The 116,212-nt window shown below is 37.7% G+C and overlaps 2 protein-coding genes across 3 annotated transcripts; both read left to right on the top strand.

Annotated features, from left to right (window-relative positions):
- The first annotated feature begins 33,872 nt into the window (after positions 1–33,872).
- HBS1L (HBS1 like translational GTPase) lies at positions 33,873–94,235 on the top strand. Of its 2 annotated transcripts, XM_066315432.1 has the most exons (18): positions 33,873–34,027; positions 36,628–36,693; positions 38,444–38,581; positions 40,705–40,899; positions 68,768–68,876; positions 76,984–77,240; positions 77,718–77,883; positions 78,919–79,036; positions 81,681–81,827; positions 82,498–82,572; positions 83,314–83,431; positions 83,614–83,682; positions 86,871–86,975; positions 89,008–89,098; positions 90,700–90,808; positions 91,419–91,519; positions 92,461–92,605; positions 93,573–94,235. In XM_066315432.1, exons 1-18 carry the CDS (start codon positions 33,985–33,987, stop codon positions 93,582–93,584), a joined length of 2,064 nt encoding a protein of 687 aa, XP_066171529.1. In that variant the 5' UTR covers positions 33,873–33,984; the 3' UTR covers positions 93,585–94,235. The 2 variants fall into 2 exon arrangements, with proteins under 2 accessions (XP_066171529.1, XP_066171530.1); XM_066315433.1 differs by lacking the exons at positions 33,873–34,027; positions 36,628–36,693; positions 38,444–38,581; positions 40,705–40,899 and adding an exon at positions 60,769–60,791.
- Positions 94,236–96,483: 2,248 nt separating this feature from the next.
- On the top strand, positions 96,484–107,867 carry ALDH8A1 (aldehyde dehydrogenase 8 family member A1). The gene is made up of 7 exons (XM_066315431.1): positions 96,484–96,779; positions 100,830–100,977; positions 101,358–101,513; positions 103,225–103,374; positions 103,883–104,139; positions 104,917–105,078; positions 106,600–107,867. The coding sequence occupies exons 1-7, from the start codon at positions 96,642–96,644 to the stop codon at positions 107,050–107,052; spliced, it is 1,464 nt and encodes a 487-aa protein (XP_066171528.1). The 5' UTR covers positions 96,484–96,641; the 3' UTR covers positions 107,053–107,867.
- Positions 107,868–116,212: the final 8,345 nt, after the last annotated feature.

Below are 116,212 nucleotides of genomic sequence, written 5' to 3'. Positions count from 1 at the left end.
TGAGCTACTGAGGGCAACACTGGCTTATTTTAGCTTGGATTAATGATGAAGATGATTGTATACTGGCTCTGACAGTATAAATACCAAGTCTGTTTTAAAGCTCCTGTGCCTGCCATGAAGTAGGAAACCTGCTTTCCAGGCTTCATCACACTTAGTGACACAAGTAACAGAGTCTGAGAAAAATGGCTCTGCATGCTCCTCCTGGGTGCTTTTTGTTCAGCACACAACTGAAAAATGACCCTTCCTCTGTCATTTCTTACATTTTGCATTTCTAGCACATCTGTGATCAAGATCATTCTTTAGTACTGCCTATTGTTTTGATCCCATCTGCTTGCTACACTTTTCTGTGTCCTTTTAGTAACTGCAAATACTTTTGTAGCATCTGTCTCAAATAGTTTGTTAAATGGCCAACTTCCTATTCCTTAGGATCATCTCAGTGGTGTTCCTTGAGTGCCAGTGGCATGTGACTAGAAAGCCATCCACCAATCCTTCTTAAAAATAACAATTACTAAGTTAGTCTAAAATTTGATTACTTTCACAGAGTTACATCTTAGCAAGCACTTTGCACTATCCCTTTGGCTGTATTACCGTCTCATAAAGCTTTTTTAGACATTAAGCTATAGCTAAGTTTCTTGGTATTTTCAAGCTTTCATATTTTATTTTCTTTTTTTTCCCCTCCTTCCTTAATTAGGAAAGCTGTGATTAGCATAGCAGTATTCTCTTCCTACACTTTTGCAAACTGATGGATCTTTCCCCCACATCTAACTGTCAGTATAAAAACTTGGTAGCTGCCTGTGAGAACTCCTTCTATTTTGGGTATTCTGTAACTTCATCATCATTTTAGTGATTCAGAGTACTAAAATCAGACTTAGATTTTCATCTTTACTGAAGTTAAGGTTTGTTTATCTTGAAATTACACTGGAAAACAAGTGAAAACAGAGTGAAATGTGGCATGAAGCATATTCTTTTTGTTCTGACTGACTTATTTAATTTAGCTCTAATAATCCATTTGGGATAAAATTTATATGACATGACACATTATTTGTACTTCATCAGTTTAACTGAAAATGTTATTTTTAAACTCTATCATTTTTCATACAGACAAGCCTCACTGGTGATCCACAAATAATATTATTTTCTTTCCTTTAAATTTCCTAGCTACATACACTTCTTGATGTATTGAGTTAGTAAACCCTACAATCTGAAGCTCTTGGAGAAGTTACTAGATAATTATTAGAGATAATACATGGCTGACCTCAGTGTTTATTGATTGGCTGCTTCATTCCTATATTGAGGTTTGGGCATACAAACAACAGATTTTGGCAAGCTCCATTAGACTGGCAAAGATGGAAGGTGAGCGTGAGAAATCAGTGAGAGGAAGTAAAGTATAAAGTAGTTTAAGGAACAGGTTATTGGATGTTGATAGAAAAAGATGTCTACAAATATGAGTATATACATCAAGACAGAATTCAGACTTACTCAGATGCAACCCTTAATTTGGTTCTTGAAGAGGCTTTTTGCATGTCATATTCCTGCTCCTGTTCATAGCAGAGTTAAAAGAATTTTTCTATTCATCTAAATGAGAAAAGGACAAAGCCCAGAACACAACACAACACAACACGTGAAGGTCAGTCCCAGATGGAATGACTGCAAGAGCAATGGCCAGCAGAAATTCACACAGGTACAACTTTCTCAGGTGATCAAGTGTAATCTTGGAGCTGCTGAGGTCACGTGGCAGAGCTCAAGAGAAAAGAACTGCATGCTGCAATTAATGTGCTGCATGATCTAAAACATGTCATCTATCTTCAGGTCCAGCTTAAGGACTCTTGCAAGGGTTAATAGCATCTCCATTCTTTAGAGGACATTGCAAAAGTTAATCTATTAAAGTTCATGACAGTCCCAGAAATTATTGTGATGTAAATCAAATGGAAAATTGCTGAAGGAAAAGAACTCTGAGAGATATCTTTCAAAACTCTAAAAACTATTTTAAAACAGTTTTTTCTGCTTAATTTTCTTTTTTTTTTTCACACAGTAGAAGTCAACAGATACATTAATTTTTTTCTGATATCTAAGATTTTTATTGCACAGTATTAAGGCCATTTTCTAGAAGGAAAGTAGTATTTCTGCCTTTTTAAAAAGTCTTCCACATCTCTGGCCTGAGAAAGTTCAGCCTGGGTTCTTCTGTCAGATACTAACGTCTGTTTCATTCTGGAACACAATACAACATGAAGGGTAATGGTACCACTGTCACCCATACAGGTGAGACCTGACTAAATAAGGTGAGACTTCTTTCATCTAAAGCATTCCAAACTATTTTTTTTTTCCTTTGAAGCTTAATCACCATAAATGCCTAAACTATTTGTGAGGAAAAACTTCCTGTTGATTCTTAATGTTCTTATCTTTTTGCTGAAGCTTGAGAGATTTCAAAACATGAGGAAGACCTCTAGCAAGGGCACATCTGATTCAGCAAAGAACAGAACAGAACAAAACAAAACAACCAAAATTTGCATGAAAATAATGTTCTTTTGAAGCAGCAGAGACAAACATACCATGCTATAGTTGTTTCATACTCTTACAAAACATCAGTGCTCAGAGCCTCCGTTACAAATGATAATGGCAATAGTAATGTGGGTCCTTATCTGAGACCTGCTGAAGTCAGTTAAGTGCCTTCCATTGATTGCAGGGAATATTAGATCAGGCCCTTTCAGAACGTATTTTGGTCAACTTTTGCCCAACCGTTATTTCACATTGGAGAAATGGGGTTTATCTCCCTTCTGCACTCTGGGCTTCTATCAGCAGAGTGACATCCAAGTCAGGGATCCAAGCACGAGTAAGTCCAGGCTGTCCTGGTGGTGAAGTACAGAGGGTGTGGTTTAAAGAGTCTCAACACGATGACACATGAGAGAGAAAGGGAGAGTGAAACAAAATAAATCATAGAGCAAGACTGGAAGGCAAAGATGCAGAAAAGTATAAAAGCAGTTTTTTCTTCAGCTTTTCTACCAAAATGGTCCAGTCGTGTTAAGACGTGAACAGGTGGGAAAGTACAGCGTTGCAGCTTTAAAATTGTACATTGTTTTTCATCTGTAACACAAAAGAGAGTTTGAAAAAAAGTGAAAAACGTTCCAGCAGGTTTTGGAGCAGGAAGGAAATCATGCCAAATTATTGCTGATGTTCAGTCTTTACAGGTGTGCTTTCTTCTTCACCTTGATGGGAAATCCCCTCATTTAATCTCATACAATGCAGCAGAATGACTATAAGCAACTTCCTACCTGGTGTCCTTTTCTTCTGCTTTTCAAACCAGTGAGGCAACAGGAATTAAGACCCTGCAGGTTATGGCATATGGATGAAATCATATCAGCTTGCACAGCATCTCTGGCAGTGGGGTTATGGAGGGATGCTGGCAGCCCTGTGCAAGGAAATCTTTAGCAGAACAGGGGCTGGCTTGAGCTGTTTGCTATGGTTTGGTCATCCTCTGAGTACTTGCTCCCATACTTCCCAGTAAAATTTTCTTTCCTCTTGCAGGGTGTTGCATTTCAGTAGGGAAGTGTAGATGCGATGAGAATTTGTTTATATTATTTCAAAATAAAGATGATTCATGGGGAAAAAGACCTTTGAAACCATATCCTATCCTGTCACCATTGTGCAAACAGAACTAGATACTAACACTGCTGTTGCACATTTTATTGTTCAAAAAACCAAAATGACAAATAATAAAAGGAAAGAACAAGCATGACTCAAATCTATAATTTCCCTAAGATCATCAGATTATTTAAAATATTGAAAAATTTTCAGAAGACACTGTTAAAACACAAATATTTCACAAGATTTTATTTCATTTTTACGTAGTTTGAATCTTATGACCACTATCCGGTTCCACACATTATTTTATATTTCTTGTACTATTTAATTTTTGTTTGTTTTGTATTTTAAGTTTTTAAAAACTTTTACATTAGTGCTGCTATGATATCTGTATTCTGTTAAACATTAGAGAGAAAAATAACACTTTGTGCCTCTTAGTTGACATGATGTAGTAGAACCATTTCAATGTATAGTCTTTTGATAGAGTTGCTTTTATGTTTTTCCAGAAACCTTTTGGATTTATTTTTTTAAAGCGTATTGCAATATTTTGACACCTTGCCCCAAATTTGGAAATGCAGTTTCTTCTTATCTGGCACTAAACTCATCATCAGCACCATTCTTTTCTCAGTTTTCATGAAGTGCATGTGAAATCAGATATTCTTGTCCTTGCCCATTCCCACCCTGATTGTAGAGCCATAAAAACAACACAAGTCCTCTTCCCTGTGCACTCACCCCCACCTGGGACTAGAGATGAGACATGATTCTCTTCCTGTAGGAGCAGAGACTCTGGGATCCTGATAAACCTAGAGAGTTGGAAAAAAAGAGGGCCACATCTTATTCCAATCTTTGTAGTAAGATACCTTTTTTTTTTTTTTTTTTTTTTTTTTTTTTTTTTTTTGTGATTATTAGTATAAAGGATAGAATGGAAGATGAATACATCTTGTAATAATTTTGCAAACCTACCACAAGAAAATGTATACCTCCGAATATTTGATACAATTTACATAATTTACCTATACATTGCTACTTCTGTATGTGCAATGAAAACTTAAAGAATGGCACCGTAATTTAGAAAATGTGAATTGTTGAAGAGATTGTTATAAATAGAGATAAATATTCCATTAGTTTTATTTTTAATCATTATTGATTTTCACTGTTTTGTGCTCAATTATGTATTATAAATGAAATATTTGATTAGAGCAAATTAAGCAACAAGTTAGAACAAGCCTGGAGAAAAAAAGTTTATTCATTACTTTTGATCAATTTCCATATCTTTTTAGAATTTAGTGTGATGAGAGATATAATTAAACAATATTCAACAAAGGCCTGATCCAAAACTTGTGAAAGGTAGTAGGTCCCATCACAATTCATTAAAATTAATTGGCAAGTCTCCTTCATTAGAAGGAGCAAGATTTTGAGCATGTTAACTTGCCTGAGTTTTGAAAATTCAAGCTTTATGTTTTGAAATTAAAATTCCTGTTCATACAAGTACAGCTTGTAAAAAGTAATGAATGGAAAGTAGGGTGGGAATCTTGAAGTGCTTGTTCATTTAAACAAGGAGAAAATAATGTTAATTACTGATTTTTGTAATACTTTGGCAAGAAATTACAAAAATGGTCAATCATTTCAGTTTTCACATTCTGTATATTGATAAATTAAACTGATGTTCAGATTAAATATTAGAAGAATATTTTTTCACCAAAAGAGTTGTCAGGAATAGATTGCCCAGGGAGGTGGTGGAGTCACTATCTCTGCAGGTGTTCAAGAGGTGTCTGGATGTGGCACTTGGGGGCATGGTTTAGGGATGATTATGGTGGTGCTGGGTTGATGGTTGTACTAGATTACCTTGAATGTCTCTTCCAACCTTGAGCATTCTGTGATTCTGTAAACTGGCAGGGCATTCTATACTTACTATTGCAGCTTTTTCTATCATAGCATTAGTGAAAACCTCAAGGTCTAAAATAAATCTTGCCACATATTGAGAAAAAAGTATATTTCAGAATGTAACAGAGTATTTCAGTTTGAAAAAAAAAAATCAAATATTTAACTTGTCCTGCTGGTTTGTGATGAAACAAAGTGTTGGTATCTCAAAGCTGCCCAGAGAGTGACACTGAGTTGCACACTGTGGCCACTCTCTGCAGTCACATTCATGGCTTGCTGCTCCTTTGTCTTGCAGTCAGGAAATTTTGCCATTGAGTAAAATAGGATGGCAGCATTTCTCTTCACCTCACCACCACCTTTATCCTCTTGCATCTCCACAACTCTCTAATTTTATACAGCTGCAGCCATTTAATCTCTGATAGACCGCCATGGGCTCGGTCCAGCTGGTTATGTGTCACATGGACTTTTTGTGATCAAAGTGCCTCCATTTCAGGGAGAGCTGTCTAATCACCATGCCTCTCACAGCCCCATCTCTCAGTGATCAAAGTCGGTTCCTCTGATGTGATGTTGAGCTGATTGTGACCAGCCGGGAGGAAGGAGAAAAGAGGAAGGACGTTGGTGCGGTTATGGTGTTAGCCAGAGCCTCTGGGGATGAAGGTGTGTTTTCCTGTTCTGCCACAAATGGCTGTCGTGGCTTCAGGCAAATGACTCGAAGTAGTATACAGGTCCCTAAAATGTTGCTTAGGCTGCAGAATGATGCTTTAAAAGGCACAGTCCTGAAAACACTGATGGTTGTGGCCTAAGCTCCTGCCTCTCTCTGGCTGTGTGAGAAACGCCGCAGTGAGGACACAACTGAGCAGTTCAGGGCCTGGCTCGTGCCATGCTGGCCAAAGAGCTTTGGTGCTTCTCTGCCTGCTGCTCCCTCTGGGACAGGGCCTGGCTGGTGGGTGCCCCTGCTCCCATCCCACCCGACTGTGCCCCGGGTGAGGGAACACACAGGGCTTTCACTGCACCTCACATTCCTCCTTCCAAGGAAATGCCCTGCTCATCCTGCCCCACTTGCCCTGTGCCCAGGGAATGCAGAGGGTGGGTGTTCTTTCAGATGGAAGTAAGCTGGGAATGCCTGGCAGGAGCTTTCAGCAGTTGGTGCCAAGCTCCAGGTACTCACAAACTGAAACCTCAGGTAACATCCAGCAGTGGACATCGAGTCAGCAACATCAACAAGCCATGCAGTACGTCCCTCCCTACTTTGGGCTGCCCTACTTTCTCTTGCAGATGCAAGAGTGGGAATTAAAAGCAGAGATGCTCCATGACATCCTTTTTGTACCTTACCTCCCAGGGCTGTGAAGCACAGATCCCCACCCAGAAGGAAGGGTTTCACACTCCCTTTAAGTTGGGTATTATCATGCTCGAGTAAAGATTTCATTAAAATATATATAAATAATTCTCTCTTGGAACAAAAAATTAGGCTAAATCCTGTGCTTAGTTAAATACATATAATAACCAAGATCCTGAGAATTTTCTTCATCTATCTTTGTAGAATAGTCAGAGGACCTCTTAATCTGCCCCGATGTCCTTTACTAAAAGGCAGACAAATCCTGCCCTCTGTTATTTTAACAAAATGGATTGGGAAGGATGGGAGTTAAACAATCTGTTTTCACTGCCTTACAGACTTTCACATTTCCCTATTTTTTCTTAAGTGAACTCTTCCCTGTACCTACTTTCTAGCAGGTGTGAGAAACTGATGTACATTTGACCTCCTTTCTCCCCTCTGTTTGCACTCCACCACTGTCAGGTGATTAGTCTAACTTCTCCAAAACTGCCTTTCTGTCTACATTGTTAGAATCTTTTGATTTCATATCCTGACTCTCCTGGTGGTAACTTGAAAAAAAAAAATTAAATACAGACTTTCTTTCATTAAGTAAAAGGACGCATTGCAAGCCATGAAATTAATCTTTGACAAAATCTTTAGGAAGACATGACAACTGAAGTTTTGAAACCCCATTAGCCAGTGAGGAGGGGTGAACAATTTTATGAGAGCTGGAAACATGCACAAAAAAAAAGCTAAAATACTTTGAGTTTTTTAATCTTAGGCAATCTCCTTTGATGAAAACTGAAGTAGAAGTCTAAAATACTTCAATGGCTGGTATCTATTTTTCAATGATTTTTCAGAAAGTTTGAGAAAATTAAGAAACCTAGGTACAATTTCAATGTACTAGTCAAAATAACTACAGTACATTCCTCAGGCACTCCCTGACTAGATAAGAAAGATAAAAGATTGAGTTTTTTCCTTGGTTTCAGGGTTGTACCATAGATCATGAATTAAATGGGTCAAAACTAACTCTCACTTTGTTTTTCCCTTCTTCATTTTAGAAGGGACAAGGTCTCTATATGGAGCACATACCAGGTGCATGCAAAAGCAATATATAGTTTCAGTATGAAAACTATCACCTCTGTGCCTCAGAATCCTGTAAGATATGCATCATCCTACTTAATCTGGGGTATGTTATGATTGCCACTTTCAGGAGCATGAGAGCACAAGAGTAATACAAGCTCAGTATGTCCTGCAGTCAGTTTTGGATTGGGCCCTTGGTTGTCCTTTCTGAACTGAGCACCGGCTCACTCAAAATCCTTGTACAAGCCACTTGGGGAAATTGTTTCTAAAAAGTCCCCCACATTTTGAGTTCTTCTGTTTTTTTTTAAGATAGCTTAAATTAGACACCTGCTGGTAAGTCTTTAAAGCCAGACAACCGTAAACAGAGGCATGCAAAGTCAGTGAATACTTTTGAGCCCTTTCAGCCTTACCTCTGTATGGCTGAATAATTTCTGGTGTGATTTGGGAGGCCCAGATGAGTTATATCAGGGCTAAATTATGAAGCTTGTGCTTGTATGTATGAAACTTGTTGAGTTTGTTTGTTGGGGTTTTTTCGAGGGGTTGTTTTTTTGTGGGTTTTTTTTGTTTGTTTTTTTCCCCCAAAAAAAGCTGATCAAGATCTTCATACTGTAAAGACTAAAGGTAAGTTCTCAGTCTGCTTGCATTCCTGTCTATGCAATATGACCTGCTTGCTGAGATGTATTGCTTGACCAAAGACAAAAACAATGTATATTTAGATTCCATAACCTTAGGCACTTAAGACGGAGCTGAACCTCTCACTCCAGTAATATTGCCAACAAGAAGACATGATTTGCAACTTAGTTCAAAAATGCAAAGGAAGGTAGTATGAGGAGAAAGCACATCTGGTGGTGACCTTTTTACTGCTAAACCTGTCTCTGTCACAAGGAATTAAAAAGATAATCAATAAACAAAACATTGAAAACTGAGAAATCCACAAGAAAAAAAGAATATGAGTCATGAAAGGTATGCTCTTACTTTCCCTTATTGGTAAAAATGAATCACAACTGTGTGTGAGAGCTAAGTGAAAAAAGATCAACTGTAAATACTTCTTTCTTTTTCCTACCTTTTATCCTGTTGAAAAAGAATACCTATGAAAAAGGTTGCTATGAAAAAGAAATTACATTTTCTGAAGCAATATTCACAGAGGCAGTCTTCACAATATTCAGCCAGCTAACCTGGAAGTTAACTTATGTCCACTTGTTTCGTTCAGTTGCCCAGCTTTCGATCAAAGCAAATGAGACCAGTTTTTAAGGTTCAGCTCGTCTGCCCTTGTACTTAAAGCCAGTATTTTTGGCTTTTTTGGGAAGCTCCTGTAGTCAACTAAGATGAAGAGGTGTTGTTTTGTCTGACACGCTTTTGAATGTTTGATTCTGAAACCTTGTGCTTGCAATTTTAGTTTGCTATGTTTGATCAAACCTTCTTTTGTCTTGGTGCCTGTGAATAAGCTTGGCCTTTTTTCTGGGCAGACTATGATAGAAAAATAAAGAAAAATTAAAGGCGATTTAACATTGAAGTTAACAAAAAGTGTAGGTATGATTCAGTAACTAAAAGAAATCCTGCCCTTTAACTTGACCTTAGTGGTTATTGGCCTTTTATATAAAATCCTGAGTATGTGATGTATACCAGTGTTCAGTAAAAACAAAGTAAACTCAATTCCATAAAATAATTGATTGATTTTTTTTTACAATAAAAGATGCCATATAAACAAAAAATGTGTGTGTGTATATATATATATATATAAAAATCCTATACATTCCCATAATATATATATACACATAAAATATATATATATACATAAATATATATATATATATAAAATCCTATACATTCCCATAATACTCTCAGGTAAAATATTCATACAACATGGATGGATATATTAACATTTGAACAGGTAGGGCCAGATCCATGATCTCTTATAAATCAGACAAACTCACTTTTCCCAACTAGAGCTGAAGCCTCACCAAGGATTAGTACTACTGTAAATTAATGATGGAAGTGTGGAGCTGCTCCTGGAGACTGCCACTGAAGTAAAAACAAGTGCAGTTGTCAAATTATTGTTCAACCTCATCTTTAAATACTTCAGTCATTTTCCTAGGGAAATGAGTAGAGTCTTCCAGAATCTGTCCAAAAAGCTTTTACTCATCACGACATACCACTACCACTTGTATTATCTGAAGTGGTCTTTGAGTTATATCCATAGATCTATTTATCAGCTTCACAATACAATATGCCTCCTCAAAACTACCCAGCACAAGCAATATCCTTCCACCTCTGATTTAACGGGAGAACCAGAATGGATCTCAGGCTTTCCAAGAGGGTTTGAAGCAGAATACATCTAAAATATAACATAGATGTGACTAGAATTTGGGCTTTTGCGGGCCAATAGTATTAGCACAGGTGGTGAAGGCACCATCAGAAATATCCCCAGCTCAGAATAAACCAGTATTTCCCCTTTTTTTCCCTAACCATGTGATATGTCATCTCTCTGCTGTACTGGGAAATTTATACTGTACTGTGCTAGTCACTGTGGAAACATTAAATACAATTGGCTTCAGTAGACCCATGGCAGAATCACATCTACTTGAGATACTGTTTTTCTTTGGTGGCAAGTCACTGATAAGCAGATTTGAAACCAATTCAGCCAACCTTATCTACCTGATGGTGACCATATAAAGATCGTGCTTCCCTCCAGAAGACGGCATGGGCAATGACAAACTTTACTGCAGTAGAAATACATCCTTCTTCTGCTTCTTCCTTCTGTGCTCCTTATGTCTATTACCTATCAAAGAAATGAATTAGTTTGGTGTGCAGTGAGCTGTTCTTGACACATCCTTGTTGTTTTTTTTTTATCACTTTATTATCTTTAAGGCTCTTGACATGGATTGTTCAGTAATCATTACAGTATTTTTATAGACTGATTAGTTTATGATGCTCGGCATCTTCACATCTTTCTTTCTCCCTTTGTAAAAGACTTCTGCCTTTTCTTGTTTTCTAGAGCTTCCCTTGTCCTCCCCAGGTTCCCACAGGCAATCACTAATATTTGGGAAAATACCTTGGTTAGTTCCTAAATCAGCTAGTTTGGCTACTTCAAACTTTTTTTTGTTTTCTAGGGTAAATTTCATCAGCCTCTGCTGGCTAAAATATTAATTTAAATTTGTTCTTTAACCTGCTTTTCTGTTTTGTGTCTGGTACTCTTCTGTCCTTCTTAAAATATATTTTTTTCTATGTGTCTGACTGAAATGTATCTTTCATGTTTGTGTGTATGTGAAGCCATGCTTGCTTGCTTCCTACATTATGTAATGCACCTATACATTGTTTTCCTCCTCTTTCTGATACATTCATAGCTACTTTTTTCCTTGCATTTTATGCTTCATGATAATTTAAATATGTTTTCCATATGAAGTTTTTCTGATTTTCCCCCACCTGATCATACTTGGAAATAGTGCTTATAAAATAATACGCCTTTCAATAGTGCTTGTTGTAGAAGTGGAAATCCTAACATAAAGGCCAGGACATACCAGTTTAAGTACTTAGCTTGCAAAATAAAGTTCCAAAAGAACAAGAATTAAAGCAACTGGGAACCCAGCAGTGGTCGCTTCTCAAAAAGAAAATTACTTCTTCCTTTCACTCAAAGTTTAGAAAAAGTAGCTGCATATTATATGACACTGTGAACTAACTCAAATATATTGGAGAAAATGTTTTTAATATCAGGAAAGTATGGGAAAAGGTGATTGATGATATTAGGAAAATAGTGTCAAGATTACAATATAATTTTTTTTCCTCTAGAAGATTATATTTTAGGTTTGACATATGGATGCTGTAGCTGTATCATAAGATGTATTCTGCTTATCATGTAACTGACCTAGAATCTTTGAAAAGTATCATATGTACTTCACAAATAGCTTCTGTGAGTACATATTGTCCCTTGTATGGTCATGCACCTTTCTCTCTTCTGTTTAGAAGCCTAGGCTTTTATAAAGAGTCTGTGTTTTCTTTTAAAAGCTGCTGTGATATGCCTTTGAGCATGTTTCATTTGCTGTTTTGACTGGCTTGACTTTTCACTTCAGCTGAATTACAAGTCTTGCATTAATTTTAATTCATCCTTTTGATAACATTAATAACAAAGAAGTCAGTCTTATCAGGGGTAAGAATCAAGAAGGATTAAGAAGCTGAAGCATGTGGGACAGAATAGAGCATGAATCAGGTCTGCCAGATGGAAAATGAAATGATGAAGGGAGAAGAGTAGGGGGTGGCTCATGAAATAGAGAAGAATGAAATTGGTGAATTTTGTGGGAATTCACAAACTATCAGACTTGCCTTCAGACACCCCAACCTTTTCTGAGGGGCACTGTGAGTACAGGCACTGCAGTTCTGGTATTGATGACACAGGGAAAGGTGGTAGTTCCTCTACTGCACGAAAACTGGGAGCAGGTCACGCATGTTTGCTATGGTGAGATCACATGAGATGAGCCTGTGCTGGGCTGGGAAGGCCTGAGTTGTTCAGGGACTCCTCGAGTGAAAGGAGAGGAGGTTCATGACCTAGCTCCAAGCCTTTTCCCACCCATTCCATGGGGCAGTGGTGCTACAGATGAAGGAAAACATGCTTCATCTCCCACCTGTCACCACATCCTCCCCAGGATCCCTCTGCCTGTTCTCTGGAGATACATGCTGACCTTCTTGGCCTTGGCCACAAGGAAATTTTTTTTAATTGGCCTGGAAGAAATAGAAGAATTGGCTGAAGTAGATGGGTATCATACAACCAAGGGCAAAGATTAGTTATGAATTTATGGGTGCTGTTCTGGCCACATTAACTTGAAATAGAGTTTTTAGCATGTTACGGTTCATTATGGAATTTTCAAAACTCTGAAGGGCAGCTCATGACTAGTCCCCAGTGAACATCAATGAGGACTAGACACTCTCAGCTGCACCTCCCTTCTGCATCACTTACAGGGCTGACAAAAGGCTAGAACCACGAAGAGGTACTAAGGAGTGTTGTTGGGGTGAGTAAGAATAAGAAAGGGAGAACAGCAACAGCAGAACATACCCATGCCTCTGGGTTAACAGACTACTATATCGACAGGGATTGGCAATCAGCAATGGGAAGGATGGATGCAAGAAAACTCTTCCGTGTGGTTCTGTGGATAGATGTAATTTTTAAAACAAAATTCTATCTCATGTAATTGCAGATTTCATGTGTTGAGATCTGTTGTTGTTTCATTAGAATGAAATACCAGCGTGGCTGGTAAATTTGCAGGTATATAGATATATAGGTGTGTGTGTATATATCTCTATATATCTATATATCCATGGTAATTCAAGCAGCTTTTCTCTGACTTCCAGTGTTATGTTTAAAATAGCATGATGGCTGTTACTATAATACAGCTTTATCATGTGTACTATTTAAGTCTGCCAAAATAAATGGGGATGTAAAGGAAAGAGAAGGATGGTGGCTGACTGAGTAATGTTCAAACTGTCAAATTTCTCATGAACAAATTAGCTGATCCTAATCTAGTTGACATTGGGAAGCCATCCAGGTTTTTTTTTTTTTTTTTTTTTTATTGTTTGGGGGTTTTGATATAAGATGACTTTTATTGGAACTGAAACAACTGCTTCCTTGGCTCTGATTACATCCTTCCTCACCACAGAGTGCTTGGTAGGGCAAGCAGAGAGAAGCCTTATTCTTATGCATCCTGCCTGTGCATCAAGACAAAGGGTTTGAGGAATAGGGTAAGAAAAACTCCTTACTGAAGGCAGCCTGGAGAAGAAAGTCTATGGTAGGCGGATGAAGATGTGAGAATGCTAAAACTTTGCAAGAAGGCTAGGCTAGAGCTGGGCCATTCAATCATATAAAAACAGTCACAATTTTGTCATGATCTTTCTGAAACGGGGCCTTTCCTTTCCCATCTACTTGGAATAATTATGTGCTCCTATTTTGTCCTTGAACATCTTGGAATCAAAACCCTGACAAAAATGCACAGAAGATAAGTTCTGATGTAAAAGACTTCTGTTGTTATGTGGGTGAGCCATGCCAGTTTTAAATTGTCATGGGAAATCTCAGGATGTGCATATGATATGCCTAAATGCAGTGCTTGGGAGAGCTCTTCAGAAGTCTGCTCTTCAAGTTTTGTTCCTGTTCCAGTTCCTGCAGGCTGGTCCACCAGCTTGGCTTTCTGGTTGAAGAATGAACAATTTGTTACTTAAATACCTTTGGGTTACAGATTAAAAGTGAGGTTTGGCTAAGTGTCAGTGGATGGTTGCTGGATGCTGGGGAACTAAAAGGCGACAACCAGAGGGAAAAGAAGGAATCTCATGTCTTCTGTTCAGAAACAAACACAGAGAAAAAAGAAAACCCTTAGAAGGGGAAAATTAAGAGTTACGGCAACCACATATTAGAGCTAATTGCCCGGACACTTTACGAAATTTGATTTCAGTGTGGGGGAACTTAATTTGCTCTTGGCAACAGGGTAGAATGCTTAATTCAACTTAACAAAAATACGTTTTTTGAAAGAGGAAACAAGACTGACAGAATTTTGGCATGTCAACAAAAGGCAAGAATACAAAAAGAAAAGGATTAGTGAAAAGAAGATCAAGAAAGGATCAAAAATATATTGGCCAGAGTCCAGGAAACATTTGTTACATTTTATAAGCAAAGCTATTCTTCCAAAGTGTGTAGAACGAGGAACTAGCTGATCTTTACCTAAAGCGATATTGGCCACCCTGTGTGCTAATGAACAGATGTCCCCATAGGAATCAGAAAAGCGTTGATCTCCGTACGGTAACTGAAATGGCACAAACTGCCAGGGCTACATGCATTTTCTAAATGGAAAATTCAGTAGGGACTTGGACATTTAGACTGATTTATAAGTAAACTACACTGCCCATATTTAATATAATACAGTAAAATGATTTTCATTTAGTAAAAGCTTTCTTGTTTTTTCACTTCTATTTCTTGCAACGTAAGGACCTGAGCAACTCCATAAAATGGTCAGGCCTAATAGAAGGAGAATATATTTTCCATGCGTATGTGTTGTCCAAGTGTACTGTGGCAAAACTAGTGCCATGGGACAGCAAGAAAGTCAAAATATAGATTAATCAAAAGATATCAGTCAAATCAACACAGGATGGATCCATCAGGAGGTTTCAAATTGAGAGACCCCCTCATCTGCTAGTGGCCAATGCAGATGTTGAGTACTGAGCTAGATCAGTCTTAGGTCTCACCCAGAAGAAATATTTTTACAGTCTACTTTTGCTCTTCTAGGACCTGATTTTGTGTCTGCCACATTTTTCTAACAAACAACTTGGGAAAAATTTACTCTTAGCTGCTATTCCTAGGTGAGGCTTGGTAATTAAATAAATGAGTATTCTGTTATGAAGTCAAACAGATTACCTCAAGACAGGCTCAGATTGGTTCAGTTAGTAGTTAGCCTCTTCAATATTGCATTGAAAGGGACTAGGAATGTTCAGGGTCAGCAATAATACAACAATAATACAAGCAACAAATAATCCCAAACCTGATGGGTTTTTACAGGTGATTACAGTCACTGATATATGCTTTGAATTACTGGAAAAATTATCTGACTGTTGGTGCTGCCCACCCCAAATTTTCATGTTACCTTTGTGTAATAAGATATAGAACAAACAGAATAAAAAAAATTTCTTCCTGCAGTATGAACTAGGAAATGTATAATTTATTTTATTCAAATAATTTCTCTACAAAGCAGATTAAACTTGAATGACTTTCCAAAACTATTCAAATGTATTCCAAAACTGTATTATGTCAACTTTCAAAACTGTTGCCTGCAAAATTTGTCTGAATACCTTGATACTGTTAGGATACATTTTTACCTTGTCTAAATTCAGATTAGGGGAAAATATATGTAGGACAGAAGATGGTGGGAACTGCCAAGAGGACTAGTAATTGTAGGCCAGAGTCTTCCACTGCTAAACTGTGTCCACATGGACACTGCTAAATGCATCAAATTACTTTTAGTTGAACTCAAATGACCCACAACTGTCTCTTTCTGATATGGAAAAAGTTTTTGGTTTTGTTTTTTTTTTGTTTTCAGTTTGTATTACCTCATTTGGAAAGGGATTCATGCTTGACTGGGAAGAACCTTCTCATACCTGACAGAAAGTTCAAGCTATTTTTATCTGAGCAATGATACTGGTGTAAGCGCGCGACTCAATCTTCCTGTGTAAGTAAGGCAGGAATCACAACTCAAAGACCATGTAAGTAACTAAGGGTCATAATCCGGTGGCATTCTGGTGGTCTGCTAGCATGGGTTCTGTTCCTTTGGTCCAGTTCCTGGAAGATGATCATCACCACCAGAATTCCAAGCGATTTACAGTCTGAGATAGAGCAGTTAAGATTGATTCTCTGCAGTAGAAATGGCCTTCCAATATATGAGTAGCAAGTAATAAAACCAATCTTACCCACTAGAGCCCACTGGTATGGCTGTCTAGATGCTTAAAAAGAAGAAGAAACTAAATCACAGGTTTTTGATATGAAAAGCTACCAACCTATTTATTCACAAGAAAAAAAAAGTTTTTGAAACAACTAGAGATTGTTATGATTGTTATCAGAGTTTTAAAAATGGCAGTGAATCATCAGAAATCACCTGCAGTGACTCATACTGTGGTCAGAGCTTTCATATGTCAAACAGGTATTTTTCTCAAAGAATACCTTCTTGTGTTTCTTTGTTATATCCAGTTATTCAGGATATGTCTTTGTCTTTAGTCTTCTCCATGAGTCCATACAATGAACACATACACTTCAGTCTGTCAGACTAGCTAATTGTGCAACACTTGTGTACCTCTTCTGGTTCAGGTATTGCAAGCTTTGGATAGTCAAGGACAGCTCAACTTGCCTTTGGATTACAATGTGTAGGTAGACAAGAACTCTCTTGCTGATTACTGTGGGATGGGTTGTGTGGGCTTCTGCCCAAGCACTGAGAGCAGATTCTCTGCCTCCTGCAATCTGGCCCTAAATCCAGTGACCACTGAAACCCACTCATGTTTGACTTCACTGAGCTTTGGACCTGGATACGCCTTTAGAGCGTAGCAGCCATACTGTTATTTGACAATGTCCTCTGTAACATTGTCAGGATGATTTTAGTTGCCTGAAGCGATGCTAAGACACTTCTAAGAAGTGCTCCAGATTTCCTTCTTGGCTCCTGCCTTTACTCACCACCTGTGCAATGACAGCTCTTAAATGTTCAACAGAACTAGGTGGATAGGATTTAATTTTTCTGTAATGCACTATTTAGTATGGTACCATGGTGCTTCCTTCAGGATATACCTAAAACCACTTCACCCCATTTTCAATAACACCTGTTAATTATTCCATGGAATTTTTTATTTTGATTGTACTCAGTTTCTGGGGAAGAGTTTTGCTGCTGATTTTAATCATGACTTTCCGTTTGGCTTGAATTTTAGTATTCTTTTCTGTGTTGTATATAACATGCCTATCTTTGGAATTTTTCGTTATTTTTACTATTAGTGAAGAATGGTACCGAATAAATGTGATATACTAATGTTATTCCTTACAGTCACATTTGGAAGATGTGATTATATATAATGAAAAGGCCAGAGTCTCTCTGAATACTTCCTTAGAAATTAAAACGTTTTAAAAAAACCCATTTTTAAAGTTGCTGTAGAAATTTTTTATTAAATTTGTTTTTGTTTATTTTTAATGGTGTTCATTGTATGGACTCATGGAGAAGACTAAAGACAAAGACATATCCTGAATAACTGGATATAAACAAAGAAACACGAGAAGTTATTCTTTGAGAAAAATATCTGTTTGACATATGAAAACTCTGACCACAGGTAATGACTTATTTTTAGAAGAATTTATTGCTTGTTTGGTGATTTGGGGAGGAATATTCTTTACCAGTACAAAATAGTCTTTTACATAGGCGGCCTGATCCCTTATAAAGGTTCAATTTAAAATAAAAAAGAATTAAAGCTGTTCAGCCAGTAGTTGCCCCCCATTTCTCCTTCCTGGCATTTTTTGAGAAGTCAAGGGTTTGCCACAGCTGGAGTGAGCATGTCTTGGAAACAATTTCTTGGGCACCACAGTGTTTCAGCTGGGCAGAGGAGTGAGTAGCATTGGCTAATCTACAGCAGTGACTGGGTAGACTCCCACTCCCTTGCTAATGCTAGTCTTGTTTACACTTTTGTCCTTTGTTCAGCTCCCCAAAGCTTAGGAAGAGCAGCACTTGAAGAAGTGGCTGGACTTGAGAAAGCAATCATTTTGAGACTCTCTTCTGGTATGTTAGAACAAAAGCGTGGAGACTTGTAACAGTGTGGTCTTTGGTTATCTCTCTTCTGTTGTTTGACAGGCTCTTGATGCCCTGATGACTCATAAAAAAAAGAGTTGGCAGAGAAGCCACGATGGGCCATGTGCCCCCCTGGTGATAGCAATGAAAAAACAATGTCTTGGACTAAAAGTTTGTCTCAGCCTTTGTGTCAGAAGATACCTTTTGTTATCACTCTTTGCTTTCAAACATGTATTTGTGCAATTAATTGTGCTCAGTTTTGGTCTTGCACTAATATATTAAAATACTTCTGTGACAGTTATTCTTTTTTAATTGGACTTGGGATTTTTTTTAGTAGTCTAGAGAAAATTGATAATACTAATCAAACTGAAATGTTAATCAAAATTTTTGTGTGCCTATATTGCAAATGCTGTAACTGTACGTTGTATTTGTTTATGCAAGTAAACATTTGAATGTTTAGAACTGATGCATATACATATCAACATATTCCTTAGCTTTTGTACACATAATTAATTGCATCTAAAGATGCATTTGGGGTATTTATTCATGCATATGCTTATTGAATAGCTTATTGCATGCTGAATATTTCTGATCAGCAGAGAGGTTTTCTATTTGTAATTAATAGGTGGTTCCAAAAGCAAAGGAATTGATAGCTTCCTACAGATTTGAATCTTTTGTACCTTAGCCATTTTGACCTGTCTCAATAATAATTTTTTATGGCTGATCTGGCAAGATTGATATGCTCTGTGGTCAGCCAGTAAGGGTAGGTTCATTGGACAACAAGGGAAATATTTATTGGAACTGGCTGACTTGTTCCTTCTGCCCTTCTGCAGTATTAATGTATGATGGTATTCCACTAAGGACCTCAATTCCAAGTAGCACTCAGTATCACAATTATCTTTGAGATACTTGCCACATTTTGAAATGTCTAGAAACTGGCTAGTGAAATCAGAATTTATGGGGCAGGAGAAATGCAAATGAAGAGATAGACCTCTGGACACAAATGCTCATTGCCTTAGGAATTCAAGTTAAAAAAAAGAAGAGGAAAATTTATGACATTTGACTTACAGTATCTACTTTCACTTTTCAACAGCTCTATGACAGAGTTTGTACCAAATTCTATGGTTACCCTGGAATCCATGTCCTGAAACTAAGTACAACTGAAAAAGCAACAACTAAAACAATAAAATGTTGTATAACTTTGCTGTTGCAAACAAAACTTTCCAAATAAAGAGCACTAAATCAAAGATTTTTTCTCCTTGGTTCTAGAGAAAGCCTGATGTGACAAAGTAGGGAAATGTTAAAGTCACATGATTATATGGGCTATAAATACATTATTCTCACACAGTAGCTCCTCTGATCTAGCCAGATTGACCAATAATTCTCTTTGCTTGGGTTGTTTTTTACCTTGAAAAAATTTCAAATTTTCTGGTGCTTTTGTATCTCCTTGGCCTAACTTTAGTCTTTTTTGCACTTTTTTCTTTTTTCTAGTATTCAAGGTCTCTTAGCACCTGTAGACTGTCTCATTTCCCACAGTTTGTGTCATCATGTGATAACACCAGCTGAAGGGCTGCTTCTAAAACAACAACCACAAGGGCAGACTGTGGTTTTGTGAAAGGCACATTTTGCAGAGGGTGACATCCAATACGATCATGATGCCACCTGCATCTATATTTGAAGTAGTCTCAAAAGTAATATGAATCATGTCTGACTTTGTATAAGTGTCAGAGGTCCAGTGCAGAAATTTGAAAAGAAAATTAGCTGCTTTTATAAAGAAGTTAGTTACTAGCATGAAAAAGAACACATTTTAAGCACTGAAGTCCATTACCACGACTAGGATAATTTGAGGCCCTAACCATATCATCCCATACCATGACTCCTAGTCCTTAGTTCTTTCCCAAATACAACAGCCCCAAACTCAGTATCACATTCCCATCCTACCTTGTGATCCCAGTAGCAGCTGTACACACAGAAGGTCTTTTTGCTTGGAGTTGCCCCTATTTAAGTACTAGGAACATCAACATCTTCTTTCCTAAGACTTCATTCCCTGCCTTCAGACATATTGAGTGAAGAAGGAAGTGACACTTGCTGCCTACCTGAGAAGAAAACTCACCACCCTCATGGAAGGCTTATGATTGGGCAGCAACAGTCAAAAACTCCCTATTTCCTCCCCAAACAGCCAGACAAAACTAGGATGTTTTGTATTGGTAGGTGTCTTTCAATGTTCAAATAGTTCAGCTAGAAGGGCTGGGTCTTTCACATCACTGCTTTCTCCTAGAGGATACAACACCTTTTGAAAGAAAGGTACTGCCAAAAAGGCCCCCAAGCCATGAGAAATACTAAAAAAACAAGCCCAAACCAAAAGACGCATGGTTGACTATTTAAAAATTACTTTCTATTATCCCCTCACATGGATGGGAACAATGAATGGCCTCCTTTGCCCACCTGAACTTGTGAAGAGAATTCAATGCCATAAAAATTAACATGATACTTGAATTCATACTAAACAGGCACTTAGGTGGCAGACCTTGATATGCCTCCCCCACCTCACAGTTCAGAAAGAAGTTTGATTCTAAGACAGAGTCAGAAGACAACTGTATAGAGTTGTGACCAGAATAATTCAGATCAGAATAATTCCTTCTCCTGTAAATGCTCAGGATTTTCAATTCTCAAAATGCTACTTAGTCACATAATTACAATTACAGTGATCCCATGATCGATTGCACCAATTGCTAATGTTTCCTCAGACGTTACTTTCCTTGGGATGGACAAAACCTGTCCATTTCCTCAGCAAGGACAGCCAGCCCAGCTAGCTGTTAGCCTGCTTTTAAGAATAGCTACCAGCCACATATTTACTTGGGAGAATAAACAGGAAACAAAATATGGGAGAACTGGGATACAGGTTGAAAATGTAAGAATACACATCTTGGAGATCCTGAGGCTATGGTATATGAGCTATGTTTATTAGATAATCAGTAGTCAAGACAAATAGATGAGAGGAGTGGAGTATGTGGAGAGGGAGTGTTGCATAAATGCCAGAGAAGTAAACTGCGGATGAAGAAACCTAAGAGGGGCTGCAGGCTTAGATAAAGGTCACGGAGTTTTTCTTACACATGCAAGTAAAACAGGGTCAGAGCTCACCCTTGTGCACCCTTCTGCAGTTTCTGGTACTTCTACAGTTTTAGCACACTTCAATCCTTGACAAGAAGCCCTACTGCCCCAGAAAATGTGTGGGTATCGCTAAGTGGACAGCATGTTACACAAACCTTTCCCATTAGTTCTGGATAAAATAAATCTGGTTGGGATGGGGTGGTGGGGATTTTTGGATCTTGATTCAAGCCATGTCATGTGTTTTCTGGGTCAATGCACCTTTTCCAGCCTGGTTTACCAATAAATGTATAAAAGCTGTTGTAGAAAGGGAGCCAGAATAGAGTGGTCAGGGGTAGTTGGCTGCAGGCCTCGACCTTTTTTTCTGTTTCAAGCATTTACTCAAGAGGTCAGGATAAAACAGTACAACTAAAAATCAGGAATCAATTCAAATAAAACTGCTTCAGATAGTTTATGTAGAAGCCAGGTTATGTGATAACATTAGACTCTTCTTGATTTATAATATTTTAAATTATCTGCATTCCTGGACAGGACAGAAAAGAACGTTTGTCAAAAAGGAACAACAAACTTACACAGAAACCAGGTAAGTAATTCATGTGAAGATGAAACCTCTCTCAAATTAAAGGTAGTTCCATATTACTGCATGCTGGAGCTAAGTTGTAAATCAGCAGGAACTTGTGTGTGGGTTATAATGAAAAAAAGTATTGTCTTCCGGCTCTCACTGCTAATACCAGGAAGAGCCCTACCGTCTTCACTAGCTGTTGAAAGAGGCATAATGAAGTGCAGTATTTCTAGTTAAACAAATCACATATGTTATTCTTGGTAATTCCTCATTGTCTTTGCACACGGGCTGGAGGTTTCATTCACCTTTTTGTAAATACTTTCTTGGTTTTGCAGAGATCAATGTTTCATTTTGTGATTTTTTAAGGGGGCACATTTTGATTTTTCAGAATCTGGTAGGGTTTTGAGAGCAGAGGTGGAAATACTGAAATCAAGTCATTTTTGTTTCTTAGTGGGAGGCCCACAGGAAAGAGCAAAAACAAGTTTCCTCAGCCCAGACAAGTTTAGCAAGATAGTGTGAGCTGAGAGCTCAGACATATACACTGATCATCTGCAGGCCATGTATTTGATGAGCATAGAGCCCTTATTGTTGATGGTGTACAAAACCCCCAGGAATTGTCACACCAATATTGCATAACTTTGTGCTCAGTAGAAAAAGTCACACTAATGAATGGGGGCACTCTTTGAGAAGTATCGTTATGGGAATTCTCATTTCCATGAATCAAACAACGAAAAAAAAGATATTGCATATAGATTGAAATGAACTTAGTTCATTTTTAATTTACTTAATTTACTGATGGTGGCTTAGCTATAATCCTTTATCAGAAGGGAGTGAAGTCATGATTGCACTGTTAAGATGATGGTGTTACATGGCTGCCTGCAGATCACCCATATTTGTGTGTGTGTGTTCCTGAAAAACCTGAAGGCCACACTTGCTTCTTCCCATGATCCTGTCAGCCTCTCCTGTCACTGAGTCATGTCAACATTGTTGTTCTACCTCCAACCACTTTGCCACTTGAAAGCCTAAGTGTGGGCTTCACTTCTTGCTTTTCTGGGCTAAGTTTAGTTCATGAGAGGCTGCTGAAATAGAAACAGGTACCATGGAACTGGAGATCACTGCAGTTGTTAAGGGTGAAGCCAAAGTCACCGACAAACATGAGGAAATCAACAGCTGAAGTCACAAATACCATTAATATAAGAGCTTTGCAACATATGGGAATGTACAGGTAGCTGGTTATACTCACAGAGGATGGATGGATGGATGGATGGATGGATGGATGGATGGATGGATGGATGGATAGATTAATGTACAACATGACCCCCAGAATAAGCATGGCAGTACAGCCTCCCTTTTGCTTTCCCAGCTCATACCTTCCCTTTATGCTTTCCCAGCTCATACCTTCCCTAACTCCTGCCATTAGAAAGCCTAATAAATAGTAGTTATAATCTAAGAGTAGTTATAATCTAGCATTTGCACACTCTGACAACAGAGATCTACATTTTTAAGCAAAATCTTTTTCTTTCTTCACTCATCTGCTGACCTGTGTTATACAAGTCCCTCCATACTTTGTTTTTCATTAGGCATTTATTCCTCAAGTAAAGAAGTGAAACAGAGTTATAGTAAACAATTATGTCTGTGCTGCATAGAACTGATAAAAATGATTGATTTTTAAGTAATTATTTAATCAATTTGCTTTTAAAAGGTTTTAAAGATTTGGATTCTTTATTAGTACAATTGCCCCTTTTCCTTGAAGATCTGGTTGTGGGGAAAATGTGTATAGAAGAATCTATTATTCCCTTCTTGCCTGGGGCTGCAATTATAATGTTAGGCCAGATAGTACCTATTACCTGCCTGCTTCCTGTTATTTTGGAATGATCTTAAACAAGGTGAAAGTGCTTATTCAGGGTGTGGGAATAGGAAGGTTTTATTTCACTTATCCAAATATAAACTCTGTATTTAGTCAGTATTTTACATGACAAGCTAAGGACCAAAATCAATTCATCTTTATGTGAATCTACAATAATGTCAAATAAATTGGATGAGACCCTGAAATACAAGAATTACACATCCTGTGGGAATCTGCAGATGTTGCATTGTCATTCTCAGCAAATTGCTATACACCATGTGGCAGTGCCTGCAAGCAGTCTTTCTTCACTTTCTAACCCTCACAAAGTATTTACTGTTCACAGAGTTAAGTGTGTTATGTCTGTATTAGGATCAGACTATAAATAGTCACTTTGCTTATAACTGGAAACAGATTGTCTGTTTGAGCATTCTCATGAAATAGAACCTTTTGCATCAAAGCAACGCATTCACCCTTTCACCAGCTAAAACTTTCTCCTCAATACTGCTGATGCAGAGATCACATTTAAACTGTATTAAAGGTCTGTCTGTGTTTTGCTTTTTGCTGCTGATATAAAGTACTGTAAGAAACAAATCTAGCTTCTAGGGAAACAGGATAGCATAAAAATTAGCAATCTGTTCAGGTAAAACTGAATGTAGACCTAGTTTTACAGATTTTTCTCTTGCTGAAGGAAGTATATGCAATAATTTTTACTTTCCTCAATTATTATTTCCTTTCTTCATATATGTATATATATATCTTTATTATGGCTACATTTTTCTATTCTCAATGGATTGGTTTCTCCCTGGTTATTTACCATAGAAAAACATCTCAACAAGATTTCAATAGCTCATTTTGTGCCTTGGAAGCTCGGAACCAGTGTTACTAATCATGGGTTGTTTTAATTTACATTGGTAAGTAATACAGTTTTCTACCATTCACACATAGCTTAGGATTTTTTGAGAATGAGAGCATGACATAAAGAGAAAAATCAGTTCTTCTGGGTCTCCACATGAACAGATTTTTTTTAGAAAGATATGGTTGTTGCATACAGGTTATAAAGTGAAATTTTTTAAATCCTGTAAACTTAATGCGTAATCACATTAAGAACATCTGCAGGGTTAATCAATTGCTCATGACATGTTCATTTAGACAACATTAATTTATTTCAGGAGCCTACAGAAGCCATGGAATATGTACAAATGCAACTCTGCTGTAAGACTTATAAGGGGACTTCCACTAAATTGACAGTGTTTTGACTGATCATAAATATATGAAAGTTTATTTTCATCTTTGAGATACCAATGTTTTATTGCTATTGGTCTCGTGTGTCATTTTTGGAGAAGAATCATGCTATTCTCAGTAGGGTAAAAATGCAGGAAAAAATACAGATAATCCTTTTTTAAACAGCTTACACCCTGAGACAAAGCATTTTTTTTCTGGTTGAAGAACAGTGACTTTTCAACAAACAATAAGGCTTTCTTAAAATTTCAAATCAGTTGATCACAGAATATCCATTTTTCTTTTGTTCTGAGAGGTGATATTTTTTCCTTGATATGCACTTCAAATATAATCTGTCAAATATGCTTTAAAATACTGGAAATGGTCCTGTCTTTATTGGCAAGGTGAGGTGCTCATACAAGCACACAGTAGTTGCTAAGTCCCCCAGGCTTCCTCACCTGCCAAGAAAAAACCCCTAGAACCACACCCAAGCCTCTTTAAGGCCTTCCCTCAGGCACAGTTCATGACCTGAAATGCAAACCTTACCAAGCAGCAAAACACAGCATACTTCCCCTGACTAAGGCCCCTACAATCAGGAGTCCACAGACCCAGTTTCTTGGTCGTAGTAGAACTCAAAGTTTCTTAGTAGAACTCAGAGTTTCTTAGTAGAACTCAGAGAAACTCAGGTTTGAGCCCCTTTGGTCAAATAAAGGCACAGGACTGGCTGGTTCCAGTGCTCCTCTCCCACCTCTTCAGGCTCAAAGGGGCCCTTCATTACTTGCCTCCTCTTTGATATATTTCTTTTTTTTTTTTATATGATCTTATGTTTCCACAGATAACATCCATTGACATTTTCTTGCTGCCTGAGAACATAGATAAGAAATTGCTATACCTATTATTATCTTTTGTTACTCAGCTCATGGTTCTCTAGCAGTAACATGGTGTCTAACACAACTTAGCCCACTGAATTCAGTGTGAAATTTTATGCTTTTGTTCTACAAAAATCCTCTTATTTATATGTTTTGTTGGTGTGGTTAGTGTCAAATTGATTTATGAAAGCAAATGCAGTTATCTCTATTGACTTTCTGAGGCTTGGACCAGGCCCAAACAAATTTTTTACAAAAGGATGACCAATATCTTGTAGTTGGACAGTATTAGTAGCATTCTGCTGTAACTTTTATTAGGAATGAAATGTATGTTTCTTCATGACCACAGATGAACTAAAGTGAAGTAGGAATATTTTCTGTTACTATTGCAAAGGATGCCCTTACTCTCCTGATGGTAACATTTTTAATCATTCCAACTTTCCTGTAAGAGATTCCTGTGACTAATACAGAGGTAGGCATTGCACCATAGCTGTAATTTAAACCTCAAATTTTTGAAATCCAGCAAATTACCTATGCATCTATCTAATGCTTCACCAGAATAAGGGTTTTGAGTGGCAAGTAGACATTTTATTATTAAATTTATTGCTACAGGATTAAAATGTATTCTTGATTAAATTTCACTTAATATACTTTTATACCTTGAAAAGTAGATGACAGTGACTTAATTCACTAACTCTAAATCCTGTAGAGTGTCAATTACTAAACATTGAATAGAAGTAATTTCTATTCTATTCTACTAAACATTGAATAGAAGTAATTTCAGTAAGTCCTGAATATCCTACCATCAATTGAAGTAATGTGGATAGTCTTGATGATTTCTATTAATATTAATACTACAGGAAGGGTTTATGTCAAATAAAAGAAACTATTCCACAAGCAGTAAAGGGATGAAACATTTTGCTTTGTATCTGCTGTCTCCATAACTAATCTTCACAGCTGTAACCAGAATTGTCTCTGTATCTCTATGACCCATCACTGGGCCCACACTATGACTAATGTGAAACTCTGTGTATATAGAGAGCATGTAACATTCATTTTTTACATGTTTTTCCATCCGAGGGAGCACTAACTTGAGTCCCACTTTTGCATCTTGCCACTGAATTTATGATGATTAAATATATGAAAATTGGTTTTGTTCATAAACTTTGTGTCTATGAAAGTTTTCAAACCCTGCTCCCCAAAGCCTCCTCAAAATTACTAGCATAGAAGGAAAATGAATTTTTTTCCTTATTTCCATGAGTGTAGAGAAAGAGAGACCTCATTGCTGCAGGGATCCCCTCCATTCAAAGACAATGTAGCTGATATTGTAAGTCAGAAGAGTTAGCCTCTGGTGTTAGACAGGTATTATCTGCAGGAATGACTGGTGCGAGGTACCAGTATTGTGGAAAATATTTTAACTATAGCAAACAGACAGAAAGAACCATTGTGTACATGAGTGGTTTGGGAAAAAAATACTTTAATACTAACCTGAATTTGGCTTACACTGTAAGGCTGTTTTGTCTTTCAGAGAATTCATGCCATGGATGAAAACACATGTGGACTTCAATACAAAGATGAAATCCAACCACATCTGCAATCAGCAACAAAATCACATAAAACAATTACAATTTTAAGCACATTAAGCAAATGTTTATATAGTTAACCTGTCCTCAGAGATAGCTGAGGAAGTGAGACAATATTCTTTTCTGATGGGTTTTTTTTGGAGGTAGCATGATGTTTAATTGGGACAGCCACATCAGTTCAGCTTTGGACACCAGTATTGAAATATTGATTCATAAGGCCTAAGCCATGTTTGCTTTTATAAAGCACAGATATGAAAATTGGGGAGATGAGTAAGATACCTCCAGTTAAACTGAAATCATGCTGCCACCCATGAGGTAGCTGCGGCAGCACCCAAAGACCAAGAGCTTACATACTGCTATTCATAATACATGGTGCACAAACTTGGAAACTTTGGACTGGTAATTTTATTTTTAATTGGTGTTTCTCCTTTACACTTTGTGGCTAAAGTTTTCCTATTATCGAGGTCTTGCATATTTAAAGCACCCACCCAATTCTGTGGTATTATGTATTTTTTTTTTCAGGTCTGAGTGACAAGTACATTGATATAAGTGAATCATCATTTTGCAGGCATAAATTTTTATCAGATCGGTTTTCTAATAGATTTATACATTTAAAACAGTGCATCTGCCATAAAAGATTAGCCCATGGAAGATAGGCCATTGTTCTAATAGCAAGTGATCAAATTTTATACTTTAAACATGTGAAACAAACTAGATAGTAAATGAGCATCTTGTTAAGTAGTTTCTGGTTATCAGATAAAAAGAAAAAAGGGAACTAAAAGGATATTATAGTGCAAGATTTTCATTCCCTGCTAGCCTCACCGCTTTGTACTGCAGGACTGCATTTGACTCTAGGATACACCCAAATATAACCAGATGACAAAGCAAAAAAAATGCAAAATAAGAGAGCATCTGAAGTGCATAATATCCTGTGATTGCAGGATGAATTAGCAATACCTTCTATGGGATTCTTCAGTGTGCAGTACATGAGAATCGTTTGAGAGATAAAGAAGGACTTGATAATTTCTTGAAGAATCACCCTTTGAAAGTGAAATTTTTGCAGGGAGAGAAAACAAAGACTTTAGTCAAAGACTAGTGTATAGTATCAGTTTGAATGAAGCCCCATTTCTTATTCATCAAATGATGCTCCCTGACACACCTAATAACACCATATAAATCCTTTCAACCTGATGTATCCCAGTTTTACAGATTCAGTTCTGAGTCTCATGGGCTATGAAATGTGACTCAGAATATCCACGGAGGTAGTGGATTTCTAAGAGAGGCAAGTACAGGGGGTTTCCCTGACTCACTGGCCCAAAATACATAGTTGGGTTTGTCAAAGGTGTGTCCCAAAAATGTAAAAGTGCAGGACAGAAAACAAAATCAGAGTAATTCTAACAGATTTTAACAAGCTGTCTTCCCAACAAGCTAAGTATTATTGTGCCTCCCACAAGCATACATGTGTCAGCATTTGTTTTTTTATTTAAGGTCTATAAGAAGAGATCAGTACTGGAATGTTCCCTTCACATTTGTGTCATGAATTACTCTATACAGAAAAATGATGGATTTCTCAAACTATATTTATCCTGCTTTGATTTGCAGCTCTGGATACTTGTGCAGTGTCTCTCAAAAGATGTATACCAGGATCTAAGTTCCATTAGTTTTTTTTTGTTTTTTTTTGTTTTTTTTTTTTTTTCCTACAGATGTAGTAGAAAAAGGTCTCACTGCTGTTAAAACAAAGCTTGATTGCATCTTTATGTCCCATCATTACAGACAAATTAATGAAGTCACAGTTTATGGTAGTAGCCGGGATCCATGACAACCTTAAAAATGCTTGATAAATTGATGTATATAATTACACACAACAGAAGGCTATCTTTATGCACTATAAATATATATATGGGTCATTGCAAATTGCTTCACTGTGGACACGTGCATCATGTTCAACCAAGTCATAATGACAGCCTTCTGTTTTGCTTGTTCCTTAGGTCCCTTAATTTATCCTGTCAGTCACCTGTGACAAGAAAAGTAGATGGAATCTCTGACATGAAAATTTTCATACCTTGCAGAATTTTATATAGACTTTAAATATTTACTGTGATGATGTTTAAGTATTCTTGTCATCTACAGAAGAATATAAACAGTTTGAATCTTTATAATTTTTTAGCCATGATCATTTATTTTACTCATGAACTTTAGTCTAATTCTGTGCTGAATGAAAATTATCTACTTTTATGTGTTTGAAATTTGCCTTCTTTCAGTTTCAAGGAAATTGAGAAAAGCTGTTACCATGAGAAAAAAAAAACCAACGGCTATTTCTGAGCCACTCCTAGTATAAACTTCGGTGACGTTCCATTTTATACGTCTTCTCTGTAAAACAAACTCTTCATCCTTTTCATCTTTCTTCATATAAGAAATTTCCCATATCCTTGATTTCATCACTTATCTCTCTCTGTACCAACAATAAACTTCATAGACCAACTAGAAGTGAATGCTACTCTTTTATAATAAAATATTGTTTTTATTTGGGGTAAAACCAACAGATAATAGGTTTTCATTAAGTGGTTCATAGTGGCTTTAGCTACCATGCTCTTGGCAATCATGCTCGAATTTGAACTCCTTCTCTCCCAGCTGTGTGGTTCAAGGCAGTTCTCTCCTTGCAGAGACTGAACTTCCATTTCTGGGCCAATATTTGGGTCACTGCAGATGAGAAGGAGACTGAGAGCCAGCAGAGAGGCAGCAGGGTGACAGGGGAATTTAAGATTGAAATCAAAGTGTTTCAGAAATTGTAGATGCACCTAAAGCCACTGAAATATTTTATTCCTTATTGTAACAGAAAGTTTACATAGTTGTGAGGAGCACTAATGTGGTCGACTTGGAAATGTTAGGTTTGTGGTTGGGTTGGATTGGTTTCAATAATCTTAAAGGTCTTTTCTAGTCTTAATGATTCTGTGTTAAACTATACAAATAGGTTACTTTTCCAGATTGAGTTGCCATTACATTATCATTTGCCATCAGCTGCCATCTAACTTAGTTGTTAATAGATCCTGGTGAAACTGTCTAAGGTCTTAACATAAATCACTCATATGTGAAACTTGTTATTCTGCACTGATCCATTCCCAAAGAAATAATAAATATATTTAAGAAGCTCATTCATACTGTGGAAAATTGGAGACATTTGCTATTTACCATATGTACAAAATAATAATTTATTAATACACTTTGTTTCTAACTTTTAAATCAGCTTCTGACTATATGGCATCATATTAGACAAAACCCAAATACCCAGATGTATTTATTTACTGGCTGCAAGTCTTTTGAGCTTGTCAGATCATTTAGCAGCTGGAAATGGGTTTAGTGACACGGATGTCTGTACTTTAGAACTTAACATCCTCAACTGGTAGTGTGGTAAAACATCTGGAATCATGCTGTTTTTTTCCCAGATCAGGCCTTGCTTGACTTTGGTTTAAAGGGACAATACAATATTGAAATAGATTGAATATTTTGTAACTAAGACTATTAAACTACTAAAAAGCTTGGTTTCACTTTAAGAAAAAAATAACATCATATTAAAGACTTTCCGCTTGGCTAAAATGAAATTATTAAAGATTTTATTAACTGATTCTTGCAGTTACCAACAAAAAAAGAAAAAAAAAAGCAAAACAAAAAGTCCTAGTGGTGGGGCTGGGAGTGCCCAGCAGATTACTGGAAAAAAAGAGGATTACCAGAAATGCTGCCACCTGAACTGAGACCAGTGATCTTAGTTCACTTCTTAAGGCACACACCTTAAAGTAATACATAATCTCAGAGGGCAGGAAGGAAAGGAATGCCAGAAGTGACCTGGTTAGTCATTCCTCAGTCAGAGCTGCTGGAGCCAGACTGACAAGGTTGACAAGGTTCTCTGATGGTGCTTTAATTGCTGCTGAAGGAGTAATGTTTAGTTACAGACTGCTTTGCTATCAGATGAATACTTTTCATGAACCTTCCATTCATGTACAAGTGGCACTAACTGAGGTATAGCTAAGGCTTGAGGACTGACGCTTATTATTTCTTGAACATCTTTCCCTAAAACATTTACATAGGTCTCAGAATTAAGAAAAGGCAAGGAATAATCAGTGTATTTATGATTCTTTGAAGATACTAGTATAATATGAAACAATTGTGCTCCTGTAAGAAATTGTTGTCTTTGGGTTCTTTTTCCTTCAGTCTTGTATGATACAACCTATTAAACTTTAAATGAAGAAAAATAGCAACCTTTCAAGTTCACTGTTAATGCCATGGAAAGACTACACAGTATATCATCTCCTCCATTTGGCTTCCTCTTACACTCACCTTTATATTTTTACAACTGTTATTTATTTTCCTGTTTTGAACTGATTTTGAAATCTTGAAAACAATGTTACATTTGACTATCAAGCAAATGAAATGAGCGTCATATCTGTGGAGGTCATAGTAACCGAAATTCATGGGAGGTAATAAAAAAATTCAAACATGAAAATTTTATTATTTGATAAGTAGCTGGCGATTTATGTAAAAAGGATAAGAAGGATAACAGGAATATCTTTGCAATGCACTGCTCAGGTGTGAGAAATGAGAACTGTCACTACCTGAAAGAAAACAAAAAGCTAAATTTACATGATTAATATTTACTGGAGTTTTTAACATTTGAAGAATGGGATTGAAGTTATTTCAGAGGCTGGAAAGAGTGTCTTTTCAAAAGTAAAGCGATTGGAGGCCGACTGGCAGGATGCTCTACAGTTGTAGTGATACAGTGTCTCAAGTTACTTCACTGACAGCTCACAAAGCAGACACTGCAATCAGGTGTTTAATTTCAAAGTGCACTACCCGGGCCGTAGTAATAATGGACAATAGCAAGTCTTCACTATTGTATCTTTGACTCATGTCAAGAGATTGGGACAGATAAGGATTAGCATACCTACTGTCAAACCTCTGCTGTAGAGAACATTTGGGACACTAAAGGTCAACAGGACACCAGTATTAATCAGAAATCTTTGTTTCCAATTCTGTTTTAATCCTAGCACTGTAGTCATTATATAAGAGCCTAGGCCTGGTAAGCTGCACGTGCTTTTCTGTAGAAATTAGTTAGAAATACACAAACAACATTAGGAAACAATCTGCACCTTTGCATGCTATTTGTATGGGAACACAAACTTTTGGCTTGTGGTTAATACTTCCTGCCTCTGGCAGTGACCAGGAAGGATGTGCAGAGGCAGATAGCGACACCTTTGGCATGTGGGCAAGGACAAGACAGTAATGAGGCAGGTACAGAAGCAGGGCATGTGTGTTTGTGGGGATGTGCTGGGGCATCAGAAGACACCTGGAGCATGCCAGTAGCTGGAGGGGGGCTCCATTTCTGGTATTGTCAAGACTGGATGAAAAGATGTTCAATAAATTATTGAAGGTCTCAAAGATGAAAACACCTGACTAGAGAAATATTAATGGCATCATCTGCCTAGCAGCTTCTGAGCCCATAGGTGAATGCAGGTATCTGGGGAACAACTGGGCTGGCAGATATAGAAACAGATTCTGCTGGTGCTCCTGAACTGGGATCTCTCTCCCAACTCCCTCTCTCACCAGAGCTTAAGGGCTTGTCTGCTTGTCATTCCCTGTCTGCCTCAGCAAGAGCAGCAGCTGTAGAGACATTTCTCTGTTATCTGAACCCTTGGCACTGCAACTGCTCCTGCAGGCTGAAACTCAGCATTAGAAAGTGTCACACTAATGTGCCAATGTAGTCAGATTAAGGCTCCATGGAGCCTCATGCTTTGACATATTGCTTCTTAACACTGCCAACAGCAATGCTAATTATTATACCTTGCGTTTACCTACAGCAGCTCATTTAAGCCTGGTCACTAGTCAGTCCCTGTATTGTAATGGCTACTCATCACCAAAATGCCCGGTCAACTGGAGCTGTTTCAGATCCAGAACTGAGAAAGGCCTTGTATTTAATTTCAAAGCCTTTCAAACCCTGTCTCTATGGTGGCACACAGATCACAGACTTTCAAGTGTAAGTTCTGGATAGGCCTTAGCGATTTAGGCCTATGCAGAATGCTCCCTTTTTGTCAATGATGCAATTTTCAATAAGTTTTTGAATAAGCTTTAAAACACTTGGCTACTTGCATGCATGCAAAACTTCCCATTTCTGGCTTGAATCAAATTCATCATTGACAGAAAATGGGCATCTCCTATCTAGCTTTTCCTTGTAATTCACACTACCAATGAGACAGCTACTACAGATAAACTCCACGCTACTAGACCGTGCAGAACCACGGCAACGTTTATTCAGGTTGGAAGAGGCCTCCAAAGACCATGGACACCGAACTTGGGCTGGTCTCCACCACGACAGCTACCCCTCAGCTCCAGGCGCCACCTCGAGCCGCCACTCGCCCGCCACTCGCCCGCCCCGTGCCCACACCCGGCGCCCCTCCCGCTCCTCCCGCTCCCCGTCCCCAGTTCCCGGCCCCGCGGCCCCGCGAGGCCGAGCCGGGCCGCGCGCATGCCCAGCAGCGCAGCACAGCGGAAGCGGCGCCCCGCGCGCCTGCGCAAGAGGCGATTCCGCCAGGCGCCGCCGGACTTCAACATGGCGACCTAGGCCGGCCGCGCCAGCGCCACCGCGGGCGGGCGAGCAAGACCGCCGCCGTCGTCGTCATGTCCCGGCACAGGAACGTCCGAGGATATAACTACGATGAAGGTAGCGGTTATGGCGAGCAGGCGCCGGTGGCAGAGCTCCGGAATCCGCTGCAGCTGCCGCTCCCTCCGCGCTCCCGCCGGCCCGTGCCCCTGTCACCGGCCGGGCCTGCCGTCCCGGGGGCCGCGGGCAGGAGGGTGTGGTGGGGCCCGGACGGCGGTAGGGGAGGGCCCGGGGGGCTGTCAGGGGCGGTGGGAGGGGAAAAGCCGCCCCCTGACCTCCCCTCGGCGGGGGTTGGACGGGGCTCCGGGCGAGGCCTCTCCCCGCCCCGTTCCCGGCCCGTTTCCCGCTCGAGTGGGGAGGGTCGGGCACACGTGGCTGCTCTGCCAGCCAGGACCTCCTCCTGCTGCCGGGGCCTCCCGGGAGCTTCCACACGGGGAGAGCGTGCCCTTGGTACGTGGCCCAAGCCACAGCTGGGTTCTACCTGCAGTGCCTTGAGCTGCCCAGGCTGATTCTGCTTTTTAGTAGTGGCACTGACTTGTAAATAGCCTCAGCGCGGTTGAACCCATCTGTCTTGAAAAACTTATAAATTTGTATTCACGGTCAGACTGTAGCAAACTGGCGCTGATGTTAATAGATAGGAGTCAACAGCTGTTACTTGAGGAAGAAATGTAATTCTTAAAGATGGAGTTGTGCATTTAGGGAATAATCTCTTTTTGAGGCACCTGTCTCATTTTAAGCTTCTTGCGTCGAATTGAAAGAATGAAGGAATTCTTACCATAAGAACATGGCTTGTACCTGCAGTATTGCAGCTTTTGTTGTGCCCTTGCCCTATGAACTTAGGCAAACTGTAAATCAGAGGGTTTTTCCCCCTCAAAATCTTTATTTTTTTTGGCTTGGGCTTTGAAGAAATGGACACACTTCAGTTCATAGCGATATTTTAAAGAACTTATTGGTAATAAAGCAGCAATTTTGTTGCTTCACTTTGTCAGAGTATTAAAAAGACCGCAAGAAATGCTTCAGACCGCCTCTGGTCTTCTGTTGAGTGAACAGACTACACGGCTTTTGTGTATTATACTTGTACAAATTGGGTTTTGCACTCTGATCTTGGTATTTACAGGCAGTTGCAAATTCATATGAGCTGTGCTGCCTGTCTGTTCTCACCTTGCAGTTTCTACTAGTGTAAATTTGCCTAATAGAGGCAAAATCTTGAACTAGAAGGGGAATTTTACTGCTTAATTTTCATCTTCTGGATACTGTTTTTCATTACAGACTGGTAGAAGTGTTGATTTCAGCTGAGTCTCTGGCTTCTGAAGAGTTGAGTGTGCAATCCATGGAGTTAATTTCAATGTTCATACACTCATCAGACTCTCTTTTAATGAGTTTGCTGAGATACACAGTAATTTGCTGTAGCCATAAAGTTGCTATTGCTGTTGGGAACATTACTGTGAGGTTAGGTGTCAGAAACATTGTACCATATGTTTCTTCTGTAGGCACACAGAATAATTTTTGGCCCAAATGAAAAATATTTTTTGTCTTCTTTTCTATTAAATGCTATTAAATTGTTCTTTTTATGCTTCGTGTGATTCTGTAATGCCCAAGTATGAGTCACATTTCTAAATGAAATATTTACAATGTTTTTTGGTTTCCTTTCATAGAAAGACTTCTGAGGCCTTAGATCTTCTGGCCTTTATTTCACCATGTTCCATTTTTTTGCTCCTCTCCTTTCTGAGATATTGTGATCATACCAAATGTGCTATTCCATCTGCAAATATCTTGGCAATACAGCAGGAATGCTTCAGTAGCTTCTACACTGTGTACTCTAATTTATGTAATTTTTAAATACTAATTTTTATGGTCAGTGCATGATGTGGTCTGTGTTTTAAAACAATTAAGAATAGATGTTATTTGTGAAACTGCCAAGTGCAGTAATGTCTTTAATAATAGTTTATTACTTTTTAAATGTATTTAATTTTTACTTAATAAAAATTACACTTTTTTTTTTTTTTAAGATTGGCATAATACCAGAATTAGTTTTTGGAGGGAAAGATACCTAATTTACTCTTTGTAGTTCTTGATGGCTTTTTTTAATGAGGAAAGAATATTTTTATCTTAAAGTAAGTGTATGAGATACTTGTTTTTTACCTGAAACAGTTTTGCATATTCAAAGGGAATCGTGAATTGGTTTTTTTTGCCTTGCTGAACTTGAGCATAAAATAGAGAAGAAAGGTGAGAAATGCATGGGAATGGAGTAGAAATGCTGATCCTGAGCTGTTGGAGTAGAAATTGTAATTGAACTGTCTGTCTGGGGTGGAGACTGAGATGTCAAGCAAAAATGTCAAGAGAAGTGCCATGAGTAAAGATTTGTGGAACTGTAGAAAGTTGTATTTAGTCTGTGAGGGCAAAGGAGATGCTGAAGGAGGAGGTGTGAAGTATGGTAGCTCTTGTAAATTTTTAGCCTAATGAGTATTAAACCTTAAATTACATTTTTATAGTAAAAGTCTATTATTGGAACTTAGAAGGTTACTTCTTACCTAGGTAAATAAGCAGAACCTAACTGTACTTCTGGAATACAGGAAATGCATTATTTCATAAAACTATCTTTTAAATTATAATATTATTTAGAAATTGTGCCGCTTAATCTTGCTGTTCTTGCTTCATAGACTTTGAAGATGATGATGTGTATGGCCAATCAGTAGAAGATGATTACTGCATTTCTCCTTCAACAGGTTAGTTCAAATAATTACAAATATTGGTCATTGATACCAGTTCTGATATTTATTTCTGAATTAAAACAAAATTTTAAAGCTAGTGATGGTTTTGAAAAGTGCCTGGTGGCCATAATCCTGGTACTGTCGGTTATGTAGTATTAGGCATTAGACACCTGGCCACATCTTGAGTCCTACCTGTGTATTATCCTAGGTGGCTGGAATGTAGTTGGTCATGTAACAATATGCTCTGTGGATTGTGTTGATGATCTTGAAACATTCAGTATCTTTTTTCATATGGTTAGTGGGGTCTACCTGGGCTTCACAGGTGTTACTGTGCACCTGGAGTTGATGTGGGGCACGGAGTCTCGTTTGTTGTGCGTTGCAGTGCTGGAACTCTCATGCAAGATCACTACTCAGTGATCACTAATTGCAAGATCACTAATCAGCCTTCCAGCATTTGCAATGTTGCAAAGTAGGCTTAAAAATGACTGTGTGCTCAGGTGAGGGGTAATGGGAGTTGCTCGGCCCAGCTGAATTCAGCCTGGCTGTAGAACCATTAGGTTGTGCTCTCCAGTCAAGTCTCTGGCAAGATTATTAGTTTAGGGTTTACCCAGATTTGGTGGCAGTGGTTTTAGGGCTGAGTAGGCCCTGGAAATAGTACAGCTGGTGTTGACATGAAGCTGTGCTACTGCAGGTAACTGGTTTGGATCTGATCCACTGTGACTGTGATGAGTGTGTGACCTCTGGCCACAGGAACTTGAGATAGTTAGGTCTTTCAAAACTCTGATCCTCTTCCATGCTGTTGATTTCAGTGATGAAAATGTGCAGTGTATACTTTTTGCTTGAGTATAGACTGATAAATGGCAAGATTAATCCCTGCCTGTGCACAGTAATTTCCCTAAGAACTCTCTGTGTGGAAGCTTCAATTATAAAATAATGTGATCCAGATTATATAACAATCTTAATAGTTGTTTCAGTTACGGTGATTGAATATGAAATGGTGTGTGTGCATTTGGAAAATGGTTGCTAAGAGTTATTGCTTCTGGATATGCACCTGCTTTCAGTATGGGTTTCAGAGCTGGAGAGAATATTACATGGCTTAAGGCAGTTTGTTTACATGGTGCTTTACACATTTCTGGAAGAGATTAATGACTGGGGCCCTTGTTCAGCAGGGAGTTTTATCTGTATATACCTTAGTGTTGCTAAATCAGAGTGAAACCATGCACTTATTTAAGGTTTTGTGTGAATATGTGTTTTTACTCATGGGCTATATTTCTAATGAAATTCCAAGAAAGAAAGGATGTGTTCAACTATATTGAATTCTTATCAGTAATTTAACAGTCACATACTATAACAGCAGTGTTAATTTCATGCTAACTTATTAAAATTTAAACTGAGTTTAAAAATGGTTGTGTAAGGTTCTAAAGACATTAGGCCATAGATTTGTATGGAAAATACTGTTTTTCAAAAGTATAATCTTTTTTTGTAATGATGAACTGTGTAGAATTGCTGCATTCTGTGGCTACAAAGATATTGCCCAGCCTGTAGTTTCACTGTAGTGGCAACTTATTTATATTGTAGCATGAGCTTTTGTATGCTCTGTGCAGTCCTTACCTGGGCAGGTAGTAGTTATTGTACAGTAATTTCTCACCACCCCCTTGAAACCACTGCAACAGTTCAGCACCCTAACTTATTTTACCTTTTTAAAGAAGGAAAGACCAATTGACTTTTTTTTTTTCTTAATATTTTGTTTTTTTACCTAATGCAGCAGCTCAGTTTATTTACTCCAGACGAGACAAACCAGCCACATTTGCTGAGCCATTAGAAGAAGAATATGGCTATGAAGGTACCGACGCTGCTGCTGATTGTTTTACACCCACTCATCAGTTGACTGAAGTTGATAGAGGTAATTATAGAAAACAACTATCAGAATAATCTCTTACATGAATTTGAGATTTACTAGAAAAGGCTTAAATTAATGTTTCTTACTTGACTGACATTACTCACAATTTTGGAATCTTGTTGTAAAACAGTACCCTTCAGGAAGCTACCTTCAGTGGTCATTCTCCAAGTTCATAACAACCGTTTGTGTACTAGTTGTAACTTGGTTGCATACACTGAAATGTGTTCTTAGTTTCTTACTAAAATAATGAGATTTTATGTGGAGACATCAGAACAGCTGTACTGACAGCTCAAATCTTGACCCTTGAATATTGTAAACTGAGTATTAGTATTAGAATGATTTCTTTTTGTTTTGATTCCAAATTATAGCAATTAGCAGTATTTAAGAGGTTTTCAAAGTCTCACATTTCTTTGAAAGAGTAGCTAATGTTCTATACAATCTTTCTTTATCCTGTTTTGTATTCGTAAGACTTTTGTTTCCGTTCAGTCTTACAGCTGTGACTTCCACGTTACAAGCTGAGTTCTGAGCTGAGTTGTTGGGGGAAAATACTTGCTTTTGTTTTTTAAACTTGATGCCTAATTACTTGCTTTGTGAAAAAGATTCACAAGTCTCTTTCCTAAGTATTGATAGTTAATACAGATTTTAATGTGTTGGAAATAATCAGGAGTATTTTGAAAAGATCAGACTTAAGTGTGTTGAAATTTGGTACTTGAAAAAGTTGCAGAAAATTCAGAACAGTGAATTAGAAAGAATTTTGATTCTGTGTCTAGTAAATTGGTAGAGGTTAAGCTAATGCTTAGAGATATGGTTAAATAAGATACACTAGGGAATAATATGCGTATCTTCAGAGCAGGAGATAAAAGCTGTGAGCTGTGGAGGATAATTTGAAAGAATGACCCAGTATAACAGTGTGGGTGATCTAGACAAGGCAGTCCTCTGCCGTTGCAGAATGCTTTTGACACACTCAATCAGTTAAGAGCTGGTATTGGTGCAGAGAGGAAAGTAACATTTTGGACTAAAAAAAGTGGGAAAAGGGACCTCAGAATATCTACTTCTACCGTGAAAACAGCAGTGATCTCACAAGGCCTATTATGTTTGATACAGAATTTAGTGGCCATTAATACAAAATTGTTGATGTAGCCAGGGTGACTTCACAGAGTTTCACAATGTTGTTCTTGTTGAATATTAGATAGTAAAATGGGACCCAGCACATTGTGCAGGGCTTTGCCCACACTTGTTTTGCAGGGCAAAAATGTCTGGGAAAGATTCACTTGCTATTTGAATTACAGGTGAAGGGTGCTAATAGAAGTAACCTTGTGGAGGTTGGAATTCTGCAGTGGTGAATTCCCTTAAGCAGACTTCTTTAAACATCTTCCAGGTGGTGTTCAAATAAAAATATGTAACTGTCTTCCTGTTCTTCAGTTCCTGTTTTCTAAAATCTGAACTGGCAGGAACTGGGATTTCAAGGAGATTTTGTTCTTTTTAGTGTTTGTTTGGCGTCCAGTGAATGGCAACTTGATGAATTTTCAGTCTCTTGTGCAGTGTCATCCTAAAGGCTTATTGTAGTTGCAGAACTACGAAGAAAATGGATTTTATCAGCCAAAAAAAAATTGAAGTTTTAGATAAGGTAAAGATTACAGGTAGTTTGAAACCTGATGTTCTAATCCAGGTTTTCAGTTGTTAAGGCCTGAGGACCTTGAAAATGCTATTTTACTTTGGGTGTTAATTATAGCACCTGTAAACACTTAAAATGTGCTGTTCAGTGGGATTCTGTGTTGACTTACTATATTACTTTGAATGATTTTAAGGTGATGATTTGTACGCCTCCTCTGAAGTGAAGGTAGTTATTTTACAGCATCAAAATATTTCGGTACTGAGACTTTATAGATGAATAAAGAGTCAGTAATATGTTCTTTATTGCAATCTCTGAAATAGGTCAAATATTCTGCAGGGTGTGGGAAAAAGTCTATCAGGGCAGTAAAGGAAATTGAAATTAATTTCTAAATGTTCTAACCCTTATTGTAATATTTTTCTTTTCTGTTCACTAATTAGAGGTGTGATGCTAGTGGTTAGGCCACTGAAGACATATTTTTGGGCAGCTTGTAACAGTAATGTGTTTCTTTCAGTTCGTCTTAATTCATGCCTGGATCAAATGAGAGAAGTTTTGGCAGAGTCCATACCAGAACAAGCAATGGTGCAAGCAGTACTGGATACTAATTTTGATGTACAAAAGGCTTTGAATCTTGTGCTTTCACAAGGCAGTAAGCAAAATGTGAAGACCAAGAATAAGGATGCTGTGATTTTAGGAAAGACTACAAAAGGTATACTTATATTTAATTGCTTACATTGAAGGTGATTCATTTCTATCAATGGTTAATTTGGGCTTTACAAAGTGCAAAGTCACTTATCATTGCAATAGTCATTTCTTGGAAAATATTAAGACTGATTTACTATATGTGTGTTCTAAAGCATATAAAGGAAAGATCTTTTCTTGGACTAGAAGTCAAAATAACACCTCAGTGTCAGTTTAAATTCAAGCTGTGACCATATGCAGTTCATGATAGTTTCTGATTTATAATATGTGACTTAACTGAATTAATGCATGTCCTTAAATTTGGAAAGCATTTTTAAATTTTTAGTGCTTTTTGTTATTTATTTAGTAAACTGACATCTGCCATCCACAGTATCTCCCTTTTTGGGTAGTGACTATACAACAGCTTTCTTACTTTGATTTGTACTTAAATATTTGTAGTCTTTACTGGCATCCTCTGCTGATTCTTAAAATTCATTATTTATTTCAGTAGATACCTGTAATTTAATTGTTGAACATTCCTTACCTTTGGATGACACTTAGTAATTAAATGCCTTTTCATGTTTCTTGATTTTTTTTTTTTTTGTTGCTGCTATCAACTTTTAAAAAATGGGATATTTTGCTGTGACTGGACTTCTATCTGAAAACTATTGGCTATTGTAAGGTAAGGAGACTTACATTGTTGTCCAGAAATGTGTGTTGATACAGACAATGTTTCTTGTGCAGTAAACAATTTTGCTGACAGCACCAACAAACCTGGGTTTGGAAACTTGACAGCCAAAAGTGATTCAGCTCTTTATTCTTTAGCTACAAATTTTGAAAAATCCAATATACCTTCATGTGAAGAGAAAGGATTGAAACCCTCTTCACTTGTTCTGTCACCTGCGTTCAGTGATGATTTATGTAAAGGATCATTTCGTGAACTTGTGAATAAACAGGCAGAGAAGCAACTACCAGAAAGGGCTAATGCAGTAAGTTTAGTTCCTGACAGTCAAGATGTTTACTCTAGCATAGGAAGTAACTCATTGAAATGCAAGGAAACACAGGACTTGAAATCCTTGCTGATGCAGAACGTGGCTTTTGATTCTCTGAGTCCTGAACACAACATTCCTCTTGTTTCCTCAAAAACTTCTGATCATTATGGTAATGCAAATTTTTATAGCTCTCGATGTTTAGCAAGTGCTTTAGGAAACTTGGCTCTTGATAATGAAGTCAGTTGTACTGTAAATAAAAAGAATGAGCTTCTTGAAAATTTTTCTTCACTTGCTCAAATTAAAAAGCAAGAAAACCCCTCTTCAGACATGGCTGCTATGCCAGTGTTAAGATCTGGAAGTACGTCATTGGCTGACTTGCTTCAGGAGCACCAGGAAAGCAGTACTAGCCACTGTTACTCTTTGGCTGATCTTTACACCCAGTCAACAGCAAGTCTCACTGATAGGAAATTGGGAACCTCATCATTATCACAACTAGTAAGTCAACCCCAAACTTCAGGTGGGATGCCAGAGCTAACAGGATCTTTGTCTTCTCTAGCCCTTTCCAAAGTTTCTCCGGTAAAGGAGGTTGAGAATTTGTCACTCTCAGATTTAATAGCAGAGACTATTGAAATAGATAAAACCGAGCGAAGGACGGACTTGCCTGTGCGCGATGTAGTTGAATTGAGGCCCTCCCAAGGAACCAACATTGATTTAAGTGTCCTTGTAAAAAATGCAGGTGTATCTACAGAGAAAAGTGCAGTAGGACAGTCAAATATCTTAAGTCCTGAAACAAAACTGGTAAAAGAAAAAGAAGGAAAGTGTTCTGGTTTTGCCAAAACAATCAGAAAATCCAAAAAAGGGCATGGTCTTAAGAGTCAGGACTTGTCCCTTTCATGGATAAAGGCGCTGCGTGCCAGACCTTCAGCTTTTGCTTTAACTTTGTGCCTCCGTTATCCTCCAAAGGCGTATAAGCGGTGCACAGTTGGGATACACAAAACTTTCCTATACAGTAGACAAGTACAAGATGTAAAACCCAAGGAAACTGGTCCTACAATTGCCATAACACCGTTTGACTTCAAATCAGCATCTCCTGATGATATTGTGAAAGCTAACCAAAGAAAAGCTTTTACAAGACAGTGATGGGGAACTATATCAGTGTTGATATTGCATTATATTAAAGAAATTATATAGAACCTATTTATGATCCAGAATTGATTTTTTTAAATTTTTTTTTAATTGACATGTTACAGTTCTTGCTGATAGGTAGAAATTTGTATGTGAACATTTAAAGTGTCGCACTGAATATCTTAATTTTTGCATAATTTTCACTGACAGTTTAACATTTTTTAACTTTTGGAAAGCTTTGAACTTTACTATACAGATACTGTATGTACAAAATTCTGTAAACACCATTGGGCTTCTTGAAATACTGCTCTAGGTGTTGAAGATATAGTTCATTGGAAAGAACAGTGAATTATTATTTTGTAAAGTAATTTACTTTTGCTATATGGTGTATAGTTTGGGGAGCAGGAACCTCAGTTTGTATTACAACTCTTTTATTAAATGTTCTTAAGGTTAGATTTTCTGATAAAGGTATGTTACTAAACTTCCAGTCTTGTAATGGATGTTTCCAGTCAGTGTCGTTATTCAATCTTTATACTGATCACACTATTACAACAGAAATGCCTTTAGTTTTTAAAAGCCTCAAGGACCTCAGGTTTTGACAGCTCTGGTTGTGGTAGTACATGTATATTTTTTGAGAGGACCAAATTTGTAGGGGAGCAAACAATTAAATTGTTGTTGTGCCCCTGTGACTCCAATTAATGGTCAGAATGTGATATCCAGCATTTTAAACCAGCATTTTTATAGGTATGTACATGCTGCATGTATTTCATAAGAAGTTTCCCTGGGATTCTGTTGTTTATTCTCAAGTCTTTCAGAGAAGAACTGAAATATTGGTTCTTTCACCTGTAGCATGAGAGTCTTTGCTCAATGGAAAAAAAAATTAAGGCAAAGCCTAAGTGCTATTTGTGTCTGCCTCTTGTCTTTTTTGAAGAAAACTTCCTTTAGAAATGGAAATGCATTCTCTTCTGCTGTTTGCACCCATTGCTGTTACTTTGAATCTTTAGATGAAAGATCCAAGTCAGAACATTCTGGACTTACTGTGGTGCCCTGTTAATTAGTAGCTGCATGTATGTTTTAACTTTCCTTTTAGTACACATCATGACCTCTAATATATTTCCAGTGTCATTGTCAATATTTTAGATTCAGAACAGCAATAAGTTAAATAGAAATACTGCTGCAACTAGAAACATGTATGTTCATACACATATGCTAAACTTGGCAGCTAGTATGAAACAGTAAATACAAATTTCATCTAGTTTTAGTCTAATGTTTGTTGAGCATATTGCATCAAAAATAAGACAAAGCCTTTAGGTTTATTCCTGAGTTCAGGTTGCACAACGATTTTGTTTGTAAATACAATAAAACAAAACATGTTCCAGTTCTCTCAGGTACAAATTTAATGGTCTGTATATTTTGATTGTTTGCCTAGTTGATGCATTTGTCATTTAGGACTAAGAACAGTGTGATCTTTGACCTTGTGAATGAAATTAATGTTTCTTTCCCTAATTAATAAAAGTTTTATATAATGACAGTGCTGCAGTGTATGTTCCAGTTGATGTGTTCATCTCTCCCAACCTATTTGAGTTCCTTTAAAGGATTAAGTAATGAAATCCAGTGTACATACTGTGGTCTGATAAGTTCATTATCAGGAGCATAATTGATTTTCTGAGAAGACTTTCTGTAGGAGTCCAGTGGATACTGATTGTAATACTGGTTGTTTTATTGATTAGTCATAATAGCAAATTCTACTGTGTCAAGAATATGAAATGGTTTTCATTGTTCTGTTTCACTGCAGTTAGTCCAAGCTTTACTTTACCCTGCTTAAAAATCCAAGTCTGTATTTCCTACTGACCAAAGGGTCCTATTAGCAGAGTTTGTAATTGAAGCTCACTTTCCCCATAATTGTGTCTGTTTTTCCAGTAGATACATTCTAATTTTTCAACATAAAATATAAGTGCAAAGTTTGGCATTGCCATGCCTATTATATTTGTAGGTGATTTTGCTTTCCTGTGTTTCAAATACTCCAGAGGCCTTAATTAATGTCAGTAGAGATTTCTAATACGTGTGAGTCTTTTAAAATTGAATACCTTTGCTTTCCCATCTAAGTATTTTCTTATTTTCTCTGTCTAGCTTCTCTTTGGTTTTGGTCTGTTTTCTCATTCCCCTGCTGCCCTTATTTGCGTAAAACTTCATAGCATTTGTAATAATTTTAGAGCATGAACTGGACATACAGCTAAATATAGGTCCTGTGGATACCATTGGAACAAGTAGCAGGGGGCAATGTGTAGTACTTGAAGCTCAGGTTTGGCGTAGTTTTCATGCAGGTTAAAGCTTGAACAAGTGACTGAAGCCAAAGAGCATCAGCATTGCGTGTTTACCACGGCTCTTACTGTGGGATTGTTACCTAAGTAAACAACTTTGGATCTTGTTAGGTAGCTAGATTTTCATATATAATTACTTTTTCATTGGCATTTGACTGTGGCGTTAGTGGTCATGAAGGAGCAGTATATGCTGTTCAGTGTGTAAACAGTAGGGAAGGGATTTTCCTCAGTTTGCAATCCTGAACCTGAAGTAAGCCTTGAATTAATACAGACCTGCAGGCAGAATATTGGAGAAGGTACCTAAGTGGTGGATAAACCTGAATTCTGATTAATTTTCAGCAGAGATTTATTTTCATGCCTAGACAATTTTCTAGTTTTGTTTTCTAAACAAGAAGTATTGTGTCGCTATATTTGCTTTTTAAATTAAACAGGTATTTTAATAATTTCCTTGATTATTCCTTTAATTCTTTACTGAACAAGGTTTGTGGTATCAAGGACAGTTTTAATTGTGTTAGAATACTGCATGATATGGGATGTGGCATTTTTGTGTAAGAGCTGTGTTTGATCTTTGCACTGAAAGGTTTGTGCCTAATGAATGTTAAAATTCTACTAAACTAAATCTGCCTGTTCTATGCTTGACATGGTGAGCTTATTTTTTTAAATTTATGTATATAATTCCCTCCCCCATCATTTTGCAGCTACTGTGTATCTTTGGCTAATAGGGGTTAATTGTGCTACTTGTTCTGGAATTCACACATTAACGTTGCAAAATACTTGTCTGTGTTTGCGTATGTAGAGAAAAAGATAATATTAAACTGCATAGACATACTACTTACTAGTGTATACTCCTAAGGCATTTAGTACATCAAATTTATTTTGTGCATAATTTTTAAATGGCTGCTGACTATTTTTAATACAAAATTGACTTCTGGATGTTGCTTTATGTATGTAAATAAAATGCATATTATTAAAGGACTGAGTTAATTACAATTTCTTGTTAACATATCTGATAGAAGTAGAGTTGAATGTTCTGTAATGTTTTTATCTGTTGTGGAAGCAGACTCCAGTTCTTGCCTAGGTTTGCATGGGCATTCTTTGCACAGAAGATTGCTGTGGAGAAAGTAAGGAAAAAATCTATTTGGACAGTTCTCAAGATCTTAAATTTCTCATGCAGCAGGCTGCTTGAATTTCTAGAACTGTTGCACAATAGTATTCAAAGTGTTATTTCTAAGAGACTGATTGGTGCAGGGAGGTAGTCTTTGCAGCCTTGTGCTTTGCCCTGTTTCCTTACTGTGACATTCAGAAATGTTTTTCTCTAGTCAACAATTTCCAAAAACCTGTACTTTTGCAGAAAGTTAAACAGCAACAATTACTACTGCAAAAATGAATATCTGGACAAAAGATTTGTATGAAGATAGAATATGGCTTGTTTTGATAAGATATTGCTTTTTATGAAGCATATGTAGTTTATTGCAATGCCATTATACAAGGGCAGTAGTTTACATTTATACAAGAGCTGTAGGCTAGGGTTATAAAAACAATCACATACTTTTCAAATACAAAGTATTCAACTTCACAAATTCTTAAAATGTTTTTGTATTAGGTTTGATTATGGATCAGTATTTCAAGCAAATATTTCATAACATTGTAGTTCATGTAGCAAAGGTAAACTTTCTAAAGTGCTGAAAGGGGGTGCTTCTCTGTTTTTTGGGTTGTTTGTTTTTTTCCTTTGGGGTTATTGTGTTGTTCTATTTTTTTCTTTTCTTTTGAAATTGAGTTGAATTTTTATGGATATCTTACATGTGGGTTTTTTTGTTTCATTTTCTGGAAATCTAGACAGCTAATAAACATAGATTTTTATGCCTAATTTACTGGGTCCAGACTTCTAATTAGACGATGAGGAAATATCTTTAGTCTAAGTTACTTGTCTTTACTGGAGAACAGTGTGAGGAAACAAAAAGCCAATGGTGATTTATTTGTTTATTTAAGTGCCCTCTTTTCTTCCCGATTTGTTGTCTCAATGCAGTTCAGTGGGAATGGGTTTCTATTTTAGTGTCACTGTATTATGCAGCAGTTGCTCCTTTGTGTCGTCTGTTCAAGAACACCATTTCACCAAAAAGTAAAAGCTAATTGCAGTTTGTGATTTTAGGTGATTTTTGAGATGAGCAATCTATATGAAACTGCTCATCAGCTTCTAGCATCATCATGGTTTGTAGATTCATTACATTGCTTGCTTAAAAATGGCCCATTAGAAAAAAATTTCAGTGACTTCTGAGGTATGGCAGTAGTTTGTTATAATTGATTAGTATGCTTAGTGTTGGTAGGATTCTTTTAGAAAATAACTCATTGCCCTATAAGATTCTGATAATAATAAGACCCGAAGGTGACTATAACCTGTAAAATGGTTGTAGTCTGTAGAGATTAAAATGATATTTAAAAGAGAATCCTTGAAGCATTTCTTAAGAATTAGACTGATGAAAGCATAGTGAAAATTATTTGACTCTTTTTGTAATGAAGTTATGGGGAATTTAGAGTTGAGTTGCTCGTGAAGTGTTTACTCATCATCAGTGAGGTCCCAGCTGACTTGGAAGCTTGTGAGCATTGTCCCAATCTGCAAGATGGGCATTAAGGAGGACCCCAGAAACTACAGGCCTGTCAGTCTCACTGCAGTGGCTGATAAAATTATAGAGGAGATTATTCTGGGAGGTATTGAAAAACATCTGAAAGACAACAGTCAGCGGTCACAGCCAGTATGGCTTCACAAGAGGAAAGTCCTGTTTGATTTTGTTTTATGGCAAGGTAACCTGCCTAGTTGACCAAGGGAATCTAGTTGGTGTAATCTTTTTAGATTTCAGTAAAGCTTTTGATACTGTCTCTCTCAGGATCCTTCTGGACAAAATGTCCAGCAGGCAACTGGATAAACACATCCTGAGATGGGTGAGCAGCTGGCTCCTAGATCTGGTACAGAGGTTTATAGTGAGGGAGGTGACATCAGACATCTCTAATGGGACTCCATCCTTGGCTATGTGCTCTTCAGCATCTTTATAAATGACTTGCTCATTATCCCTTCCAGTTCTTTGTCCCAGATGTTGGAAAAGTTACAGATGATGGAAAACTGGGAGGAGCTGTTGACTCCCTTGAGATCAGGCAGAGACACTTGAATAAATTGGAGGGTTCAACAGTCACCAGCCAACTGAAGGTCAACAAGGGGAAAGTGTCAGGTTCTGTACCTGGGGTGGGACAACCCTGGAAGTACAGACAGACTGGGGAATGAGATGCTGGAGAGCAGCGCCGCGGGAAGGGAACTGGGGGTCCTGGTCAGTGGCAAGTTGAACATGAGCCAGCAGTGCCCTGGCAGCCAGGAGGGCCAACCCTGTCCTGGGGGGCATCAGGAACAGCAGCACAGCCGGGCAAGGGAGGGGATTGTCCCTCTCTGCTCTGAGCTGGAATGGCCTCACCTCAAGTGCTGGGGGCAGTTTTGGGTGCCACAGTGTAACAACATGAAAGGATTAGAGAGCATGCAAAGGAGGGCCATGAGGATGGTGAAGGACCAGGACAGGAATCTGTATGAGGAGCAGCTGAGGTCACTTGGTCGGTTCAGCCTGGAGGAGACTGTGGGAAGACCTCATCCCAGTTTGTGGCTTCCTCATGAGGGTAAGAGGAGACACAGACACTGATCTCTGTGGTCACCATGACAGGACCCAAGGGAATGGCCTGAGGTTGTGTCAGGGAGGTTTGAGTTGGATATAAGAGAAAGGTTTTTTTCCCAGAGGGTGGTTGGGCACTGGAACAGGCTACCCAGGGAAGTGGTCACAGCACCAAGCCTGACAGGGTTCAGGAGGTGTTTGGACAATGCTCTCGGACTCAAGGTGTGACTCTTGGGGATGGTGCTGTGCAGGGCTAGGGGCTGAACTTGGTCCTTGTGGCTCTGTTCCAACTCGGAATATGCTGTAATTTTGTGATTTTTGTCAGTGTATGGAGGTAATAGCTGATGACGACAGGCATTATTTTTATATTTTGAGTCTTTTTATCCATAACATGATAGAATGAAAGCTTAATGCAGTTTTCTCTTTTTTGACTGGTGGCATATATTCTTGACATGTGTAGCATTTCTCAGGTATCCCTTGTTCTAGTATTAGTGATATTCAGAGATAGCAATTTGAAACACAATCTTATAGTAAGTTGTTCTCACTGTAGTCAAGACAAGCAAAGATTTTTTTTTTCAGGAAATGTAGCTGGTATTTACAGGTCCTCTGAGAAATCTTTCTTTAAATTAAATTTCAAAAAGGTATTTATATGAAAATGGTACCCTCGCTGAAAAAGATCTGCATTTTCTACATTTTCGTTTCATTTCTGCATTTTTTTTCCCTAGCTAAACTACGTTTTCATTTCTTTTTCTTGTGTTAGTGTTACAGAACAAACAGATACTGGTGATTGAGCAAGGTTCTATTCCATTTCAGGCAACATTAACGGAATTGTTAACCACTTTATGACATTAAGATTTTTGATTTTAGTGATGCTTGAACAAGAAGGAGGTCAGATGTCTGTAAATGTGCAGTCCTTGCAGGAAATAAAAAGTGCTGTGAACTGAGTCTGGTTGGTTTGATTATTGTTGGGGCAGCAAGGAATCTAGAGTTGAGTTGTCTGTGTTGGGGCACTGACTATTTTGTTTTATGGTAGTTTCTCAAGAATAGCACCAAGAACAGGTCTATTTTTATAAATATTTAATAAGAAACAAGCTTCACAGTAAAGAGTCATAGTTGAAAGTAAGGCACAGGAAGCTGAAAAGCCTTACTCATGACATGCCAGATAATCTAGGAATAGAGCACATGTCTCACATTTAAGTCTAGGTTTGTAGATATTGGGCTTTACAATTTTCTTTCTCTAATAGAGAAACAGTTAATAGATGTTAATAGAGAAACAGGTATTTCTTCACTGGCATGTATTTTTGGCTTATTCTTTTTATTAATTCTGCATGTATTCTGGATTTTGACATAACTGTTACAGGTGCTTACCGTGCATTTTGTTAATGTTTCTTTTCATTTTCTGATTTTTTTTTTGCCTCTCCCGTATAAGTATTTTCCTTAATTTTTACTTTACACCAGTAGCAGTAAAAAAAATGAAAAAAAATCACACAAAGATCACCACAGCATGACTTGATGTAAATGTCTCTTTCTTTTCACTCAGTTGAATGCAGAAAGATTTGGTTTTGGTTCAGAATGATAGGTATTTCTCTTTCCATGGACAAATACTTATTTGTCTTCTGTCTTTTTATGTTGCTGATGGACATTGTGATAGCAGTTACTTCCTAGTGCAAAGTGTCAGAATGCAGATTATTGTGCTTTAACAGGTAACTTTTATCACTTCTGGTTGTGGTTAATGGACAAATGAAGTTGGGAGCCTTTAATGACAAGAAAACCCTAACCAAAACCAGATAAACTGATGCTTTTGGATTTTATTTATAGGGAGAATTCCAAAGAAGAGCAAACATTCTGAAGTTCAATGGTGATGTACAATATATTTTCATTAGATTTAGAGTTCATCAGGTTTTCCTGTTATTTATCATATCAGGCTCTGTTGCTTTGATATTGCTCATTTGAATGATCCGTTGTTTATACATAGGTAGCTCAGAAGTAGTTTTTATTCCCAGCTTCAGTTGGTGGTAACTTTTCTGTAAGATGACAATTCTCAAATGCCTGCCGTAGAGCTGAAGACCTGTTGTACTTAATTACACTGAGGTGTGTTATGCATTTGGTCTGTGACAAAGAAAATGTGTTCTTTTCTCGATGGAAATGCTTGAAATCTGACATGATATATCTTAAATCATGGAAAGTAAATGAGAATTTTAAGACTTCCGTGTTTTGGGTAAGAAAAATACATACACAGACTTTGTGAAGTTGCAGGATCTTGACACGGAGGTACTGTGTGGGTTTTAGAAAGGAAGTGGCTTATTTCAGGGAAAAATGTGTCACCAGCCATGAAAAGCTTTTTAAAATCCTTTGAAATACATTTTTTAGATTCTCCTCATACATATTATACACCTACACTGGAAAAAGTGACACTCCAGGCTTTTTCTGAGTTTTCCTTTATGGTCCTCTAACAGTAGTTTGATTTATTTTTGTTAGGACAAAGTGTAAACCAATACAAAGTTAGTAATTTCCGTAGCTGACTGTATTGTGCATGAAAATTGGGTGTTTTGTTTGGAAGCTAAGAGAACTTGGATGAAACTAAAAATTACTGTGTCCTTTTTGGAACTTCAGGATTCTAGAAGAACCAGAGATCCTGGGGAAACTCTAGCTTTACTTGTTCTTGCAAGTGTTCTTCTATCTCAGTCCATTCAGGTCACAGTGAAGATCAACTATCGCTTGATTTTCTCAGTGTCTTTAGAAGGTAAAGTGAAGAATTTACTAAATTCTCAGGTGGGATTGCTGGATTGTCAGGAAGGTATGGTTGGAGTCAGATTATTTTTTTAAATCTTGTGTTAAGGATGAGTGAATTGCTGCTGTAGTGCTATTATGTATCAATTTAAAGATTGTAAATCCTACCTGAAGTTTGCACTTGTGTCCTCAAAGCAAGGCTGTTGGGAATGCTGACATAGAGTGCAGACATTGGGAATGCTGCATGTTTTGCAGTTGAAAACTAATGCATTTCACTCTAGAAACTAGTAAGACATCTAAGAATTGGAAGTGGCATATCCAATCCACAATAGTGGGAGCAAAAGAAACGGATGAAAATACATTACCTACTGGTAAAAAGGAGCTTGATTTCTGAGTTGAAACCTGGGAAGATTCAGAAAATAAATTAAAAAATAAAAGCCAGGATGGAGTTAAAATGCAAGCTTTAAACATAAAATTACTTCACAATATCTGTTCATGCTATCTTTCACTACAAATACTGTACCTTCCCTAGAAAATTTGTGTCATCAATGCAAACTTAACCTCTACAGTCTTCTGGATGTGTTTCTGCGGTATTGTGGATGATTCAAAATTGTTACAAAGCATATTAGTTGAATGGTCTAGTGTATTATGGCACGTACATATCAGACACAACAGAAATGCCACCACTTGTGTGCCTGTAGTTACACTTGTACTGTTTTCTTCTGTGACAAGATATGAGCCATTTTTCATCATCTCAGCTTCTGCGTTCGCAGCCTTTCAGTCTTCAGCATGGACACTTAAAAATATGTGAAGTACCAGTTTCCTCTCTTCTCTTATACTTGTGGTGGTTGAAATGGCCATTAAAATTAAAACTCACGAGTCTACTGTCAGGAATTAATGCTTAGAATGCCAAAAACTTGGAAAACTAGCTGACTTTATTGTGGAAAATACTTGTGTCTGCAGGAGTTTTAATGCAATATTGTCAAAGACATGGAAGAGCTTTTACTGGTTGTTACTTCAGATCTTTTTCTATATTTTTACTCCCTATAGAAGCTCACCCTAACTGGAAATTTTGTATCTAATTAATTCCAAAATATGAGTTGAAGTTATTTTGGGTACTCCTTGTTTGAGTCCCTACTGCAACTTTTTGTGGTTTTAGAATCACATTTTCCTATTTTTAATGTTTTCCTCTTCCCTATTGCTGACCCACATAAACAGGAAAATGACTAACTTTGCTTGTCCACTAGGCGAGATGGTGTAACTGTATACACCAAGTGCTCTGCTTGAGTTGAAAAAAAGAAAAAAAAAAAGTGCTACTCAAAGATCTTAAACATTTTTCAAGGCAGAAGTGTGCTTTAAATCTGATGCTTTTGATGCTATTTTTATTATAACATGTAAGTAAACAAACTATTACAAGATTGTAGATGCTATCTGTGTGCTTACAGGTGCTACTGTAAATGTGAAGTGTAGAGAAAAATATGAAACAATGAACTTGAGTGCATGCAAGTTCCTTTCTAAAGTAATGACAGAGATAGAAATGCACTGGTTCAGGCTGGCAAATGAATTTTTTTGGGCATTGATCCACATCTGATAAATCTTCCAAAGCTTGTCTAAAACTATGGACTGTACTTTACTATATTCAATTTTGCTTCTAAACTCAGATATGTGTCTTTTTATAAATCAGTTTGTATCTCTGAATTATTTTGGAGGTGGAGAATAGGGCCTCCAGTTTTACGTTTCACATTACACCTATATACAGGTTGTTATTTTCTAAATAGGGGTCATTCTTTTTCAGATTATGGTAATATTTGGTTTTAATTTTTTCTAGTCTTAATTAAACAAGTTCATCTTTGATAATAGTGGAAATCAGATAAGTTTGTCTGGCACCAGATGAGTTCGTAGGAAAATGTGGAATAAATACATTTTCAGAGTAATAACATATATGTGTTGCAAGTATGGACAAATAATGCAGATAATGTAAAACATGCTTTAGTTAAAAAGGGACAGCATTTTTTATGCTGCAATGTGATACAATTTTTATAAACTTTTCCTGAATTTTAACACAGAATGTAGGGTAAGGTAGGGTTTTTAAAGTTTTTAATTTTGCGTTCCTCAAATGTGTCCTGCTGTGCATGTCAAGTGGTTTTTTTGTACCTTGCTTACTTTAGCTTGGCCAGTATCTGTGCTCTTCCTTGCAGTGGTTTCCCTGGTAAATACACCTAGAGTTTATTCTAGGATTTTATATCAGTTAGCCACTCAAGGGCCTACTGTCAAATAAATCACCAAAATAACTGTAGGTTCTCTAAATCCTTAGCAATGTTCATTATTGCTGGTAGAATCTATAATGTATTCTTTAGGGAGATATGTCTTTCTGGTATATAGTCTGTTGTAGCTAGGTGTTTGTACAAACTGTATAGCAGTGGCCCAAGAAAACTTTGTGGCTTTTCAGATAGCTTGAGATTAGTCTCTAAATTTGTAGTAATAGTTGGTGTACTTTTTTCAGCTGTATTTTTTTTTTCTGCTAATATGTTGGTTTTGATAACGCAGAGGTTCTGAACTGCACATAAATTAAGTACCTTTAGTCAGCCTACTGAATTGATGAAGCTTAAGTTTGTTTTGGTTAGTTAGATTCAGAGATCTTTAGCGGTTTCACACGCAGCATTTGAATATTCTTTGGATTGCCAGTAAGATATTTAAATAAGAAAGAATGCTAAAGTTGTTTTTTTTTCTTTGTATTTTTAGTAGGCATTGCCTCCTTTTCATTTCTGACCTTCCTCAAATGCACTCCATTTATGAACAGGACAAGATGACAGTGTGGCAAACTAATTCTGTTTATTTAGGAAATTAGTAGGATGCCTTCAATTAGAATTAAAGGAAGCAGCAAAAGTAGATGTTGAATTAAGCCTGTTGATCTTACAGTGAAGACAAACAGAATTTCACAATAACAAACTAGAAGAAAATTATGTTGACAGTAAAGTATGACTTAGTAGTATCAAGCTTCTTTATCTGAGAGTTTCTGTCTCAAGCTCTGAGAATGTGATCATACTCTCCTGTAGATGTATTTGGTTATTGTCTTTTGTTAAAGAGAGCTACTGTTGAGTAGGTATGTGTGTGTGATAATGGAACTTTCATCTGTGTAGCACTGAGGACAAAACTGAGCTTGCACTCTTTCTTTCCAGAAGGCAGGAGTTGCTTGAGTTTAGGAGGTACATGCAAAAAAAAGTGTCCTTTAAAGCACAGGAATGTCTAGAAAGTCCACCAGCAGGAAATACTAGTGGTGATGGAGCTAGTTACATCAGAAAAGCTGAGCTTTGAATGCAAGTAGTGCGGCAGAATAAAATACTGGTTCACCAGCATAGCTATGAGCAGTCAAGGTCTCTTCCAGTTGTGAGCAGTCACATGTGGAATAACACAGCTTCATGTACCCCATTATGTTATGGACAAATTACCAAGGGCTAGTAGATGTAAGCTTGACTGGACTTAAAGCCTCATTTGCCTTAGTTTCTCTTCTGATGTTCCACCACGATTGTCAGATAGTATTGAGAGGGGAAGGTGTTTAGAGTGGTATCTAATGAAAAATAGGGAAAGCATTCTACTAAATAATAGCACATTCTGAAATGTAATCTCGAGCATTGAACTGTAGGTTGTGAGCATATTATAGCATATTGATCTAGGTGCATCTACAATCTTTGCTATCATGATGTAAGAACACTGAAAATAAAATTAAGCTGGAAGGAGGAAATCTTAAGTGTTTTCCCCTGGTATTATGTTTTTAAAATTGAATGCCTCTACTTAAACTGTCCCATCTACACAGAAATAATTTGTAGATCTAATATTTTACAAATTATTTTAGGCTGAATCTAATATAAGAAAAAGTGATAAACTTAAATTAGCTTTTCTAAAATTTCTATGAAAGAATTGTGATCCTGCAGTTATTTTTTTTTAAATGCCCCCACTTAATGTGTTGATGTTGAGTAATAATGCAAAATTGAACAAATAGCATGAAACATCGTCCCTTAATTCGAAATCTTGGAATGGTTAAGGTGGGCAAGAGTAGGTTGATCAATATTAGTCCTGTTTGGAGAAAAAATGCAAAGGAGAAGCAGCACCTTGCTAATTACTTTTCTTGGTTCTCTTTAAGTGTTTTTGCTTTTATTGCTTTTTGCAATTATTTTTCATTTAATCCTAGTACAAGAAGCACTGTCAAAGGGTGTGTGTTCACTCAGCATGTTTCCTTTGAACAGATTGTGTGAAATGTTTAGCTCGACTTAATTTACATGCGCAAAGATCAATGTATTTTTAATTCCTTTTGTTTCTGATTTGTTGTTTCCTAACATTTATTTTTTCTGAATGGTAAAAATTTGAACATTTAACATTTTTATCTTTAATGTAATTGTTCAGGTGGCTTTTAAATGTATGCATTTAACTGCTAAAGATTATTTTTTTAAAAATAAAGTCACTTAATCTATTATTTAACTTTTTAAAGCTTTATACATTTTCACTAGCTGCTTAAGTTTTGGATGAAGAGATTAGATGGAATAGCAAAAGAGGTAGAATTTTCAAGTTACTGTACCTTTGAGCTATTCTGTTTTTAAATACCATCTCTCGTACTCTATCATATTTGGCTACACCTGTGGTAATTAGAGGCTTATCAGCTCCTACGTCTGGGAGTTCTGTATTGGCATCTGTCACCTGTCAGAGGTACCTTTTCCATCATTCATGTATATTATTATTCATATGAACTATATGCAGTAGTCAGATATTTACCTTATGTAAATTCTCTGTGTGCACTGCTACAAATACCTGCTCTGAAAAAAACTCCCGTTATCTTGGGGGCGCACGGACAGGCCCTGTTCTGTGAGAATGCTGTAAAAAGGGAGAGCAAGTATTAGATGTGATATCTTAGTTCCTATTTCACTTCTTATTCTTGGGTTCACTGAGCTAGCGGCCTTGCACAGAACACAACTGTTTCTGAAGATGAGCTTGTTAGAATGCCAGTCTTGTGTTTGACTGGTTTTGTCCTCACTGAAGCTGCCTTCCAGCATCATTACTTCCATCTTGGTTAATGCTGTCAGCTTTTTCCTTGTCAGTTTCTTCAGTTTATTAAAATTCTTCCTGATCAAGAAACGCTAACACTAAACATTGTTTTTTGACAGTTTGAAAAATGACTGCGTCTAATTTATTTGGTTAAAATAATACCTTTTAATGATTTTTATTTTGAGATTTAAAATAGCACAGTTGTTTTCACTGTATCCGAAAGAGTTTTTTTGGTGGCAATGATTTTTTTTTTTGTTCTTGCACCTAATTGTAGTTTTCAATGTAGAGAACTGTAATACTCTTTGGTACATTTTTTATATTATGACTATTTAGAGTATTATTTATGTTTCAGAAGAGAAAGTTCTGGAACTTTATTGGTCTTTGTTCCTTAGTATCTCTTTCTTCTGTAGCAGTTTTCATTCTTAGTGAAAGCAGCACAATGCCCTGAAACAATTCTTCTGGAGTTCAAATCTCTGCTATGGCTATGGACTGTGGAATTCAAGAGGCATTTAAGTATTTGTAGCAAAAATGCTACTTTAGGTTTGCTTTGAGTCCTATATATGAGGAAATACTGAATGCAAATATGGTTTGAACTGAGGCTCACACCCAAAGTTGGTTAGTAGTTATAGTGAAATGCATTTTAGTGGGAAGGTTGTTGCTTGCCTAAGTAGAAGGGAAAAGCCCCCCAAAATATCTAGAGTCTAAACATTTACTGTGCTGTGATTGGTGTGACATGATACCCATATGCACAGTTTCTGTCATTTAAAGACTTTGTATTTAGTTTTTGCCAGATCCCAGAGAGGTACCCTAACTACTGACTTGGGAAAATGTCTCCATCTATCTTGTCTAGGAGATAGTGGGCCTGGCAAGGATGATCAAGAAGTCGCTTTCATCAAACCAAAGCAAAACCCCTTGAAATACAAAGTGTTCCATGTTGGCATACACTCCACATCCACAGCAGGTGTTTCCAAATAGGGAAAGAGTTTCAGTTTACCTTTAGCCATTTTAGGAAGTTCAACTAGAAAGTTCTGTGCCTCTCATTGTAATTGGCAGTGCCAGCACAGCAGCATGGATTGGGCTCGGAGAGTGTAACTCAAAGCCTGTTGCTGCTCTCATTGGACCAAGAGCCAAATAGCCCACCTGAACTGTTAATACTAAAGAGAAAGAGCAAAGAATTTCCACGGTTTTCGAGGTGTTATAGCAAGTAGGAGACTTGTCTCTATACTGTGTTTGGCTTTGTCTTTGTTTTTTTGTTTTTTTTTTTCTTTCTTTATTAAAAACTTTTTGCTTTTTCAAGACACACTAGGTCATGCCGTCTCGCTAATTGATTGTAGCCACTTCTCTGCAAGGGCTGGACCCTCAAAAGTATTGGGAAAACCCACAGTTCCACATAATGTATTTCCATCTTTTCAGTACCATTTCTGCGGGCAATCCTATGCTTCCACTCCTAGTGTCTTTACCTTTAATGAAATTCTAGTAAATACTGTTTCTTCCTTTATCTTATTTATAGATGAAGATAAAGCTTTCAAATAAAGCTTTCATATATGGGAGTATTCAGGTGACTTTTTGTAAAATATATAAGTAGAATATGTCTATTTTTTGTCTTTTTAAGGGAAAAAAATGACAAACTGAAAGGGGACATCTCAGGATTTGCTGTTTGATTACCATAACCTTGCAAGCAGAAATGCAAAAGTCAGTGTCAGTCAGTGAGTTTCTCCCTTGTACTCATGAACAACTCCTTTTTTTTTTTTTTAATGAAATGCATTTGTATTTCAATTTACAGTAAGGGATGGGTGTTTGTGTATACACAGTATTACGAGTAGTGGCTGTAGTTCTGGACCTTGATTTTTTTTTTTTCTTTTGACCTCTTCTCAAGTTGCTGAACACTTGCTTCTTTAAAATCACATCTTACATAAGCCCCTGAACTGCTTTTTTCAGTAACTGATAAATTTTGGATATTTGATTAGGCTTTTGGCCTGCTGAAGCCACCAGTCTTCTGCTCTGAAATGTGCCTTCTGCTGTGGCATTGCCTTGTGCTGTCTGCATTGCCATCCCTGAAGTCATGGAGAGGATACAGAGTGATTGTAATGTCACCAGCAGAGTGAGAGGGTTGAGAATTCAGAGAATCTAAATTTAAATAAGGCTAGTCTTCAGCTAAACTTTAACTAGTCCTACCTAGAAGTTCTTACCACACAGAATTTTTGCCATTTTCTGGAACTTAAAAACGCTAGAAATAATTGCAGCTTAAACAGTCATGTGGGGCTAGTGAATACATTTTCTTCTGCAACTTTGAAAGGCTGCTTTACTAAGTTTCTGGAAAAAATTTGCAGAATGGTTGTGGAAAAGTTAAACAAATGTAAGATGATTTTACTCTTTGAATACTGTCAGTTTGCTTCTGTGTTTTTCATGTTCACTGTTCTTAAACTCCTGTTTCATACTGAAGTAGTTTTAGTGCATAAATAAAAGTTGTGGATCAGGAAAGCTTTCTTTTTGTAAAATGCTTTGCACTCCTTCAGTACAATCAACAGAAATGTACTTGCATAAATAACGTTGACACGTAAAGAGCATGATGTTGTTTCTGAATTACGTGGATGATATGCAGGCAAATAGCACCATCCTCTGGCATTATAACATTAGTTATGAATTAAACCTGAAATTGCTATTTGTTATTTTTGGAAATTCGATATAATTGTAATAGAATGTACATATTGTACTTTCAGTTTTACATACTCATTTTGGGCCAAGGTTTAACAGAAATCCTGGTAATTTGCATGGACTCTGTGTTATGTTCAATTAAGTGACTGGCTAAAGGGGATATCTTTTTAGGGTTATCCTGTCCATAGTGCTGACTCTGCTCTTTACATGACCATTTATGGTAGGAAGTTGCACTTCAGAAATATCAGACTGAGCTTTTTCTAAATCTCAGTGAAAGACACAGTCATTTAAGAAAAATTCGTTGAGTTAGAAAACACCACCAACGACTTATGGTTGTGTATCTGGGGGAGAGTAAAGGTGCTGTTACAGAACAACTGCAAATGTCTAATAAATTATTTTTACAGGAGATCGTAGCTTCAGTTACAGATTGAGAGTGGGTATTGTTGGCATTGCTAGAGTGCAGAGCAATACACCTCCCACAAATCAGGTTTCAGTAGTTACAGGATGAGTTGTGCTGAGTTACAGTCATGTGAAGGACTGAATTTTAGTCCATTAGAGCTATAAGCATGTAGCTATGAGAAATATCACAGGGACATCCTTTTGAAAAACTTGGTGGATGAGAAAGTTGCTGTTTTGATTGCTGAGTTCCTATTGGGCTTTACACATTTTATGTATCGGAAACATCAAAAGGAGACGGCTGATGTTTGGGTACTCAAAAAGAAAACATGCACTGCCCCCCAGTCCACCTTTCTGTGCAAGAGATCTCTGTTCTTTTAAAGGGGAGGTGTTGGCTTAGTGAAACTGGAAATCTTAAGAGTTTTGCTGTAGCGTCAGTGCCTGTCTTTTCCCTAACAGATTAACCATGAATGCAAACTAGACTAATTATCCGTGTTCCTGGAACAAAAAAACATGGATACATGTACCAATGGTCTACATATAGAACTGGTCTCTGCATTTCTTTGCTGTCATGCGTTGCTTAAACATAATTTCATAAAAAATGGAATGTTACATTAAGCATCCAAATATAGAGACTTGTAAGTTTAAATTGTGAAAATGCTGAAAGCTCCCAGCTGTAATAGACATGAGGAAATTCTTTTATATAAAAATATATACTGTTCTCTGAGTTGTGTTTCTGTGGCAACATTGGATAGTCTGAATGAAGTGTACACCATTTGATATAATGATTGCAGTAAGGAGTCACTGGGAAAAAATAGTTTTAATAGGTAACATTAATTTTGTGCTGCTTGCAGGCTTGACCATGTGTAATTTAAGTAAGTCCTGTTGGCCAGAAAATTCTCACAGGAAGATGTTTGTTTCAGGTGAGAAGAGCAAGAGAATGCAGCTGTAACTGACTGCTGGATTCTGTATCATTTGGCTTCATTCGGGGAGGTAGTATTGATGGCAAGAGACATGGTGAGACTCCAGAAATTTTGGCTGTGTTTCAGACAGGAAAGAAAATGTGTTGTTGCCTTGTTATAACACATTCCATTCCATCCATCTGAACTTGATCTAACATCTGTGTCATTTCTAATCCTCTAACTCGTCCAGTGCTCAATTATTTTCTTGAATTCATCTTTGTGCCCTAAACACAGTATTTATTTTCTCATGTCATTCCAGGTCTTTTATTGCAGTTCCATTTTTTTCTACATCATAATTTCAAACTCCTTATCTAGCCATTCTTAGTTTCCTACCTATTTTTTCAATCATTGGCCATTATTATTTTCCATGTTTGCTCTTTTCCAGACAGAGTTTGCATTTGCTTTCTGTTCTGCTCATTTTCTGCTTCCTTTGTTCCTTTTAGCTCTGCATGTAACTTGTCATGTGGCCTCTACTTTCTCCTCCTTATACACAGTTTTTCCTCAAGTTGGGTTAGTCACTAATACTTTTTTTTCATGGTCACTCTATCTCTCATTTCATCTCTGCTTGACTGGTTTTCATTCTTCTAGTCTTTGTCTGTCCTTGATAATCTGTGTGTCTTGCTGCTTGCCAATTTCTCTATATAGTTTTCTTCTCTTATCCTCCAGTTTTGTTAGTTTTTATGATTTATCCAGGACAAATTTAAGCCTCCAGTTTATTGATGTGGTAGGAAACTATGGAGACCACAGGAGAGGTAGAATTTGAATTCAGGTGACACAGTTGTGCCCAGCCTGGACAAAAACGGTTGCAGCAGCTACATACCGAGTGTTGAAGAAGTGTTTCAGGGATTTAGTTTTTAAAACTTAGGGCATAAGAACCTGTACAAACCATTTGCTAAGGCAGAATCAAGTGGGTTTTCAGAATGTGGAAAGATTGCTTGAAGAATTTAGTTTATGCAAATAATGTGTTCCTTAGGTGCCATTTTAAAAAATCTTACGTTGTATCTTTTATCTTCCAGTTTGTTTGTTCTCCCTGTTTGGAAGTTAAAAAAAAAAAAAAAAAAAAAGGTCAGCCCCAGGCAGGAGCCTCTCTTGAACAAATTAATTTTTGGACTAGACATGTCAACTTGCTGAAAGCTGCAAATATTGAAAGTAAAGCCAGAGAGGTGAGGAGTGCCAGCTGGCTGTAGCAGGCTGCCAGCCCTTCTGACTGTGGCTGCTGCACACCTAATTGTTACAGCTGCATGTAGTGAAGCAAACTCTTTCTGGAACTTCAGTCTTGGGGTAGCAAGTTGTGCTGTTTGTGTGTTGTATATCCCAGAAAACTGGCTCATGATGCAGAGACTCAGGAATATCACCACTCAATAACCTGCTCCATCTCTCTTCTCTCTTGCTGTATCAAACCTTAAGAACAAACCAAAAAAAAAAATCTTGTAGTTAGGTGCAAGTGAGCATTTTTATTTTCAGCATTTTTCAGTGAAAATGCTACTCCCAGTTTCATGAAAAAAAAATCATATTCACCATCTGAAACTTTGCAGAGAACGTAATAGTTATAACAGCGAGACCAGGTTACCTGGAAAGCCCCTGAGTGTGGTTTCTATTAGGAAATAACCTTTCTTTTAAAAAGAAAAAGTTCAGTGTTCCTGTTTGGAGAATTGTTTTCAGTAATATCTTTGGAGAATTGTTTTCAGTAGTATCTCTCGAATGGCTGTGTCTCATCACTGAGTGGTGACTTAGCAGGTTGCCTTTTCTATTATTTTGGACTGTTGCATCATTTTTGGAAATGCTGTGGACGTTTAGTAGCATCCACTTGTATATTGTGGTTCATAGTAGCATAATGTCATATGGTTTTCTAAAACTGAAGATTTTGAACTGGTTTAATGTAATGCTAAAGTTTGCATATGGGAGGAATTCTGTCAGTTGAAGTTCTCACACATGCAGAATTTGCCACTTCTGTTGCATCAAACGACATTTAATTGATGGGCTATAGGGATGATGCACTGCAAATTAGATGCAGCCAGAATGTTTTAAAGGTTAGGAAGCTGTCTAAATTTAGGATACCTAGGATGTTCTGAGCTCCATAGTCATGTTATGTGGTGGTACATTGCTGAGAGTCTTGAACTTGTGATATGTTCATAATACTGATGCACAGTACCAGTGCCACCAATGATACAGTGTACTGCATCCCAGTGCAAACTTAACTAGGTTTTTAACTAGGCAAGTTACCACTATATCCTACAGCATTTGCAGTAGAATTCATGAGTGTCAAATAATTCAGTTTAATTATAAAACCAAACCAGATTATTTTCAGAAGCATATCTTTAATTTGACAACTTTTTGATATTTCCTTATGTTATTTTTTTCCCATGTGCTGTGACATTTGAAGGGATAAAATTCTACTGTTTTTAAGGCAAATGAAAAAATTTATTTAAAGGCTTAAACCTCATGAGGTATATGGCATAAATAGAAAAATATAAACAGCTTCAAGTTTTCCAGTGGGTTATGTGACATGACGGATTTATTAGATATTAATATAAACCCATATATATTTGGGCAAACAGGTGATACATGCTTCTGAGCATGAAATCATGTGTAATTTACATCTGGTTGACTCACTTGTATAGTCCATATTTGAAATATTTTCACAATTATAGGTTCTTAAAAGTAGTTTAAAATCATAGCACAGCATATTGGTAGGGAAGTATTCTCTTGAGAGGCACCTTGGTTAATAATTCTGCTTTTCAGACAGAACTGCGTCTTCTCGTGATGCGTACCAAGCTCAGGACATGGTGCACAAAACCAATGCCCTGTTTTCTTTTATGTAATTGGTAGCTGTTGCTGTATAGTCAGCAGACAGAGGTGTAAGTGGCTTGTTTGTGGTTATATAGAAAGTCTGTAGCAGAGGAAAGGATGCAAACCGTATCTGGTAGATTAGAAAGCGTGGTGTTGCATGGTTGGTTTTTTTTTCATGGCAGTGCTGGTTTAGACAGCATTAGGAGGACCTGCTTAGGGAACTTTATTCTGCCTGTCAAGTGTCAGTTAAATGTAAGATCCTCAGCCCCATTCAAAATTGAAATAGTATGCGGCTGCCTTCAAGTGAACATCCAATTTTGAAGAGAGAAGAATCAGTATAACCAATGAAAATGTCGAAATTATGAAAGTGAAAAACTTACTACAAGCTGCCTACAGTTAATTGGAACATAATTCCCTTGAGGATGTGATCCTTGGCCAGTGCTTATATACCATTAGTAGTTGGTTTGTGAGTAGACATGGATTTATTTAAATTGGATTGCCATATGAAAAAGCATAGGTTTGAGACATGCCTGACTTGACATTTGTCTTTGTTTTCTAAGTTGAATTCAGGGACATGAAATGTTCTGGTTCATTGTATCAGAAACAGGCTTCTTGTGCAGTGGGGTAGTTGAGTAGAAAGTTTCAGTACCAATTTACAGTTTGGTGAGTGAAAGACCACTTGGGAGGAGAAGCTTCTGTGTATAGGAATGGAAAACAGTGTCATTGTTTCTCCTATTGGAAAGGTATGGTCAGTGTGGATTTAAATACCCAGTGCTAGTGCGCATTTCTCCAAATATGTCAATATCCATTTGGTATCCACCTGTATTTCTTGCTGTTTAACAGACTCCTGTTTTCATTTACCTCTAAACTACTTGGGAACAGACTAGCCTGTCAGTTCACTCTTCCATTTACTGAAACCTTCCATACCTCCAATAGAATTGGAGAAAAGATTAATTTTTATCTCCCTGTTACTTTCAGTCTTAAGTATGTATATGAACCAAAACTGAAAAAAGGATTTATCAAGCCTGTTATGTTTCATAATGTAGCCAGAGTAATATTTTGATTTTTATGTACAGATCTTCTTACAGGTACTGCTTACAGTCAGTTTTAGAAAAGAAATCTGGAGGGACTTGCTCACAGTAAAGGGAGGTGGTTGACTAAATCTATACACTTCTGGTATTCCATCTTGAACGTCTAGAGAGACTGTATTAATTTTTTAATACTATTAAATAATATTTAATTGAGACTGTAATTTTACTTCCTTCGTACATATATATTTGTCTATGTCGTCATCATCATCATCAATGTTTATCAGCCTGCAGGTACTTTATTGTGCCATCAGATTTTGGGGTTATACTGTTAAAAATTTTGAAGTTGTATTAAGTGACATTAGTAATACTTTTTGACTAAGTCAAAAGTCTTAAGTCAGAAGACCAACTGGCAGGTACAGGAAAGGTAAAAACACAGCCAAGAATAATAGAAGAGAACTTTCTCAAGGTGTTGTACACTCTAGTTATATTGAAGTAATGGCAGTGCAGACCTGTCTGTTCTCTCTGGTATTAGGCTGATCCCAGTTTAGTACTGAGACAAGGTTCATCAGTACACTTTTAGTTTTGTAGTGTTTGGCTTATTTAGCCTAGGTACTCTGATGTCAGTGCAGTCTAAGTACCAAATATCTCTTCAGAAGCTAGTTTGCTTAAAATAGGCTGGAAGTTTGGGTTTCTGAACATTCTGAATTGTGAGAACTGTCATGCTGATATAGCCTTTAAGGTTTTACTTTAAGATTTAACTTTTATTATGTATAATTGTGTACTATGTGTTTCCGTGGAAGGAATTTTTTTAAGTTTTCCTATTGTTATGTCGATCACTGCATTTACATGTAGGGATACACTCTTAGATTTACTTCTTGCATTGCTTAGAGTAGTGAAATGTAACGAGATATTGGGACTTCTTTTGTAGTTGATGAAAGATGTATCTCTTTTTATTTTATCTGTACTCTTGATTCAGGACTCATACTGCTATTGAATTACCTAGGTATGTGTTTTAGAATGTCCAAATGGCAGTAGACATGAAGAACTTTATGAAGGCCTTGGCAAAAATCTGTATATCTTTATAATCCTTTCCCTTCAGAAGCTGATTTTCCACAGCTGCTCTTGTCCTAATCAGATTGGGATTACTGTTTCTATGTTTTTTTCTGGGTTTGTAGTACACTTCAGTTGCCATAGGGTACCCTGCTTGTAGATTAAGAAGTGTTTTAATAATTGTATCAGCTTTGTGCATTGACTTCCTTTTAGTTATAAGGTGCAATTTAAGGATTTGCATGCAATCTGTTAAGTGCCGAATGGCTTTTGCTTTGCCTGCTAGAGCAGATAAGAATTTATCATGAAGTTTTCTCCGGTTCCCTACAGATTAGATAGTAAAGTATACTCCTTTCCCAGCCTTCTGTCCTTTGTAATGAAGCCATAATTATTAATCTTTAATGGCGCCTGCAATGCATAAAAGACAGACTTGGCCCTTATCTCGAATGTGCTGCTTGATTTTATTGTACTTGGTTATAAAAACACTGAAGGCAGAAAATTGTATTTGATGCTTCTATCAGTAGTGTTACTAATAATTCTTGCCTTGCCTTTTCATCTGTTTGAATGTCGCCATTCTGGGATTATTTCTATGGTTTGATTTGTCTTTATATGATCCCAGTCTGCTTCCTTGCTCCACCTATGCTTTTGTATTTATTTAAATAATTACTTAGTATTGTTACTTATAAAACTGAAATATATATATATAAATAAATAACCACCCAAACTGTCAGCTTTAATGAACTGTTGTTTTCCTTTCTCTTGTTCTTTGTGGTTTTAGTTTTGTGCCTTCTTTCAACTTGTTGTGTTTCCTAAATTCCAGTTTTAAAGTTTTTTTTGTCTCAAATACTCCATTTGTTGAATGTATTTAGTCACCTTGTACAATTTAACTTTGATTCTGTGTCAAACACTGCAGCATTATTTGTATAGAGTAAAGCTTAGTTTTGAAACTGATTAGAGAAGATATAGTTTGTAAAATCTTTGACTTTCAGAGTAATAGATTGCAAGTTATTTTCAAGTTATATAATATTAATTTTTGTAATTTCTTTCAACTAATCTCATTTCAATTTAATTGTGTTTTTTGTAATTATTAATTCCTTGTAGCCAGATTTCAAGCATGGTATTTTCTGAGAATTCAGCTTTCAAATAACATGTAAAGCATTCATGTTTATCTGTCGGTTGAAAATGATGTCTACTTGAAAATTGTTACAATTGATGCAGAAAATATCCTACCAATTTGGCAGCAAGTGATGTAATTTTTACTGTAACTGAAGTGTTTACTTATTAAAAAAATGCTATGGGTGATCTATTTAAGACTTTTAAGATAAAACATAATCTTTGTGCTTAACTAATAGTCCCTGTCCAGTGAGAATTTTATATTCTGAATGTTTATATTTGTTTGTTACATGATTTGAGATTCTTGTAAGCCATGATTTCTGTTGTTGCCTTTATTTTTTCTTTATTTTTTCTTTATTTTTTCTTTATTTTTTCTTTATTTTTTCTTTATTTTTTCTTTATTTTTTCTTTATTTTTTTCCTTTATTTTTCCTTTATTTTTCCTTTATTTTTCCTTTATTTTTCCTTTATTTTTTTCTTTATTTTTTTCTTTATTTTTTTCTTTATTTTTTTCTTTATTTTTTTCTTTATTTTTTCTTTATTTTTTTCTTTATTTTTTTCTTTATTTTTTTCTTTATTTTTTTCTTTATTTTTTCTTTATTTTTTTTCTTTATTTCTGTTTATTTGTATGCAGCTATTAATAAACTGCATACAGACTACTTCTTGCAGTGGTCTGCAGGTGGCATATAAATAAAATGAGTATCAGCAAATAAGAGGAGAAATGAAGGAGATGAAGACCAAGTCATTAGATAAATGAGAATGTCTCTATCTGTACTGTGATTGATTGCCTTTTTGGTTTGCTGTTGTAGACTCGTCTGTGGTATTCTGTTTCCTTGCCTGAAATCTTCAGCAGCCTTGACCGCAACCATTTATGTAACCTGCAAACCAATATGATCTTGTGGTTTAAAGGTGTAGCCGTCGTGCTTTAGAAGGAAGTGCTGCATTAACATAAATGAGTAGGGCCAAATGGCTCCAACAAGTTCTTCCAGATGTGTTCTATCTAAAATACTTAAAAGAGTAACTTGGTTTTCACTTGACTCTTGAGTATCCAAATTGGTCTAATACTGGAAGAGTAGTGGCATTTTTCTGGTTTTCAGATTTGTATGTAAAGCATGTTTTAAAATTGCAGCTTAATTCTGAATTTGGGTTATTTTTTTGCTTTGTCACATGTGTAACATCCTTAAGATCACAATGTCCAGCAGCTGTCGCATATGCTGTAAAGTAGGAAGTTTTTTTCCTTGAAGGAAGAAGGGATCCTAACATAATAACGAGGGAACTGTGTAAAGAAAATGGCTAATTTACTTCTTTTATATAAACTCCTCATCTACAGAGTAATAATTTATCTTTTTTTACAGCTTGATAAGAAACTAATAGCAATGTAATACTATTAGTGTGCAAGTAGTTTCACAAAATTGAGAATGAGTTTAATTGTGTTTTCATTTAAGTTATGGTAAAAGTTAATACCTTTAAATAATTAAGTTACTCAGTTACAGTAATTATTTCTTAATAAACTTGAAATCAGCTAGCTTAGGAGTATTGCTTGGCTTCTTGAGTGTAATTCAGTAAAACAGATAACTCTGTTTTTGGTTTTCAGGGAAGGCCTTGCAGCCCACACATAGCTGGTGCTTCTGCTAGCATTCCCTGAGGTGGACATAATTTTTGCTTTACAATGTTAACAATGTTAAGGCAAAAGAAAAACTCTTAAGAAGTATTAACCCGATCATCTAATGAGCAGCTGCAAAGTATTTCTTTACCTTGTATTGCATGAAATGCTTCTGGCATCTTGCAGAGCTGCATCTAGTAAAGCTCTTGCATAGTGTAGGTGTCATGTGAATGCTTGGAGATAGAGGTGAGATTTTCACAGTAGATCTAACTGTAGATTATTTTGATTAATTATGTAATATATTCACATAAGGTACTGAAATGTGGGAATTGGTCATGAAGGACTGGTGTCGTTGGGTTGGAGAGAAGTAATGGGACTTGTTAAACTTTATATTTAACACCTGTTAGTAACAACCTTAAGTTCAAACTTACTTTTTGTCTATTACTAGGAAAAACAAGGGATTCCCAATCAGCCAGAATGGAATCTGAAATTGTGCCAAAAATTACCAAAATGACAGTGTCTGGAAAGAAACAATCTATGGGATTTGAAGTTCCATGGTAAGCCAAGCCCTCATACATCAAGGTACATCAGCAGCTCTTTTTTCAGACTGATGCACCTGTAGCAAGTTCTTCTTATTTTTTTCTATTTTTCACAGCAATTTTAGTGTAACTCTTCAGAACTAACCATCTCAGCTTCTTGTTTGACTCAGAATTACTTTCAGAAGATGGTACCTCACGTTTTGAGTTTAACAAATCCTTTCACTATGAATAGTGTATAGAGATATCAGGTTGTCAGATTATTTAAACATCCGCTTCATAGAATACTGAACTTTCTTGGTGTTCGTTTATTTTAAATTTAGTTCTCTAAGTGGAATTATGAAATCAATAAAGCTTAACTGTAATTGCTTGTTCTTCAAAGGAAGTAATATATTTAAGAATAGTTGATGGGGAAAACAATCACTTATGGCTAAACCTTGTCTTCCTCTGCAACTTTTATTAACTTTAACAGGTGTCCAGGGTACAACTGTTGTAGAGTTTGGTTCTACTTGTGCTGTAGCTAGAGTGGTTCTAATTTTATCCTGACTTGGAACTGTTGAGGGGGGTGTCTCATGAGAGCAACAAGACAGACATCTGAATCAGACTCTACCTACAGCAATAGCCAGCAGTGAATAGTTAAGGAAATATATAAGGACAGGGCATGTATGTTGGGAATATAGTCCATGAAGTATCATTGTGTAGTGTTCTATGGATCCCCACCATTTTAATTTATTTTTTGGTTTTGTCTATTTCTATTAAGAATGTATTTTTCTTACTTAGATACCCTTATTCTGTTTTTGAGCCTACTGTTAAAATAGCCATCTAATGTGTGGCAAGAAATTCCATAATTCATCCTGAGGTCAAAAATTCTCAAGTGTAAGTGCCAACATCCCAGCCTCATCCTGCAGTGTTTGTAGTTCTGATCTGGAGAGCATTTTTGGGAGTAAGAGGGCAGCATAGTCTTTATCTTACTGTATCTTGTGCATGTTCGATAACTGAGTGGGAGAGCAAGCAGCAGCTTCTACATAAGCACATTTAATACAGGGTGTGAAGCTGATGTCGTTATTCCTTTATGCTGCTAATTGTCATTGCTAAAAGACATCATCTTCATTCAATCTCCTTAGATGGAATAAGCTCCAAATGAAAAATTTCTGGGACTTACAAAATGCTTCGTCTGTGCTCTTTGAGATTTGCAATATGTAAAAGAAGCATAATTTTTTCTTTTTGCTTGCTGTCTACTAATCAGTGACTCTGGGTTCTACAACTGGACTCAGGAAGTTCCAGGCACCTTCACCTCTTATTAAACCTCTTAGAAGTGGAGTTTTCCATAGGGACTTTTGTGTAGTAATTTAATTTGGATAGAAACTGAGAAAAAGAAAGGAATATTAAGTGAGTGAGGATGTGCCAGCTAATTTTAAGTAGTTGTGATTGATTTATTTTTATAATGGTAATAATGGCTATTTAAAACGCTTGTTTCTTAAAAAGAACAAATACAGAATTTTGTATCTGATGCTTACTTAGTATTGTGTGCCTGCTCCACAGGGAAGCAGGACATAAGAAGAATGTTTCCTCATCTGTAGACCAATTAATTCTTGCATAGGCTAGTGATGACTTAGTCTCTGATGAAAAGTGGCTGTCTTCAACATGGTTCTCAGCCATTCTGCTTCTTTTCAGGGGCACTTACATAGTTTGTACCATGCTTGCTTGCCGTTCAGTGGCAGAAAGAAGACTAAACCTTCAGGACCTCTGGGTAAATCCTTTAGATAAATCCTTAACGTTGTTCTTTTGAGACCCCATCTGGAGTGCTGCATTCAGTTCAGGGGTTTTCAGCACAGTAAAGACATGGACTTGTGGAGTGGGCCTGGAGGAGGCCACCAAGATTAATATGAGAGAGATGAAGCACTCTCCTGTGAAGGCAGCCTGAGAAAGCTGAGGTTGCTCAACCAAAGAGAATGCTTTGGGGTGACCTTATTGCAGCTTTCCAGTACCTGAAGGGGATATGTAAGACAGATGGGGACAGACATTTTAGGAGGGCTTGTTCTGACAGGACAAAGGGTGTACTGGTTTTAAACTGCAAGGAGTCTAGATTGTATATAAGTAAGAAGTTTTTTACAGTGAGGGTGTTAAAACATAAAAGACCAGGAACAGGTTCCCCAAAGAGGTGGTGGATGCCCCACCCAGGGAAACTTTCAAAATCAGACTGGACCAGGCTCTGAGCAACCTGATCTAGTTGAAGATGTCCTTGCTTATTACAGGGAGGCTGGACTAGATAACGTTTAAAGACCCTTTCTAACCTAAAGTATTCTGTCATTCTATGAATGTGAAGATGGTTTTTACTTCATCTCACTTAGTACTACTGCTGAAATACTAATTGAAAACAAACTTCTTTTACTGTAGAAATTTGATATGCATTAGGTATTTAGTTGTAAGCGGGAGGAATAGGTAAGAAGTGGAATGATTTGCAGAAGAGTATGAGATTTGGAGCACAGCCAATCAATGAATAATGGAAGAAGATACAATTTAAATGGTAAAGTTACCTGCATGTCTTAAAGACCCCTTCTTCAAGGAGTCTGATGCAGGCCTCCTTTCTTCTTTTGTCTAACAGACTGCTGTGGGGGCACTACCAAGGCTGTGACCTTGATTTTATAGATGCAGAGAATCATCTGTTACTAAACTTGAAAAAACAAAACAAAACATGAACCTCCACCTCAATTCAATGAGTATTATGGTTGATTTTTTTCTTTTGCAGTTACCTTCTGGATTAATGGCAGAATAAGGATAACCTGTTAAGGAAGAGAAGGAATCTGTGTTTATTAACACTTAAGAAAGACTTGTTCCTTTGACCCTTTTCATAACTTGTTCTTGTTTTATTGTTAATTTACTGCAGGCTTTTTATAATAATGCAGCTTTTTAAGTACATAGTTTATGTCACTGACCAAAAGAACCAGTATAAATTACTCAAAGCATTCTAAATGGATTCTAAAACATCTGCAACTGTGCCCCCTACTTTTCCCCCAAAATATTTGTGTTAATATAAATATTTTACCCCAAAATATGTGCTGGTGCAGATATCATTAGAAGAAAATTTTGTAGTACATATGAACTAGTTTTTGTTGTTAACATCCCTCTTAAAGGTAATTTTTGGACAATATTTTTTACAAGCAGCAGTCTTGCATTAGCAAAAATACCCCCCATTCTTTGACTAACTATTCACTCTATGATTCAGTCTTATTATGAGGTATAACCTTATATTAATCAGTCAGTCTTATTTGAAATGGATAAATTTTTGGAAGTCATGAATTGCTTTGAGCATTGATTGCCTTTATTGCTGGGTGTTATTTTTACAGAAAATGAAATTTGCTGGTAAACTGATATTCTAGCAAAACTGTTTACCGGCTTTTTCTTTCTGTTAGGTAATAAAGGAAGCTAGAAGAAATTGTGACCAAAAAAGGGTTGATTATTTTAACTAGTCTGACCAATATTTTGTAATTAATAATTTTGAAAGGGGAAATAAATGTAGACATTTCTGTAATGACTGTAAGTACTCCGAAAGAGTCGGTTGTGTAAAAATAATTCACTCGGCATCCAAACTAGAACACTGAAAATGATGTTTAAAAGCTAAATTCTGAAGAGTTAATATGGAGCAGATGAGATTTCAGGTTCCTCTTTGAATGCATGGTGGTGTGAACCTTTCAATACCTGTGGTGATTGAATGCCTTCTAATGTGTCTTATAACAACACATGTACTTACTAATATTCCTCAGAAAAAAGTAATGTAACTATAGCATTTTATTCTGTTTACTGTTATGGTCCTTGTTGACAAGACAGCATAGGAAGTTTCTGGCCTGGCAGTTTTAATTTTGACTAAGTGTTGGTCCTTGCCAGGTTTTGGTTTGTCTGCGGATTTCCAAAATAGCTGAGATAGGCTGTTTTGACATTTGTGCCTGAGTTGCTGATGGGCAGGCTTTCTTGAGTACATCATCTCAGTGTGCATGCAAGATTCATAATAGTTCTGTCCTTTCAAAGAAGTTGAGTTGCATAATCAATCAGTGGCTCCACATTACAAGATAGCAGTGGTTAGCAAACTGAGACTGCTTTTGATAGTTCCATCGAGTTCTCGAACAACAATGCAAGCAATTGTTTAGGAAACGGTCTTCCTCCATTATAAATTTTTCTTCTTATGGTAGGTTGCCATGGCTCAGACCAAACTGGAACTTTGCTATCACAGATGCTTTCTAGTGCAGTTGACTTGGTTATATTCCCAAGTGCCTGCACTAGTGACACACTAGTATTGCCTTCTGACAGTAATTTTCAATTCAGTAATTTTGAAAAATCTTGTAGGAAGAGGCTAGCTGAAGAGCATTTCCAATGTCATTCATTTCATTTATTGACTGTCGGAAATGGAGCTCCTTAGCATTTTTCTGAGCCATTATCAAGCTTTCAATAAACTCATCTGGTCACCATGAAGCATAACGAACTGTCAGGGTCTTGCTATTACATTTCTCTTCATGGACTTCCATGAGACTGGAATTTAATCTGCCTGCTTTCCTGTTTAGGTACCTAGCAATAAACTTGTTCTCCCTTTTGCTGATGCTGGTCAGCAAAAAGCTGATTTGTGTTACTAGGGATACTCTTAAGTAGATCATAATCTCTATCAATTCTGATGCTTCTTCTCTGAAATGGCAAGTGTAGCTTTATTTAGCTTTATTGTGGCACAAGTTATTTCCTGGTTTCCAAAACACAGTAATGTCTGAAACTTTTAAACTCTAGCAGTGTACTGACTGTTCAAATACTGTACCCTTGGAAAAGTAGCAAGGCCTAGTGATGGCTGGAGCCTTGTTTCACTCATATCTAGCACTTTTTCTTTGCACCACTCAAAGTAAGAGCTATTTGGCAGCCTTAAGCAGTGGTGGTTGCAATAAAAGCTACACAGAAATGATAGAGTACTTAGTATCTCTGGCAATAACCATGGTTCTTTCAGATGCTGTAATTAGTTTAAATTCTAACACACAAAATCCATCCCGTTTTGGGGAATCTTTACTGACTTTGGGTTTGGCCTGCAGGAAGATCTTAGCATCTGGCATTAGAAAAAGAATCATTAGCTAGTTTAACAAAATAAAGTTTAGAGGCTTACAAATAACCTCTCTTTGCAATTACATTCCTGTCTCCTAATAGGCTGATGTGACAATGCTCGAATGTGTTTTGGAAAGCTATAAAAAAATGTGAGAGCTATGTTTTTGGGTCACATTACTTTCAGCTTCATCTAAATTACTGCCTTTTAATTTATTTTTTTTTTGTCATGTTTGGAAATTTGGTTTCGAAAGATATGCAGACACTGAAAAGGAGAGAAAACTATTGCCAGCTGTAAAGGCTGCTTTGATACAACTTCTTATACAAATAGTTTTCTCCAGAACCTCAAATATTAGACTTTCAGGGAAGAAAATTTGATACCAATGTAAAAATCATATTTGCATTTCAGTGTGACCTTTGCATATTGGCACTAGTCCTGGTACTTCAATGTGAACATGCTAGATACTATGCTGAGACTGAACTGAAGTTTGCCTGAAAAAAGGGAAAAATATGGAAGAGTCTTCATTTTGGTGAAAGCTGTCTAATGCAAATTAATAGTTAATATATGAGGCTCTCTTAAATGATTGGGACAAAAATTATTTGGTATACTTGACATCATTCAGGTAATTTTTAATATATTATTAAAATGTGTAGAAAACTTTGTTACCAGAGTTCTCTCTATATTTACCCTCTATCAACTTGATTGTTTCCAGTCTGTTTTCATGAAGTGAAATTTCCTTGCAGAGACACTGGAGAAAATAATTTTTTTGCCATTCCAAAGTATATATTCAACTAAAACTTAGTGTACTATTTAAAGAATTTCAAGGACAGAGCCTTCTGTTCAGCATTATAGAAAAGCACTTACCTTTTCCAGTAAAAGAAAGCATAAATAGTTGCAGTGACTTTTTTTCCCTGTGGAATAATTCATATGCAGTCAACTTTCTCCATTGCTAGATGTAAAGCAATGATGACCAACTATTGTTTTGGTTTAGAGAATCAAGTGTTATAAAGGTTATTCAGCTTGTCAAGCTGCTATGCCGTCTGTAATGCTGGAGCAATAGTTGGTGACACAGGACTGTTGGCTTTCTAGTGTGAATTCTTGAATGTCAGGATTGAGTGACCTAAGGCAGTAGTTGGATAAAAACTTGTCCTTCTCCTACAAGTGGTTTGGGCTATTTTGATAGAGTAACTTCGTTTTAGAAAAGACTTTAACACAAAAATATTAATAGACCTTATACACCCATATTTTATTTAATATCAAATGGGCTTTTTACAGAATTTTCCGTCCATTATGCAGAGGCATAGGTAGCATCTGTACCCCTGCAACCATCATGGCTGGCATAAACCAAGTTGTTTGCTTAGCTGATTTGGGAAGCATGCCTGGGTATCCAGGCTTGAGGCAAGAACCTGACCTTGGGTTTTGGAACTGTAGCCAAAAAAATGAGTGTTGGAATTTCTGCTTTGGTCTCACAATCAAGAGAAAGACTTGGCTTTGCGCCGTATGAAAAGGTGTCAAAATCAATCAGTCTGCTGCAGTATTGATAACACAGGTGGGTTCTAAAACTGTGGGGAGGAAGGGGGAGCCATAAAATGTCCCATGCTACTTAGTGCTGTAATGAGAAGCAAAGTTTGCATTTGATCTGAACATTTATGTTTAATTTTTTAGATCATAATTCTTCAACAGCTTTGTGTAGTAGACTAAAATGTTTAGACTGTATTGTTCCATGAGATCTGTGTAATGGAAAGGGACTAAGGCAATGCAAATACTCCTACGCAGACAGAAAATGAGATGTAATGCCAAATAAATGCTGAGATGTCACAATGTGGGATTCTAAAGTACCAAAACAAATAGTTTTGTTTGTAGAAGTTGAAAAGATTAAAACTGGGTAATTAATTGTGGCATGTAAACAGAAAGTAGAGAGTGAAGATTTCACTGTGGATGTGGAAACACTTGACTCTGAGAGCCTGCATGAACCTGTTGCAGAGAAAGCAGTCTGCAGCAGGATGGTACTGAACTTGAATGGATTTCCAGGGAAAGAAGCTTCTTCTCCTTGGATAAAATTCTAAATGCAGTGTTTCATAGGGATTTTAATTTTACTGTATAATCAGTGGTTTGTATATTGACATTTACTATATTGATAGTCAGTAGAATGTTGGCAGACCTGTAATAACTGCTTCTGTTACTGTCTTGTTTCTTACATGAATGCCTCACTATGCAGCTCTATCAGGCAGTAAGAAAGCTTTTGCTGTCTTTAAAATGTTAATTAATGTTTATTTTTAGTGATCATCTTTGCTATGACAAGTAAAGAATAATATTGTGCATTTTCAGAAAGCTTATGTAAGTCAGAAAAATATGTTCATTTACAAAATGGAAATAAAAAGAGAGGGTAAGAAAATAATATATTTAGGGTTATTTACCCTTAGGATTAGTATGGTGATTTGTGGGAGAACAGGGTGTTAGAAAAAGGGAGTTTGAGAATCCACATCTCTTTAGTCCTGGGTGCCTTGTTTGATTTGTGGAACAAATTTTTTTGATGTTGATAGATTTTAATTCATCTATTATAGTTCTATATAAGCATTGCACTTTAAATTGCAGCTTACATGTGCTTAATATCAACCCTTTTATATTATATTGCTGTTGTCACAATAAAACATTACTATGTTCAGCTGTAGTAATGGTCCTGTACGTGGAAACTGTTTCAAGATCTGTGCTTCAGAGTTGACTTAAGCTCTTAGTTCAGAGGAACCTGCTCTGTGGTTGTTCAGCATAATTGTCCTTTCCTGTTAAAGGAAGAGTCTATGGAAAGCTTGTTTATCTGTTTCATCTGTTTTACAAGGCTTCTTCTTATCTTGCTATTGTAAACAGTGCTTTTCAGACAAGATGTTCAGAGCTGGTATCTGTGCAGTTTTTATCCAGCTGCTTATCAGTTCCACCTTGATGGGCTTATCACATACTCCTTGGGGCTTACATGACAGTGAAGGGAAAACTCAATTTCTGTCCCGTAGTTCTATGTCTTCTTTGCCATTTGCATTCTTTGTGTTTTCTTTTCTCCCCTAGTGCGCTTGCTGAGGAAAATGGCCACCCTAATACACCTCAGAAAGGACTGTTACCTGAAGATGCCAGCGTAGCTTCTGGGGTACTTGAGGCTGTCTCAAAATCTACTCTTTTGCCGCAAGTAGTGCAGGTTTCAGAAGAGCAGAATATGGTGCCTACTCCAGCAAAAAAGTCAAGCAAGGCAAGACCACAAATAGATGTGAAAGCAGAGTTGGAGAAGCGACAAGGAGGAAAGCAACTGCTGAATTTGGTGGTAATAGGTAATACTGTTATATAGCATTTCTGACAAACATAAAGTTTAAAAACTGCATTGATTGAATCTGGAAGTGATAAAGAAGCAAAACTGTCCTCACCCCAGGGAAGGGAAATCTTACTGTTTTCAGTTGCATCTACATTTTTTGGAGGGAGTGCATTCAGATGTCTTTGACTTGGACATTGAGGTTGACTTAGTGTTCCTTTGAGCATACTTGCTTGGTTTGGAGAACGTGCTTGGTTTGGTTTCATTGTTGCAGCGTGTTCTTTTTAGCGTGAATTTGGAGGTGCTCTGTGGCTGTCATGCTACCTGGCTGTTAGAATAAACTGTCTTCCTATGTCTTTGTCTCACAGGATTATGAAGTTCTGTGGATTACAGAAGCATTATGAGTGCATGTCATGTTCATATGTTTAGGATATTTGTTGTGCTATAACTAAATTTTATAAATTAATAAAATTGCTATAATATTTGCTTGCTTCCACAGGACATGTTGATGCAGGCAAAAGTACTTTAATGGGTCATTTGCTCTACCTTTTGGGAAATGTGAACAAAAGAACTATGCACAAATATGAACAGGAATCTAAAAAGGCTGGTAAAGCTTCATTTGCTTATGCATGGGTCTTGGATGAAACTGGTGAAGAAAGAGAAAGGTAGATATACATTTTGATGTGAGTTACCTTTTTTTCTGTGAAAGGACAGCATTTGTTAGAAAATATTAGTCTGATAAACTGAGCATTGAAATGTCAGTTCATTACACGTTCATCACACATTATATTAATTTTAGAATAAAATCTTTGAATTAATTCACAAATATATTTGGATGCTTTACAAAAGGCCTTCATTAATTTGAAATATGAAATCTAAAATTTCATTTTTATATTGAAGAAGTGAGTTTTCTGAATTGGTGTTTTTGATTCTATTTTCTCTTTGCTCTGACTTTATTTTTTGAAAAAATACTTCCTGGAGTCATCTCTAAATGTTTGGGATTTTTAGAGGCTTATTTTGTCGTTGGGATTTTTTGGTGATTGGACCTAGCATACTAAAAGTATCTGCTACTGCAAGATGTCCCTTGAAAGTTCCTATCTGTCTTGATTGTGGGTAAAGGGATATGCAGATGATTAACCCACATAGACACATGTATAGTAGGTGTTTGCGTTTGGTGAGATGGATCCTATCCTGTGTGTCATGCAGAACATGTGGAGGTTACTGAGATGTGGAACTTGAGTCCATGTGTGTTGCGGTCCTTCCTTGGTAATCAGGAGTTCTGCCTGTGGATCTTTGTGTAACTGTATCTCTATAGTCCTATACCACCTGTTTTTTTTTAACTCAGCTATGTTTCTCTTACTCTGATACCTTTTTCTGAAGAATTAAATACCAAAAGTATAATTAGTAGGGATTTAAATATGCAGTTCAGTTTTCATGTTCTCGCTGTGCATGTTGGGACACAGTCTATGGGTGCATGGTAGTACTGGGAATTCTGGGTTTTTTTATTCACCACTGGGTTTACAAAAAGGCAGCTCTAGAGGTCTGCTCTTCCAACATACAGGTATCCCTATGGTAAAGGCTAAAGCAGTGAAAGATATGAAGTGTATAATTTCATGGTTGTGTTTTTAATAGCTTACATTATATCTCTGTGAAGTTTTAAAGCAGTTTTGATGGTGCATTGCATGTATGCTTTGTTTAAGGGGAGTGACAATGGATGTGGGTATGACCAAATTCGAGACACCAACTAAAGTAATTACACTGATGGATGCTCCAGGCCACAAAGACTTCATTCCAAATATGATCACAGGAGCTGCACAGGTAAAGATAGTCTAAAATGCTTTTTCCAATATCAGTATTATTTGTAGCTTCTTCTTAAATTGTTGTTTTTTTTGTTTTTTTTTTTTGTTTTTTTTGTTTTTTTTTTTTTTTTTTTGTTTTTTTTGTTTTTTTTGTTTTTTTTTTTTCTTTAAAGTTTAAGGTGAAGTGGAATGGAATCACTGATGGTGTTAACCTATCTTTGCATTTTCTAAACTTAAAAAAATGGGTTTGTTAAACATTAAAGGTAGTTGCTTTTTTTGATGCTAATGTTTGTGAGGAGAGTTTTATTATGCAAGTCATTTAATAGTTGCGGTTTGATAAAATCATATTTGAGCTTTGAAAGCTATTCAGATGTGGTATATATTTGCTCAGTGAGTAGTTCAGGGAAAGTCATGTTGTAGGTTAAAATCTTAAGTGATTTTGAGCTTAAAGAAAAAGGATTTATAGGTCAAGGAACACACATTTTTCTGCTTTACAGTGTATTTTTTAGGAGATGAGAAAATGGATAACACAGTTTATACGGGATGCATCTGTCTTGTCAATAGGATATTTGCAGAGACTGCATGCCACTTGTAGGAACAGTAGGTGAAGTCGAAAGGATTGGACACTACCCATTGAATTTAGTGTGGCACTTACTAGTCTTCTACAGATTAGTTATTTGTGGAAATAATACCTCAGAGGTGGGGGAAAAATAACATGGTTACATGATATAAAAGGAGTGATTTTTTTCACTTGAAGGTACTCTTCTTTAAATTATAAAATTGATTCTCCAAAGTAGAGATTTAATAATTTTTTTTCCAAAGCTAAGCTGTGTATATGTTTCTGCTTTGTGTGTGTCCTAACTGTCTGAAATACGGGTTATATCTTAAGATCTTTGTTGAGTACTTGAATGAGTACTGCTAGTATGATCTTACAGATAGAGAACTGCGCTGTAGGGAGACTGGTTTGTCCAAAGTTCTGCTTTAGCTCTGAAGAAGAGCTTGGGTGAGAATTCAGACCTTGTGACCCAGTGGTTAGGCTGCAGAATAGTCAGAAGTTTGGAAATTATGGTGTAGTGCTTATACAGCCATCTATATGTGGCAGAATACGTGTTGTCGCAGTCTTATGAGTTTTAAAATTAGAAGTGAATCTTTAGTTTCAGAGCAGTGGAAAATGTTGACTCAGATGTGCTATTTCTTTACAATTGTTGTTTAAATAGTTTTTTCTTTTGGGAGAAAAGTAGCACAGGCAGAAATATTAAGGGAAGAGTTGCAGATCCCCCAGCAGTAGTATCAGTTCAACAGACCAGAGGGCTGACCGAATAAAGCTTGGTATCTGTCTTCCAGCTCTCAGGGTGATGAGGGGCTGGTCTGTTCTGGAGCCTGTTAAGGAATCACTGAAACTTGGCAACTTTCTGTTGCTTGTTAGAGTAGGCTCAGTGCTGAAGCAGTGGCTGGAAATGGCTTTTTTGCCTTTTTATTTTGGAGAATGCTGTTAGGAGGTGAATCCCCAACTGCTGTTAGCAAAATGCAAATCAGCCTTATCAAGGCCAGCATCTGGCCTTTGATACACATTCAGTAGGTCCTTAGGTACTGTTTTAACAATTTATAATTTAGAAAATGCAGGATGTCTTTCTTTTGAAGAAGTTCACTGCAATGCACTTCTGAGTCTGGGAGCTCTGAGGAAATTCATGAGTCGTCCTTTTTCTGTCCTCATACTCCTGCCGTCTCTGAGCTGTGGGGGTTTCATGTCTAGGATGAGGTGAGGGAAGTTCAGAGTCAGGACTTTTCCTAGAATTCTGAAGCGTAAGCATTTAAGGAAAGGGAGAAAATACCACGTTTTCTTTCTCTTTTCTATTATGTCCATCTCCTCAGTCCTCTTACACCTGCCTGTTGACACGAGTACCTTTGTTCACGTCTGTTGCTGTCACTTAGTACATGATAATGATCTAACTGGCAATTGCCAAAGCAGGAAAAGTACAAGAAATATTAGCAGCATTTAAGGCTAACAGCAAGATCTGTGTTTTTCCCAGTGCTTACATGCTGACTTTTGTGCAAAGCTGTAGACTGCACAAAACCTCTTAATTCTTTGGCAGAGGGTTTGTCTAGGTGGTAAAATAGGCTAGTTTGTCTCTGCTGCCTTATGGTTTTGGCATGCTCCAGTGTGTTGAGTGGACTGTGAAGCATTCATGTGCAGCATACAATCAACTGTACAGTACAACTGGTTGTCTCAGTTGTATAGTGTGGTGTTTTGTTTGTAATTTTTACAGCTTCTCACTAAGAAGGTGTACAGACTGAGGCAGGAAGAACTGGACATTGCACTCATATGTTGTTTTCTAAATCTTCTGAGCATAGGCTGCTTATGTTTAGGTCTCTGTCTGCAGCGTCTACAATGGGTAGATTGAAGGGGACAGGTTCCCCAAACCAGCAGGTGTCCTATGTTTAACCAGGAGGTACTGGTTTATGACATAAGATGGCATAATGCCATAGTATCTCACCGAAGTGGGTATGATACAGATGGGACCAAGCAGTTTCAATTACGTTTGGAGGATGTCAGGATACCTCCTGTGTAAAGTATGTTTTGTGTGAAATGTTATGATTGAGGTATTTACCCAGATTATTTCCATCTCTTAACCACTTTAATTTTTTTTTCCCTTGTAATGTAGGCTGATGTGGCAATTTTGGTTGTGGATGCTAGCAGAGGAGAGTTTGAGGCAGGGTTTGAGACGGGTGGACAAACTCGAGAACATGGATTATTAGTGCGCTCTCTTGGAGTGACACAGTTGGCTGTTGCAGTCAATAAAATGGACCAGGTACACGTTTAGTTTCTTCATTTAAGTGAATGGCTTCTGTCTAGATTTGTGGTTTTTAAGTTTAAGGATCAGTATTGTAAAACTAATAGTAAAGCATTGTTTCTTTGCTTTACAGTTCTGTGCCTTATGTTTAGACTTTACTATGCCATTCTTTTTATTTATGGGTGTATTTTCAAAGTTCACAGAGGGTTAATTTTGGTGCTAAAATGAGCAGAGATCCCTTTTGTACTTGTGGAAATCTCACATAACAGTTATCTCCGTGGCATCTGTAAGATCATCTTGGTGGTCATTCAGATGAAGACCTCAATTGTTTTATTTAAATGCGTAGACTGTGTTAAAGATGACTATTTATGTTTTAAGTTACTACTGTGTTGAATATATCTTACTGAATCTGAATTTTGTGTTAACTTAAAAAGTTACTGTTGGAATGAAAAGGGCTTGAAATTTTAGTGTGTGTTGTTTGTGATCAGTAATTGCTAATGTGTATGCTCTTATATGTATGAATGCTCTTATATGTATGCTCTCTCAAGTATGAATCCACCTGGGAATCTCATTTTTATAAATACACATCTATTTCTACTACAGAATTGATGACATGCAGCTGTATGTTCAAGTCGTGGTCAAAAATCTATCATTTTATTATCATATCATAATCTGTGTTTTATTTTAGGTCAATTGGCAGCAGGAAAGATTTCAGGAAATTACAAGTAAGCTTGGCCAATTTCTTAAGCAAGCTGGCTTTAAGGTAATATATTTGTGAGGCCTTTGTTGCTTTGTTTAAGCATTTGGGTGGTATGAGCATTCCCTACAGTCAGGTTATTTTGTGTCACTTCCCTGCACGTAATGTACCAGATTCCTTTCTTCTTCCTGGTAGGGTGACATTGAGCCCTAAGGGTAGTCACTTCTTTAATACTCTGTGTCATCATCTTTGTTTAAGTCTGTTGAATCTTTGGGGTACTCAGATCACTTATAGTTTCTTGGGATTGTTGTCTACAAAGCAGATGAGACCAAGAATGGTCTGTCTTAATGTTCAGGATTACGTGAATGACAGTGGAGAATTTTATACTGGAGCAGGTGTCAGTGTGGATTATGAGGTCATGAGAACACTCGTGTTTTCTCAGTTCCAACTACTATTCATTTGGACTGTGGTCTTCCTGCAAACCCTATGCATAAAGTAGCAATTCAAACCAAAGTTTTGCCTGTCAGACATGGAGGTGTTTGTTACCTGAACTCAGTTTCTAGTTATCAGCATTGATACAATCATATTTAGGTATCTCCAACTCTTTGTTGGAGCAGAATGATCAGGCAAGAGGTAACCACAAAGGAAATGGATTCACGAGTAACCTGCCTTCTCCAGGGGAGATATGAATGTGACGATTATTCTTTTAAAGTTTAGGTGCATAACACTGAAAAAGTGCACCTTTTGCTTTTGCTAGGAGATCCTGTTGCTAATGTATGCTTCATATCTGTTTGTTTTCTTTATTAGGAATCAGATGTGGCTTATATCCCAACAAGTGGCCTTGGTGGTGAAAATCTAGTCACAAGGGGTCAGTCAAGTGACCTCACACAATGGTACAAAGGAAACTGTTTGTTAGAGCAAATTGGTATGTGCAGTTTTCCTCATTTAAAATAATACATCTTAGTCCTTGTGTATTAAAACTTTGTTGTGGGGGAAATGTGGGACAAAGTCTTTGGAATGCAACATAATTAATTTCTCTAACTGAGAAGTTGCTGAGATAGTTATTACATACAGACATTCTAAAAGATCTTATCAATTTACTTGCAGATTCTTTCAAGCCACCACAGAGATCAGTGGATAAACCATTTAGACTGTGTGTTGCTGATGTTTTTAAAGGTTTGTTGTTTTTATATTTTTACCATAATTTCACCGATATTTAACACAAGTGCTAAAAAATGCTGTCAAAATAAGACTTAAAGTTGGAACTTCATGTGTAGTCCTGGGCCAGAATAGTACATTTTCAGGTACTAATCCTTGCCAAATTTTAAATAGTTCTGCTGAAGGTGAAGCACACTGGAAAAGAAATTGAGGAAGTCAATCTGCATGACCAGTTATTTGTCTGTGTAATGAATTCATGGTTCTGTGGAACAGAATGTGGGACTTTCCCAAACTGGTTCTGCTGGACTAAATCAATATTTCTCAAACTTTTTGTGAGGGTGTGTTTGGGCTCTTTTGCTTTCCAGTCCTAGATTTTAAACAAGTTTGTCTTGTTCCTTTTCTGTTAATTGTTGTAGTTCTGAATAATGATGCATTTCCTAATTTTTGTATAAAAATCTGGGAAGAAAATGGTGGTGGTGGTGAGACTGTTGCAACCAGCCAAGGATTTAAGGCAGGGATCTATTCCCTAGCATTAATAAAGATGGGAACAGCAAACACTATAATCAGTTTTTATTTTGATTGTCTGGCAAAAATAGACTACCTTGAGCCTGCAAGATTTTCATGGTAAACTTGATCTTTATTTTTCCATTTAATCATTTACAATTGCAGATAACTTAGAAGAAATAAGGCTTCTATACTCATCGCATTTGAAACAGTCTGTAGGTCCCTTGAGAAATGTTGCAATATAAATGGAAGCATGATTTGAACTGTTGTAAATATTTTTAATAAAACATGATTATTAAAATTCATATTTTAAGAAATTTTGCTTTCTATTTAGGGTGTTTATAGGGGAGGTAAAAAAAATCAGATCAAAATACTGATTGTGAATAGTATAAACCTGGAAATACCAGGTTTGTGCAATTTTCATATGGACCTTTGAGAAAACACTAGATACTGTGCATGCCCTTGGTAAGCTGATTTCACTTAAGCCATAATCCTAAATGTTGAAAACTTATATGGGAATTTACCATAGTGTGATACCACTGGTTTTGTCATCTCTGTGTTTATTTTTTCTTCTTTAATTTCATGAGCTGTGGGAAAGTGTGTTAGGATTATTGATTGAGATCTTTCAAAATAATATCACAGTTTTTCAGCTGCAATGATCATTTTTGGGTTGAGCAAAGTTTCACAGAATGAGCAGTTTTGACTACATCTATTTCGCTAAAGTATGCAAAAAAATAATGACTTTGGAAGGGACTCAATTTACATATAGAGGGTTTATCACTAAATGCAGCCTTTTAGGTGTTTTTTTAGGCTAATTTTTCCTTATGTTATGACCTCAAAACTTAATTAACTTTGATGCCACCAGAGGAAGTAGCTGCAGATAGAAGTACATGAATCAACAGTTGTTCTCAGCTCTGTTCCAGTACCTCTGCGTGCTCAGGAGGAGCTGTCCATAGAAGTGTGTAAAAAGTGAGAGTGCTGAGTGTACTCCTACATAGTTTGGAAAACCCCTTTCTCTGTTAAGGCTGCTCACATATATGATTCATCTGCCTCAGCCAGCTTTTAGCTGTTGTCCTCCACAGTCCTTGTAATATTCATTCTCTCCAGGCAAAGTATCTCCTGATCTGAGAGGTCTCAGTAAATCCCTTTGCTACCGCATCAGTCCCACTTACCATATTACAATTCTGTCTAGGGTATGACTGATGTGACTCTAAAATACCTTGTCCACCAACAAATCCTGAGGACAAAGAACATGTCCTGGCAGAACCCAAATACCGTGATGCAGAGAAATTGGGCCATTTTTTATGCCCTGATTCTGTCTCCCACTGTTCATTTTGGACTTGCACTGATTTCAGGGGGAACTGAAGGAACTTGACACTTTTTGGGAAGCAGTCAGCTTGGGAGTTGGTGGAGCTTCAAAGACCATGTTGGTTTACCAAGCCAGACCTGGTAATGATGTGAAAAAAAGAGAAATGATTCTCTTGTGCTTGGGAGTGGTTGAGAACCTGAAATCAATTCATGTTCCTGGTTGCCACAAGTGCTTGCAAAGCCAACTTCAGGTTATTTTGTGTACCATATTGAGGTGGTGTCTGTAACCTGACTTAGGTATTCTTTTTCTAACCAGTATCATCTTTGATAGTTTTCTGTTTGACATTTGATGTCATCTGTTCATTGTCTGTGTTTCATCTCATTTGCTGGAATGAACAGAGGAAAATTAGCATGCAGGCATACTGGTAATATTTTTCCACATAGAAAGATGGAATCATTCATTACATCAGTATCTGTGATGAATGCAAAGAGTAAGTCAGTAGTAAGTGACCTCAAATCTTGAGATCAACTTGTTCTTTTAAATTTAGCTTTAAATCCAGCTTTTAATTTAATGTGAGACAAAAAATACTAAGATGCTTGCTTATATTGCTGAATTCTGATGTTCAGTGAAAGATAATTTGTTGTTTGTGTGGATACTGAAAATGTCATTGTAAAATCAGTTCAGAGAGTTCTTTTTGAACACACCTGCAAACACATACTAAGAAGATGAGGCATTTCTTAAGGTGTATGTGCATAAATGTGCATGTGTAGCATATCTGTGGAAAGTAACTGGCGTATCATTCAAATGATGAACAGACTGCTAAGACATTAAAGATAAAAATTTTTGCTCATCTTCTATTCAGAAATACTTAAACCATCTCCAGGTATAATAGTTTTTCATATTAAATAGAACTAAATCATTTGACTTTTCCAGGAGTAAAAGTAATATACATACAGAGTATGTAGGATTCTGACTCAGTTAAACAGTAAAAGGCATAGGAATTGCACCTGTATGCATAAGAATTATTATGAGAAGTCTTTCATTTTCCTTTTATCTGTAATTATAGTGATCAAGTGCTGAATTAAAGAATATTGCTAGAAATTAAGGGACTTACTCTAATACTGAAAAATCTAAAAAATATTTTTATGTACCTACATTTGTTTAAAGAACATTTCTTCCTTCATTCTGAAAAACATAAGTTCTGGAGGTTTTGAATTTAATGTTTCATTTTCATTATGATGCACAGCTGGCTAACTTGCAAGTAGTGAACACTGCTGAGAAGGAAAAAAAATCTTAATTATGTTAAAAACTTGTCTATGCATTGGTGAAGAACTAGCCTCTGATGGGAAACTGACTGTATATGAAGTTTTTTAAATTGTTGTGTTTATTACAGACCAAGGTTCAGGATTTTGTGTGACTGGTAAAATAGAAGCAGGCTTTATTCAGGTTGGAGAACGACTTCTGGCAATGCCTCCCAATGAAACTTGCACTGCAAAAGGTACAGTCTTCAGAAGCGTGTTTACTTTCAGGTCAATACTGGGCTAGAAACAGTTACTGAAATGGTAACAGACTGTCAAACTGATACTAACTGTCAAACATAAATTGTGAAAGCATAAAACGAATTTCTTTAGATGTGACTGTGTATGTATAAATATGTCTGTGAAGAGTATGTGAAATCTTGCATGCTTTTTTCCCCTGTATCAGATAATCCAAATGTTATAGCCTTGTGGCTTTTGACATTGCTTTATGAAGAGCCTGTAATAGCATTTGAGTTCCAGCAATGTCTATAAAGATATTCAGTACAGGAATCTTTACTATTCAGCTTTACTGTGGAGTGTTTCTGCTGTTAAGAAGTGTGAGGATGTTGAACAACCTTTAGAAATTAATCTTACGGATCTAATGAATTAATCTTATGGATCAATGGTTGTGAAAAGGCTTGAGAAGTAAATCATCCCTCCTGTTAGATGTTTTAAGATTTGTCACTGATCCTTTCGTAATATGAAACTATCAGGATATTGTTGTCTTGAGCATCTAGAAAAGGGAAGAAAATTAGATTTAAATTTCAATGTATTTGATTTCTGAAAAGAAATAGCTAGACATTAAGTGCTTAGCTGTTTCCTGATTGAGCTTGCTGTCTTTGTATTGCAAGAGTTGGTTTTATTTCATATGCAAATATAAAGATAAAATTATGATTTTCCTACATTGGCCAATAAATAAAAAATTGAATTCTTGAGATATGAATAGGTTTTTGTATCTAAGTGTTTAGCCTGAATTCAGCAATGTGTTGGTTTGGTTGTCTGTTTTTGTTCCAAACCCAGCTTGTTCGGTGCTAATTTGGGAAGCTCTTCAGTGTATCAAGTTACACAGTTTTATGCACATTATTCACATGCAGGGGAATGTTACAATAATGTGGATGAATTTGGGTAGTCACTGTAGTCACTCCTCTGTGTGGGGAGTGGAGGAAGTACCATGGAAAAAGATGTATTTTGTCTGAGTATCTCCAGCAGCATGATTCTGTGGTTTTTCTTTTGTACTGCCTCTTCTGTGACTGAAATGCAAATGAATGTTGAGCATATAACTTCATTAATCATGTGCTATTTATATTTAATGTAAAGAAGTAATAATTTGATTTAGCATACAGTATTTACTTAAGGTGGTGTGCACATTAGGATTCAAGTTGTTTACTTCAAGAGGCTGAATTTCGTTCGTTCTGTGATAATGACAGATATATCAAATAATTATCAGTGCTGCTTAAAAAATGATACTTAACATGATTGTAGTTGAATCACGCTTTCTGGCATGTTTTTGGCAAGTGGTTTTGGGAACAGATCTGCAAGTCAAGATTTGCAAATTTGCAATTTGCAGCAAAATAGAACTAGATCCTAAAAATATATGCAGTTATTCTAAAAAACCAATTTTTTTCTTTCTCTCTTGGTGTCCATCAGAAACCCCAGGATGTTCAATCAGAGCTAGTCTTGTCCTCACCATCAGGTTGTCTTTTAAAGAAATAAAAATACATAAAAATCAGAATTAAATTGCTTGTAAAGGTGCTTTCTAATAGATGCGATGTCGCGAATGAAAGGCTTCAGTTGCGCTTTTTTATGAAAGAGTCAGCAAACCCACTTAAGGTAAATGAAAGTTGACACAGTACCATTAAAGTATATGAAAGATGCGGTCTAGGGTGTGCGTGTGCCTCAAAGGATGGGTGGGGCAGATATGGAGATATTAGTACTACAGCATTTTCAGGATTGCGTCATCTGTGCCGGTGACAAGGGCCAGGTCCCCTCCTCTGGCTTGAATAAGGCCATGTTATGGTGCAGGGTGTGGTGAGAGAGAATAGTAAATCCTTACCAAGGGGAAAGAAAAGCTTCCTCAGTCTTCTCAGTTTAAAAGCTTTTACTCTCAACCCATTCATACTGAAAATTGATGAGTAATGGTTGATGAAGCACAAATGGCCCAAACAGAGCTGTTTGTTTGTAGCTCAGAACCTAGGTACTTCACTGTGAGGTTCTGTTCTTACTCATTTCCAGGAATCACACTGCACGATGAACCAGTTGATTGGGCTGCAGCAGGAGATCACGTTAGTCTCACTTTGACCGGCATGGATATCATCAAAATCAAGTGAGCAAAACCGGGTTTCAGTCTAAGTAACGGTTTGTTTTTAATGAAAAGCTATATAACTATTACACTGGGCTATATTGCAGCGGTTTACTTGAAGAATGATGTGGCTACCAGGATATTTAAAACCAAAGTGATGCATATCACCTGGCTTGCATGTACAAACGTTGGAAACATCTGCTGCATGTGCAACGGCAGCCTCAGAAGAATACTGTCAGTTTTCATCCTTTGCCCTATGGCTGACACCAGTAACCTTCCAAACCCTTTTCTTTTAGACTACTCCTTGGCCATTTCAGTTGCCAAATAATTTCAGCCCATGTTGCTAAATAAAACAAAAATTTTAAAGAACTTCTCAAATTATCAATCATTCTAACAGGACACATGCAGACAACTGCCATTTTGTACTAATAAGTAAATCTGTACAAGTGGAACTGATGGAAACTGTTTATTCAACACCTTTTAGCTGCTTGTAAGATTTATTTTACTAAATGTTTTGCTAAGGGGTGGTCTGATAGTGAGGTGCAGCAAATCTCTGTGTCTTTTCCAGTCTGTAAGATTCATGCTAAGCATTAGCCTTAAGCTTAAGTGTCAGTTGTTGTTCGGGCCAGATAATTGTATCCACAATTTGTTCACCTTTTTTACATTCCAGTTGGACTTCAGACAGCAGACTTTCAAGCTACTCTTTGAAAATCTCGTTGCATTGATGGTTTTTGAAATCAATGCTCTGATTTAAGGGAAAAGTACAGGTATTCTATGTTCCCATGTCGTAGTGGAGTGGGATTCTCAGTGGTGAAAGGGTGAGGGAGATCTTGTTACAGTTGTTGAATGAAGTCTTGAGTCAATTTGTTGCCTTGATGTCATTCATCTTTTGGAGATCTGTTAGAGTTGTCAAGAAAAGCGATCAATTTTCAAGTCCTCTTGATATTGTTGGAATTTGATGTATATGTTTAATCATGGTGTTTTTTCTCTTTTATCATATTTTTTGTGTGGGATTAATTTTCCTTTCACTTCAGATGGCTAAAACTACCCCTTGTGAAAAAGCTGTGTCCAGTCTACTTACCAGCTTGTAACAAGCAGCAGCTTTCTTGTGACTCCATGCAGGATTTTTTTGAAATGAGTGTTGCTGAAAGCTCAGGTTTTGAGTCCTGGTCATGGTGTTCCCTTATTATCCAGAAAATATTTGAGTTACAGGCAGCAGTTCTGCAGTTCTGGGTGCCCTGCAGTATTTTATGCTGTCGAACGGAAACCCTGAATCTCTGAATGAAAGTCTAATTCTTAAAAATATCTACACACAGGAAACAATGACATTTTCAGAAACTGATTAGCAATGGAGGTAATTGTTCACTGAACTAGACAGAGCCCTTCATGCATACACACAAAATAAGGTAGACATTGTCTAGGAACGTATTTTGTTACAGGCTTTAATATGATGTTCCTGGATATCCATGCACCTACATCCCTTGGTTATACAGAAGTGACATTGCTTTTCATTTGCTTCTCTTAATCACTGTACTGGAAAAGGACAATTGTTTAACACTTCTATGTGAAGAGATATCTGTTTGGTTGGTTTTTTAATTTTGGTGGGTTTTTTTTCTCTCTTGTAGTGTGGGCTGTGTGTTTTGTGATCCCAAGGAGCCCATTAAAGTTTGCACTCGGTTCAGAGCTCGGGTTCTCATCTTCAATATTGAGGTCCCAATCACTAAAGGATTTCCTGTAAGTCTCTGTGAAAACTGTGCTCATGGCAGGTTGCTCAGGGCTTTTGCTCTCTGTGTTTGACCTCCTGAATACAAGACACATTCAGAATCCAGAAGTGGTTCTGTCTCTCCAGATGAAACAGATTCTTCTGTAATTTGAAGTGGATAGAAGGGGCTATTGTGGCTGTTCATACATATTCTTACTGGCCTTTAATACATAGCTGAGCCATTTCAGAGAATGTGAGTTCCACCACAGCTAGGCTTTAGAGGCTCACATCTTGTGGAAATATAATGATGCACTTAAGTGTAAGATACTTTTAAAAATAAATAAAATATCAGTTTATGCTACAGAACTGCACTGAGGTGGCAAAAGCAAAACACTAAGGAATGAAACATGTATTTATGATGACATTATAATGACATAAAATGTCATTACATAAAATGTATCATACCAGTCGTGATCACAAAGTTTAGGAGCTAGGAGCAGTTACTGGACGTGAGACAGACACTCCTGCTAGAGGAGTTTTATAAGGATTTGTTTAAAAAAATCAGTCTTAAAACAACCTGCTGTTTTAAACTGTTAACACCTAGGATGACTGATGTTTAATAACTGCAAAAAATATTTTCAGGTGCTTTTACACTATCAAACAGTAAGTGAACCTGCTACTATTACAAGACTGTTGAGTGTCCTGCACAAAAGCACTGGTGAAGTGACGAAGAAAAAACCTAAGTAAGTGTTATGAATAGTTAATAATTACTCAAGAAATGGGTTGATGTTTAATACACAGTATATCAAACAGGTTCTACAAGGAATCAAATGTATGTTATAAGAATATGCTTTTATTGTTTTAGTTGGTTTCATGTTTGGATTTCAATGTGCTTTACAAACTGAAAAACCTCTTGCCCTCTTGATAAATGCAGAGCACCTGAGAAATACAATGACTTGGGCCTAAGGTCACTTGCAGAATTGGGAATGAATCCTAGATCAGCAGCCTTTCACTTAAAGGATTTTTTTTTCTCTCTGTGTTGTTTTTTTTTTTTTTTTTTTTTTTTTTTTTTTTTTTTTTTTTTTTTTTTTTTATACAGCATTTCTTCTCTTACTGTTAAAGCATGGGATCCTTATATAATTCTGGAGTTGGCTAACTGTCTAAAATACACTTGACTAGACAGTGTGTTAGTGCAAAAGAAATTTTGGGAGTCATCCCATACATCCCTCTAGTTATTTAAAGCTGTATTTGGCTAGAAATGCTATTTGATACATACAACATTTTCAAAATAGTCCTTTTCCAGAAATTTCATGGCTGAAACTGTTGCCAACTTCTACAAAGTAATGAATTGGCTCTTTACTTGTGGGGTTGAAACAAGATCTGATCTCCTCTTGACATGGAAAAAAAAAAAAAAAAGGTGTTAATGAGGCAATTAGCTTCAAAACAATTTGTTAAATGCTGTGGTGAGTGCCAAGAAGTTTTTGAAGAAAACTTAGATGCCCTGTTAAAAAGTATACTTCAGGCAAATGAGTTTTGAGTCTCATGGCTTGGGTTATACTTGAAATCAAACTTGGTAATTATGCTCTGGGCTTTCTAAAATTATTTTTTCCATTTATTCAGTATTTTTTCCTTCATGTATCTGTGCATACATTTCTAATAGAATTTTCTCCTTTTTTACGTGCAGGTTCTTGGCTAAAGGTCAGAATGCTCTAGTAGAACTACAAACTCAAAGACCTGTTGCTCTAGAGTTGTACAAAGATTTTAAGGAGCTGGGGAGGTTTATGTTACGCTACAGTGGTTCCACTATTGCTGCAGGAGTTGTTACAGAGGTATGGCATATTTGTTAACAGACTTTCTGTACTGCAGAGGAATGATGTTATGGTTAAGACCTGTTTTACACCCCCTAGACTGAAAAGTGAATTTTTTCTGCTAATAAAGAGACAATGCTTCAGCAAGATGGGAGGAAAACTTGTCATGATTCTGTTTGATTTATTAGGAGTAAAAATTACTCTGTTTAGAATTTCCCCTCTTTCCCCTTCAGTTAACATACATCAGTCTTTTTGAAATCTGCCTGTATGAATAACTGTACTGGAAGCAGTTTGTAAATAAAAGGTGTTGGCCATTTTTACTATCTCTAGGTTGGTTCTAATGTCTTTTTCTGTTGAAATTAAAGATAGTTGTACATTTGATTCTTAGTGATGCCTAAAAATATTTTCTGATCCTGTGTGAGAGGAAGCAAAGATGTGAGGCTAAACATAAATGTTTTATCTTCTACTAGAGCAATAATTATGAATATCCATGTGTCCCTTAAAAATAATCCTGCTATGATTTAGTCAAATTTACCAAGTTCTGGTACTGAGAACTTAAGTAAGAACTTAGAATTAGAGCATGAACATTTCTTGTTTCTCCATGTATGTGTAGGAATGATGTGCTAGGTCAGTCAGAGGCTTTGTGGATGTATAATGCTCCTAAAAATCTGTCTGGTGTTAAATAAGATCCAGAAATAGAATGGATTGGACTAATTTTTCATTAAATTTAAGTTGGGGATTTTCATAAATTTAAGTTGAGGATTCTGTTTAGATCTGCAATGTTTAGAGCTAGACTAATGTTTGTAGAACTAGGACTAAATAACCTCTTTGATATGTTATTTGGGAATTGCTTCTTGTTCTGAGAATTTAAGCAGAAAAGGTATTATTTTTTCCTCAACTGTATAATATAGGAAAACACTGAGATAATTTTGCACTTAGTGCTTTATTTTTCACCATAGGGTTTTTTTTCATGTGCTTATATTTTTAGATTAAAGAGTGACATTGGTGACAGGATTTCCACTGTCCAAGCAAAACTCAGTCAGATATCCAAACTCCTGTAAGAGAATCCAATTATTTCAGTTGAAGGAACAAGTGCAATTAACTGGGGAGAAGATGGTGGTGACAAAAGTCGAATTGTGTGAGACATCTGGGGATCCCTTCATCAGTCTCTCCTACTGCAGAACAAGATGCCAACTGACAAAGAACTGCAAGTGTTGCACTTCTTGATCTTAAGAATCTCATGAGTTTCTCCATGTGGAATTTAGCCCTTAGAGAAGTTGATGGAAAAATATTAGAAAGTTTAATTAGAGAAAAATATGATGAATTATCATGAAACAAACTCTTTACTTCCAGACATAAATTGTTTACAAATTTTCTTTGATTGCTTTTTTGCTGCACATTAACTCAGTAAAGTAACTTTATTGGTCTAATGTATTTTTAGGTTTGAGCTGAATGCATATTCAGGGAAAAAAAAGAATTATTTACCTTGTTTTCAAGAGAATGGCATGTAGTATTATGGGATTGTTTTCCCTGTTCCAAAATTTATTTAAGAAAAAAAAAATTTTCTTTTGCTGTGTAGTGGAAGCTGTGCCAAGTTTGGCTAATTTTATTTTTTAAACAGTAAGAAAAATAAAATGAATTTGTCTGAGCATTTTTGTCTCCCTCATCTTTTGTTATTTAAACACTCCTAAATTGTGTTAAATCCTTCTTCACTTACCATAACCGAGAAGTTTCAGAGTAAACTTATGAGTTAGAATGCGAAACTGGCATCCAATTTGGCTTTCTGCAGAAATAATTTCAGTTTTTCTCATGTTACTCAGTGCAGCCACTGCGTATACACATCTCTTTCATCCAGACTTAGCGCTCTTTTGAACAGAGGCTGACAGTTTAATCTTGTGGTGTTGGCTAAAGCAAAATTGTGCTGACTTATGCCTTTAACTCCTTCCTGCTTTTCCTTAATAGGGTAGATGAAATCTCCCAGCTGAAAGGAGAGTCCTTCTACCACCTCCAGTTCAGGACAGACACCCTTTACTATAACTTGTTTTTTTTTTTTTTAGTAGGAATTTCGAGAGGACCTCAGGTATTTCAGGACCTGTGTGTGAGTGCAGAGTGGAGAAAATTCACCTGTGCCCAGAGTTAGTAGTGGGAGGCAGGAATTGAAGCACTCGCTTCAGAGCATCAGTCTGTGTGATTGGCTGAAGTAAAGCTGTGTCCAGAGTAGTGAAGAACACAAAAATGCAATGGTTGTTATTTAGTTTACAGTGCTGTATGGTCTGTACCTACTCTTCCCACATGTTGGTTTTTTGTTTGTTTGTTTGTTTTTTTTTCTTTCGTAGATAACTTTTTTGCACTTAGTCCCAATTCAGCAGCTACCTGTGCTTGACCACATAGATGAATTGTACTGTTGACTGCATGGATATCTGTAGAAGTATCAGCAATGCTTTATGTGGAAATTACTTTTGTAAAAGCTTATGAATCTGAAATGCCTGAAAACTGTTACTGCCAAGTTTATGAATTATCACTATTTGTTATGTCTTTCTTTAGACCAAAAATTGCAGTTAAATATTTACCAGTTTCAACATGCCACTGTAAAGGTTTAGGTGCCCTTGTTGGATTCCAGAGATTTATACTGCCAAGCTCCTGCACTGAACCTGCTCCACTTGAGCTTGCCTTCAAACTTTGAAAATGTTTAGGTTGCCCTTAAGTCAGGGGACAGTTAGTCTTCAGTTCTAAGATTTGCATCAATTCCTTATTGTTTATGGACAAGGAAGTGTGATGCAGGGTGAACCTCTGATAACTCTTCTCACACATGTTTGCATTAAATTTTGAGGCTCTTTTTTCTATGATGACAGAAAAGCTACTGCATGCTTTCCCAGATTGCAGTTTGGGAGAAGCAGAGGTATTACATAATCCAGTTTCAATGTGACTGCACTACCTTTTAACACAGATTTGAACTCTGCCCAGAGGTGCCACTTGGTTGAAGCATGAATGATCTGTTGTTGTGCAATAGAAGCATATCACCTTTCTTCAATCAAAATATGATTGCATGTTCATCCACATGAAACTTGATGACTTGACAGTTGTCTAGGATGCAAAACCTTCCTATACTGCTGATTGAGATACTCACAATCTCCTGGTGAGAACATACTGCTCTCTGGAGAACAAGGCATACAATCTTAAAGCAATTTGATAATCCTCAACGTTGTCATAGAGAAAATGTCTTTCACAGAGTTTAGGGCAGTTTAGGTTCTTGGGAAGTTAATGAAAAACTAATAATATGTTACCGGCTTCTCTGTAGTAAGGTGGCTTCCGCAGATGTATCTACGGAAGGGAAAGCACAATGTCTTGTGTTTTTGGGGGAGGGGAAAAAAAAAGGGATGAATTTCTGCCAACATACAGCAGTGCACCAGGTAGGATTGTGCTTCTCATCTGTTTGAATTGAGGCATCACTCAGTTGTTTGTATTGTTTGATATTTGGGGATATTGGTGGAAAAGAGTTTCTTAGTGCTTAAAATCTTTTGGTTTGATTGGTGCATTGCTTTTGGGGGTACAAGGAAAAGTATGGATAATAACAAAACAGTGAACATGAATTGCAGACATGCTGGTGTTAAGTGTCTTTTCTTTTGTCTGACACTTAGAAGCACGTTTCTGGCTAGGTGTTTGAGTGTTGAATTATTTTGTTTAATTGTTGCAAATTGTCTTTGAACTATAATTTGAAAGACGGTTACAGGTAGAAATTCTCCTGTTGAACCATTCTTTTTTCCCTCTTTTTTTTCAGTACTTTATTTCCTATAGACAGAGAAGCTGATTTCCAGAAACTGTGCTGTTTTTCCCTTTGTCAACTTGAAAAGAATGAAGTGTCACAGAAATACTAATTTGTTCCCCTTCACTCTTTCCTGCTGTTGTTGCCAGGGTTTGTTCCCACTTGCTTACAAAGTGGTGCAGGGAAGACAGAGGGATGGGGGAGGAGTTCAGACTCGCTGTGCAAACACATGCAGACATAATCTAAATTGATGCCTTGTTGAAAAAAAATCGCAGGTGAAGCAAGCAGCCAACAATGGCTCACTCAAAGGCTCTCTTAGTGCTGGAAAACTTCATAGGTGGCAAATTTGTTCCTTGTTCCTCCTACATAGACTCCTATAATCCGTCCACCGGAGATGTCTATTGCAGAGTTCCAGACAGTGGCAAAGAAGAGGTGAGTGCAATCCAGATGTACAAAGTGAAAAATGTTAAATGCATGTAACAATAACCTTTTGAGTGAGAAGAGGCTGGAGGTAAGAGAACAGAAAAATTATTACTTCAATGCTTAAACAAGTAAGTTCTTTATTATATTGTAGTATTGCATAATCCACTGTGGTGACAGAAAATGCTGTCTATTTTTACATTGTGCTATTAGAAAGTTATGGTCTGGATTCTAAGCTGGTGTGAATCAACAAAGCTTCAGTAACTTGCATGGAGTTCCTTCAGCTCACATGATGGGCGATGCCTTGTGCATAAGTTAACAGTAACACCCAGACAAGCTGTAAATATAAACAATCTGTCAGTGAGAACAGTGTTTATTGATCTCTTCTATAAATTAATTTAGAGGCACCATATGCAACTGTGTTGCCTCTTAGTGTCTTGATTTGCGGTTTTCATTTTAAACAGTTTTTGGCTTGGTGTCTTTTCTATGAAGATGGTAAAAAGCTTTCAGACCTCTCTGGTTTTGATATTAGCAGTTGGATGTTCAGTGGCTGTGATGAATTGGCTGCGATGAGTGTGTTCCCTTATACCTCTCCTCTGCATCCATAGGGTTTCCTGGTCTTGTGCTCTCTACTGGGGTGAATGTTTCCTGGAACCTTGTACATATTCAGGCGTGGATGGGCAGTGATGTTCATCAGGGGAGCTGCAGTTTCATTGATGCTACTTTATAGGGGAACCTACAAGTCTGTGTCTAAAATAGTGTTTCAGACTTGCTGAAGAGGGAAGTGACGACAAGCTTGGATTGCACAGAGGGCTTGGAAAATATTGTTGAATAGTGGACAGCATTTTGAAAGTGTTTTTTGAAACAAACTACTACAGTGTGTAGCTGTTCCCTTCACTTGCATTTCAGCCTTATTGACAGTTCCTCTCAGCAGAAACCTTTGCACTGTAATTTCAGCTGGGTAAATATTTGTTACATGCTGATGACCAAGGGTTAAAGAGTAACAGGTTGGGCTTGTTGGAATAAATCTCTGTAAATTCATCCCAATCCTAATTATGCCTGAAAAGTTTCCTCTTTGATGTCCAGGTGCAAATCTTCCTGTCCATTCATTTGCAAAATCATTAAAATCAGAGAGATCTGAGAATGCCAGAGGCTGCTGGCCACTCCAGAGATACAGTTCAAACATCCTAAGAGCAGTGCTTTTCTCTTTCTGCTTTCTGAGTCAGTGTTTGTGTGTAGCAATGGGAACCCAGTTTAAAGACCTGTAAATTTGGTGAGTGCTTTAGTCCTGCCTTCAGACAACTATACAAGAAGGTTGTGCTCTGCAGAGCTGGCGTTCACTGGTGACTGGTGGAATATGCTGAAGAAAATGCTATCACATACTGCTTCAGGTTATCTAGAGATATACCAAAGTAAGCATCTAGACCAGAGTTCAACAAAACACTCAGGATGCTGGTTTCTAGCAAGGCTCAATGTCCAGTTGCAGATTATCTTGGTTAATTTTACTGGGAAGTTAGAAGATGAAACAAGTGGAGAGAGTGAGTCTGTTGTTGACTCTGGAGTTTAACACCAGGTCAATTGCTGTGGCCATTTTAGCCACTTTCTGCCAAAGACACTGAATGTATTTTTTTCTAGGGGTTAGTTTGTTCCCCAGCTAGGTATCTTGAATTCTACGTAGCAGTATCACAGCAGGACAAGCAGGTGCCTTGTATATCCAAAAGACAGGCTGATGAGGACTAATTAGTGCTGGCAAGTATCTGCTTTAAAAACATTTATCTTTAAAGAACCTGGCTCCTGCAGATCATCCCCTGCAAAAGCAAACATCTTGTCCTGAGGGCAGTTCAGCTTGGGCTATTTTGATAGCAACCTTTTGTGATGGGTCTGGATTGTGTGTTGTTTCTATGTGTCTGTCTTGTGCAGAAGAGGAAAGCAGAAGGAAGTGTTTCAGACACAGGAATTCATAGTTGAATTCTTGTTCATGTTTTCTTTGTGGCTTGACTTTCTTTGCTGGTTTTTGCCAGTCAAACTAACTGTTTAACCTTTGTATGCTTAGTTTTTCTCTACAAATTTCTCTTTTTTTTTTCTCTTACTTTTTCTTACATGAATCTACTGCCACTAAATTCCTTCCTTTGCTAGTTTTCTCTTCTGCTGTTTGTGAAAAAGCAATATTTTTGTCCTTCTTCTTAACCCACTGGAGGGTGAAAAATGAAGACAGTATTGATTATCTCATCTCCTGGCAGCACCTGGTAGAAAAGGCCGCAGAGGAGACAACAGATGAGCAGCAGTAGCACCACAGGATGGTAGGGTGGAAGAAAAAGTTAATTAGTGAAGGTGGTGTAGTTTCACAGAGAGTGAACGTTTTCAGGGTAGTATGGCATCTGCACAGGACTCACTCAGGAAGCTGCAGTTCCCCTTTCCCAGGCCTGGTTTGGTCCTGCTTCAGCTGTTCAGTGGCTGACAGCCTGCTGCCATCGGCACTTGAGCAGGAGGTTGTTGAACTACAGTCGAAAAAGAAGAGTCTAGGTTTCTGAGCTTGGCCGGTGATCCATGTGATTCTCTTTACATTGGTTGGTTTCCCACCTTGGCCTTCACTGGTGGTGTTCTGGCTTTCAAACTCTGGGCGTTATTTTTATGGGGCCCATAAAGTCTGATGTGTGTGGGATGGGGAAGGAGAAGGGGTAGATAGGTTTTATTGTTTTGCTTGCTTGAACTTTTGTGCCCTCATCAGTAAAACATCTTTGGAGTATCTGTAAATTATTTTGTGATGGTTTTTATAAGACTTGCCACAATCTGAGGGAACAAATTTGGAACTCAGTTTTGTGGAATTGGTGGAAAGGAGTCTTCAGTGATTTCATGGGAACTAGGAATATGGCAAAATTCAAAGAGGTCATAATGGTCTGATTAATATCACATCAGCATCCTCCTAGTTACTGATTTTGGCAGATTTCCAAAACTGAAGAAATTATATGAGCAAAATTTTAGGAACTCAGCTACAGCTAAGACAGCTTTAACTAAACCACCACTTTGATGCACGTATTAGACATTGGGAGTATTGAATAAGTGATACATAGGAAGCAAAAGTTGGGAAATAGGGCAGTTAAATTATGGAAGGATATTGATGACTATCTTTAATTAGTGTGAGACTGATAAACATGAAGAAGGAATTGCTTATAAATCAACAAATGAATGCTGCAGGTAACTTCCATTTAAGAGTCCAGAGGAAATGACTGATGGGACAGAGAGCCTTCTGCTGAATTTTAATCCTTTGAAGAACGGTCTGCTTCAGAAAAGTTCTGGTAATCTGCCACTGTTCAGAAATGTCAGCCTGAAGGACCATGCAGCAGTCATGTACATCTCAGGCAAAATACTGATAGGAGCGGTGTGCATCTGTATAAGTACACATAATGATTCTTATCTGTAGGCTTTGATAGGTGTCTGCTAAGAGAACTGGCTAAAGCCCCAGAGTTTAAAAAGGAACTTTTTTCTATGAGGGCATTAATGACTTTCTGGCTGTGATCAGGTAAGATAAAATCCCTAAATATATTCTTAGTCCTTGCTTGAGCCAAGTGGTGGAAATCAAGAGCTAGCAGGGCATCCAGTCCATTTCTTCCCAGCCTCTTACTTTCATCATTGCCTGGTGTCGCTGAAGCCTTGTGTTGCAAGGGTTGTGCATGTTTAGACTGAAGCTAGATTTGCTCTGGGGAGATTCTTGCTCTTTCCTCCATAAGAAACAAGATTCTTTTTTTGTTTTGGCCAGTGGCACCTGCTGATGCCAGTTGACCAGTCCAGCACTTCCTCCAGCCTGGAGGGTGGCCCACAAGTTGCTGTAATTTGCAGAAAAACAAGGGTTCCAGTGGAAGTTTCTTTTCTATATATTCTGTTTCAGTAACACTTCTTGAGTTATGGGGTAATATCTTGATAATGGAGAAGCTCTAAGGAGTTTTCATTTCCCAGCATTATGGTCTGGATTATTAGTCACTGAAATACGAATTTATCTGCTGAGTGTTTAATATTTTCTTAAGCCTTTCATTAGCATTCACCATCCCTCTTGTGCTTTTTTAGGTGGAAGCTGCTGTCAAAGCTGCCAAAGATGCCTTCCCAATTTGGTCCTCAAAAAGTCCATTGGAAAGATCTCAGATCCTGAACAAATTGGCAGACCTGATTGAACATGACCTGGAAGCATTTGCACAAGCGGAGTCAAAGGATCAGGGTAAGAACTGGAACTGTTGATCTCAAATACAGTGTGCCTTGCTGAATATTGAAAGGAAAGATTTGGATTAAATTTTTTGTATGATATGAGCTGTTGGAGCAAATTGGAGTTGATGTGCATGAACCTTGAGGAGGCTTTGGATTTGGGATTCCTGGGGCATTCTTGCTTTTCAGAATTTCTGACTGACTTCCGTTGTCAGATATTTGGAATGCATTACTAGAGGGAAGCTGTTGTCATTGACTATGGTTGCATGGTGCTGGGGATTACTTGGGCACAGGACAAAAGACATTTCCCAAAAGACACACAAATCAACTCTTAAAACAGACTATAAAGCGATATTTCTGTCCATGATGACAGCAGCATGTTTGGTTTTGTTTCAGGAAAAACTATTACGTTTGCCAGAACAGTGGACATCCCTCGGGCCGTGCACAACTTCCGATTCTTCGCCTCTTCCATCCTTCATCACGTCACAGAGTGCACCGAAATGCCAGCCATGGGCTGTGTGCACTACACCTCCAGGGCACCTGTGGGAGTTGGTATGATGATCCTCACATGCTGAAAAGCTTGGCAGAATGTCTGCCTCAGTAGGGGCTTAGCAAAGAAAAGATTTTTTTGAAAGCATTTATTGTCTCTGAGTCATGTGCTAAACATAGGCTTGTCTGCTAAAGCACCAGCAACTCCATGTAAAATCGGTTAGGCTACTTCATGGAAAGAAAAAAATCCCAACCAAAAAACCTTGATTGCATGCCTAAAAAGCTTAAACTATTACTCTCACCTTCCCAATCTCTCTTGTGTTTTGTCTGTCTGTATCTGTGGATGAGCACCACAGCTGTGGGTCAGTGAGATGGGCAGAGCACTGAGCTCCTGCTCCAGCAGGGAGAGCAGGATCCCCCTCTCCTTTGGGAAAGCAGTAGTAGTCTGTGACCCGAGTGCACATGGGTGAATAAAGCACTCTAGCTGGGGAATTGCTGAACTCGGCCGCTAGATGCTGCTGCTTCCGAAAATAAAGTGGTTGTCCTGAGCTGACAAGTGATGTGTTGTAATGATTTCATTATTAAGTTATGTTATATATATAATGTAAATAACATATTAAATAGATGTTAGTTCTCCACGTTTACACTTGAATTACTTAAAACATAAAATTGGCTGACTTTTAAAACTTTTCTTGAGCAGTGGAGAACATGACTTTTTCTGGTAAAATTATTCTCGTAAGGAGAAGTCCCTCACTGCATCTGCTCCATCAAACAGAAAGAAATCCCATGGCTTTTGTAAGGAGTCACACATGACAGTTACAGATTTTTTTTTTTTTCATAATTTCCTATTAATATGTAAAGTGAGAATATTCCTAAAGGCAATTATTGAAAATAATTCTAGTCATTCAGCATTTCATGGGAACAACAATTTATTCAGTGATAGATTTTGTCACTCATAAGTTAGACTAAAATTTATCTGGAAAATGTGTACTATATGTCATACAGAGTTAGCTTGATACTACAACTGAAAAGTAAAAAACAGCTTTAAAGAGCAAGAGAAAGCAGAAATGTGATCTGAGCTGGCACATTCAGCCTGGAGAAGAGAAAGCTCTTGGGAGACCTACAAGAGAGCTTAAGAGGGACTTTTTACAAGGACATGTAGTGATAGGACAATGGGTAATGGCTTCAAATTGAATGAGGGTAGGTTTAGATTAGATGTTAGGAGGAAATTTTTACTGTAAGGGTGATGAGACACTGGTACAGGTTGCCTGAAGAAATGGACAGTGCCCCAACCCTGTCAGGGTTCAAGGCCAGATTGGATGGGGACTTTGAGCAACCTGGTCTAGTGAAAAGTGTCCCCGGGGGGTTGGAACCAGATGATCTAAACTTAAGGACCCTCTCAACCCAAACCATTCTATAATTACTTTCTCTTGTTAACACAAAGTATTACCACAGATTAGTTGTTGTAAATTATTGTATAGCTAGCCTTGCATTAATATTCCTGCAAAACACTAAAAAAAATTCCTGAGAATATAAGTTTCTGCCCTGAAGAAGCAGCAAAACTTATTCAGAGAGTTCAGCTGATCACTTTTAGAATCATTTGCACAGATCTTTTAAGAAATTATCTCCCTGTGAGAAATGCTGCAAAATTATTGTACATTTGTCTGGAAATAAAAGCCATAGATCTGAATTGGTGTATAACTGCTTCAGGTCAGAGAAATGAGTTTTGTATCCCAGCAGACTGACCTTCTGTCTTTGTGGTTTTGTTCTGTAGCTGGTTTAATCAGTCCTTGGAATTTGCCACTGTACTTGTTGACTTGGAAAATAGCTCCTGCCATTGCATGTGGAAATACTGTGGTTGCCAAGCCAAGTGAGATGACATCTGTCACAGCCTGGATGATGTGCAAGCTCTTGGAGAAAGCGGGTAAGTCCTGTAGCATGCTAAGGAGCAGGAATAGAGTAGAAATGCTTGTCTGTGCACCAGGGTTTTTTTTTAGTTGCAGAAATCAGCAGGTGCTCAAAGGCTTTGGGAAAGACTGCTATAGCTGAATGTTGCACTAGAGAACAAAAGGCATTCTCTGTCCTCAAACGATCCTGTTTCCCCAGTCCAGCTATTGCTCATTTTTTTCCACTATCTTCTGATGAAAAGTTTTGCCGCTCCTGCACTCCACTTATGGGTATCCTAAGTCTGTGGTGCCATCAAAGGAGCCGTAAAAGAATAAAGGAGAGAGAATCAGCTCTTGGTAACTGTGTCATGGTTGTATTTGGTTGTGTCAGGTGGGAACCTGTCTAACATCATGGATATCAGCTACTGCTAAAGTTAAGGGTTAATATTTTTCACCCTTGAGCTGCTGGTAACTTTCTAACTTCAGGGACAAAACAAAGTCTGAGTGACAGGAGCATACAATGATCGTGTGCTTTTGTTCCATCAGGGGTGCCCGCTGGGGTGGTGAATGTGGTGTTTGGAACGGGTGCCAAGGCAGGGGAGGCCCTGGTGTGCCACCCCGACGTGCCTCTGATCTCCTTCACGGGCAGCACGCTTACGGCGCAGCGGATCACGGAGAAAAGTGCCCCACACTGCAAGAGGCTCTCTCTGGAGCTGGGAGGCAAAAACCCTGCCATCATCTTCGATGATGCTGACTTGAGCCAGTGCATCCCCACCACTGTGAGGTCCAGCTTTGCCAACCAGGTGCCTCCCACCCCTGTAACACATAAACCCCATTGGCAGCAGGAGGGGCGCGCCTGAGAGTTTCTGTGCCTGCGTGCACCTACCTTTGGATCCCAATCTCAAATTGGCAGGGTCTATTTCAAGATCGTGTTTGAGAGAGTCCTAAGTAGAAAAATATAAGAAAGACTTCATTATTCCATGAGGAGGGAAACAAAGTAATAAAAGGCTCTTCCTCATGCTCTCCATCAGAAGATAACAAGGTGTTATTACACCTCTCAGAGTAGATACATTTCTTATCTCTCAGGGAAGCAGCTGCTTTAAGTCCCACTGCTGAAGTAAGTGGGCAGCTTGTTGATTTGCTAGAATTAAATTAGGGGACTTACCTAAAAATTTTACCAACATTATTCTTCCCTCAGGAGAGCACACCAAAGCCAGGAAATTGCATGTGGGCAAATGTTAGAAAAATAGCTTGGTATCAGAAAGAGATTATCAGGAAATGAAGAGAGAGAGAATTCAGAGGTGGAAATCATGTTTCCTGCTAAAAATGTTGGAAAAGAAAACATGTAATCAATAAAATCAAATTTACTTACGGTAGTGATTGCATGATACTGATACTGTTTTGCCTTTTCCTTCTCCTTTTGTTTCTGATCTGGAAAAAAATCCCACTTTGCAGTGAAGTTTGCGCTTCTGAGGATGCAGGGACGCAAGTGAACTGGGTTATAGTTCCTAGTACATGTCAATAGTGCAATGTAATATGAACCAACATTGATTTCTTGTTTGTTTCTTTCTTTTTGGTAGGGTGAGATCTGTCTCTGCACCTCCAGGATCTTTGTTCAGAGGGGAATATACAGTGAGTTTGTGAAGAGATTTGTGGCAGAGGCCAAGAAGTGGAAGACTGGAAATCCCTCAGATCCCACAATTGATGTGGGAGCACTAATAAGTAAAGAGCATCTAGAAAAGGTAATGCTACATGGAGTTTATGTGATTTCATCTCATCTTTTAGAGGGCTACAAAAGGTAGTTTCAGGAGTATGTGGGAAAGGATGTTGTCATCTCCAAGATTAGCTCTGAGGGATGATAACTCAAAGCCATTAAAAGGTATCTTTTTAATGAGGTTTCTGTTGCCTGTGGCTTGGGATTGTGTGATTACTCTGAAAAAAATCAAACTTCCTGGGGAAAATAATTCAAAATGGCAAAAGAATATTTTCTTCTCTTTGAATAATTCTAATAATTATTAGAATGATTATTATGAAATAGTTCTAATGGTTTCTAAGTTCTGGATTTATACTCATAAATCTTAGAGTTCAACAACATTTTCTTGGATTTTAATAGTGCATTTGCTAAGATCACTTATTTGCCTAATAAGTTAATTTATATATTTATAAACTTTATAACTTTATTTATAAACTTTGTAATTATTATAGTTAATTTATATATTTATTAACTTTATAATTTATAAAGTTTTATTTATATATCACTCTGGCAAATTCTGGCTTGTACAAAACAGTTTCCTAGAACTGCTTGCATTAATTTGTAATGGTCTGTGTGTGGAGAGCAGCTGAGATAGTGTGCAGTTAGACACAGTCTGCTTTAGTGGCTTATATGAAATGAAAGTTGTGGTGTCAGAGTTCAGGGAGAGCAGATGCTCATATCCCAGAACTCTCTGACGCAAGAAGCAGACCAAAAAACCACAGAGTGAGAGAAAGCCAGACCTTTGATATGCTTCCTAATGCCTCAGAAGGCTCTCCAGGTCCTCTTGTTCTGAAGTACAGTGGTAGAAATACCCATTTCCTGAGGTCCTTAGTCTGTAGCACCACAGAGAACTTCTAAGTTTTACCTACCAAGGTGGCTAAAAGAAGAAAAAGATAAGGAAGCTCTGTGATACTTCTGTGGTCTTTCTGTAAGGAGAGAAGACAGGCAATGATTGCAGAACAGCAGAAGCATATTAACAGTACATCCTATGTGTTCAAGGTAGCAAGCGTATGGCGGCAGCGGCCATGGAAACATCTTTGATCATTTATTGATAAGATTTTCTGTAGCATTCATGGCTTCATCATCCTAGTGGCATGTAAACATTTAAAAAGCCTTGCCTATGAGGCAGGAAAATAGTACTGATTCCTTGGAGTAAATGAGTGAACCATGGCTTGAGATACATGCCCAGGCTCCTGAGAGAAGGGAACGAGGCTCTGGGACCACTTATGTTTTCACCAAGGGCCCTGCCCTTTTGACAGTAGTTAGGGAAGTGGGAAGGGAAGGGCTAGAGTGTTGTCTGCTAGGCTAGTAAGTGTTAAGAAAGAGAAAACAATTGCTTTTTTCGTTAAGAAATACACAGCTTTGCATACAAGAAGCATGACAACAAAAGTTAGGGAATGCTGCCCTCTGTTGTAAGAAGGTAGCATGTTCCAGCTGGAGATGTTCAGGCGCTGTGAACCCTTGGGATTTGTTGTCCTTTAGCAGTGATGTTTTTCTGCTGCTTCCCCAGGTGAGGAGCTATGTGAAGAAAGCCCAGACTGAAGGAGCCAGAGTCCTCTGTGGAGAGGGAGTGGATCCTTTGGCCCTCCCACCTGACAACCAGAAAGGCTATTTCATGTTGCCCACAGTCATTGCTGAAGTCAAGGATGAATCCTGTTGCATGCAAGAAGAGATCTTTGGTCCTGTGACATGTGTGGTAGCATTTGATACAGAAGAAGAGGTGATCCAAAGAGCCAACAGTGTGAAATATGGCTTGGCAGCCACAGTGTGGTCTGGCAACGTGGGACGTGTTCACAGGGTGGCTCACAGGCTGCAGTCTGGATTGGTGTGGACCAACTGCTGGCTTGTGAGAGACCTGAACTTGCCATTTGGTGGGATGAAAGCCTCAGGCATAGGCAGGGAGGGAGCAAAGGATTCCTATGAGTTCTTCACTGAGGTCAAAACCATCACAATTAAGCACTGACATATGTCAACAGAAGTATTTTAGAGTGAAATAAAAGACAGTAATTTGAGTCACCAGAGATGGCTCCTTAGAGCACAGGCTGCTATTGTGGCCATTCCTTTCTTGAACTTTAGTCACGTAATATCAATGACAGCTGAAAATGATCATCCCAAATGCTAATGTTAAAGTCAGCTTTTCATGTTGGATGAGAAGATCAGTGTGCCTCCACAATCAACTCATCCCAAGCCAGATGACTTGGCTGTCTTAGAGATCCTAAATCCTCTTGATATTTTTGATATTCCTGCCTTGAAAATCTGTCCCTTTAAGGCAGATTGTCCCTCAAGGTAACTCACCAACCAGACCTACTGTCATATATTACTTTGTCCAAAGTAGCAAGCACATGTTGAGTTGTTGGAAAGGGGAATCAGCTCATTTTCACTCTAAACAGTGTGGTCCACACATCCACCCATATTGGGCTTCACTGATATCAGACAAGAATTGATACTACACTACACTGAAAGCCTGAGGAACTACCTTTAACCTACTAAGTGGTTTTTAAACCATGGGGTCATGACATTTGATATTCATGGAGACAATACATGTTTGAATTATAACCTTCTTTATGGTAGGGAGCTGAATCGTCCTAATACCTGTTCTCCAGCTGTTTTGAAATCTCAAAGCCGTTTGTCACTTCGAGACCTCAGTGATGGTGGTTTTTACATCCCTGCACAAAAATATGGCTGCATCACTCTTCATTAATATAACCTAGAATTTACTCCTGAGAGAACAAACTGTTGGAAATTTTTGTCACCAAAATATAAAACCGCTTCCAACTATTCCTCATTTGTTTGCAGAATTTTTTTTTAATCGGGTATCTCACAAACTTGCTTGCTTTCAACAGAAAGAGAAATAGAGTTGGATACACCTCCACACCTCTGGATGCCACCTGGTTGCAGGGCAGACCTAGCAGCCAGGTTGGAGTAGTGGGCATTTGATGGAATTGGTACAAGAACCCCCAGTTGAATTCACGTTAAGGAAATACATAAAAATTATAGGCTTAGTGAATCGATGGATTCTGAGAAGCATAAAAATTTTATTTTAAAAATGCCTAAGTCTATTCATGACCATGTGGTGGCAGCAGAACACCTGCTTTGGTGCTTTTAATCCCCAGTCACTCAGCTGGGAGGGGAATAAACAGCCATACCAGCACATGTTTCATACTGCCAATTTCTTTTCTATTTACACATCCTGTTTGGAAGAGCACAAGAACCCAAAAGCTATGAAACAGTTCATTAGTTGGGGGGTGATAGGGGGATGTGAGGGGCAGACATTTTCAGCAACAGCAGATGGGATATTGCACAATTAGTGGAAACGGATGGATATCTTCCCCCACGTGGATCTGGTCTAGGTTTGGCTTTAATGAGATTAATTTGCTTTAAGGGGTTAATTTTATCTTTACATTAGTTTTGATGAGAGATTTTTAGATGTATTTCACATGCTGGAGACAAAGGTCTGTGTGTCATCAATGTGATTCTGGCCCAAGACATCAGAGGTGGAGAGTGGGTGGGGTGGGGACAGAGATCTGCAGGACCCTCAGATGTGGAGTATGGAGGTGATGGATCTGTGTCCAGCATGACTGTGGAGGTTTCTCAGAGGTGAATTTCTGGGAAGCCCAAATCCATCATTCCTGTGTCCACCACCCCAGTGGGTAAGGGAGGTCTGCTGGTGCTAATGGTGCTGCTGACTTTTGGGCAAGAGGGAGAGCCCATGTGAAGATACAAAACATTGTTTCTTTCTGCATTTTCTTTCTCTAAGGGGTGGATTTGTTAATGTGCAGTTCAAGTACCTTTCTTAGTCTGCTATTTCTCGCCCTTTTATATTACTAGACATTTGCACTTGTACGTGTACAGATGTGAGGGTGTTACCCAGTGGGGAAATACCTGCCACTAATAATGGGTAATTCTTGCATTTGCCATGCCTACCTCCAGCCTCAGGTCCTAGCCCCAAAGGGAGCTGCTGGTGTTTGTGTCAGTGAAGCAGGTGCCATGGGACAGGTTACCTGCTTGCACCAGGAGCTCTCTGTGGGCACACAGGATTTTCCTATATACCAAGAGCTATGAGCTTTCCCATGTTTTTTATTCAGATTGACTTCCAGTGTAGCAATGCTTGCGCATAACTGTCTCATCTTACCCATGAAGCAGTCCAAGACTTCTTCCGACAGGTAAATGAAGGTGTCTGTTACAGCTGCTTTATTTGAGTTTTCTGCTCTCATTCTAAGTGGACAGTGAAGGGCATATCCTGGAGGATGAGGCAGGCTGATCCAAGCCATGAGGCTGATGGCTCTCGTGGAACTCTTCAGGCTACACATTCTGGAATTTTCCAGCACGACATAAAGCTTTTTTTTTTGCTTTTTTTTTTTTGTAGACTGCCCTGGCTTGTGCATGAAATCATGTGGCCGTTGTGAGGATTTGTTTAATTACTGTTATGTAAATCTCAAGGAGTTGCTCCATCTGTTAATTCTTACTGATGCAGTGAGTACAGTTCTGTTTAACACTAGAAGATTATCTCACTGGCGTGAGATGATTACATGGGGAGGAATTAATATATTTGCCATCCTTTACAGCTCTCAATTAGCATAGGGCTTTTTCTGTTCTATTTCAGATCTTTTCTCAGCCTGTTTATGTCTGTACCCAATTATTGTAAAATGCCTGAAAGCAGCTTTGCTTAGGGAAACTCTGCATGTAGTTTGGAGAGGGGACACATGAGCTGTAATGTTTATATTCAAATCAAGCTATGTCCATGTTCCTACAGTGTTTGTAACTTAGGCAAAGCAAGACATATTTGTAAAACTCTCAGGGATGAAAACAGACTTGACTTTTTGGGTCACAGAAAGTTTTATGCCTAACTTAAATGTGCAGAATGAGAATGTAAGCTAGGCTGGTTTTAAAATGCAAGCTTTGAATTTCCAAACTTCAGAAAGCTATACCTTAAGATTTAACTTCACGGGTAGAGTCAGATACATAGGCCTTTCTTCTTAATAACGACAACAAATAAAGGAAAAAAAAAAAAAAAGACAGTGGGATTGTGAGGGAACTGTAAGGAGTTTCTTTCCAGGCTTGTCTTCAGGGCTGAGGTTTAAGTTTTTGCTCAGTCTTGAAGTTTGAGGTCAAGAGCTGTCTCAACTCTAGAAGGGTCCTCAAGCTTCTTAATAAATTCGTGGATTTTCTGTGTGGTGGGAGAGTGAGAAATGAAAATCGAACAAAATTTTCTTAGTCTTAGGGTAAGACCAAGGTCTCACTTTCCACCCTAGATGGTAATTAAATATGCTATAGAAAGCTAAATATAATGAATAAAGGAAACCAACAACAGTTGCAGGAAATTCTGGGACATTTTCTGCATTGAATTCTGTTCCCCTCCTTTCCAAGCATTTGTTTTTGTGCTTGGAGGTTGATACTTAAGGGACAACAATGCACAAGGTCTTTTTCTAGAATACATCAAATCTCTGTTGGTAACAGTTGCAATTTAGGTGAAGATAAGGGTCTAAAAGAGGGAAGCTCTGCAATATTATAACTGGTTAAACAGGATGCATCTAAATGGAGCTGAAAGCTAGTTGTGCAGCCAGAAACTATGTGTATGGTGCTGCCTCCTGAAAAGGAGCAGCTGAAAAGGATTTGGAGATTATGAGGGAAAGCACAATCAGTGTGAGAATTCCAGTTCAGCCAAAGCAGCCCGACAGTGTAGAACTCAGCCTGAGCTTTGCTACATCATTGCGATTTACAGGAGCGCCAGTGATCCTGGAGAGAATAAGCAGAACTGTGCTAAATCTGCAAATAATCTTTACCTTTCTATGTAATATTACTGTAATGTTGTGCATCTATTTCTGTTCTCTTTAACAGAGGGGTTTGGAGGGAGGAAAATTACTCCAAATTCTGAAAAACAGTCCTTCTAGAGTGGGTCTTGGATGATGTGTTGCAGCACCTTTTGGCTTCACAAATGCCTGTTTTACCAAGAAAATGAATGTGTATGTGTGTTTGTATGCAGGGAAGCAATTTCAGGGGGGTCACTGATGAGTCCAGAGAAGCACATGCACATTCATGGGCTGCTGTGTTGAAGAGCAAATTTTGTCTCTTAAAACACCGGAGGTGGTGCAGCACACCTGACAGGTGTATTCTCTTATGGGTGATGAGTTAACCAGGGTACAGGCTGCCTTGTAGCATTTCTCTCTGGCACCAGGTGTCCTTAATAATATCCTAGAAAATGCAGGTGCTCCCACAGAAGGGAGCACAAGGGTCCTGGATGAGCAGCTCTTTAGGCGGAAAGAGGAAGGTGGAAGTTGTGACCTGTCAGGTGGATCAGGCCAAGGTGTCTCACCTGGATGCTATCCCTCTGTTTTTGCCCTGTGCTTTGGGAAGATGTGCTGGACCTTGCAGCTTAGCTCAAGTGAAGGCAGGAGTGCCTGGCCCAAGGAGCCCACTGGGATATGGGGAGGTGACAGATGCTGGGTTGCAGTGGAGGCTGAGGCAAAAGTGCTTGTGCAGCTTCCCTGTAGGCATGTGGGGCCTTTGTGCAGTTACATGAAAGATGAAATAAGAACATTTCCCTGTGTGTAAGAGCTTCTGTGGGGCACCCAGATGCGGTAATGACGGGGTTTGTAATACCACCCAAACCTGCAAAAGGCTTCTTCCAGGGTATTGCTAATGAGAGCTATCTCCTGGTTTCAGAGAAATGGAAGTAATTATAGACTTTTTATTGTGAAGTGAGGACACACATTCATTCACAGGGTGCTAAACTTGTCCAATTAACTTTGAGCTCCTGAAATAATAATGAAAAGATGATGCTACCATTTTAGTAATTGGATTTTCTCTTCCTTTGGGAACAGTGCCTATTAAAGTAATGAATGGTCTATCCTTGGTTACAGGGAGATTTCATGTTTTTCTTCAAGTTTGGCTGACCCAACAAAAAAGTCAGGCAAAGTCACATTTTCTGCAGCTGTAAAATGGCATTTTCAAGGATTGACTTATTAAAAAAAAAAAAAAAAAAAAAGGAACATTTCCTTATGTTGCCTTAATTTTTTAAAACTGATTTGTTTACAGTTACTTGGCTGCAGTGAATTGACAGTGTTTAACTGATAAAAATACGAGCTTTAGTCCTCAGGATGAATGCCAAAATATTTGTTGGTGGAAACAGCAGAATGTCTGTCTGGGATTCTCTTTGGGATTCTTATGGTGAAATATCCATGTTTTCACATGAGTACTTATTAGCTGAAAGTAGGTAGTTTCAGTCCTGCTGAATGGCTACATTTCAGTCACCCTTTGCCAAGGAGACAGTGGAGCCAGATTTTCCAAGTAGAGGACATTGAGTAGGTATGATAAGATAGCCTTAGAAGTTTGATTAGGAAATAACCTCCTTCCTATGCTGGTTTGCTTCCAGAACTATGCTAAGCTTTTTGAGGATGGAAAGGATACTTTTGTAACCCATGCTTCTATTTTTACAATTAATAATTTTTTTCCCAGAGTTGTCAGTTTTGTCTATTCAAATGCATAGTGTGGAGAGGATTTTTTGGATGGTCAAATGTATCTCTGGCCTTTGTGACTTCGAGTCATATGGGACAGGGGTGAAAACCAGCATCCTGCAAGAGCCACATGCACCAGAGTTTGCTGGTGATGCAGAGAGAAATTTGCTGTCACAGCGCTGTGAAATTCTTCTAATCAGCTAACCCCTGCAAGGGGCTTCAGGCTGCTTCCTCTGTTGGTGATATGTTTTGAAACCTTTGCTTTATGTTTAAAAAAAAAGTACGTGTATGTGCATAACTGTTCAGATATGCAGTTTCCATACTGTGGTGCTTCAGTTAGAAGGGCAAGCTGAGGTATTAATCCAAGTGCTTCCAAAGAAAAATCTCACTCTGGTCTGAGACCTTACTTTACTGTTCAGTTTCTTTCCATGAGCAGCCTGAAAGAAAACAGGTTTTTAAGATTCCTGAGCTCTTTATAGCACAACATGCTATGTATTTGTAGTGCTTAACACCATCCACTCATCTAAATAATAAAACTATCTTATTTTGAGAACAAGGGTTCAGGGAAGGACAAATTCCTCTCAGCTGATACAAATCAATGTCTACTTTTGATAGTCAGCTGATGGTTTGGTTCTGGTTTTGCTGTTATCCTGACTAAGACTCAGTTCTCTTCCCACAGTCTGACCGATACCTCTTTTCCACTGTGGAATTAGAACATTGTTTACCAAAGTGAATTGTGCTTCTTTGCCTGAGAGATGTAGCTGTTGGCCACTGGAGGAGGAAAGTAATTCCTCCCATCATTCTTCCTGGGGTTTGGCTAAGTTATTGCAGTTCATGAAATTTGGATATAAGGATGATAATGTTCTGTCTAAGGACAAAATACAGAAAGAGGTGTGTTTCAGTTTGAAATATGCTCATTCTTTCCTTCCTAATTAATATTTAGAAATGTCCTGTCATGTACTCAGATTCACTTGTTTTGCTACTACATACCACTTCTCACCAGTGTTAGTCAGTGATATGAATTATGCAATGGGCATACTGTGCTGCAGAAACAGCATTTCTAGCTGGGCTGTTATGTACTTGGACAGACACAGAAAAAATTACTTTTTGAGGGAGCTGTCAGAAATCTGCTTTATAAGCATCAAAACTATGAGCCCTGGATGCTGAAGAAAATGTCATAATGTTCCAGCCATATTTACTCTAATGTCCCGTTTGGATTTCCTGTCAAAAATAGGTAGTGAAATCACAGCTCCGACTGAGATACAGCTGGGAAATACCAGTTTCTAAGCAACCCCTTAGGCTCTAAGTAAAACTTAGATGAATAATCCTACAACTGGACAATTTTTTCTGTTATGCACATTCTGTGTAGCATCAATCTGCTTTTTGTGAGGTTGGAAAAGATGGATTCTGGTTGTCTGTTCTTAACACTTTCTTTAGAGGTCTTTCCACCTTCAAAGCAGTATATGAACTTCAGTTAATTAACCTTCTTTGCACATCTTATGTCTGGAAATGTAAAGCATTTTCCTCTTACTGCTGAGGCAATTTAAGGACAGACTAAACTGTAATGCCTGCAAGACATTTCTTCAAAGTGAGTTGAGGGTAGTTTTATCCCTCATGCAGTCATGTTCTGAATAGTTTGACTAATCTCACCAGAGAAGAAAGTTGCTTTGTAAGGGAGAGCCAGAATGTTCCTGGCTGAAATTTTCTTGCTTATTCCTTTCTTTGGTGGTAATATGATTTATGTTGTCTTCAGGCATCCTGGAAATCTAACTACTGGAACTCAAGGAAAAAGGTGTTAGCTGGTGTGTAATCTGGCTGCTGGGTGTCTGGTAGGGATGAGTTAGAGCAGAGCTGAGGTAGGAAGAGTGAAAGATTTCAGTGTGCATCACTGGGAGGTCAGACTCTTTAATTCAGGAAGTCTGGTTGGTTCTTGTTTCACTATAGATGAATCCTGTTAATCAATTTATATATCTCTAAATAACAAAGATACTTAAAGAAACAGCAGATGTAAAGAAGCAGAATATAAGTCAGGACTGGACTCATGTGAAGCTCAGAAAAGAAAAAATAATTAAATAACTTCTGTAGAGGGTGTTGGCCTTTGCCTTTGAGATCATTCAAATCATGTACAAAGAGAAAAAGCAACTGCAGACACTCTTCTGTGCACAGGAAAATAATAAATCTATGGCAATATTCTGAACAATGCAACATTTTCTTTTGGATTTCACTGCCATGGAGTAGTATAGGAACTTATTCTGGTTTTAGGAAACAGCCATTAAGGGGTGGAGTTGTACTCCATGGAGTTGTCACTGGGATGCTGTCAGATTTTGAATGCTCTTGAAAGAGCTATGTTCCTTGAAATTAAGTCAGGTAATTTTTATTAATTCACAGCACTCTTTCTCTTTCCACATGTGGCTACTTAGCTATCCTCTGAGATAAATTTAAGAAATGCAACACTCAAAGTAGTGATTGTGCATGGACTAAGCCCAGCATAATAAGAGCAGCAGGCGCATTAGGTGTGCCAAATCGGAGTTGTCTTAACTAAACTGGAAGTTGCCTGGGGTTTCACAAACCTCATGTGATTTTTTTTTTCTATGTGGCCCTGAACAATTTGCTGTGCTTTGAGTAGATATGATTTGTGATCCTGTAGATCTCCATGCAGAACACTTGGTATCTGAAACATCAGAATGGTAATAACTCTTATTTCTCTCTAGGGCAGACTGATACATACTTCATTAATGGAAAAATGTAAATGAGGAAAGTGCTGTCTAGTCCTGGGGAAGATGCTGAATGCAGCATTTTGTTCTTCCAACATCAATAGGTGCCTTTTTACCATCAGGGACAGTTTTGCTCTGGATGGGTAAGCGTGTGGGTGAGCTCAGCCAGCCCTGCAGTGCTGGGAGGACTCAGCCCATTCTCATCACTTGGATTCTGGTCATCACAATAGGAAGTTTGGTCAAGCACAGCTCCAGCTCTTAACTTTCCACTTAGAGCTGCAATTCTCCCTGGAGTGGGATGGAGCAATGGTAAAGAGACAAGTCATTAGGCAGTGTGACCAAAGTATTGTTTAAAAGTGACTGTAAATCTCAGATCAGGGGCAGTCTCGTTTTTCCCCTTTCTGTCCAGAAGGTCAATACAGTTCATGGTCTCAGGCAGCAGTCAAGCGGAGTGGCACTGCACCCTTTCCTCAGGATGCATCCCATGCAGTCCAGTCTTTGTAAAGACCAGATCCTGAACTGAGAGGTGAGGGTCACGCTGCCACACCTGGAAATGAGTAACCTTTTCTTACAGTTCTTGTAAACGTCAACAGTAAGTGATGAGCCCTGGGAAAAGGTGAGAGGATTCTCCCCACCCTATCCATGGACCTTTTGGCATTGCATTGTGTGTTGTGAAACTCCGGGTGATAAAAAGAGTGCTGCTATTTCTGTCTTTTGGCACTGCTGGCTCCCTGCTGCAGGTTCACAGTGATAAACTGGCTGTGAGCTGCTCCACAGAGCAGTTATGGTGGTGACTGTGCTTTGTCCTTGGTGGCAAGGCAGAGCTTGCCGTGCGGGAATGAGGAGCGGCTCGGGTTGGTAACAGTGATTCCTGACACATCCCCACCTATTCAGGAGGATAAATATGGGCAGGGTCACACTCTTTCCTCAACACCCTCATTACCTTGAAATGGTA

This window comes from Sylvia atricapilla, chromosome 3, assembly GCF_009819655.1.
Source record: "Sylvia atricapilla isolate bSylAtr1 chromosome 3, bSylAtr1.pri, whole genome shotgun sequence".
NCBI lineage: Eukaryota > Metazoa > Chordata > Aves > Passeriformes > Sylviidae > Sylvia > Sylvia atricapilla.
The sequence above is the reverse complement of the archived record's forward strand: the minus strand, read 5'-3'. Positions and strand labels throughout refer to the sequence as shown.

Excerpts from the sequence above, each read along its gene's own strand:
- HBS1L (XM_066315432.1), top strand. The coding sequence starts at position 33,985 with ATGTCCCGGCACAGGAACGTCCGAGGATATAACTACGATGAAG. Across the intron at positions 81,828-82,497 it reads CAGTCAATAAAATGGACCAG|GTCAATTGGCAGCAGGAAAG; the intron begins GTACACGTTTAG and ends GTTTTATTTTAG. Across the intron at positions 82,573-83,313 it reads TTAAGCAAGCTGGCTTTAAG|GAATCAGATGTGGCTTATAT; the intron begins GTAATATATTTG and ends TTTCTTTATTAG.
- ALDH8A1 (XM_066315431.1), top strand. The coding sequence starts at position 96,642 with ATGGCTCACTCAAAGGCTCTCTTAGTGCTGGAAAACTTCATAGGTGGC. Across the intron at positions 103,375-103,882 it reads CAAGCTCTTGGAGAAAGCGG|GGGTGCCCGCTGGGGTGGTG; the intron begins GTAAGTCCTGTA and ends TTGTTCCATCAG. Across the intron at positions 105,079-106,599 it reads GTAAAGAGCATCTAGAAAAG|GTGAGGAGCTATGTGAAGAA; the intron begins GTAATGCTACAT and ends CTGCTTCCCCAG.